General features: G+C 43.5%; 1 protein-coding gene across 4 annotated transcripts; it reads right to left on the reverse strand.

Moving 5' to 3' along the window:
• Positions 1–11,081: 11,081 nt before the first annotated feature.
• pde4ba (phosphodiesterase 4B, cAMP-specific a) lies at positions 11,082–118,365 on the reverse strand. 4 transcript variants are annotated; one of them, XM_062394740.1, is made up of 14 exons: positions 117,478–118,365; positions 64,289–64,483; positions 62,769–62,805; positions 62,421–62,491; positions 61,345–61,394; positions 30,602–30,714; positions 20,400–20,493; positions 17,244–17,530; positions 16,979–17,143; positions 16,188–16,287; positions 15,943–16,097; positions 15,734–15,856; positions 14,872–15,054; positions 11,082–14,751 (listed from the first exon to the last, which is right to left on the reverse strand). In XM_062394740.1, the coding sequence occupies exons 1-14, from the start codon at positions 117,693–117,695 to the stop codon at positions 14,302–14,304; spliced, it is 2,241 nt and encodes a 746-aa protein (XP_062250724.1). In that variant the 5' UTR covers positions 117,696–118,365; the 3' UTR covers positions 11,082–14,301. The 4 variants fall into 4 exon arrangements, with proteins under 4 accessions (XP_062250724.1, XP_062250725.1, XP_062250726.1 ...); XM_062394741.1 differs by lacking the exon at positions 117,478–118,365 and adding an exon at positions 75,832–76,475; XM_062394742.1 differs by lacking the exons at positions 30,602–30,714; positions 61,345–61,394; positions 62,421–62,491; ... (1 more) ...; positions 64,289–64,483; positions 117,478–118,365 and adding an exon at positions 26,544–26,809.
• Between the last annotated feature and the right edge of the window lie 25,814 nt (positions 118,366–144,179).

A 144,179-nucleotide genomic window follows, 5' to 3' on the forward strand; every position in this document is an offset into this window, starting at 1 on the left:
AGCCAGATGAACTCGCCGCGGGGAGTTACTGAGGAGTATTTTAAAGACAACAGAAATAGCACAAGCATAAGTCCTGTACACCCTTAGAGGTTTTTTTACTCTTTATCAAATATATTTGGGGGTTTTGTTTTTGTGTACCAGGTGAATGTCCACTTTAAAAGAGGACCAACTAGAGTTGTGTCAGTCAGCTCACACAGGAAAACCCCCACTGCTGAAAGAGAACGAACTTGCCTACGCTTCCTTACTGGCTCACTGTGGTTTGGCTGGGCACCCACCAGAATGTGCATGTGTGTGTGTGTGTGTGTGTGCATGCGCTCTGACGTGATGTGTTGGTATGAGCACGGATAGGCCCGTCAGTGACGCACTTGATACTGGACCAATAATTAATGAGGTGCCCTAAAATAGGATTGCAGATTTTTAAGAGCTTCTTTGTCCGACAGCTCTTCAGAACAACGATCCTGCCTCTCGACAAACTTCAGTAGATCACGACATGAGAGGTACATGGTCATAGTAAGGCTCGGGAATGACTCATGGTCAGAGAGGTATTCCTGTTTCACCACCTTTCTAGTTTTTAACAGGTGTCCTGACGCACAGAAGGCTGCGTGCACCAAATGTAGGACTAAGAACAGCCCACAGGTTCCCCACACTTCCTGAGTCAGAGCGGGAAAAGACGTTTCTTATCAAGGTGTAACATACGTGAAAGGGAGAGTTTGTGTCTGTGTGTGTAATGAGCGGGAGTGGACGGGTAAATCGAGGCAGGAGTTGGCTCAGTTAAATACCAAAAAGACAGAGTACAAAAGATGAGCTATATAAATCGGTCGCTGTTGGAGGAGTCGGGCGAGTATATTAAAATATTAAATGATTTATTAGAGATGACATACATGGCTAAAACTACTGAATATTACAAGTGCATAAAGGTTGTGTTTTCACCTCTGTCCATTTAGGATAAGGGAAAAACTACAGAATGGATTACCATTAAACCTGGTGATAGCATGGGACATGGGTAAAGAAAGAACTCATTACATTTTGGTGAGGATACGAACAAAGGGGCTGATCCCAGGAAAGAATTCATGGATCCTGATATCAGCCATGTAAGGAGACTGATATCCATGAGTGTTTGGAATGTTGCACAGCTTCATTGACTTTAAGGGGGACTGTTGATGAGGTGTGTGCTCCACTAGGTGCCATTCTAATTCTCTTATATGTTCAGGATTTCTGCAGCTTCCGAGGAGAGAATAACCCTGGAAACACCACCTTACCTCACAATGACAGTTGAATAGTCTTTCCCACTATGAATTCTTAGACATTTAAAATTGTAAAGCACATTGGAAGTAATGTATAATTAACATTAAGACTACCAATTAATTTAGCTAATGGGGCTTCCCTGCACAAGTTATCAATCTCCTAAAACAAATCTTAAATCTATCTAAATATTTTTGAGGCCAAAACGTTGTTATTGAATGTTAAACTTTATACCGTTAAAGAACCTGTGTAAACCCTGTATATTCTTGCTTTTTTATTCAGGTGACTAAAAAATTCAGAATAGGTACAAAGAGAGCATGGAACCTCCTGTCTCTGTGTGGATCAGCGTCAGGTACAAGAGGTGTCCCATGGACCCACTTGGAAGTGTGCGTATGTAGGGCACACCCACGCACACTCACACAGACACAAATACTGAGGATTGGAGATGACACATAAAAGGCCTTTTACCATGTAAGCACTGGCTATTATTCCCCAGAATGCTGCAGCAGATCCATAGAAAACACACAAAACCGTGTGCACGTTCGCACACACACGCACAAAAGCACTAACGCACAGGAAGCGAAGTACGCCTCGGTCCCTCTGACTCATCGGCGTATCCCATCAGCTCCTGAGAGTGACATAAGAAGGCACACTGTATGTTCTCATCGGCTCCTCGCAGGAAGCCTCCTCTCGCCCACTCAGCTCGTCAAAAAAAGAAACTCTCACCGAGACTTCCGGGGAACTCTCACAGCTAATAAGCCTGAACAGGATTGGAGACAGTCCCAGCTGACAGAGGGCGATATGGGGGGTACTCCCAGCACAGGTCACCAGTGTATCACAGGGCTGACACATCAAAACATCCACATCTCTAGGTCAGTTCTCCAATCAGCCTAACACTATCTTTTGTCTGTCATGCCACTTATATATTGACTTAGTGAAAACCGATTTCTCCCTATGCCCCATCCTTAACACAACTTAATAAATAGACGTATAGGTCCAACACAACTGATCAGCTGTGGAATTCCAGAGTATGCAGACTGACTGACTGACACTCCGAGGAAATACTTGGCTCCTCCACACATGCACATGAGGCTTCCCCCCGGAACAATCTGTGGCTAAGGCAGCACCGATGACTCACTCTCTTCTCCAGCAGCAGCAAGCCCTCTCTGTATTTAACCATGGAAGTTGGTGGATACACTCCTTTTTTTCTATGTTTAGTTCTGTTTGCTCAAACATTTGAGGGAGATCCAGGGCACGAGGAGATACTACCCACTAAAAACACAGTAAACACACCCAAAGTCAATTGTTTATCTTTTAATAAAATGATCTTTTGCATCCTAGAGGATGTTGGTTCCTTTGAGCAAACCAGGTAAAGCAGATTCCATGAAGAATATCCAAAGGTTCTGAGATCAGCCATTTTCTCAAGCTGAACTTCCTCATAGAGTGCAAACAAAACTGAAACCAAGTTTTCACTTGTCACTCTCAAGGTAGACAATCCCGTCTCTCCCACCACAGCTTTTCCCACTTATCACAAACCTACACTTCAACTCACCCGACTTCAACTGTCACACTTGGAGAGACCCCCCCACCTGGGACATATAGTTACTCCAACGTGATCCCCTTTGGACCAGAGCTACATTCAATACCTCCACTTTTTAAATATACGCTGCACAATCTGAAATTCGACTGATATTTGTTTCCATCAATTATCTGTTCAGATGATCCTTTGAGGGTTTGTAGCCAATCCCAGTGGACACTGGACGAGAGGCGGGGTTCACCCTGGACAAGAACATGGGAGAACAGACGTGGGAGAACAGACATGGGAGAACAGACGTGGGAGAACAGACATGGGAGAACAGACATGGGAGTAAGAGCTCGAACTCAGGTGTGGCTCAATGTGAATCACCACGTGTAATGAAACATGCTCAATGTGACTAACCCAACTAAAGACCACACACCCACACGCTTTGCATATCGACTGAACACAAATATCATCACATGCTCATAACAATCACTCCAGCCTCTGATGTTCTGATTCAACCCTCCACAGACGTCAGTGCTGCAGCTCTGATGAGAACACAACAGGACGTAATTAATCAAACTGAATATTAATGTCCCAAAAACTGTAATTGTTTTTTGGGGGGGGTGTTGAAGGGAGCTGGGTCAATCGACCTGAAAGAACTCGCAGGAGAACACTGACATGACACATCGTTACTCAGCCGTTTCAGATGACACAGGCTCGTGTCCCCCTCTCTCTCCCCGGGCTCCAGCACACGTTCTCACGACTTGGATCATCAGATTATGTAATGAATTCAAACTAGTTGGCTATTATCACCTTTGTGTTTTTATCATTGTCAGGAATTTAATGATCTCAAGGCCCCAAATGACTAATGTCCTCCCTTTCCTCATCTCTATTCACTTCCACTCGTCCTCCTTCCCTCATCCCTTCATACTTGTTCCCACATCCCTACTCACATCTGTTCATGCTCCTTCTCACATTATTCATCCACCTTGTCTCCTCCATTCACCCTCATTCCATTATCCATCAACCCATGATCCTGTAGATGTCAGAAAAATGTGAAATCTTTGTAAATTTATGGACAGTCACAAAGCCAGGGCCGCATCTCCTGGACGGCAGTAGACCTTCCACTTGGAAATGCAAAATACTAAGGGGGTGAATTACCAGCACTTATCTCAGGGTACATGAATAATATGTCAAACACTATCCTTGAATAACAGCATGTCGACAACATTATATCGTTCCACTTAACGACTGGCAGGGCAATCCATCAGCAAAGAGTAATGATGAAATACAGCCGGATCCTACATTAACGTGCAGGGCCTGTTTGTCATGGCTGTCAGCTTCTTCTATCCCAGCTCTCACTGATGACTTCAGATGAGGTGAGAGCAGCCGAACGTGTGCAAGAAATTTGGAGGTGACAACCTTTTCCAATTCGATCAATCAGACAAGTACTATAAAGGCTGATTCCGGTCTTGGTTGGTTTAAACTAGTTACTAGATGCTATAAAAAACAGAATGATGGGAGGTGTGTGGTATATTTTTTTTATATATATATATATCTATATATAAAAAATATATATAAATATACTATGTAGATAGCCTATGTTCAAGTACAACTTATGCAACTGGACTAACTGACATAATTATATTTTAACAGTTAGTCTTTCTGATGTTTACATCTGAATCAAAGCTGTTAAGGAGTTAACTGTTTATCTTAAACATGATCGCACTTACCACTGATCTCTACTCTTTCCAGCTTCCTCTTCTTCTTTCTCAGTCTTTTCTTTTTAAGTGAAACCAGAGTTTCTTGCACAATTAAAGAAACATTTCAACTGCTTCCCATCCTCTGACTGTTTATCTCAGACGTTCTTCTTCTCCTTCTGGTTGCTGTGGTCAAACCAGTCACAAAGGCACATTACCGCCACCTGCTGGAATAGTGGCCAAACTGACCCCCGGATGTGACCCATCGTCTTGTTTGAGAAAATGGTAAAAAAAAACATGTAAGTTTTGATTTATTTAACCTAAGTGTTCCGCGCTGTATGTGGGATATTATTTATTGTTCCAGTTGGATGCACGCCTTTTTGAAAATATGGAAATGTCTTCTAAACAGAGGGTCGTGTGAAAAGGTCAATAATGATGAGGCATCACAAACTCATGTTTATATGCTGGAAGGATTTAATCACTGAAAAATAATGAAAACTACTGTCTCTTTAACCTGAGTTACAAGACCTATTATTTACTTTTTCAAAAGGTCATAAATTGCATTTATTTATAACACTGTGAGGCTAATGGTTGAGTTGGGATTTGAATGCCACGTTTTACCAATGTAATGTTTGTAGCCTCTGATTGGGCCGATTGATTAATATTTAATCAAAACCATCCAGGAAAATAATTTCCTCTGGCAAAGCACAAGAGTTCGACGTGCAGTCCAATAGTGTCGCGCGCAACAAGGAAAGACTCTCCAGACACGTTTTATTTGTTTTCCTCCAAATGTGTGCGACAACATGTGAGAACAAAGTTAGTTAGTTCGTGCCCGAGGACACACAAATCGCACCTGATCTATAAGATCCTTCACTTTATTCGTAATCAAGAACGCTTGTTTACAAAAGCACATGTATTATAACATTTTGGTGGGCAAGCATAGAACATGTGACTGAGTAGTGTGTGTGTGTGTGTGTGTGTGTGTGCACATTATAGGCTGAACTTGCCTTCCTCTATAGGCCTCCATAAATCATGGCAATAAATAACAAAATAATCAAGTTTAATTACTTAAGTCAAACAGATATTGTGTACATATATCCAACGTTTAACACAGTAGTTCTCGTAACTGTTACAAAAGAAACAAAATTGTTAAATTTATGTTAAAACCATGCAAATAACAGTAATTAATCATTTGATTACCTATGTCCACAGATTAGTCAAAGCATCAGTTGCAGCAGGTTCATTTGTGGCACCCATGGAAACATATTACAAAAGGATCACATAAGGGATTATTGTTTGGAAACTAGCTCAGATCTAAATCCTCTGGGATCACGAGGGTCTTACGTCTTTATTTTTGGGGTGGAGACTGAATAGCTTGGGGAACTGTCCTGGAGCAAAGGGTAAAGTCTTTAAACAGTCCAGTTACAGAAGATAATATCTATCGTAGAAGATCGAGAAACTAGGCAACTTTTCACTCCCAGGAAAACTGGGCCCCTGAACTGCAGCCTATTGTCTCTGATGTGCAGCCCACCCCACGGCCCTATAAGGTCCTACGTGCAGTTATGATCTTCAGCATCGTTTACGTCTGTGTCTGTGTCGGTTACCTCCTGTGTGAGTCGTTATCTAACTGTGATTCCAGAAGTGTCTCGAGAGGATGTGAGTCTCTGTGTTCACCTCTCGCACAGTTGCCAATGGCAACCAGCTCGGCAGAAAGAGAGAGAGAGAGAGAGAGAGAGAGAGAGAGGGGAGACTCGTGATGTCAAAATCCTGATTCACTGCATCTCCTCCTGTCTGACGTACACTCGTATCAACACACCTTAATAAATCTGATGACAGGACAGGGCCTGCAAGTTCAGCTGCTGGGAGGGGGCTTGATATCCTCACCTTCAAAAAACAATATGCTCCTAATTCCTTAATTATTCTATTTCTTATTTCTTATTTTTTGGGGTGAAGTTGGTTTTGGGGTTGTCTGATTCTGTTCTGCATTGTAGCCACTTCCCTTGATTTTGTTGTGCTGTGGTGGAACCTTTCCTCTGAGGATTGACCCACGTGTACAAATGTTGTCTTCGATCTCAGCTCAGGTTTGTTTAAAAACAGCAGCTTCTCATGAGCTTCCCCAGTGAGACCAGTCCTCTGCATAAACTCAGCTCAACCTGTCCAGTAAGGCACGGATCCTGACTTAAAAAAATGGTGGCACACAAGCAGGAGAAAATAATAATAATCATATTTAGCTGAAATTGTAAGTAGACAAGAGGATGATGATGAATGATCAAAGCTCACAGTTGCTTCTGGGGTCAGAAAATGAGTTTAACAAGATGACTGCTGTTCAAGCCCTCTAGTTGACCTGTCTGCGTCTACTATTAACTTTAAATGCTCTGGAGCACAGGAGATAACTGGAAGAAATGGCATTAGGGCGGACAATGAGTGAAAGACACACACACATACAGACACAGAAACACACACCAGTCTTTGTCATCACACAAGCCGAAGAATTGTTCCCATGTGCCGCAGAGCTCTGATTGGAGAGGGGTGCGTGAGAGAAGCACGCACCCCTCTCACGCTATGGGACAACACTCATTTCTCCTCCCAGCTCTTGGATAGGAACGTTTCCCAACGTCTTTTATGGATTGAGGGGATTCTTCAGCTTTCACTTCTCCAAATTACTTCAACCATTTTATAATGAAATTGATTTAAGTAAATTAGTTGTTGTGGCCTATAGTGCAAAGGATGAAGTATTTGAATAATGAGTCAATGCAAAAAAAGGGTAGTATATAATATAGAAGTGTGTTTTTCTATATTGTGAAAGAATATCACATCTCTGATATCACATCAGAGAGGTTGCAGCCGTGAAGCCTTGACCTTCACTCCCCCCACTGTATCCTTATTTTAATCTTTAAACTCTACTTCAATTGTTATTGTGCTCTGGCATGTTCAAGACTTCTCGTGTCAGGCGTTGCCGGCGCCCTGGTTATGATCCAGAAGTGTTGCCTCACATCCTCAAAAACCAGTGCCAGCTGTGTCCACCTGTTCTCTCATCACCTTAGTGAGCATGAGTCGTCGAGGTTCTTTAAACGGGCTGTCGATGGCGTTTCTCAACACCTTCAGCCTCTTCATCATCTCTCCTCTAATTGGCTCGGGGGGGGGCTTGTGGTATAAATAGCCACATGCATCCATCATGAGACTGATTTACTTGCCTCAGGGGACCCAGGGGTCATCCTGCTGACCTCTTTTTCTGGAAAACACGCAACAAATAAAAACTCTCCATTGAGCTGAGTTTTTCTTTTGTCTGGGATTCTTTTATTGGTTTGTTGTGGTTCCAGTAACAGGAGGATTGTCTTAATGACACAATCATGAGACAAAAGCAGGTTTAAAAATGTTTTTCACTCAGAAAACTCCCAATCCCTGTACTGAAAGAAAAGGTTTTTCTTAACAGAATCATCTGCCAAAGGCCGAAGCTCTCTTGATAAGTCTGAATGTAAATTAAAATCAATAGCCGAGCCTGTCATATGCTTTAACACTGTATTCCTGTGGGAGCAGCAGCAGCCGTTTTTGACCCCGTTGGCCCCACCGGCAGCTATAAAACCACAATGACGCAAAAGCTAGGGCCTCATCATTTGCATTCAGAGAGGAAATATTTAACCCTACATGGTCATAACGAGTGTGAGACAACCCTGCAGAGATCGGGCACAGAACGAACTCCATGTGTGATCTCCTGCTTCTTCCTTTCCCTAATTAAGCTGCTCTGAGTTATTTGGGTCCTGCACACAGAGAGCAGGAGCTGCCCTCGTCTCAGGCCGTCATCGACACCTGATGGATACACAGCTCGGGTTGAAATGTTTATTATTTCACAAATTACTTCTAAAGACACATATACATTATGTGCATTGAGCAGCGTTTACTACCAGACTTTAAATCACAATGAGCTGTGATTCTACAGGTAGCTGAACATGACTATTAATCAACTGAAAATAATGTAGGTTATCTTAGGTCATTTCCTCAATTCTAATCTTGGTTTAATAAAATAAAGAGTAAGAGACAGGTTCAGAAAACTTAAAGAATTGAGACCCCAAGGCCTTTTGAAAAAGATGTCGGATCTCATCGTTAATTCTGTCTCATGTTCTGGTTCCTCTCATTTAAAAATATAAGACAAACATCTCTAAATCAAGAGAAAATATTTTGAGGCTTACACTTTGAAGATATCAGAGCGAATTTCCCGTAAATTCCTTTGTCTCTCTTTTACATCTCAGACATTCACATGTGTATATAAGACCCAACAGGGACCTTTAGTCGCTCAGCCAGTTCCCTGTTATCTTCTGAGCTAAACGTTTTCCCCAAAAAATATAGCCCTAATGTTTCCTTGTGCGACACAGGGGAACAGTTCAGTTGTGTCTTTTAGTTTGACTTGTGGGAAATGCTCTGTTTTTAGCTTCAATGGAAAACTCGGTCATTGATAACTCGGCCGGCATGCCTCAGTGAGAGAGTGGCAGGGGACGCGTCCCGTCCCGTGTGACAGTCAGTCTCTCTTTCGTCACATGTACGCAAGTGATTTGATCAAATCAGGTCTCTCGCTTTTACTGGGTTATGTCACAGGCGAGAGCAGGAGGAGGGAACTAGGACAGAGAGAGTCGACGCAGGAGGACGGAGAGGTGGAGGAAATTAGGCGAGTTCATTTGTGTAACACATTTCAACTGCATTCAAAGGGCTTCACACAGGAGGTAGAGGGCATCATGGACTGATCTGATCCTACTTGAAGCGGAGGCTTTATGTATATGTGAAAATGAAAATAGAAGAGGAGGACATTTAACTTGTGACCCTGGTGATATAATTCACTCATGATTCTCTTTTAAAGCAAGGTTGGAGAGAGCACAGGTGTAGAGCTCTCATCGTGGATCACTATGCAATTGGATATGAAGGGTCAAGGGTGGAAATAATACAAGCCTATATAACATGTAGTTTAGATTAGGTTTGAATAATTTCTTTCCAGAGGTCAGTGTATTCCAATCATGTCAGAACCTGACATGATTGATCCCTCAAATGTGTTGGGTTTTATCCTGCAAGGCTGTAACTCCTGTGATCCCTCTCCACCACTGGGTTTATTATGTTTATGGAGATGGAAAAGGACTTATTGTAGAATATTGTATTTCTAGGTTCCATAGACTTTCCTGTCTAACCACACAAATGTGGAAAATGACGTTCAATAATAACATTCCTGCAATCATTGCTGCATTAAAAAATGATTTACACAGTGTCCCAAATATACTAAATAAACCAACTTAATAATGACGATGCAAAAAAAAGCTTAAAAACTTGCTGTTCCCATCCTTTCCAGTTAATGTTTGTGGAAAGTCGCTGCAAGTAAAAAGATCAAGTTGATACAATCACAAGATGTTGTTCCTTTTTCCATTAAAAGTGAATACCTTGACTGATGATTCTTTAGTAAAACATGACATGATCACACACTGATGGGAGGAGGTGTGTTTGGGTCTTTGTTGTGTTAACATATGCACAAAAGGAGCACAATTTTAGTTGTGTGTGTTTTTATGTGTGTGTTTGTGCCTGTGCCTCATGTCACATCAGGACAGTCCTGTCAGATTAAGTGTGGGCCGCGGTGCTGAGTCTGTGTCACACAGTGTTCCCGTCACAGCACATCAGAGCCAAACGTCTGTGATGATGCAGAAAACACATCAGAGAGAATGAACAGTAACAGAGTGCAGATGTATTAAAACACAATATAATATCATTTGATTTTTCTTTTTCCTGCCCTGCTCTGTCCTGAAGTTTAAAGTTTATGTTGTTTTGTTCTTCCCACAGCCCAGGCCCGAGTCTGCTGACCTGACCTTGCCTCAGAACCACCACGTCAGACTCATTTCATTTTCCTGTATTTGTCAAACTGGATTCGGCTAAGTCCGATTCTTAGAGAGCTCAATACAACAAACGTCCGTCCGTCCGTCTGTCTGTCTGTCTGTCTGGCTGTCTGTCTGTATGTATGTGGAACCCACATCTCTTGAACCTTTCAAGTTATTGGCTTCACACTTGTCATGTGTATTGTTGTTGCCCAGTGCTGTGCCGAGGTTGGTGCAATTCGTACATGCATCTCATTTAATATGAATTAACTGTTAATAAACAGGAAGCCATAGATGAACATGTCTTGTTCCAAGTCCTCGGACAAACTCCATCAGCTGTTGGCAAACGGGTTAAACTAAGCATCCAAATAGCCACCAGGTTTTATTTAAAAAGAATCCCATAATAAAGCATAATGTGTGTTTTGTTGCTGCTGTGCTTTATTTTGAGTTGAACAATAAAGCTTTTATTTTGAAAAGCTGTGAATTATGGTTCAGGAGATAGCCGACATGAAATGTATGAAAATGTGGTTCATCAGGGGACTGTCTGACCTTGGGGGTTGGGGTGGGGGGGTTATGAGTCTACTGAGTGCCATTCTATTTTATACTGTCTTCCACACTAGAGGCTCCTCAGCCCAGGACCCAGGTGCTTTTGGACACGGCGTAATGAAACATGACTGACGTGTGAACGAACCAATTTGTCATTCACACCCATAAGTAAAGCAATCTAGTCTGGTGGGTGTGGGGTGGGGGGGAGGGAATGAGCAGAAACAGATGGAATATATTCATGCTTTGCTTTTAATCACTTCATAGAAAAAGTATTTCAGATTTATTCTTGAACACAATATACAATATAATACCATACATTGTGTGAAACATTGAATAACCCACCGGCAATAACTGGCGGACTTGAACATATTATTGACAATTAGAAAAACCCCACCTCTCATGCAGATAGTGCTAAATCTGGCTAACCAATTGGACACAACTAGGACCAGGAAAAAAGGAAAAAGCTTGAACATAGATAAACAATGTTAATACTGACAAATTTTGAATTTCAAAACTGCTAACAAGTTTGGTCAGAGAGAGTTCACACATTAGCACAATCAGTTACATAAGATCGTGTTTTGTTGTTAATTCAGAACGAGTCACGTCTGTGCTGGGCGTATTGTAGCATGCTACCAATACCGTCCCCGTCTTATCTACTTGTACATGAAAGTGTGTCGAGTGTGAGAAGGAGACGAGCGCTTGGTGTTTGTCAGTCGAGTCGGTGTCAGGCCTCGTATCAGCGATCTGAGCTCACACGCTGGATGAGGAAGTGACGGCTGAGAGATAATCAGCCACTTCCACACTTTGATACCGAGCACTGGTTCCCTAGCTTTTATGTGTCCTATATCCAAGCCTATGCTGTTTAACATGTCCTCTATGTTGCCTCCGGGTTACCCAGATGCTGCCGTCACATGAAAACCTTGCACTGTGAAAAACTCTGTTGAGCTAAAATAGTTTTTGCAATCATAAAAAATTAAAGAGATTTTAATGAATGAAACTTATTTTCCAGAAATTGAACAGTTAAATAATACAAAAAAGAATTAAAAACGATGCTTAAGTAAGAATCTTTTTGGTTTAATATTCATGCATAATGTTATGAAGTCATTCGCTTTGTGTGTGACGGTACATTAAAAGACTTTTAATTTTGATTTAAAAAATAAATTATAGTTAGAGTTACAAGGTTCTCATGTGACAACAACAACATGTCTGTTTAGCTGCTGCTCTGCTGGGCAATAATATCTATATATAGATAGCTCCATATATATATATATATGTGTGTGTGTGTGTGTGTGTGTGTGTGTGTGAAAACAATATATATCAATATATAATACATCTATAAAAAGACTCTAATCCAGAGTCTTCTACACATTAGACACCACCACTTCCAGGTAATGCAAGTGCATATAAATTAAAATAGATTTTACACTGAACCAGTATTTCTTATTTACAAGCTTAAAGTATAGAATAAATACACACTGTTATAAACAGCAAAAAGGACCAACTTGAGCTCCTAGCGACAAACAGTAGCGACGAAGGTGTGGAGTGATGGGGGGGGGGTAAGGCCTGGTGACAAAGTCAGCACATCCAAACACACGCACACACACACATACAAAAACCATCCGCACGTACAAACTGCACACAAACGATTGCCACTGAAGCATGCTGGAGTGAAACTAGATGAAGTACCTTGTGAGTCAGTAAACCAACATGAACATGGAGAGATAAGCCATTACAAAATGCAACTGGAACATCCAGAAAGATTCAGTCACGGAAGCCACGGGAGGAGAAACGTCTGCAAACCATTATTCAACCCATTTTTCCCTTAATGCATCAGTGAGGGAATCGAACAGAGACGTTTATTTGGTTTGTTTTAAAAAATAGAGCATCTAATTATTCTGTCGGCCACGCTGATTCCAGTGGAACAACCTGTTTCAAAATCCTAATAACTCCACCGTCCCCGGGAACCCGACACCGTGGAGACGGAAATAATTAAAGTGACGTCAATGAGCAGAAGCGGCACTCGAGGGATTTGTACCACGAGGAAGAAATAGCCCGACTGATTGTTTTTTGGGGGGGTCGTGTCAATGGAGCCCGGGGGGGGGGCTGCATATCACGGTGTTGATTAGGGCGTGAGAGTGGCTTTCAGAGAGGCGACTGTAAGAGCACCTTCCTTCATCTGATCTGGGCTGGATTGCAGGGTGGGGTGGGGGGGGGGGGTCTGGGGGTCAGGACCCATTCCCACTAACAGGATTATTAAGACTGCAGCATACCTGTGGGCTAAAAATAGATCCACCGCTGTTGTGCATTGTGTCCTTGGCAGACTTCATTTTGGATTTTTACCCTGCATCTAAGCAGGTTGTTGTTGTGAGAGCGATTTGTTTCTAGTCGTGCTTACGTCCACACCAACACAACAAAAAGCTAAAGTCATATAAATAAAATATCCCATCAATGAGAATTCTGCAGGAATATCTTATTGTATGATATTAAGTCAATGTTTTCATATCCTGATTGAGCCAGTGTGGTGCATCTGAATAGAAAACTGTAGGAGGTACAAATGGTTTGCAGACAGGTACAAAGAAAGAAGGAAAGATGTGTGAGGCGTGAAAATAGACCCTAATGTATTTCAGTGTGACTGTGACATTCACCGACTGTAACATGAACCACGAGTGTGTGTAACGAACGCAAAGAACACGTTGTGCTCAGTCCGCAAAACAGAAATTGATAAAAAATGTGCGTTGAATATGTGGATGTTCATGTTTCCCTATTTAGATGAGTTTGTCCGAGAGTTGTTTGTCGATGTTTGTTTGGATTTCTCTATTGCCCAATACATGGAAGACTGTTCTCTTTTTCTTAAACATACAAAAAAGATTTTGCTCTTTCAGATAATAAAAAAAAAAAAAATATTTCACAGACATACTAGAGTGTTCAATAAATAAAAAACTATTATAAAGACAATAGTAAAAAAGGCACACAAAAGTCCTTTGACAAATGGTACAGGAAAAAAGTAAACACTTTCTCTTGCTATACAAACGTGTCTCCATCTGTCGATCTTGACTCTATGCTACTTCTAGATCATATCTGTAAAAAAGTCTTAAGGTACAAAACTTCTCTCAGTAGTGTCATTGTCCATTTTCATAACGCCAGTCCAGAAAATGAAAGTAACCATTTCCCAAACTGGCCGAAATCCTTCAAGCTCCAACCCCCGAGTCTCGTCTGTCCACCAGGACTAAATGTTCGCAGCAGTTATTTCCTGAGAACTCTGAAGCCGCTTCACTGAAACTGTCCGTCCTCGTCTGGCTTCAAACACCCAAGTGCAAGACGCCCGTGTGCGGGCCAGAACCAAGCCCTTGCCTCTGTGGGCTTGTTAAAAAGCACAGCTGCAAGAGGATTTCCCCTCTTTTCCTCCAAAAAACTTTCAAATCACCGCGTCAGGATGATGCTGGAAACCCTATGTATCTGTGGGCGACGCCTCATGTGTCACGATTTCTATTGCTGACGTGGGCTCGATCATCCGGCCCCCCTCGTGCTCCTGACTGTCCAAGTAGTCCAGGGGAGGAGATCCCACACTGTCCTCCTCCTCTTCTAAGTCTTCTTCTTCTTCTTCTTCGCCTTCCTCCTCCTCCTCCTCCCCTTCGCCGTTTTTCTCTATTCCATCCAAGTCCTCCTCCTCCAAGGTCAGCTCAAACTGGAACTTCTCCCCGCCCCCCTGGCCTCCGGTGCCGCCGCTGTGTCCGTGCGAGCCCTGGTCGTAGAAGGGAGGGGAGGGACTCTGGGGGATCATGCTCTGGTACCAGTTCCTGTTGTCTTCCAGAGTGTCCAGAATGTCCTGGGCGTCCGGGTGGACCAGATCCGCCCAGGTCTCCCACAGAGGGTGCACGATGTAGTCAATGAAACCCACCTGAAAGAGACAAACAGGAGTAAAGGGTGAGGTTCTTTTGAAGCTTCCATGCACCAACGCTAATCTGCACATCCATCGTTGTTCGGCCATGATTCAGGTTGCATGTGCTTTGCTGCCTACCTGGCTCTTTTCCACCGAGGCTGTGTGTTTATCACACATGGGGCTGATCTCCATCCCCCTCTCCCTCTCTCTGTCTCCCTGGTGGAAGAACTCATCCATTATCCGATCGGTCCACTGGCGATACAGCTCCAGGGACTTGGTGGGGTTACTCAGGTCAGCACAGTGCACCATGTTACGTAGCACCTAGAAATAAAGCAGGAGTTCAATTTAGTAACAACATACACGCTCTGAATACCTTTCCAAAATATAGAAGCCACTTTACATTCGGGTCTGAATCGGTTTAAACCAGATGCTTTTTAAACAATATCCTGAAACACAAAAAAGGGGCTGGATGCATTTAACGCTAACTCTGTAGTGATATGGTTTACCCACTAAATAAAGAAGGGAGGAGTGGGGGGGGGGCACTTAAAAGCAAAAGAAGATGGATGGAGTGAGAAAAGGAGTGACGGCTGGAGCAGAGGTCAACACTGGGTATTGATCAGAGGCTATTAAAGGGATAGTTCGCTGAAAAACAAATAAGAATACTCAGAATCTAACTAAGCCAATGGACATTTGGACATCTAGGCTAAAAATACAGTGTAAATTATGGAATGTCGGGGCTTTCAAATAGTATTTACTTAAATTATAAGGGATTTGACTGCAACTCTATTTAGCCTTGAATCTCCAGAAGTGTTTTGTGGACTCAAACACTTCGCCCACCCCTCCATCAGCATAGTGGGTTGATGATGAGTCATTTTTTTATTTTTGGTTGGACTAACCCTTTAAAAGCAAGTGGAGTCTTCCAGAATGTTCAGTCACAAACCCAGAGCCCATAGCATGCGTGTCACTGTTGCTTTTTGTTCATGAGGTGAGTCGTTGTTACCTGTATCCTGTCGGTATAGTTGTCCAGCAGCAGCACTCCAGAGCTCGTCACCTTCTTGGTCTCCACCATCGTCTTCAGATCAGCCAGCAGACTCATGTGTTTGGACATGTCAGTGGCCAAGACCTGGATGAAGGAGACAACCTTTAGCCTCAAGATAATTCACACAGATGGAGATTTTTAGAATCTGACAGGAGAATGTGATGCGCTACCATGTCGATGACCATCTTGCGTAGAGACTGTCTCTGCTTCTTGGGGATGTTCTGGAAGATGTCACAGTTGTCCTCCTGCAGCAGCTTGAATCCCACGGCCAGGTGATGGTTCTCCAGCACAGACTCGTCGTTGTACATCAACGCCAGCTCGGAGTCTGGAGAGCGAAGTAACGATACATATTAACATTTAAGTCTTCATAAACATCAGCTGACACACTAGCTGGCTTGGTAATTCTTTCACTTACTGGTGTTGATAAGGAATTGGTTTGAAACTCCAGGATGGTCAACATCGTGGATAGCTGCCCCGAAGATGGCTGCTAGGATCTCCAGATCTGTGAAGACCGCCTGTGAAAAAGAGATGAAAGAAAGAGGGGGATATAGAACATTAATCAATAGGTTCAGAGTTACAATCTTGCATTTAAAATATCTGATTTTGAAATTTTATGTGATGAGAAATTCAGATATCTCGGTCCTGGCTTGCCTTTACAGAAAACAGGCGATAGCTCAGGTCACACAAGGCCAGAGAAATGTTATTCTAAGTGAATTTCCCCTCTATCTGATTCTGAATCAAACAAGCTGTGTGCCTCTCTGGGAAAATCCACTGTGGGAGAGAATTATCCTGCGTCTGAAGAAAGATGGAGAAGCAAGCCGAGCAAATCGTCGTCAACATTTAGCGCTGGGGCATTCTGACCTCAGCTGCACCTCCCCGGGTACTTTCACTTTAAAGTTGAGAGAAAATGCATGCAGGGAAAATCTAACAACTGAGGAATAGAGAATAAAGAGTGTGGAAGGAAGGAGGGGAACTTCTCAGAGTAAGCTGGAGGGGAAAGGATGATTCAATGGAAGGAGGCCGAGCTCCTCAAAGCGTTAGCGTGGCCATCCAGGAAAGCGGCACGTGTGGTGATGTAAGAGCTCACGCTAATTTTATGTCCTCTCATGTCTGTGGGTGAACGCTGGTCAGAGCCGAGGGAAACTTCTCATCGTGGATAATGAGAGATAACGTAAGAAGAGGCTGATCCGATTTACTGCGACTTACGTCCAGGGCTGGAGTCGACAGGAGGATGTGGGTGGATTGGGCCACGTCAGCAGCGTGTAGGCTGTTGTGGTACGCCACGTCTGAATGGTAGTGGTCCTCCAGCGTCATCATGTAGGCCACGAACGTGTCCACCGGGATCTTGAAGGTTTTTAACATGTCTCGCTCCTGGAAAAACAACAAAAGTAACTTTAGAGCCGAGTACGTGGAGACGACAGATTTGACATTTCCTTCATGGTGTTAGATGCTAATATCGTCTCCTCCATACCTGGAAGATGGCGTACATGATGCAGGTCAGAGGTCGGCTGTTGGAGAACTCGGACACGGTGAAGATGTTCAGGCCCCACTTGTTCAGATCCTCCAGCTCCTTGGCCAGCAGCTCCTCTTTGTCCGTCTTGACGCCGAAGCGAGAGATGCTGCTGGTGGAGAGCGAGGGCCCGTGGGAGACCTTCTTGACCCCGCTGATCTGGGTCATCAGCTGCTGCTTCTGCTGCTGCTTCTTCTTCTCTCGTGTCTTGGACGTCGGCGACGGGATCTCCATGTCATTCTGTTTCTCTGAGGGGGGAAAGAACGGGGGGGTTCTGTTATGAGAGAAGTGTGAATGTTGTTAAAATTCCCTTGTGAGCTTGTGTAGCATGAGTCTGCGTTTTCCTAAAATGCTCCAGGATTAAAAAGTCGGCAGGGTTCCTCGGATCCCAAGGATCCAGGTGCCCTTTAAGAAAAGCTGCACCTGCAGTAGCTGCATTTATCAATTCATTCATTCATCGTCTGTCCCTCCATTCATTTGCTCATCCGTGCTCCCTTCCCTCCACCTGCAGTCTCTAGGTCTGAACTCCCACTGTTCCATCCTCTCTCTTCCTCCACCTCCCTCGCGGCGCTCCCCCCCCCCCCCCCCCCCCCCCCCCCCTCCATCTCACAGCGGGGGGCTCGCGTCTCATCTCCTGCTCCTTTCACTCTCATAGGTCAGTCCATTTACAGCCGGAGAGCTGGGGGGCCTCGGCGCAGTGGAGGCGCTCCATAAAGTCAGTCATTCAATAAAGCCCCATCTTTTGAACCCTTATCAAATCACTTAGGACAGAGGGGCGAGACTTTTATGTCTGGTTTATTTTACTCTTCAAGTCTAATCCACTGCGCTCGTCTGGCCACAAATCAAATACAAAATGACAAAATATGAAAGGCTTTTATGCAATATCCCTGTGAGAAATTAAACATAGATAAACGGCACATTTCTTATAAGAACATGCAGCCTCGCGTGTTTGCTGCAGTCACAGAGGAAGTGGATGAAATCCTGCAGGGGCGGCCCATCGCATGTGTGTGAGCCGTGCACTCATCTATCAAGCTTCGACTCATCTCTGGCCTATCAGCCTTCCCCCTGTGGAGGGTTATTCAATTACCAGCTGTAATTCAAATGATCACTCTCTCCCTCTCTCTCATGCACTCCCTCCCGCTCTCTCTGTGTTTTCTATGCCTTTCTCTGTGTCGCTCGACCGCTTCTTTTTTTTTTGTCAGTCCTCCAGTAGTAATTGAATACGGCCAATTAAGCGCTCTCAGACATGTGCAGCGTGGAAACAAGGGGGAGAGCAATATATTGCCCTCTAATTTATTACAAGCCATCATTATCACCAATTCTGTGTGCTCTTCATGTGTGTGTGTGTGTGTGAGAACAATTGTGCGACAGACAAGCTTCTCATCATCCATTTTTCTACAGAAGCAGGTCAAGTAAATGCCAATCCACACTTTGAGCGCACAGTAATCCAGACATCTTGATCCCTGTCTACGTATTCCATCAGATTAAGTCTCAGTTTCAGTCACGTGTCAAAAAGAAATGAAACAGATAGAAGTAAATATGTCTGGTGCTCTCCTCTCTGTCTCTCTCTCTCTCTCTCTCTCTCTCTCTCTCTCTCATGACTTCCTTCTCCCGTTCCTCTCCTCCCATGCTTATTTCATCAGAGTCCTCTCATCCACCTCCATAGTCTCCACTGTGAGGCTAAGGTGGATCGGTAAGTTCTCTGAACTTGCTGCTTTTTGCCATTTCCTTGATTAAAGGGAATAATGACAGAATTGCACTGTGTTGGTGGGGGGGGGGGGGGGGGGGGGGCAGCATGCCGTTCGACCAACAGTCTGAGATGAAAAGACCCAACATCCAGCTGGTTCAAAATTGCCCTGGATTCGAAACCCTGGGATCTGTTTTTATCTGGAGAATTATCCAGGTTCCACAAGCAGTTTTCCAGTAAAACAAAGGAAGCCTATTAATTGATGGGAAATCTCAATGGATGGAAGGATTTAAACAGCTGAGGCCAAAAACCACACTGAGCTGCTTCAGCCATTTCCCTCTTTCCTCATTAAAGTCTCCCTCCTCTGTCTCTCCACCCCCAGCAGGGTAATCCTGACTTCTCTATCCAGGCGATAGTCATCTCTGTCTGGGCCCTCAGGGCAGCGACAGAGAGTGGAGGGACAACAAGGTGTCCCTGCTGACAAAGATGCATTAAGACAGGGGATGAGTCACCCAATCTGCCCAGCGCATCTCCCTGCCAGCAAAGGGGGTTCCTCCATACCTCTGTTTTCTCCCTCACTGCAGTTAGCTTCCTCCCTCCCTCCCACGTTCTACTGCCTCTCCTCACCCCTCCTCTCTCGCACTGTATGATCTGGGGGGGGGGATGAGGAATCCGCCAACAACACAACACCGGAGCAGGATGCCAATGGATCGGAAGCCCCGTGTGTCTATAAATAGTCTTGACTACAGCTATGTGCATTATGTCTGGCATCTTATTATTGTCTTAGTTTGACCATCTGCAGCATCTTTACCTTGTTAACCTGTGGATTACCGAGCTTTGGTTGTTTTTTAAACAAGTGCAAGTTATAGTCTATCAAGAATAATTCCAAACAGCCGAGGAAACGCTTCTCAAAACAATATAAACCCATAGATTCCTCAGATCTCACATGAACACCCCGAGCTGACAGCATCCCGCTCCATCCACTTCCTCTGAACCCGGCTAACAAGCTCACACGTCAGTCAAACTGGACTTTTCTTTTTTTTTTTACAGCAGCCAGTAACCTCATTGATTTCTATTCCTCTGGATACTTTGAGAAATGTCGTCTTTTTTGTTTTAATGGCCATTCCGAGCCCAACCCCGTAGACATCTAGACAAAGCCTAATGGCGCAGTGTTTTGTGGTACGCCCCCACAGAAGAGCCTGCCAGAGCAACTTGCACAGCTCAACATCATACGAAAGACTGAACCTGCAGAATCACATTGCGGCAAAGCAGAGAAGTGGGTACTTGTGTCAGCCACTGTTATATTTGTTTTGTGTATTTTTTAAGTATTGTGGACACACAGATAATGATTATTCCTGTGAGAGTGGATTTTGAGTATGAAATTGGTGATTGTGTTTTTGTGTGTTCACAAACAAGATCTTTCCGTTTACCTAGGAAGGTGTTGGAGATGAATTCGGACACCTGGTTCCCAGACCGACTCATCTCAGATAGGTGCGTCAACTCCCGATTCAACATTCTCTTGAACTGCAGGAGAGAGCGAGAAGAGAGAGGAGGAGGGAGGGAGGGGAAGAGAGAGAGAGTGAGAAAACATGTTGTCATTTTCCACAGAGGGGAAAACCTGGGAGGAATTAACTGGACATGATTCCATGGAAAGTACAACAGTGCCCAGTTTTCATCCAACAGATCCAGAATATTATACAATTACCGCGTACAATCTTATTTTCCCCTGCACTTTCCCTTTAATTAGGTGTGGATCATTATTTGTGCCACCAGTGGCGAGGCCATCACATTTTAATAACCCTCAATTCACCCCCTGCAACTATTTTATAACACTGAATCACATTTTTGGGGTTTTACTTGCGTCAGTGTGAAACAATCTCAATGATGTCAAGAGGAAAATCTGCACACTGCCCCCCCCCCCCGCATTCCCCCTTCATACCCTGATTTCGGGTGATTTCCATGTGTATTTTCATATTATACATAAACGGGACAGACAATGGGGACAGATGTGACAGCACACAGAGATCCAGGCCCTGCAGTGAGGCAGCTGTTTATGACAGGCTGAAGCATGCGCGTGCACACACACATGCAAACAGACACACGGCTCTGCAGAGGGCTCAAGATGGAGCCTGAGCCACAGAACACCATTCTGCCAGAACCCCCCCCCCCCATCCTCCCCAGCATGGAGGAAATATTTCTTGGTGCAATTACACGAACAGAATATTCTGATAAGCTGCACAACAACAACAGTACAAATCAAAATGGTTCATTTCTTGCATAAACAGCTTGTGATAAAACAGCACCGCATCTCAGAGAGGTGCAGTGAAACGAGTGCGGTATCCCGACCAGCTACGTAGATGAGCGCCACACACCTTAATGTAACCCCAAGACACCGACAGCAGGTAATTGGCTTCAGGCATTTTGGACCCGGTTTTCTCGTTCCTACACAAAGCCAGAACTGTAATCCAATGGAAAAAGGAAAAAGAACAGAGGCAGATGAACAGGTTTCTTTTCCGATGGCCCCAAAAAAATCCCCTCTTCTCTCCTCTTGCGTTTGTCTTCTTAGGAGCTCAGAGAGCAGCTCGGTGACGTCTCACTCTGCCTCTCAGCAGCAGAAAGGGGCCAGCTCTGAGGCTCCATGCCTGGGGACGGAGGGACGGAGGGACGGAGGGACGGATGGATGCAGGGGAGATACGGGCGCAGTGGCCAGGCTTGGCGAGGAGGAGAACGAGGAGGAGGAAATCCAGCAGGGCTCGGTGGATCGGCTGGAGCAGCAGCAGCTGAAGCCGTGAGCTGGGGACTCTCAGCACACTGATGAATAATGGAGAAGGAGCGAGGAAGGGAGGAGGGTGAAAAAAACAGTGATGGAGACGGGAGGAGGAGGAGGGAGTGAGGCAGCGATGCTCATCTGACTGGAGGGGGGGTTCCTCCGCTGGATTTGTCTTGCTTCGCTGCTCGCACTGATGTAGCTCTCACGCCCCCTCCTACCCTGCTCCTCTCTCTCTCTCTCTCTCTCTCTCTCCATGTTCCTCCATGTTCCTCCCCTTTTTCATTCCCTCCCTCATCCATCTCTTTTTTCCCCTGCTGTAATCTGCCAGCCATAGCAACACTATTCAGAACACATGATTTGATAGAAAGTGGGGAGAAGGGGGGAAACCCTGATTGCAGCTTTCCATCAGTGTAGTGCAGGGACCGATTGATACTTGATATCCACACATGGATTCCAGATGTAACTCTTTCATTTTTCCAGCTGTACGAGTGCTGCGGAGAAATCCTCTTCAGTTTCCAGCCCCTGTAATTACCTCTGAAAGGGTTTTTTCCTTTTTTTGTGAAGGAATGTCATGGAGCCCCCCCCTCCGCAGTGAGACAATGAGGCCTGAGGAAGGGCCCGGGGGATGTTTTGAGGAACCAGAATTGCAGTGCCAGTATTTCCATCGCCATTATCTCTATAATCATCCGCTCCTCTCCCACTCTCCAGACTCCTGTTGTCTCCTGACAACCCCCGAGTGCAGCAGCCATTGTGGGGCACTCAAAAGCCTGTTCATTATACGCATCCCATAATATTATTAGATGCTGTCAGGGTGTCCGCGGAAGACTATTTTAAACAGCAGGGAGACGACCAGAGAGGGGAGGGAGAGAGAGAGAAAGGAGGGATGGGAGATAATTGCATCCTTCCCCAATTTAGATGACACCAGGCCGCGGTTTCTCTTACTGCCAGAGAGTGAGTGTGTTTGTGTGTCTGTGTGTGTGTGTGTGTGTGTACACACCAATTACCAGAACACCCCAACGCCATAGCAACAGCATCAGTCAGCCAGTGTATGGTTGTTGGGAGAGGAGGAGACAGGAGAGGAGATAGGAGACGAGGCTTCCCCCTTCTCCTTCCCAGGCAGACATGTGGTGCAGCTGCTGAGCTGTCACAAGGACGCCGCACGCCACACACATCGCCTTCGCTCTTCCACCAGTGCCCTCCCTCCTTCCTTTTCCTTCCCTCCCTCCCTCCCTCCCCCTGCTCCATCTCTCCCTCACTCTCCACCACTTACATGTCAATTTCTCTCCTGGCTGCCACTGCCTCAGTCATCAATCTCTCTGTCTGGCTGGCTCCCTGGCACAATCAATGGGCTGTCCTGGGAGCAGGTGTTGATACTGCTGCAGTGTACAAGGCTGGGGCCACCTGACTGGAATATACTGTAACACCAGTGCCACTGGTCAGTATCGAGGGGGACTGGTGCACCTTCTTTGTCATCAATCGTCACGACTCTGTCTGGCGAGGCAGTCGAGCAGCAACTGCCTCCTGCTAATAAGAAAATGTCCACATCTCTTATCACTGCAGAGCTTCAGACCACGGGGAGCTGTAAACGGAGGCTCCCCGACCATTCAAGCCCAATATACAGTTGGCAAAAGATGATGGGTCGATCAAAGCTTCCCTGAGAGGATCCCGGATTATCCTCCCACTGAGGGAAAGAACCAGAAGAAGGGAGGCGGGACGCAGGAGAGGACGGGAACAAATAAATAAATAAATGCAAAAACAAGGGGGAGAGAGGGGAAGGGAAGCTCTTTATATAATAGCTCTGCTGCATAATATATAAAGAAACCCAGAATAACAGCGGGGGATGTCTCTGTGCGAAGTGTGGAACAGCTATATGCTTCCCCCAGAGGCTAAGAGAAAAGCCTCAGCGCACACCAACCACAGCAGCCCACAGATTCCATTATCTGCATTCAAGCCCAGTTTATGGTGACACGGCACATGCTCATGTTCCTGGCAGCGTGTGTTTCCCATGTTTTTACTCACTCAGGAGCAAAAGGCAGCCCAACACAATGAAACAGGCGGAATATTAGCCTAGTAGAGCTCTGTGGGTACCTCTTTTACATATCCACATTTTTCTTATTCTGTTATTCTATCATTTTAACATCCCTCCATCCACTGGCATCTTTTAGTATTTGATTTTTCCGTGCCACTACCTGCCGCTCACCATTTCTACCCTGGCCTCTTTTATTCATCGTTCCCATTTCCTCCCTCTTTTGCCCCACTTTCACTCACTCATATTCCATCCTTTCATTCTCTTTCAGCTCCTTAACAACATCTCCTAACCTCTCACATCCCCCCCCCCTCTCTCCCTCTCTCTCGCTCTCTCTCTCCGCTTGCAGGGGTTGTTTCTTTCAGCAAAGAGCTGCAGTGACAGAAGCAGTTGATGTGAATGGAGCCTGTGGTAGTTCATCGTGAGAGAGAGAAAGGGGGGGGGGAACATAACGCTGAGCCTCCTCCACTCAGGGGTGATCCTATCGGACAGCTCACTGTGGAGGGCGGTCAGGCGGACAGGTAGGCAGGAAGGCAGACACGGAGTTTCCCTCCGACACGTGACTCGGATGTTTTGCACTCACAGCAACACGCCTCTGTTATTGGACCACGCAGACTCAATGCATCAAGCTATATTTACTGTCACTTTTAATGCTGATTCTCACGTTTGATCTACACATAAACACGATAATAATGGTAATTGAGGAGTATTTGATCTTTTGTATACATTTTAATGGTCATTACTGATTTACTTTCTCGGATCGATTTTCTTTGTCCTTGTCACTGCTGGAAATACTTGAAACTGCCTAAAACATCATGTAAGACCTGAATAACAGCATCCAGCTTCTTCACCTCAGAATGATGTTGTGCCTTTAAGCCACAAGTGGGCGCTCTATGCTCAGCGTGCTCTGTTCAGAGAACAGTGAACCTGTGACCCTGCAGTGACGGAACAAACTGCAACAGGGGCTTTAGCTATATATCATCTTCCATATATCTACCATATGAAAATGTTATATTTCCAAATTTTATATATAATCAAATTGACCCAAACAACTCTGTATCACTGAATCTCTGTTTCCAGAAATTATGAAAATCAAATGATGAGATGTCGTCTTTTGCATTTTCTAGTCCAATAAACAAGTCAAAGCAATTTACACTCCGGGTCACATTCACCCTTTCACACAGCGCTTGTTCTGTACATATAGAGATCAACCACTTCACTGACACTCACTCACTCACAAACCTACGGGTTCATCATCAGGGACTTTTGGATTCAGCCTTTTGCCCGATGACACAGTGGACAAGAGGAACCATCGACCTGCCGATCATTCACACATCATACACACAGTATAGGCCTCCGCTGCCTGACTGATGAACTCACGTTTTCTTCGGCAGATGTTGCAATGTGGGGACGTCTGTGTTAAGACATGCTGTGACATAACTGCAATAATAATCAGGAACTCTACCTACGTCTGCCCTGTGTGTGTAGGGCAGCGGTATAGACGACTCAGAGCAGCCTCTCACTTCCTCTGACTCAAGCACTCATGCTCGTGTGTCTGCATGAGGAGGCATGGATTCATGTAAATGTGTCTCTGAAGCCAGGAAGTATTGAAAAAAAAAAACAGGAGGCAGAAACTGAAGGAGAAATGCGTAAGTGTGAGCGATTTCTCAGCCGAGTGAATCATTCCCATCACACCCAGCAGCACTGGAGCCTGATGTGGTCCTCAACAGCGTATTTGTCTGGATGAGAGCAGTTGACAGGCTGCACGGCCGCAGCTTCAAACCAAAAGTCAAATACCGCAGCGCTTTAACAGAAGTCATGTACGTATGTAAGAAGTCACAGAATGATTTATGAGACTCTCTGCATCCCCTGTTTGAAGGGAGCGACCTTGGAGCAGCACCAAACCACATCACAGACCGAGAACCGCTCTCTTCCCCCCGCCTGGCCCGAGTGTTTGGACTCAGCCAGAACACGAGGGAAAAAAATCATAAAAGCTCTCTCGAGGCATTTGTTCTTAAAAAGCTCACGTAGCAGCTTCCTTGTGTGAATCCGCGGTCACTTCACTTATTACCCCACAGACTTGATCATACACAAGATTCCTCTGAGACCAGAGAAAGACAAACAAACATGCTCATTTCTCTAAAAGGACTTTTTCTCGCCTGTGTTTCGAGCCTTTGCTAATCCGCTCCACCAAGTACCAGCAAGTCGTGCATGATTTATAACTTGAGGAAATCAATTTATTCCAAGGAGAGCTAAACAGCATTTGCATTGAAATGTCCCCATAACTTAGTTTAAGACTTTTAAAGGCACATTAGCTTACACTCAGAACACAACATGGAGACAAGTCTGCAAGATCAGCAAGGAGTTCAACTCAGATGTTTGAGAAAACATTTGTGTATTGGTGTTTTAGCTGCAACGGATCTATAAACAGCTTCGTTTTCAAGGGTGTAAAAGGTTTTCTCAAAAGTAGAATTCATGCACCAGTCTCCTGTTGCTCAAAGTTTAAAAAAATTAAGTTACAAATTTATAAAATTGTTTTTACAGCTCCGGAAACTAAACATCTCATGTTCACAACGCGATTTAATGATAAATCTTAGACGGCAGAGGACAAACGCACAGGAAGCATCTGTCGAAAATGTCAACGACAACATCATGAAAGTCCCATCACGTTGAAGCAGCGCACAAAAGTGGAGCCCCCCCCCCAAGCCAGCTCAGGACAATCCACGTTCAGGACACCAGAACAAGTCAGAACATGAGAAGGAAGTCTATCAAACTCACCTTCCTCCAGCCATTCAACTTCCCCAGTTTCCTCTCTTTCTTGTCAAAGCAGCAGGCTCCCATGTTGTCTGAGTTCAGAGCAGAGGGCTTCTGTCTGTTTTAAGCTTCTGCCTCAGTCTGACTCCAGCATGAGTAAAAGGACCAAGCTCCGGCTCTGACGCTGGGAAACGCCACAGCTCCAGTGACTCACTCTGGGCTGTGAGGTCTGACTAGGCTTTACCTCACACCCTGCCTGTGTGTGTGTGAGTATGTGTAGCAATGGCCGAGCGAAAGAGAGGGAGAGACACACACACACACACACTTCTTCATGGGGGTAGTCCCGCCTCTTGCCTCTTCGTAGCCCTGCAGCTGCAGTCACAGCCCAGAGGTTCACTGTCAATATGGCAATGATCATTTTGGTGACTACAACGTTTCCTGTTACATGAACTTCATGGATTTCCATGAACTTCAATTACAAAAATGAGGAAGTGGAGTTTGTTGAGATAAACAATGTTCAGCAGTTTGCTGGTAATCTGAGCTGCTTGATTCTCATGTTTTATTTATGCATGACTAAGTATTAAAAGGTCTGGATGAAAGCCGACAATGGTCAGAAGCCTAATACATCAACAAATCTCTTGTGCGTCATATTTCTATCCTGTTCATGTAGTCTGTGTAGAACATGTAGAAAAAGCCATACAGCAGATGTTTTACGTTTTTTAAATGAAGCTGCAACTAACTAACTTATTTTATTGACCGATTCATCAGCTGATTCGTTTTTGGATTTATTTTGGCTTTAAAATGTCAAATAAGGTGAATAATGCCAATAACGGTTTCTCAGAGCCCAAATAAATTCTTTTAAATGTCTTTGGAAATGCAATTATAGTTGATCAGTCAATGTAAATATAAGGAATCTGTAACTATTGAGAGTTAATTCATTATTGAAAGAATTTGGGGTTAATCGGTTCCAGGTTCTCAGAATCAGGAATTTGGTCTGACAAGATGTTAAATTAAATTATTTGGGGCTTTGCAGACTGTTGGTTGGACAAGACATTTGATGATGTTAATAAGTGCTTTACAGATCAGGGAAAGCAGATTCCAACTCTAAAATCTCTTGTTCGACCCTAAACCTCCAATAAAAGTATGTTAAGAAGAGAAAAGCAGCAAATCTTCACACTTTAACAACTCTTGCAGCGACTGCTCATCTCTGGTCCCGAATTTTACAGTCTACAATTCAGATAAATTCATTGTGTAATAATATAAAACGGAAAAAATCTTTATATTTCCGAAGCTGGAAAAAGTCTTAAACAATCATCCAAACGTCCGTTGACACTTTGTTCACATTACAGAAGACGCACAGTCTCCACACAGACGCAGATACTCCAGCTCCAAACAGGCCTTGACCCGTGTCTGCAGCGACACACAACCCCCCCCCCCCTGCACTTCACCTCGGAGGTACGACAGCAGCTTCTCCAGTTACAGATCCCGCCTACTCCAGTTTCACACGCCGCTCCTGCTTGAATAACAGATTTTCCATCCTAAATACAACAGGTAGTCGGGCGGGGGGGGTCACATTAGCTGATTGGCACGCCGGGCCGAGAGTCGTGGCCCACATAACAAAGGGGCAGCGGTTGTGTAATGTTATAGTTTACTGTCAAAACAGTCTGAGGAATAAGATGGTCCCGATGTCAGTGGGATTAACCTGCTGTTGAGGTGTGCACATACTCGTACACAAACAAACACACACCAGACAGACATGTCTGATTCCAGATGGTTACGTGTCCGGACGCACAATCCATCCACACGCCAATGTCACACCAGCGGGAGAGTGTCACACAATACGCACACACTGCGCCACTTGATACACTTCACTGTGCATCAGTCACATCCAGCTCAGTTGTTTTGCTCTCACTAAAACTAAATTATTTACATTTATTACTGTAATTAGCTTTTTTAAATATCGGACCAAGAGTAAAACATAGATCTCCCATAATAATGTGTCACACAGTATTTAATGTGAGATAAAAAGGTGAAATCAAGTGCTGACTACGGAGCTCTACAGGTCAACTTTTTGATCAAAGTCAATCTGTTGAAGTGAAACTTTAAGTCTGACATATTGTTTTCTGAAAAGGACAAGTCTTCTTAAGTGTTTCTGTTATTGAGATATATAGGAAGTTCTGAAAGCTCGCGGCTCCTGAAGTGAATCATCACCTGCAGATAACGTTTGGCTCAATCCTGACAGTTTCCTCCGGGATTGTGAAAGTACAGATTCCAGTAAATTAAACTGTCCTTTCACAAGTTTTTACTCATTTGTGAGTAAGCTCATAAATTTGTCACGTGGTTAGTGAAACTCATTTGCTCGTGTACAAAGTAAAAGCACACGAGCAGATCATCTGTGTGAGGCAGAGTGAATGCACACGTGCACCCCCCCTCTGCAGAAGTTCCAAATAACCAAACCAGGTCTGTTCTGGCTTTCCGCTGAATCAAGATAGCACCGTGCCGACAATGCACCTGACCACACCAACGACAACCAACACACACCCGTGGACGCACAAACTAGCTCAAGTGCATTTTATATTTAAGGAACAGGTGCAGTGGACCAGAAAATGACAATGATCTGAAACTAACAGAGACACACTCTTACGTCAAGTGTAAGATGGACCGATAGTCTCGCTCTCACATTCTCTTCCTTTTATTTGCTTTCTGTCTCTTCTGTTCCTTTGTCCCATAAAGGCCTTCTCTCATTGTCCACCTTTTTATAAAGAACAATGTTTCACAGTTTTTATTCTGCGTGTCAGTCGTTCTCCTTCGTCTCAACGGAAACCAGTCCAGCTGGGTGTGAGTCGACATGACGACAGCACTGGGATGAATTAACACGACCAGTGATGGGACGCCTATTGTCGTCTGGAAAGAGAGAGAGAGAGAGAGCAGAGGACCAGGAAGGAGACAGGAAGAGAGAGTCACTCTGCGCTCTCTCACACACACACACACACACACACGTCCTCTCTCTTCCTCTGCACTTTATTGTGTTGACCCTCTGCAGGACCACTTGCATCCTGTTGTCCAGTTTTATGAGAAATAACAAGCTTTTCCTCTCGGCTCACTCAAACAGACACAGCTGCCGCTCCTCACCATACGGCAGCATGACGTGGTTTTTACTGCCCCAAGCAAAACATGCAAACACTTTACTACTCAACGTTTTGAGTCAACAACGAAAGCCCAGGCCCAATTACGTCAAACTGCACCACATTGCACAAACGCAGATATCATATCCCTGAATGTGAGTTTTTCATCAAGATCCATGAAAAAGTCCTGTATCCATCCGTTGATCCAAAGTCATTCAGTTCTTCTTTGACCCATATCACATCCTTCCACCAAGTTTCATCGTAATCCATTTTTGTGTTTTTTGTGTAATGCTGCCAACTTACATACAAACAAACCCGCATGAAAATGTAACCTGCTTGGTGGAGGCTGAAAAGTTCCAACAGTCTTAGACACGTGTACAGATAAGTTGTCGCAGTGCAAAGACAAAGAAAACTGAAATGCAAAGCTGAATATTACTCGCACAGTTGTTACTTGTGTCCAGAACCAGGATATGACCCCTTGGAGTGTATCGCACACACTGACTCTACAGTAGAAACATAAAAACCCTGGACGATGACAAGTTGAAAGATGAAAAAAAGGTCCAAGAGAGAAACACACACATTTTCCTTTTCTCAGAAACATTAATGCTTGAAATAAAGTTTTGTGTTTGAGGAGAATCGAGCCTTGATCATCAGTGAGCGCCCGTGCACACTCTGCATCCTGCTGCAGGCTGCAACCCTAACTCCTCCTTCTGTACATGTTCAGACTATTAATACCGTTGACTGTGTTTGGGTCATGTCCTGCTCGGCCGCAGTATCTCTGGATTCTGTACATTCACATGTTCATTTGGGGAATTCATTCTCCAAGCAGCTGCTCCGATTCTCCCTCACAGAGCAGGAACCTTTAGAACAGCTGCAAAAGTTTCTCTAGGTGAAGTAAAGTGAAGGCGACATTGTGCTTTTTTCCACACAAACAGTCAAAGACACGGCCTGTCCTACCTTGTTAGAGGCCATGTCGCTGACGGAGCGGTAGGTCTGGATGGTCTCCAGCTGGTCCAGACACCAGTCCAGCTCCTCCATCGTCTCCGTGGCCAGCTTCTGGTACGCCTCATCTGTCAACAAGCAGCCAGCACACAGAGACACACAGTCAGAACAGAGGGTGCACACGGAGCTGCCCTGCCACTCCCAGGCGACATCCACCCACGGGTCCCGCTCGAGGAGCCTGCTGTGGGCTGCTGCTGCTGCTGCAGAGGAGGGGGAGAGGCTGGAGGTGGCACCCGGCTGCAGCTCTCTCTCCCTCGTCATGAGGAGATGCAAAGCGGGTGAGCTGGAGGGAGTCACAGCTGTCGGAGGGAAGCGGGGCCCTAAGCTCACACACTTCTCTCTCAGTGGATGCATGCGTCTGTGTGAGCGTGACCCCTCCACCCAATCTGACGCCCTTTGCTCATTTACCCCCAAGTTTAGGAAACCAGACACCACCCCCCTCCCCTCCATTGCCAAACACAGACTTTACCCCACCTAAGCAAGTAGACACCTTTAGATCTACCCACACACACACACGCATCTTACGACATTTAATCCAGAGTTTTGTGCAAACTTTGAATCACCTGCCGTATCTGACACACACACACACACACACACTGCACACAGGCAGATAACACAGATTAGTTTCCATTATTTAAACACCGCAATCACATCTGATGGTTGACAAAAGACAGTTATGAGATAAGTTCAACGAGATGTGATCCTGTGGACAAATCAGTTTGTTTATCTGACAAAGGCCCGACCACAGACAGTACAGTCAGAGGCCTACAGGAACTGACGCATGGGTTTACTGTGCCAGAATCAGATTTCAGGAGCATTAGGCAGAAGATATCACAGGATTCTTTACTGTCATGTCTTTGTAATACTTTGGTGATTGTTTTTTTAAATCGCGTGTGTTAGTCAATAACTGTAGCTATGGACTAACTTCATGATGATGAATTGATTTATTAGTTATTTTCGGGAAATAAAAAATCATGAGTGAAATTTTCTGGGAGCCTAAGGTGACATCTATACATTTCTTGGTCGTTTTACCGTCAGACAAAAGAAATTAACATTTTACAAAGAAAAGTCTTCACTTTAATTAAAAAGTTTGAGCTTCATAGCCTCTTAAATATTAAGTTATTTCATTCTGGACTACTGTAGAAACACGCCGTTGCAACATGGTGGGCCCCCTCCTGACATGTAGGAATGCCATATAATTACATAGAAACAAAACGGGGCCAAACATTATTGAATACATTACATTACATTACATTACATTTCATTTAGCTGACGCTTTTATCCAAAGCGACTTACAATAAGTGCATTCAAACCCGAGGGTACATATCAAGGACAATAAAATCAAAGGAGTGTGCAAAACATGTTTGGTACCTTGGGCTTATAAAGCAGCATATTTAAGATTTAAAAAAGACATCAAACACTAAAATCTATGGTCATATTTCCTCATAGTTCTTGATTTTGTGAAGAACCAGTACCTTAAATTTGAAACCCTTGTTTGCAGAAGAACAATAATTGTGTCTGTGAGCAGTAAAAAAGAAAAACAGCTGAGAGGGAGGCTGTGAAACCGCTACTGACGTTTTTCTACCAAGAACTCGCTTTTCAACCGTGCTCTTGTGGTTAAACTGTGTTTTTCAAACAACTGCAATTGTGCGTCAAGGTTGGAGTGACTCCGTGTTGGAAAGCAGAGGGGGTGTGTGCTGAGGTTGGACTAACACTCACACACACACATATATATATACATACACAACACAACGTCTGCTGCCCTTAGTAGCCTGTGTACTCCAGGTCTCCTAGCTGCAGAGCACAACATGGCAGCCGGGTGCGCACTGCGGCGACCTTAGCGCGGCCACGTAGAATGTGTCCCCCGCTCTGATCTCCTCGCCATCAAAGACACGGCCCTGTTTGCTCTCCCAAACATGAGAGGCACCTGGCGCTCTGCCCACGGCCGGCCCTCACTCTGATGAGGGGAGTGAGAGACAGAGAGGGAGTGTGTGTGTTGGTGCGTCTGTGTGTGTGTCTGATGTTGAAACGGCTTGCACTCGTTTGAGATTTTTTTTCTTTCCAGTATTCCCAACACATTTGAGGTGGTCTGTGTTTTTAGTGGAGCACAGAAAGGCCCTTGTCCCTTTAACAGTTCTCTCGCATGAACTTTTAAACTCTTGTGACGGCGAGAGTTTAAAACGGATGAGACGTTTCTACAGCCGTGCTCTTTGTTGTCTTCAAAGTATTTTGTCTTTCTCTGCAAAAGTTAGATACAATAACTTAACTGTAGTTTGTGCAAAACACTAAAAAGGGATTATAACAACTTATGATCTGTAAATTGTAGTTTTGTGGCTGGTGTCGTTTCAGTATATTTAACATATCATTCAATAAAAGAAATAAATGCAGCAGCATGATCATAGACTCATGTGTGGGGGCGTCCATGGTTCCAGAAGTCTTTGATTTTCTGCCCAATCAGTGTGAAGTGACTTCTTACTGGACTTCTAAGCATCTGCATGAAACTCTAAGTGGCTGAGGAGTTAGAAAACATCACATTTTGGACTTCATAAAACATACGTTGTTAAAAATAAGGAGGAAAGTGTTATTTAATGAGAAATATCCAATCACAAAGGTTCAGATTCTGCAGTGCTCACAGTCCAGAAGCAGCAGCTGAAGATTAAGCCTTGAAGAGCCGGATCATACACTGAGCAGTTTAAATCAGTTCACATTTGGATTTTTCAAAGTTCGATGGTTGTAGCGACAATAGCTCAGTGTTTCCATCAGTACAAGTTTTTTTTTGTTGAGTGGGTCAACATTTTGTAAGTTTAAAAAAAAGCTGATTCGACGCTCTGAGTTTGTTTGCCGGGCTGAAAGGGACCAAACCACAAAAGCACACTGGGTACGAGACACACTCCTGCCAATGGTTTCCCATTATCCCAGTGATCTGCAGGCCCTTTTAATGAGCCATGCGAAGAAGACAGTAAACACACAGGATTCAAAAGACTCTGATTTGCACATCTGTCCGGAACAGTCCCGGCCTGTGATCTAGTTTTTAGAACCACTCGCCATATGCGACTAAACGGACAGAAAAAGACGACTTCTCAGAAATCTGTATAAAAATGAAGCGGGTTACAGATGAGGATAGTGGGGTGCAGATGTGATCCACACGTGCATGTATTTACTTGTGCATGTGTGTGGCAAAGAAGATGCATCGGGGGGGAAACTGAAATGCCAGATTGATGGTTTTGAGCCTGTAACCGCTTTCATGACTTTGATTTTCGAAAACACAGAAATGGGTACAGAGCCCTAAAATCTGGTTTAGTGACTATGGAACCTAAAACTGGTCACAGGGCCAACTTCTTGTGGGTCCCCACATACTAAATCTAAGCTCTAGGTAGGTGCCAGATCCACTTAACTATAACGCTTGTATAACAGTTTTACTCTGATCCCTGCCCTGCTGGGACACAGAGCCAATACCACCAGTGTTTACTCCAGTGCTGGACCCAGTTTACCACCGGACAAATAAAAGGCAACGATTTATGCGATTACCATTGAAGCAATCGACTCTGCCATTTCTCAATTTCTGTTCTAATATTTGCAGAAACCATTAAACCTAATCTTAAATACTTCACAGGAAATGGGGGATGCAAATGAGGTAAAACTAAATGCCTGTATTTTTCTGCAGTTTTTTTAGTTTGTTGTTTACCTTAACTGATCAATATAGTTTTCCAAAAAGCCCAGAATATAAGATTGTTTTTATTCCAGAGGAGAATGGCTTTTATACTTTATCAGTTTCCAGTGTATATAAAACAGAAAGGGTGATTAGAAAGTTTAATGACACATACATGCTTAACTCTTCTCTCTTGTTTTATGCAGCTACTTTAGCCACAGGAGATTGCACTGTGCATTGTCACAGCTTCAAACTGACCCTAGAGAAGCAGCATTCATAAGTCAAATGTCTACTCACACAAACACACACACACACACACACACACACGCACCCACACACACACAGCGGGGGATTTCCACTGCCTCCACCCTGGCCTTTCTGATGAGCACTCAGACCAACTGTGGTCTTGGACTCAGATTCACATGTGCAATCCACACACTCGCACATACACACACACAAACACACACACACACACACACACACACACACGTATTTAACATATATATACACCAACTGTAACTCATCATCACTCACTCACACACAAACATACTCTCCAGTCGAGGGAGTCTCACCCACAGCTCAGCTCAGTTCAGTAGCTTTGCTCAATGTAAACAGCAAAAATATTCCTCTGTAGTTGAAACATTTGTCTTGGATTTTTGGTTCCTGTTCTCTTATATTGGAGTTTGTGTTGAACTAAAGGAAACCATGCATTCATCCTCTTGTCTCAAAGACTTGCCAGTATTTTGAACTAGGTCTTTATTGCAGTCTCCTTTCTTCTTCTCAGCTGGAGCAAACACACTCATAGGCTTCTCGGATACAGCCCATGGCATGCGCAGCCATCAAGCAGGACCTCAGACCAGAGGAGTTGAACCTGTGTGTATTTGAATATGTGTGTCTATCCGTCAGTTTCCTGTCAGGGATGTGGTGGTAGATGCAGCAGAGCAGGAGGGCAGCAGCAGCATTACCAGCAGCAGTAATCTATACGGTTCAATCCTCAGAGCAAGACGGCGACTGCAGGCACAAAAAAAAACACTCGCTCATAAACATGCAGGACACGAGGGCGGCGGCGGACAACCTCCCGTTTTCCTCCCATGCAAATTTTCGTCTCTCACTTTATTGACTGAGCATTCATCAAGTAAACATCCAGCATTTGATGGGTGACGTGCTGCATTTCCAGTGAACCCCCACCAGCAGACCACACACACATAAAGAGAAACCACACTGCGACGTGGGTCAACTGGCGGCAGTGTAGAGAGAGGTGGAGGGGGGAGGGGGGAGGGGGGGGAGGAGACATTTCTTAATGGCATCTCTTGCTTTACAAGAAACAGAGATGGGCTGATCAGAAACCCTCCGTGCGGTTACACAACACTTCCTAACAGGGACCAGAGACGCTCTGCCGCTCCTTACAAGCTGAATTATGACTTCACATGCACAACATTGCAAAATCAATCACTGATGAGTATTTCGAAAAGAGGGGAAGGAGGGTGGCGGTGGAGTTTGTGGTTTTTGCGATCATGTAATGTGGCGCTGCAGCGTTTGGTTGATTAAAACGTTTGAGCGTGCCAGGCTCCGAGAAGTGACAAAATGACATCATGGGTCTGTTTTTCGTTAAGAGTTCATTTACCCGAACTATGTGGCGGCCGCGGCGGCAGAAAAAAAAAAAAAGACGTCTCAATAGATGGTATCAGGATTTTGTTGGCCTCCGGTGGTGAGCAATAGAAAAGAAATAATGAGTGGACACTCTGTTGCAACGGAGGATTTACAGCCTCGGATGTGTACGTGGTGAAACTGAACTTCATTGGTGAAAGGACGGATGAATTTCTCATTCTGGTACCCGGTGTTGGGGAAACACACTCAGTTTCATCTTGTGACCTCTCTAGACGCACTCACGCACAGATAAAAACTTCTGCGGTGTTGTAAGGGAAACATTAGGCTGTTTCAAGAACTCTTTTTATCACCATTGACGTCTCTGATGTGTCGGAATTACAAGTTTATTTATTTGCTCTCTGTCCCTGACACACAGAGAAAAACAAGAAACAAAGATTTCTGCTTTAGATACTTTAAAAGCCAGTACAGGGTTGGATTTATTTCAATGAAGCAAAAATCTTAATTAGCACTGTTCTCTGTTTACTTAAATATTGGATTTTGTAACTAGCCTAATAATAAAAAAATGACTTAAATAAGAAAAACTTTATATGATTTGAAACAGAACATCAATAAATGCAATATAATTATAAAAATGTATTTGGTTGACTCTGCAGGCCAGGAGCAGGGTATAGTTTTCCACCCTGTGCTGGATGCTTTACACATGAATGCAATCAGTGTCTACAGAGCTAATACTGCATTCTGCCTGCTGAGGATGGTAAAAACATTGTGGATGTTTTTAAAGTCCATCCAAACGGGACAGAATTTCTCCCGGTGGTGGTGATGGTCGATCTGACTGGTGAAATGGTGAAATCCATGTTGTCATGACGTGTGTGAGGAAAGGAAATGGACAAAGAGCGCTGCATATATAGGTCTACTAAATAAAATAACATTATGAAACTGTGGTGGGACAAATAAAGGAGCATATATAGGTTATATATATACAACATCAATGTTTGGAAATCTTGGACTGGTGTCAGAATGTGTTCAGGAAACTTCAGGTACATTGTGATTAGCATATTAACATATTGGCTCTGTCCAAAGTAAAAGGAAAAATCTGGACAAATTGAAATTATGGGCACACGGGTTATTTGCGTATTCGAGCTTGTTGTCCTGGTGTCGTTGATAAAGTGGTTGTGTAGGAACAAGGGGACTTACACAAATGTATATTGCATTTTAACTTGCAGAAATTCACATTCATGTGACTGCTGCTCTGACTTGTGTCTCTTCTGCTTCCGTTCAAACTGAAATTAACGTCAGTTCAAACCACAAAACATCTCACGAAAAAATACTTTGACTGGGTCATAACCATGAGTGTGTGTGTGTGTCAGACTTCCTTATGCTTCTCGCGTGCTCGTCTTCCCCCCTCCCCTTGGACACTGTGTTCCCTGTCCTCACAATAACATATACAAGAACACATTCCTTTCTGATTTACTATAGAACTCAGTGGGAAGGAAACATGTAGAGCAATAAATCCGAGCAGCACGTAAAGATTGCCAAAGTTCAGACAGCTGATACCTGATCCCTCGAAGAATCAGAGGTGCAACGGCAGAAAAACAGACTTTGTGTTGATCAAGCTGACAGAATCCAGGTGGAAAGAGTAAACTGAAGATCTTAAAGCTGTGAGAATTGTATTTTAGATGGTATATCACCACTGGGAGATGCTATAATAGGGCACAGGATGTAAAAACGTAAACAAAGCCCCATTTGAACAGGATTTATTTCTCTTTGGGAGGCTGAGTGATGTGTAATATAGATGTATTATTTCCCCCAAAATATTTATTGTATGTTTGATCATCCTAACCCAAGGCTGTATTCAGAGGCATAGGGGTTAGAGAAGGTCGGTGGTTCGATCCCCTCGGAGCTCTAAATACTCTCTATTCATCCTTATATATATACTTCATAGTTTGTGCAAAAAAAGTGGGACTAGAACTAATCATTAACGTTATTGATCCGATTATTTTGTCGTATGTTGTTAACAATGGCATAAATCAGAGAATTAGCAATCATAACATCTAAAATGTTACAAACATCCTGGAAAATAATATTCAAGAACTTAATTTATTATCATACACAGTAAACCCGTTTTTAGAGGATTTTGAAAAGTGAATTTGACTTGCATGTAAAATATCTTGGAAAAATCACGCGACCATGTGATTTTTTATGAATAACTCCGGTAATGATGCTTTTAGTCACAGACCATCATTCCACAGAGTCAGGCCCTACACATCAAACCGCTGCTCGCACACTTTCACATGATTCACATACGTGCATGTTGTACTCACACACTTAGAGATACAGAGTGATCTACGCATGTGGGGGGGGGGGGGGGGGGGGGGTAAAGCAAGGAGCAAGCTGTGCTCCAGGACTGCCTGATATCACAGGGTCTGAAGGGTCACCGAGGCCTCGGGCGCCCGTCTGCGTACGACAGCGCTCGCTCCTATCGGACTGCTCGTCATGCTTTGGTGTTAAAACCGCTAATGTTTTGTTTCTGTATCTCCCTCGTTCCCTCTGATAAAAGCGCTCTGGCGTCACTGAGGTTGTGAGCGAGTGAGTCTGCTCAGAGCACCTACGAGTGTAGCTCGGCCCTGTCCTTGAGCCTCTCTCTCTCTCGTGCTCTCCATCTGTTTTGGCCCCTTTGCTCGTTAACGTGCGTTCTCCTTTCTTCCATTGCTCGCCCTTTGACTCTTACAGCTTCTCTACGCTCGAACGTGTTCACACACAAACACGAAACACACAAACACGCAGCAACAGACCAGGCTTTGTCTGTGTTACCTGAGGTGAACTCCCACACTGGGAGCAACAGTACCGACTGCACTGAATGGCCCCCATTGTCACGCTGACTGGCATTTGCCCCTCGGGTTGATTAGCATGGATCGGAGAAGCCATGAACTCCAGGAAGCCAAACTTCTGTCCTCGTCCATGCTGTTTTTTTAGGTTCCAAAGCAGCGTCTGGAGTTAAAGCTACAGATGTTTTCTGTCGGAGCGGGGGCAGATCTGATGTCAGGGGTGATGAGAGATTTCTACGATCATCAGGAAAACTTTTACATAATGAGAACAGGCCAGCACGCAGCTGCTCCTGCTGGAGCCGACTCAGCGTCTGTGGAGTCAGAGGAAAACGTTTGATCCCAGACCGAATCAAACCTCATTTAAAACATAGTGATTTGTCTGACTTCGATTTCTCTGCTGACTTTCCTGCATATAAATTGTAACCATAAGGATTGTAAAAAGTTGATACTAATTATTCTATTCATGTTAATGTGTGTTGCATACTAAGTTGTTTAACACTGTTTTAGGATTAACTTCATTACATACATTAAGTTATTTGATCATAAATGTTGACATATTGAACATCATATATATATTTTTGGGGGGATAATTTGATGAAACACATTTAGATCTCTTATTAACGTTCCTCTTGCTTTTGGTTCCTAGCAACCTCTGTTTAAATTAAAAAGGTGGTGTTGAAGTTTTGCAGTTGAGAGCATAAAAAGTCCGATTTTAAATATCGACCCCACGAGGTCGATATTTATCAATAAGACCGTACAAAAATATCAGTAACCTGCGAGTTAGCCACCGCCCAGACGACTCCCCCCGGCCAGTAATTAGGGTTACAGTATTTAAGCCTCGTGCTGCTCCTTCCAAAGCCACTTAATCGGTTAGTTTTCCTCAAATTACAAAAGCAGACGTATACATTTAGATTTAAGTAATATGATTGACTTGAATATCAATTTGTTTGTAGAGTTCAAAGCATTGAAAACTGGCAACTGCCCTTTACCAAAGGAACCGTCCTTACGAAAACTTTACTGTGACGTATGGGGATAACCTTGATTGACAAATGTTTTTAATTTGTTGTTTGTAAAGTGCACCAACCACACCAAGGCAATGTCCTGTATGTGCAAATATACATGGCAATAAAAATAATTCTGATTCTGATTCTGATTCTGATTATTCCTGTAAAGATATGTTCTTCTTGACTCGTCTAAAGTTACGTTTTTAATACTTTGAGACCAACAAAGTTCTTATTGCCTCCACTGTGATAAAGTTGTGGTGGGAATCTCTGAGACAGATATCAGTGCTAAAGACAAAAGCTATGGCTAGGTACAACAACAGGTAAGAGGTCTTTTAAATGAATAGAACGATTACAGAGATTTGGGGAAATTATTACAGCCAGCAGTCAGTTAGCTTAGCATAAAGAATGGAAACTAGACAAAATAGTGGTAACAATCTTCTCATCAAACTGAGAGGAACATTTCAAACTACAAATCATGTCCACTCACAATTCCGAACAGTTCCTTTAAATCACAATCCCAGCAATTACAATCGTTGTCATAAAGACAGTTAAGTAAAGGATATGTAGAGATAATAAAGGGAATATGATTCTGCAGTAACACGATGACTAAAGATGCTTCATGGGACGTTGAGTTCTCAGTTTACCTGCGTAATGTTTGAGTTACATCATTTTAGAAAGTTTGAGTTCTGGCTTTCTAGATGGAACAACAGATGTAGTTTCGTGCACGCCTGTCACAACACAGGTCAGAGACCAGGGGGTTTGCAGGAGCGGCCCCTCGGACACACAGCGGTTTTAATGAGTTGCAGAAGGAGACGTTTACGTGCGAGGGACTTTCTGTTCTAAACCCGGTCCCTTGTGGATACAGGGATTTGTCTTTCTCTGAAGTAATACAGATAAATCATCTGTTAGTGCCGTTATTAATAAGTCAAACAGCTTTCAAGGCTCTTAAGTGTTGTTCTACTTCAGTTATCTTACACCCGGGAATATGGAAGGTGTGGCAGCTCCCATGAGTTTCTCAAACCAGGGCTCAGATTTATCTCGGGTCTAATTTCAAATAATGAGGAAGTAAACAACCTCAGTGTGCTGATATGTAACCAGACAGGCTCGGCTCATGTGTTGTACCTCCTCGGTTAATTTGGCCTCTGTATCTGAATCACATCCCATCAAGGCCGAGGGATAAATCACTTGGGTCCCAACAATCTTTCCAGCTGCTGTTGAACTGTTGTCAAGAAAAACAGGACTTGTCTAATTAACATTGTCTTGAGCCTGTTTAGCGTGCAGGCCCTGACGTGAGGCCAGGCCAGACGAGTCCGGGTCGGGACCAAGCAGACTCGATGAGCGGGAAGTCACCAGAGGGGTTATGACAAAGGGGTTTGCGTGCAACGAGGGATCGTGTCTCCAGTAAACATATGAAGACCAGCTGAGACGATGGGATGACCTCAGACGGCATGTCTCCCTGAGCCTGTCGAGTGGCTCGATGCAGTTTGTCAGTGCATCCCAGACCACATTGAAAAATCGAAGCCAAACAAAAAAGTTCCCCTCGACTAAACAGACGTTTGACTCTCGGACTCCGACGGAAGAAGCAAAGATATCTGGATGCGAACTCTGCCAGAAAATCAGCCACGGTACCGCAGAGTAATGACTCCCAAGCCCTGATTTGGCTCTTTTGTTTCCTGGTTGATAATAATCAGGAGGATTTTTATTGACAAGGTCTATTAAATCTGTGATTATGCAAAAGCTAGTCCCTGTCCTGTTCCACAAAGAGAGCAAGGTGGTGGTGGTGGTGGTGGTTTGGTGTTTTTAGGCGAGGGGTTGGGTGGGGGGGAGTCCGAGTGCTTCCCAAATACCCAAACAAAAGCGCCTGTCTGTGAAGCAGAGAGCGTTTGAATCCATCTGCGCTGAGCTGAACAGGCCTTCTGGCAAGGGAATACTTCAGGGGAAGGGCAGCAGTCTACTTTATGACTGTGCTGACGTCAATGGCATAATTCGAATACTTGCAGTGAGCATGCTTCCAGCTCTCTGAACCTGCTCTCTCTCTCTCTCTCTCTCTCTCTCTCTCTCTCTCTCTCTCTGTGGCAGGCCGGAGCTAAAACCCGGAGTGGAATAGGACTCCATTAAAACCAAACAACAACTGGAGCGGAGGCCGAAATAACACAAAACCCACATGGAATTCATTTTACTCGGCCGTCACTCGTCACAAGTGACAGATTGACACATGTTTGGAAAATCCTTGTACATTTACTCGCAGAGGGTGAAACATTACTTCGGTGCAGACCCGTGAAACTTGCACCGATTCCAGGGGAAATAAGTACTCATATAATTATAGGTTGTACTGTATATGTGGGGGGGAAAAAGGAAGAAGAAATCCAAAGTGACATCAGTTAAACCATTTCTTTCTATGAAGAGTCATTCTCGTTTACCGAAAGAGGGAAGTGACACTGATTTTGTGTGGGGTGGTGTGCGATTGTGAGCTTGCGTGCACTGGGTTGTGTGCTTGCATGAGAGGAAGAGCACTTTTGAATATTGTTATGATAATATTTTAACTTTTTAGACACAGCATTAAAAAAAGCACTCTGTTTATGCAGAAGTGATTTAAGTCTGTCTTAGAAAAACAAACAAGCTAAAACTATATTAGAAACTTAAATCATAACATAATAATTGTATACCCTAAAATGTGATTCTTGCAGCTCGCACACCAGATGTGGATGGATCATATTCCAGCATTTTGATGACCTCATGACTTACATTGTGGTATAAGTGAGGATGACCTAATTGCGATGACCACATACTGAGTGATAAACTGGTCAGATTTTGGTTTGCTTGCATGGGGATGAGAGAAATGGAAGTCCACTGAAAAACGTTCACCTGTGGCGAGACCGGCCTGGCAGCGAATCGAGCGAATGCAACAACCTCACAAACATAGAAGTTTATAGGGAAAGTTTTCCTTCTGCCCTCTAGCGTAGTTCATTGGATTACAGTGCAGGTATAAACCAAATCAGGAAGTTGGATTTAATCAACAACTGTTCCCGAGATCTGGTTTGTATAAAAGTCTCGACCTGCACTGACGTCTCTGGTCGGCCTTGAGCTGCGTCCAGCTCATCTCACTGAGAGGACACAGAGATACTGTTGGAAGGTTTGTTTGCAAACTGGAAATAAAAAACGCAGCAGGACGATTTCAGGGCCAAGACCAGTTTGGAAAAAAGGAAGAAAACATGTTTGCTTGTTTCACGCGAGCTTGTATCGTAATCAAGAACGACATTATTCTATTTTCCACATGAGCATTTGGGTTACACTCACTGTCTGGAGCTTCTGTCTGTTTTATCAGTGGAATAAGGAACTGATTAAAAGTGACATATAGGACGACTCCACACTGACTCAACCCTTGCACCTGGCCTTTATGAGCATATATACACACACACACACACACACACACACACACACACACACACAAACCTACACACACACAAACACCTCCACAAGCAAGTGGGTCTTTTCCCTAAACTCAGCTTTGGATATCCCTTGGCCGGGAGCCGCGGGGGCCTGTGCCAGGCGGTATAGAGAGCTTTCAGTAGGGTAAATACTTGGCACTGCCGCTTGTTTATGACACAGGACACTTGTAAAGCAGGGGCCATGCCTGCCATTTAAAAACTGGGATCGCTTTCAATTAAACCATGAACTCACCACGACCACAATAGAAGCTTATGTCAGACTTTCAATGAATTAATAAAAGAGAGAGGGATGCACAGAGTTTACCGGAGTTCACCGTTTTGGAAAATTCATTCTCTCTTGTTGTTTCCACACCGGTGGCCGCACCAGTTATTCTGAAATGTCAGGGACTGTTTGAGTGGAAACCTCCAACCCTCCTCGCCCATCGTAGAACACCTGCCTGACACTGGAGAGGTCAAGAGGGCAGGAGGACGGAGAAATGTGACCTAGTGCTGGAGGAGACACAGCAATCAGCTGGCACCTTTCGACATCTCGGCTGAGACAGCAGGAGTGTTGACACACAAACACAACCTGCCCTGTAGTAACATGCAATATAATGTGGCCCCGACATAGAGACATTGTGTGTTGTAGAGTTTCGACTTCTTATTTTTGTAGTTGTGGATGTTATTTCTATTGTTAACGATGACATCACACACGGCAAAGTAATAAATATGATCTGCAAACGTGGCGACATCATAAAAAGATAAAAGTAAGAGGACAGCAAACATCAGGGTTTGTATATGTGAACCTTTACAACTCTCACTTACTTCTGTTTTCTCTTCTAAATAAGTTGGACTAAATCAAAGAAACCTGTTTGATCACCTGACAACTTCTAAGAGCAGATTTCAAGTATTGCAAGGGGGTTCACAATCTTATTTACAAACTGGAATGACCCTCAGCGGAGCACATACCTTCGCCAAGGACCGTCAGTCCCTTCAAATTCTATCAAGCTGCACCAAACTGCTCAGTCTCATATCAGACCCATTAATACGCCTGTTCTTCTAAATCAAGAACAAACACTAATCTTATCTAACATTCAATGGCCTCTTTCTTCGTCCTTTCCTAAAAAGACTGGTGCTGTAGTTTTTCCACAACCCTGCAGAGCCAGACAAACAGCAACTGCAGGCGATAGACTTGAGGGACAAATATGCAAAAACAAAACACAGCACAAAAACAAATATTGTCTCTTCTGTCCACGTTCAGACATAAATAAACATAGATAGCAACACATATATTATCTTGGGTGTGTCCGTACAGTTCAGCTGTTGCTAAAGACTTGTGCCAGTTCCATGTAGTAAACTGAACCAAACACACTGACAGAGCTAATGTTTGTTTGCCAAAATAAAAGGCTATTTATAAGGAAAAGATTGGAATATGGTCAGCATATATGATACGTTATCAAAAGAAGGGGTTAATAATAAAAACTGCAAATGTTTTAAAATACATTTCAAGGTGAAGCAAATGATAGCATTAGTGTTTTTCCCCCATTTCATTCGTAACTTCATTTCTATTTCCACGTGAATACAAATGTGAATCTAACCAGATCTACATATATAAACATAACTCCCTGTTAAGGTTGATATATCATTCTGCACCTTAACTCTCTTGTGTTTGCGCCGTGTTGCTGTAGTAACTCCATGTTTACATTGGTGATTGGTATTGATAGGATACTGTTATAGATGTGTCTGAGCAACAACACTAGTTCGACCTAAGATAATTCTCACCTTGAGAAAGGGCTGCAGTGAAACTAATGTAAAGAAAGACGACAACAAATCTTCGAATCACTAGTGCAACCTGCTCTGGACGTTTAGCACATGTATCATCAGTGGATTGTCAAAACATCGTTAATCTGCGAGCAGAGAAAAGTACATATTTGCACTGTGTACATTAGCGGCAGTCAAACACAAAGAGGTGGCTTCATGTACTTGCTCCTCTGTGATATAACAACAGTCAACAGATTCAAACTGCTCAAGACAACACAAGACGTTTTCTACTCTCACAACTTGTGTCACACGTTTACTCCCATTGGCACAGAAATAATTCCAGCATGGCTGCAAACCACCACTAAGGATAACAGAGCCATTCCGAGGACGACATGGACGCCTGTCATTCCATCATGATGTGCAAAAGGGCCGAGCTCTTATGTAACAAAGTTCCAGAGTACAAACACACATCCCTCCCTCCATACCTTTTCCCTCCCCGCTCCGTCTCTCTGAGAGTCTGAGCTGCAGACAACTCATCAATCAACCACTGCACAGGACAGACAAAGAGCCAAGTTTGTGGACAGGCGCAAAGGACAGAGCAGTGCGTACTTTCTACCACACACGTGGCTCGGCTGTCAGAATGAGGCAAACTGATGAATGGCTGTCTGGAGTTAATTAATGAGCAGTGTACAAATGCAGAAAATAAGAATCTATACGGTTATAATCGGTGTGTTTTGGATGGCTGCCATTTCTCTGTGTATTTTCTTCCAACAAACAGAAGAAGCTCTGTTGAGAAGCTGCTGGGCACCATCGTTGTTGAATGGGTTTCACTCTGCGTCACCCTGAGCATAAATGACTGAGCATAAATAAAATAATAATAAAACACTGGACCAATCAGGCACCTTCAGAGCTGCCCCTCAAAGAATGGTGTACTAACCCTGAGCAGGGACTTTTTAGGGATACAAATATTTCCCCAGAACTTGATTTAAGTTCCTGATAAGGTTCCAACAGTTGCTCTGGGAAGGGGGATACTACTGGGTGTTGTGTATTTATATATATATTTATATGTACATACAGTATTTATAAGCAGATTTGTATTTTGGAGGCGCTGGACAAAAAAAGACTAAAATATGTGGTTAATACTATGGTTAATCCTCTTTAAATCAGAACTATCTTTAATATATTTCACTGCTTCTTTGCATTATATTGTTGCACCAACAGGCAAATTCAATCTGTACTTATTGTTTTGTTCTTTTCAAATCAAAAAAAGGGTTTGAAGTTTGTTCTTACATTTTCTATTTATATCCCGGAGGGGGCTACAGCTGCGTTTCATATTGCATATTATCGTATACAGTTAAACGACAGTAACAGCTTTAATAATTTACAGACCTTTCTCAGGGTTTCATCTCAGCCACAGCTTCATCTTTGGTTAATTTATCAATCCCTGTTTTGTTTTTTCTGTGCCTTCACATGTACAGAGGGAAAATATGGAAGACAGACAAGACAGAGGAATCAAATTAAAGGCATACGGGAACAAATCAAACTGAGCGAGCCAAACAGCCGTGACCACAATCCTCTCAGCCCATCTTTGCTGGAAACCAGAGTTTTCACCACAACCTGGTCTCCACAACAAACACAAACAAGGCTCTGGTATCTCCACTGACACGCTGGTGATACGGCTCCGAGTCGTGAGCAAGAGGACTCCTGTAGCGCTGACCTTCCACTGTTACGCGTTCACAGACAAACGCTTACTGTAGCCTGTATGATACCGAAGCCCCAGGTAGAAAAATATTATTGGCGACGTCACCTTGTCTCCAAGAGTCAGGTCGTATAAACAAGGGACGGATCTGAGCGGGGGGGACGGCCGGGCGGTTTGGAGGGGGGCTGCGATATTCCTCATCTGCTCTCCGAGAGCAAACATACAGCTATCAGTCACACACACACACACACACACACACACAACACAGACACACAGACATACACTAACTGATGGCAGGTCACAGGTAGACTTGACCTGATGATGCACTGTGCTGGTTCGGTAAAGAAAAAAAAGGGGATTCAGGAGTCAGTTAACAAACACACACGTGTGGACGTGAACCCACAGTGAGACGTTCATTTGTCAAAGTGACCAGGGTTGTAAACACGTAACGAACCAGTGTCATTGGCAGAGTGGACGCTGAGAGACCACGAGTGAGGACAGGGCGATGACGGCTGTGGTTCCCGCTCTTCTTCTGAGCTGCGGTCGTGTTGCCAGGGTGTTTCTCTCCTCGTGTGACACACAGTGGAGATGAGGAGGGTGATAGTAATGTTTGGAGAGGCAGTGTGCCTGCCCGGAAGGTTCACGGCGAATGGGAAGGAGAAGGACAAGCAGCCAACTCTCTAGCTCATAGTTCTTTTGTCTCTCACAGTCAACTGAAAGTATATATTACTGGTCCACTCATCATGGAAAAACAAGTCTGTCTAACAGAACAGATTTATTTATATGAAGCCAAATCACAACATCTTTAGGCACTTAACTTAATCCGGTCAAGACCTCCCAGCGTTATGAAGAGAAACTCAGCAGGTCCTGACATGAGGAAGCACTTGGTGACAGTGGAGGGAAAAAACATCTGGGCCCGGTTCGGAGTTAAAACACCCATTTTGTTCAGCTTAAAAAAATAAACCTGTATTGTGGTTTTATTTGAGTCTTTTGCATCTTTGATTTAGGTTTGGATCAAGTACAATTTCTCTTTGTGTTATAAGGGCATGCACCATAGACTGTGTATGAAAGATGATGATGAAGGATGCATCTCCTCTTCCTCCCGCTGTCTGAAACCACAGCCTGATCACAAAGCCGCCATCTTGCACCTCCGACGTTATTTGGAGCAAAAAAAAAAGTGAAGCAGCGATCGGGGGGTCGACATACATACGCTAGACCAATCAAGAGTCACCCCATTATTATGGCATCACATAATAGATGTTTGTGAAAAGAACAACTATGAATTAGAGACACCATTTTCCATAATGAATTAAGACTGCAACCGAACCTATTCATTGTGGAAACTTGTATGTTGTTTACTGGCAAACGTGGTCATGGCTTAAATTAAACCACTGGTGACTGCTGGCAGGAAACAGTCCCAGTAAGTCACAAACTTAGTTGACCCAAGTAACTTGGCCACAAAAAAAAACAAAAAACGTTTCAGCTTCTTCTTCAGGGATTTGAAAAGCCTGTGCCTTTTGTCCCTCAATACAAGTCGGTTTGACCAAAACAAAAGATATTTATGACTTTTGGTAACTGTGGTGCACGTGCTTCAGACAGTTATTGTTTTTATACACGTGAAACAATAAAAGGACACATTGGACCAAACTGCAGCTCTGGTTGAGTATCTGAACAAAGAGGAGGGTTTAGGAAAAAATGAACGTGCTCAGACTATCGTCCAAACAAGTCGAACCATTATCTTCATTATGATGCCGGCCAATGATTTCCCAGTACTATCAAAGAGAATTTATGGAAGATGCCACAGCATAAATAAAACATTCATTTCCATTTAATGTGATGGGAAATTATTATTTAGTTATTTGAAAATAAATCAAGTCCTGTTTTGGAATGAACCACATTCCAGTTTGGCACAGCAGCTCCCAGCAGCTATCTCAAGGTCAAGTGGTGGGAACTTGTGGCAGAGAGATAAAGTGTCGTGTTGACAGATATATACAGATTAGTATAAACTACAACAGGCTTTGTGTTACAAGGCTTTATCAAAACATTAGTCTATTGGCCTCCTTTAAATATATATTTACATAGTATGAACCTACCAAGATGAAATTTTAAACAAGAAAAGACTCCTCAGAAATCGTTCAGCTCCTCCTCTAAATATCAGGGATTAACACAATATTATAATAATAAAAACTAGTCAATTTAAGGAGGTTCAATCATTGTGAGTGAAAGAATAAAATCAGTGTCTGTTGTGAATGGAGAGCAGTAAACATGTTGTCGGGCATTTGCAATCTACAGGACAGGAATTTATGATAAATTCAGAAACTAAACAAGCAGCAGCGTCCCAGATCAGTTTGAATGACACGAAGCGTGGATTATATAAATTGTCTGAAAGTCCTGAACTCGTCAACAATGGGAATAATGTGCAGAAGAGCCCTTTAGCTTGCACCAGATGGTTTTTAAGCCAATAATGATCAATTATTCCTTCTATAAGTGTGCTTGGGCTGTTACGAGTCAAAATAAAGCTATTCAGTGTTCACGCACAGTCCGGCCTGCCGAGGTCCAATTAGTCCTGCACTCCGCCGCACCGTGCCAAAGTGCGGAGATGAGTTATCTGAGGACACGGCTATGAGTGGATCATTGTCCCCAATCAAAACCCTAATATGAGTGAGAAACATAAAACTCAAAAGCGTCCAGCTGAATCCAGCCAAACACGTTAAAGTGAGAGAATGAGAGACGAGCACACAATGGAGGGCTGAAGAGGATAATACAGGAGCCCGGGTATGAAGCACCTCGGGAACAAGTGCGCTCCTCATAATGAGCTTGACACCGTGCCCTTCCTAAATGAGATACAGTGTTCATCATGCAGCAACAGGCAGGAGCTGACACCTACTGTTTAATGAAGCGGTGAAGACGTACGCCCCGAATGGGACAGCTGGGAGAAGAGACCTGTCACTAATTTTGGACACGGAGGAAAAACGTTTCTGCATCGTAAATTTAATCTATCAATTAACATCTGAATGAAACATATCATAAAAACCAGGAACTGCACTCAGTGGAGAACATACCTCAGTCGAGACTCAACTTCTACTGTCCCATAAACATTTGATCAAGTTCCATTACTTGTTCTCTGAGAAATAAACAGAATCTTGCAGTGTTCAGGAAAGTGAAAGAAAAACTCTTGGACCTGAATATGAGCTCAAATTGAATGGTTCCCTTCTCGGGTCATGCCCCACCATGACACTGAATTTCAGGGAAACCAGTTGAGACGTTCTTGCATAATTCTCCTAACAAACAAATGCAAATATAACCTGCTTGGAGGAGGTAAAAATAAAGAAATATGCATTTTGACTTTTGTATAACGATATGTGGCCATTTCGATTGGTTGTTGACAATTCCTAAGATTTTGTTTAAACAATTTTTACTGGAAAATCCATTTTCCTTAATAAAAAACCCTTACTGCCTGAAAAAGTGTGTACTTTTCTCCAGTAGTGAGTTGTTCCATTTCCACGTGCTTGTCAAACAATATTTTCTCATGGATGGAAAAACAAAGAAGCATGAAGCAATGTTTGATCAGCTTATAAACACACATGGACACGCGATCCACACTAACACAACACAGAAGAGAGGCGGACACAAGCAAGCAGCTTTGTGTTTCCACCACCGTTGAGAAGAACTCAACAGCGGCTACACACTGCCGCACATAAAGAACCGGCTCATGGGCACCTCGTTCACATTCCAGCAGAGCAAACTCAGGACGTGTGTGTTGTTCTCGGAGAGGCAGACAGTCTGCAGGTTAACACTCTTCTCCCTACACTCTGACTTCTCTGTGGATGCACTCGACAGAAGCAGGAACACCTTCCACAGCCCGACCCCGTGACACGCCGCCCGCCGCCTCAGCTGTTTAAACAGATATGAAGAAGTTGGCGTGTGGCAAAATATCAAGCACACTTTGTACTGGACGCTATGTTCAGATTTACACTACATATCTGACAGACAATGAGTTATGGAGGGAGACGAATAATGGCTGAGTAAACTGCTGTGACTCATTCTTTGGGTTTGTATTTGTCATGGAGCCTAAATTGCTTTCCAAATATTGGAACCATACTTTGACTACACCTACCGCGGGGGGATGTCAACATCCTCTTCTTCTTCTTCTGAAGCCCTGGGATTCTTCGAGGAATGCTCACACCCTCCATCCTCTTCTTTTCTTCTTCTTCAGCATTGGGATTCATTGAGGAACGCTCACCCCCCCCCCCCCCCCCCCTCCCATCCTCCACTCTTGTGCTCTTCAGTCAAGTCGTTGCCATGACAGCCCGTCATCCTTTTCTGCATCCTCAGGTGTTTCTAGGTTTTTCATATTTTTAATTTCCATTACAAATAATAACAACCCTGAGATTAAACGCAAACCTTAAAAATATAACGAAATCGGAAATAATATTTCCCTACCCTCAGAGTCCTGTTTGATGGTTTATTGGCAAAAAAGGAAGTAACAACTAAATATTGTATTTCCCCTTGAATCTAAAATAAGCTTGAAGAGAAAGCCCGATTGATATATTTCATCTCTATATCCTATTTCTTTTTTTTGTTTATTTCCGTGGCCTTTATTGGACATGACAGACATAATTTAATCCCAAGAGACAAAACCAGAGAGGTCGAGATATTTCAAACTGGTCATTTCACGCAACCAAAACCAGTGTAACACAAGAGCAGATCCCAATCTGGCATAGCCTCCCAGTGAAATACACACAACCAGTCTGTGGACCCAGCCAGCAAAGCCACGGATGAGCTGTGAACGGAGGACAGCCACCGGGTGTTCGTGCCGAGGTTTGTGACGCAGGTCGGGTCCCGTCTGCTCTTTGTCTCCCTGTCACGCCAGAGGAACTCATTTGTCCCGACAGAAGAGATGGATGAACTGCCTGCAGGGGGTGGGGGGGTCTAAACACCTGGGCCAGAGGGGGGGGGGGGGGGGGGATTTCTGTGTGAGGAAGTCATTGTTGTCCCAATGGCCTGTTTCCTCATTAGTGTCTCTATCCTGCCCAGCATGCACTTCCTTCCATGGACAGAAAGGTGTCCGTGTGACAAACCACTTGATCCGTGCACATTCAGATTCTACTCTCACCCGAGCGTTCACCGGACCTGTCATGTGACGGGAGCACACCTGTCTGCATGCACCAGCCGAGTCTGACCAGTGGACTCGGATCCAGTAGAAGAAGCTCTCATCCTGCCTGTCTGTTCAAACAGGGAGGTCCTGGGTGAAGGTGTTCACGTGAGGAGCATCTCGTAGAAACCTGCCATCGTCCCGTCCTGCATTAGTCACCGGGATCGTTCAACACCTGAGCTTGTGTGCTCAGGTGTTAAAAGATCAACAACCTTCTAACGCCCTCTGCCAAGGAGGCCATGTTTTCATTTGACTGGCTCTTTGTATTGTTTATCTGCAGGATTTCATAATAACTACTGAACCAAGTTCCATTGAACTCTGTGGAGGGGCTGGGACGGGATCCAAGGAAGAACCCATTAAATCTCGGGAGTGGTTCCAGAAGGACAAATCCAAGATTTTCCTTTTCACTCTTTTTGAGCTGGCAAGATAGGACTTCAGCCTCGGCGCTCGGATTGTGCTATACCAACAAATATTGATTGCTCATAGCTGAATTCTCCTTCAGGGCAAGGATAATAAAACGTGAGACAACAAACAAGACATTCAAGAGACGCCAGAGACACACAATTAAACCTCTTTTACATGACAACGCAAAGGTTTGGTTAAATTTAGGCAAAAATAACAATAATTCATAGAAGAAGTGTGTGGTCACTTTTAAAGGTTTCAATTCTTTGCTATAAATTATTAAAGGTGAAACACGTTCCATCAACTCCCTTCACATTCTGTTGACATATTGGGGAGAGTCGAGGATGGAGCTTTACGTCTTTACTGTCTCTGGCGACTGCACAGCCCTGGAACCCTGGAGCAGTTTGCAGCTACAATTTAGAGCTTCCAGTAAATTTGTATTTACTTAATAAAAGTTCCTCCAATTATTGCCTGATCATTTGGGCCTGAAGTCCTGCCTCAGACCTTTACTCAGGATGTGTCTGTGCTGTTGGTGTGAAAGGTCATTTTTTTCAGGTTCTGCACAGTAACCAGTCTGGTTTTTGCCCGTCTATACTGGAAACCCCGGCGAGGCCATTAAAGTGGCCGGGAGCGGGAAGTGGTAAAGGGTGCAGGTAACACAAGACACCCAGGGACAGAAATATCAAAACCTATTAGCTACTGACATACAGAGAAAGACTGCCGAGAATATCTGTCTCTCAAGACACGGACACCTGGAGAAAGAGAGGAGGGGAAAGAAGGAAGACAGACAGAGAGAGAGGGTAGGAGTGGGTGTGGAGGTAGAGGGAGCGTTGACCAGAATAGAGGAGGAGGGGGGGGGGGGTTACAGGAAAGAGGAGGGAGCCGTTGCTGTGCGACTGCTTGTGTTGGCATTTTGGGGACGTGTGAGGTGAGAGACAGAATGACATGTTGGCAGATACTGTATCTGTGACATTTAGACATGCTCGCCCGGCCAGATTCTCCCTTTTTGAAACAGGGCCACATGGCGAGCGCAGGGCTGGCCCCGCCCCCAGGGTGACCTCACCAACCAAAGATAGTGTGTAGAACCGGAGAGCGTAGATGAGGCTGCTTCTGATGTACAAGGAAAACTGAGATCAAATGTTCATCCATAGTACATTCCCATGAGTCCAAACCAAAATATGTATTTAGCTTCCAAATGGCAGCTCCAGGCTTTCTGAATATTTTCCACTACCACTTTCCCTCATGTTGGTGATTTTGACTGATGAAGAAGCCAAAATCCAGGAATGCAATGTAACTTATAGAACCAGACCAATTTATTGGTTGTCCTATAAAAATCAACCGTTTTGAGCCTTTCCCAGGAATCAGAGTTTATGTCAATGCCGATAAGAACAACATACATTTGTGTTTACATTGTTTTATTTTCTCTTTTATTAAAAGTGACATATATTTGGTTTTATTTGCGTTCTAATTGTGTTTATAGTTGAGTTTTGTAAAGTTTATGGTTAAAATGTAAAGAATCAAAACTCAGTTACATTTCTTTTTCATAAAGTTTAGATAATTACTTCTCAACCATTGGCAATTTTTATAATTGTGTATAAAAATCGATATTTTTTTGATCAGGCTGATATACATGCAATATTTTCCTGAAAAACACAAATCCAGGTGTCTAGGTGTGCATATATGACTAAGACTCAAGATGCCCCCTGATGCGACACCGTCATATCGATTCCAGTCAAACCTGGACAGACACGACGGTTCAAACCATCGAACCCAGCGTGCTAACACACATGTAGTCCGATGGAAACACTGGTCACCCTGGCAGATATTCATCTCTATTTGGAGAGAGGGGTGCTGCGTCAGTGAGAAGCCCCAGACAGGTGCACCACTGTGGGGCAGTTATTGCCACCCGAGGCCTCTGGCTTTAGTTGGAGGTGTCACATAACGACCTATTATGAGATCTTGGTTTAAAAAAACAAAAGCAAAGGTAATATACTGTATGTGTTAACCCTAACCGACTAAACCCTAATGGAGAATTTGTTTAGTTTCTGTGTTTGTATGCTTTGCTGCAGACCGTCCAGCTCTTCACCTCCAGCCATCCTCCCTGTCGTGCCTGCATCACATCTTCTCTGGCACCTTCTGGCTGATTCTTCCTCCCCTCTGAGGATGACCCTTATCTCTGCTGCCCTCTCACCTCATCACTCCCCATCTCCTCCTTTCATCCCTCCTACTGCTCCGTCTCTCTTCTCCTCCTCTGTCTGACCTCCGCAGTGCATTCCTGCACGAACTGGACCTCCGCTCGGTGCAGGGAGTGCAGGGTTGTCTCGCTCTTTTTCAACAGAAAGTTCACAAAGAGATTGATGGGCTACTCTTCATCCCCTTGCCCTTTGCTAAGAGCTTTCAGGACGTGCTGGCAGAGAGAAGAGCCGAGCTGGAAAACAGATCGTGTACATGTTTTCAGGATTGTGCAGAAAAGATCGTTTTTCTTGATGTTAACTTCAGCCCAGAACAACACACTGAAATCGAGGATTGCAGATGTTATGCAACAGAAAGACGGGCAGGGGCCAGGACATTCTGAAGCCTTGAACGTTGAGGTGAACATCAGATAGATGCATTTATAAAACAAAGATTCACTCTGTACTGGGTTTGAATTTCTGATCTGGATCGTTGCAGATCACCTAACCCAGAGCTTCCATTATTAGTTGGTTAAAAGATGCATCATCTGAACAGCAAGCATTGGAATAAAAGACGTTCCGCGATGCACATGCAACACACCCTCTCGTATCCAGCGTGGCCCTGGAGTTAGAGGGTGGTGGGAGGAAGCTAAAGTACAGAGAAAGAGCCTCACTAAACTGGGATTCGAACTGGAAACCTTCTTGCACATTGACAGGTTAACTTAAAATATGACTAAGCGATGAAATTGATCATTTTCAGCAGTGTGATATTTCCGCATACAGAAAACACACTTTCCAAGCACTGCTAGAGCAACACAATTATAACACCTTGCTTATTTTGCATGAATTTCCTGAAGAGAGAGATTATGAATATCTCCCACAAGGCCACAAGCCTCGTAACCTTTACAGTTACCACACTCTTATTGTTCCTCCTACCTTTAAAACTACACGTAGGGCTTCTTTTATGGAAAATGTCATGGCGGGGGGGGGGGGGGGGGGGGGGGGGCCTTCTTGCCTCGTAGGAAAACACGGACACAATAGAAAGGCACAATGGGAATTTTAAAAGCCGACTCATTGACACCTTTCCACACGGCCGCACAGCGAGTGTGTGAAGGTCACCAGAGTTCAGGAGCCCTTTGCCTCGCCCGTATCCTGTATGACATCGTTTCTTCACACAGGTCGACTCCACCAGGAAGTCGGGTCGTGCGTCTTCCGAGGTTCTCACAGCCGAACGCTCTGTCATGACACCACGACGCAACACAGCTGCTTTGAGTCGTCGGCTCTCCATCGTGTGGAAACTTTCAGCTCATGTGGGAGCGGACCTCACCAACCTGCTGGAGGCCGTGACGCGAGGACGGCACTGTGAAAACAATCGGCCTCCTTTCTAGTCATTGTTAGGTTCTCTATCTGGAGTGGTGAGAGACAAAGATCTGGGAACAATAACGTGTGAAGCCTGAAGAGAGCGATGTGTCTGACTTACAGGCTGTTGGTCATGTTTTCATTATCTGTAGCTCCATCTTATCAAGAGGATCTGCACCTTGTTCTCGTGAGAAATAAATACGTGTTGCACGGTAGTTCTTTCCTACACATGTTCGTTACCATGAAGTAAGACAGGCCCCGAACACAACTGCAGTTTGAACACACAGTCCAGGCGACACTGCTGTGTGTACACTGGCAAACACAATTAATTCAACTGTGAGGAATGGTATGGGTGGAACTGATACACTGAAAGATTTACTGCAGGTTGTGTAACACACCCTATACACACCCCCACACACACACACACACACACGCACACGCACACGCACACGCACACACACACACACACACACACACCAACACTCACAGACACACACACACACACACACACAAATACATACACACACGTTTTTGCAGCTCTCATTAGGACTTTGCATATTTCCATGCATTATGGACAGCCTAATAAAAACATTATCCTTAAACTTAGCGCACACTACACTCACATACACACACACACACACACACCACACACACACACACACACAATTATAATATTGAGTACAAACCACAGATCCAACACCCTGCAGGAACGAAGTGCAGCTTTTATTGGTTGATCTGTTCCAACTACTTTACCGTCTCCCCTCCGTCGGTGATTAATAAAAAATCACTCTAACATTCTGTAGATGGACATTTATAAAGTTCGTTCTTTCCCCGTTATTCACTCTCAACCTCCAACTCAACACGCAGCTCGTCTCCCAGACGTTTATCATTACACGTTCCTCTCCAAGCCTTTATGAGTTCCTCTTATTTGCGGGAATCTGCTGTTGCTAAACCCCCGATGTTACAAGAAGCCTGTTTGTGATTTCTCTTCTCATGCGATACATTCTTTTTCCCCATTTGACTGGTAACAAAATTGGAAGTCGCTGACAAACGCTGGCAGACACTGAGGCTCATTGTGTCACCTCTGCCAAGGTAGCGTGCACTGGTTCATGGGGGGTGCACGTATCCTTGTGGTCAAGCCGCGGGCCAACACTTGTGTGTGAAGGCCCCATGTTGTATAACAAACCTCAGACATCTGTTGTCTGCTTCAAATTAAGCCGTGAATCATTTGTTTTTTTGGGGGGCTTTCAAACAGCTGCTCCTCAAAGTCTGACTGGAAGCCCCCGTGTGAGATTCATGTACTGTTACCTCAAGACAGTAAAACCTCAACATGTGTGTGTTTGGACAATAATATGAATAAGAGTTCAGATATTGATAAAAAGTACAAGGTTGAAAAAGTTACTTAGAACTAAAACTTCTGTCAAGTGACATGTGACAGAGATCACTTGCAAGACTCGACCGGGAAGTTAAAAGGCGACCAGGACGCTGCTCAACAGTATCAAGCATGAAAGTAGGGTATATAATGAGAGTAGGGCTGCAACTAACAACTTCATCATCCTAATAATTTCTGTAGAAATAATACAATCTATAAACTCTCAAAAGAAAATATTCATAAATGATAATAACAAGACAGAGGGACTGGGTTTTTAGGGGGCGCTGTGGAGCCATTTTGCCACTCTGTAAAATGTCACCACTTTGAAATGTTGTGATCTGCTTGTCTGAATAATAATAATAATATTTATAACAATTCCAGAAGGGTCCTCTCACAGTTAGTGTTCGTGCCCTGACAATAATAACGATAAAGTGAAAATACCCCAGTAAAGACACACAGAGTTTAAATCACAGTCAAGTTTCCATTTTCCTGGAGCTGAAACTAGTGAAGTTTTGGTTTCTTTGCTTGGAAAGTTATTGAAATAGTCGATATATATAAATATAAATCAAGCATCAAATATATCGTATTATGAAATATTTTGTCAAATTAGTTCTGACAAATAAAACTTTGTGCAATTTGAGTTGGTGACATGCAGCATGAAAGATAAGCAGTTTGGGATTCATAATACATTTCACTCTGAGTAAAAAGTAATGACTCATTTTGTGCCCGGACAGAATGTGAAAGATGTTCACCTGTGTGTGATGCAGATTGTTCAGCAATGTAGGTATTTATGTGTGTATTGGGTCAGCGTGTGCGTGTTTGTGCAGCGAGCCGGCCCAGACAATAGGCTTTTGTGTTTCCCTGTATCCTACGTTTCCTCTCGCGGGCTGACACAGACAATCCCACACAAACACCCACACGCGTGCACACCTCATCCACACACAGTTCCTCCTGGCTTCCGTCAACTTACAACAGTTTAGAGACAGCAAAACAGGAAGAATCTGATCGTCTCTTCCTGCCTCACACTTCCTGCCCCCCCTCCTCCTGCTCCGATGGAGGCAGATAGAAACAAACAGACTCATTCAAGAAGGTGAAATAAAGAGTTGAGTGGATGAAAAGAAAACAGGACATGACGCAGAGATGATGAGGAGTCAGAGAGTTTGGGTGTAAGAGCAGTGGACAGGGGCAGATGTGGCTTGTACAGTAGGTGTGTGTGTACATGCAGTGAGGATGTGGTCTGACATAATGGGAACAGTGGGACTGCAGGAGCTGTGGTTGAGTCAGGTGTTAATTACAATTTGATCTGATATGAAAACTCCATCTAGTAAAAATATTTTTAAAACTTTTAAAACTCTCCCGAGAACACATGTTTACTCCCTGGCCTTAAAAACTGTTTGAGACTTGTATGTTTTTATCATATTTTCTAATATTTGTCATCTAAATACATTATTGTAAGCGTCTCCCTCATTTTAGCTGTACAGCACTTTGCTCAATGTTTGCGAACATGCTTTACCAATAAATTGACTTGACTTATCGGCAATATCATATAAACTTTACCACGTAAGTTACTTTTTTAAGAGGATGTTTAGATTAGAAATACGTGTATTAGGGTTTTAAGTACAGACCAATAAAAAATGGTACATTTGAACAAATAAAACTGTTGTTTTGACTTTTTTATATTTATCATTATCAACACCGCAAAAACCAAAAGATGTTCCATCCAACGATTGAAATAAAAGTTGTAAACAATGAAGGGTTCGTCATGTTTGCTAGAAAAAATTACTGAAGTAATATTGAATAGAAAATCAAGTATAAAACATTAAATGCTGTTGACTTTTGATTCTTTTTTTAAGTTATTATGATGTCTTCACTGATTTTCTACTTCAGTGAACACAGAGATGCATGACTGACTGTTTATTAAAATACAGGAAGCTGCAGTACACTTCTTCTCTATGTGTTTCCAACAGTGTTTGAACAACAGTCAAGTATCAAACATGTATACTTTACTGCTTAAAAGTAATAATAAATCATAGTAAAAAAGATAAATTGCCACAAAGCCTGAAAGATTAAATGACATTTTGAATTCCACGTGAGGTTCTGCCCTGTAGTGAAAACCAGAAACATGACGGAGAGGCAGAATGCAGACGTGGAGAAAGAGAAGAGAAGTGTGTGCACGTATGAGGAGGCGACTGTTTCACTGCAGCCAAGGAAAATAAAGTTGATTTGAAAACATAATTTAGTGACGACCTTGTTTGCTCTTACACGGAAAGGTCACAATGAACGTTATTGAGCTGGTTTACAAGATATACACACACACTTACACACACACACTTATTTCCTCAAACTCCATCAACCTCTCGTTCACACACAGACACACACTAACAAACTCAGTGCACCTGACGAGTTGTGGTTGTGAAGAAGGAAGTGAAACCTCAGTCCATCTGCTTCGACAGGAAGTCAACAGAAGCCACACAAGGCGTGCTGACGTCAATCAGAGCCACAGGAACACCTCCCCACGGCGCGTGCACACACACACACACACACACACACACACACACACACACACACACACACACACACTCATACTCATACACACACGCTCACATTACTCACAATGATGTGTATATGCCATGATAAAAACAACGACTCAAACCGCACACCTTCAATTCACAGCTGCACAATTGCACAAAGCAAAGTCTAAATACATCGCACAGTGAAATACTTGATCACATACTTTTGTGTTTAAATACATAAACGCAGAGAGGCAGACGCAGTACTGATAAAAGACTGTGTTTTCTTCTGAGATAAAAACAATAGACCGAAGCTTAATTTGCCCTCGGTTGATATCATCTCTGACCTGAGTCGCCCTCATGTGAAATCGGACGCTTTCAGGACAATGAACCTCGGTCAGCGCTCTCTTTGATGCTCATCTCTTTACACATCACTGTCTTTCATGTGCTGTCTAGAGAACGTGGGAACATCTGCCCCCAGATGTGACATTTCAGATCTGACACTTGCGGCTACGAGACGTACAAAACAATGTGTAGTTTGTTTTTCGCTGTGAAGTCAAATCCTGTTCGAACACGATGTGGAGAGGCCAACGCTTCTTCTCTGCTCGTTGCTTGTTAAAGATCAAATATAAGACACAAACAGAAAGTTCAAACGGTAGATTTAAGTAAAACTTCTCATTTTAGTTTCATTACATTCTTGCAGCATGAAAAAAGGTGATCATCATATTGAAATTTGCAGTAACTAACTTCAAACATGTTTTCAACAGGGAGCTCTTCCACCAGCGCCGCAACAACATGTGAATCACGAGAAAAATAAACTTTAAATTAGCTTTCACATTTTCTTTATTTCTGAAATATTAAATTGTAATAATATCACCACAGCTTTATTGTGACTAAATGTGAGAGAGAAAACACTTTTACTCTGTTTCATATACACACACAAACACTATTAGTGTAGTAGAAAACACACTGCCTCTTACTGGACTTTACATATACATGTATGCACATACTTTACATACACATACTCACACGTATACACACATACTCACACACGGACACACATACTCACACACAGACACTCCTTCTCTCTCACTCACACACACAGGTTTGTGTATCCTTATGAGAACTTTGCTTTGACTTCCACTCATTGTGCAGGCCAAACAAAACATTATCCCTAAACTTGACCGGCCTCATTAGGAACAAGCTCTGGTCCCCATGAGGTCCACTGGTCCTGACAGGCTACAGACACACACACACACACAAACACACACACACACACACACACACAGACACACAACTGCTGACAATCAAATGTGATGAGAGGTTGGCTGTGGTGAGTGGAGTGAGCTGCATTAATAGACTGTGTGTGTCTGCAGTGTTTGTCTGAACCACCAGTTTAATTGTGCTTGAACAAGGCTAATGAGCTTGATGACAAACAGTCTGTACTAGTTCATAGTTACAGCTGGAGACAGAGGAGGGAAAAAGAATAATAGTTCAAGGAAGTTCACGTGGACGAGAAGGTGGAGAGAGGCAGCGAGGAAAAACATGGAGGGTTGAGGGAAAACCTCTCAGCGACACGTGAACCAAAGTACACACGATTCAGGTCAGCAGCGTCGCACACGTAGCAGCGTTACACACGTAACATCTTCACACACGTAGCATCTTCACACACGTAGCAGCTTCACACACGTAGCAGCTTCACACACGTAGCAGCTTCACACACGTAACATCTTCACACACGTAGCAGCGTCTTACCTGGGAGACAAACTCTGGTGATCGAAGGCTGAGATGCTGCCGGTGATCTTCTGAAAAAAAGATTATTGTATGTAAGTGTCATCGTCTAACAAATGGTCCACTTTCATTACAAAACATGTCTCTGCTAAGTGACTGAAATGATACGTAAGGGTCAGAAATTTGGGTGAAAAGTTGAACATTTTGGGGGAAAATCTCAAATCGAATGTGAATCTCCCAAACTGACGTTCCACAGAAGACCAAATCAGTGCATTTCTCAAAAAGCCTAACTGTTTATAATAAAGCGTGAATGTTATCAAGTGGAGGGACGAGTTTAAAGAGAGGGAACACACAGTTATTGTCTTGTGGTAGTTAAGCACAGAAGGTGTTTCATAGTCACATGTTACACACACACACACACACACACACACACACACACACACACACACACACACACACACTCTGATCATGCATGTCTTTGTCTTGTGTTAATACGAGTTTGTTTCTGCACGTTCTCATTTCATCTCGCTCAGATCAGCATCCTCGCTGCTTTCAGTCATTTCACTCTGACCGACTCCTCGTGCAACGGAATCTATTTTCCTTTAAACACAAGGTCAATACACGTGTATCTACAGCTGGGGGGCTGTGTGTCGAGCTACAAGGCGACGCATGTGTTATTGTCACATATTGATGCTGTGGCCCCTCAAAGCAGTGATGATTACCTCAAATGCAAACAAATGAGGGTTCCATGTGTGTGTGTGTGCACGTGTGTGTGTCACGTGCTGTGTTGAGCTGTGGGTTGGCTGCTATCACACTTCTGTCCATTTATAGCTCAGCACTGCCACCCTGTGTTCACACGGTATGACTGCAGCCTGCCCATGCCCATACTAACTAAGCTAACTTCAGCATCAGCCTTTGCTTTGTTTTGTTTGTCAGAAAATGTTTTGGCGAGCAGCCAAAGAGTTTGATGTACTTTGACCTATTTGTAAATGAAGTCTGAACTCGTAATGATTCAGGTCATATTCTCATATTTTATCACAATGTTTTCAATGGATATAAACTTGCAACTTACATCAAATGTGAGTGTCTGCTGTACTTACTTGCTGGAGGCACACTGGACGTTGGTCAACACAGTGAAGTTATTCCTAACACTTCGAAGGCTTGCCAGAACCTAGAGAGACACAGGGACAGCTGATTATTAGTATGTTATTATATTATAATACATTTTATTTCTATGGCACTTTTAACAATGCTCGAAGACACTTTACAGAGTTGAAAATAAACAGAGAAAGCAAATTATAAAATACACATATAAACAAGTTTTGATGAGGTGGGTTTGAAATTATATTTTCCTTATAAATAAAACATTTGTTAAAGACACACACTCTTGTATTTTGGCCACAGATCATTTAATATTTGCTCAGTATACACAGTTTACTGATGCTTACCTGAGCAAAAGGTGTAACGATCAGGTCGTCACCATGTCTGAAAAGAGACAACACCAAACATGAGCTTAAGTTTCATGCGTCTTAGTGCTTCACAGTAAAAACTTTTGAGTAACAACGATGAGCAAAGAAGGAGTGAGTCTCATTATGATGATTAACTGGAAGAGAATCCTTCAAAGAGAGAGAGGAGGAGAGGAGGAGGAGGAGGAGCAGGAGGAGGAGGAGGTTCACAGGTCAGACGGGATGTGACCTTGTAAGGTACTGAGCTCTTAGAGGAACATCTTTCTCTAGTTCAGGCCCAGAGTACTCAAATAATCTTCTGTGGGTTTCAAATCGTTATCATGTTTTAAACATCTGGAGTCGCACAGTGATCACATTCTGGAACATCCACAGAACTTCCACTAGGGGGCAGAGCTTTGCAGGATCAGAGGCTCCTCAGCAGATTGTGTGATGCACTTCAATTAACTTGGATTTTATCATAACCCTGTGTATCCTGAGGAGAGTTGTCTTGCAACTGTTTCATGTCATTTTAAGTTTATCCTATTACTGAATTAATAAACAGATATGAATAAAAAGTTGTTTAATAAGTTCTTGCTTGATGTCATGTATAGAAATGAAATAACTGCAATGGAGATCATTATATTGTCTGCATCTAACAAATCTTGATTTTTACTTACGTAATAAACATTATATTAAGACACATATGCTCCTCAGTGATTTAATGCACTTCTCAATCATTCTATTCACTCACATACACATAAACCTAAATATACACCAGAACCACTGCTGTCTGAAACTGAAGTCAAACCTCAACATCTGTTAAACATGTGTTAAACATGTGCTGCCCTGAGCCTGTGATTTCAAACACTAACATCATACTGTACACGTTAGCTCCACAATCCTCTAAATAAACACTTCAGGTCCAGGACTTGGAGGCAGCTTCACCCACTGTGTGTAGAATTCATGAAATCTATATGTGTACATGTCTGTTACTCTCCATGACATGTGCCGTGTCAGGTTAGGTAGAAACGGAACTGAACTAGACTCTCTCTAGATCAGTGTGAGTGAGAACGAACAGGATGTCTACTGTAACAGTCACCACAGAGTCTATAGGCCAAATATGAGTTTACATTATATATTTAGTAAATATGAGTGTTGCAATCAACTTCCTCATTCTGCTGAAGACATGTATCCCCCGCAGGTTTGCATGTGTAAACATGAATGTAAGATGTTCTGCTGTCAGCCAATGAGAACCTGCTTCACTCATGTTGACCTGCTGCAGCTATGTCCTCCACCAAGGGGGTTATGTTTTCACCCCTGTTCTTTTTATAGTCGGGATTGTGAAAATCTTTGTGGAAGGTTGTGACATGGACCAAGAAAGATCCAGCTAGATTTTTGGCTTTGGTGAATCTAGATATTTTATTTCACTTTCTTTGACATTTTGAGATTGTTGACGTCCATGGGACTTGATAAAGAGAGGGGGACAGAGATCTGACAGCTCGACTGGAGCTGCCTTTACTTACAGTTCAGAGGCGATGGAGGAGTTTCGGGACATGGACTTGGGGGACAGGTCATAGTCGCTGTCCGAGCGGTAGAGGAAGGACTCTCGCCGCTGGTTGTGACCCGGGAAGTTGGTGTGGAGGACCAGCCCCGAGCCGGGGGAGGCCTGGGGGTCCAGGGGGCTGCAGCCGACAGACGGGCCATTCTCCACATCGAAGCTGCAAAGAGAGAAAACACCAACGTCTTAGAGCTTTTCTGTCTTTGGAGCTTCATCTTCAGCCATGAGCCTGGATGTATATGGTACTTTCATAATCCACTTTAACACATTCATACAAATATTCACAGCAGTTCTATGCCCAGCACCTTTTTCTATCTCACGTCATTCACACACCAGCTGAGCAGCTGTCAGGGATCAGTATCTTGCCCAAGGACACACTGGCGTCCAGACTTTAAAATAATAAAAACACCTAATCTCTCTTTCTCTGATAACTTTCTGTTTACGCTGTCAAACGCTGAGAGGTTTGATTTTTTTTTAACAAAGCAGCATAAGAAAAAAAGGGAAGAGAAATTATTTCACGTGTATCATCTACATCCCCTAAAGAGACACACACACACACACACACACACACACACACACACACACACACGCACACACACACACACACATGGCCTGACCATGTAGGGCAGAGTGACATGTTAGAGTGCACAGTGTTCATTGGTGAGGAGGAGGAGGCAGTGGAGGAATGAGGGAAGAAAGAGGAGCAGTATCTCATGAAGGAGGAGGAGGAGGAGGAGGAGAGCATCATCGTTTTAACAGTTCTTTTAATTGGTTTTATTGACTTAGCTAAAACTTTCCACACATGGTTTCACAAACAAACTGAACGATTTTTTCCTTGTGCATTATTTCACTGTAGCTTGACTTTATGAAACTCCCTCACTTCTTAGATCTGCCATCACTGCTGCCTCTGTATGGTAAACACACACCAGCAGACGCAGCGCTAGTTACAATACAAACTTCAACAAAAACATATACACATTAAAACAATTATTCTTGTTCCCGTCTATTTATTATTATAAAATCCAGACTGGAAAAAGCATATCTGCATAGCAAGTTGCATATCTGTTCTTATATTATGATTATGATGATGATAAAAAGCATTGGATGAAAAGATGTAAATACTCAACTAATCAATTCCAATAAAATGTGGGACATTTGGGACTGAAGATATTTTATTTGTTATTCTACATCCAGGGAAAGTTAAATGTGAATGCAGAGTTATTTATTACATATACAAATGATGGGCTTCATGGGTCCAAACCACAACAATGACAGGAGTTAAGGGATCAATCTGTGGATACAAATAAAAGCACAGACCGACTGACAAACTATAATGTGGAAAAATGGTATCCAAAGAAAACAGGTTTGTCTTAAGAGACCCTCTGGCTCCTATTTGATGACGTGAGAGGCTGAGAAAATGTCAAGGAGCAGCAGAAGTAACACAACTTTGGATTTAAGCCTGAAACAGCAGGAAGTCCCGGCTCTGCACAGCCCAGGTGCCTCCGTCTGCTCAGATAGGAGGGCAAATCCTCTGGTGAATGTACAGACGGGTACAGACTAGAGCAGAGTCACTTCTCTTGAGGGAGAGAATTCTGTTTTGTTAGGATTGACAACATAGACTAAACTTCAAAATCAGTTTTATTTTGGTCCGGGTCGTGACATGAGGGCCTTGTTATTTGTTATTTAGCACAAATTACTTCATGACTTTGGAATTGTTCGGATGGAAATGACATCAAGAGTTAAACTTTGATCAGGTTGCTACAGAGAGAAACTAGAATCAATGTAATGTGTGATCTTACACTAATATTTCAGCTGAAACTTGACTCAAATTCAAATATTGTAAATGAAGCCAGTTTGTTATAATATCTCCATTTCAGAATCAGAATCAGACTTCTTTTATTTGCCATGAATGTTTGCACATACAGGAAATTGCCTTGATGTCGTTCGTTGGTGCACTCAACATAAAAAAAACAATATAATAACAACAATATAGAACAAAATATATACAGTTTGTATATACAATTTGGTCTGATATGTAGAAATAAGCCATGATCATGCTGAATTGAAATGTGGATTATAGGGTGAATGGTTTCATGAACGGATCATTCATCTCACGCAGAAAAAAAGTGTGTTGAATATGAGCTTATTAAATGTCATGAAGAAACATTATTTTTCTTTTTGTTTATTGTGACGTTAAACTATAATAGCAAAGCAAAGCATTTTTCCGCTGCAATAATTTCCAGTCCAGATTTTGTTTGATACGTGCACACACATGCATGCCTGCACTCACTGCACCATGCACTGAATGCTCGACTTCCTCTGCCCTCAGGTCAATCCTCTGCTTTGTGTGTAATGATCACGTGTAGGGACGACTAATTCTGGAGCCAGTGCAGAGTCTAGTCAACCGCATCTCACAAGCTTCCACTTCTTCTCTTAAACACAGGATAGAAAATCTTCACATCGAACTTATCGATGAAAATAGTGGCAAGAAAATACTAATTGAAGTTTTCACATGGTTCGAAAATGCCTGCAAATCCCAATTTTTTTATTTAATGCAGTACAGATGCATCGTTGGTAATATTTTTTCCAGCTCTGAAAGAATTCAGATTTGTTATGCCTTAAATCAGAGTTCCAATTCAAAGATGTCGGTGAGATGTGGGAAGGAAACAGTTCAATATTCCTCAAACCCCAAAATAATAAACAGACGTTATTCATCAGCAGCTCAACGGCCATTTGTTCAGCCGAGCTAAATCGACCTCATAGGCTGAGTCCCATCCCCGGTCTAACGCGGCCATGTGAGGAGGTTAGCAGCCGGGGTGCAGGTGTTCTGATGGAGCGTGGCACCGTCAGAGACAAAGAGGGAAACAACTAATGGACAGCACCGCACCGAGACGGCTGATGGCTGTTGTGTTATGTAACCGTTGACACACGATGAGACGTCCGAGCATGAGAGCGAGTCGACGTCGGGTCCGTTGCACAAATGGCTGTTTATCTGAGAGGCAGAGTCGATCCCTGATTCCTTCATGAAGTCTATGTGTGAGCAGCTACTTCAACACAAAGTAAAGTTGTGTCTCTGCACTCAGGGTTTTAGAGGGAGATGAGTCACGTGCAACTGTATTCGTTCTATGATAGTTATGATCAATGAAGGAATCAGTCATGTATTTGCATAGATATATTTTATTTTAAAAGTACATGTTCCACTACCAGCACAATGTTATGGGTGGGCGAGCCGCCTGTGGCAAGATGGTCGCCATGTGCGGACGTTCGACTCCTTTGGCCAGCAAAGCGGACGAGACATCTATCCTTTATATATATATCTATGTGTATTTGCGTCATGTTTGACATAAGGAAGCAGGACGTGCTCGGTGTGACCCCAGAACAATCCTCGTCCGGCGTGAGATTCCTTCACAATGATACAGATGCATGTGTGACTGATTCACTGATACAGACAGTAGACCTGAGACTAATGATCTTTATCAGAAAAAAAACAAAAGGAACATCCTCAGATGAAGTTTTTTACAGTTTTGTTCCCAAACCTAAAAAAGATTTAATTAATATGTAGAAAAGTCAACATAGATCCGCACATCAATCTTCCTCTCATTTTTTCACCCTGGTGTTAAACAGGACAAAGAGGGATATCCCAGAATTTACCCTTCAAATAACAAGACAAAGACCGACCTTGCGAACAAAGACCCCCCCCCCCCCCCCCCGTATGAAACTTGGTGTCCTGGTGCTTCAGGGGATCAGTGCATCTGTCTGGGAAACTGTTCTCGCTCGTACCATTCTCTCTCTCTCTCTCTCTCTCTCTCGCCCTGTTCCAGCATTTCTCTCGATATGTAAACATAGAGATAAATGAGCCGTTAATTCGGAGCCGCAGGCGGACTCTTCAGAAACAGGAAGAGAACGACAACTGTTTATCCAAACTACACAGAGATTAAAACAACCGCAGTCCAAGTGCTTTAACGCAATCATGAGCTTCCTAGGTAGTGGATGAATGATCACTCACACCCTAGGGAATCTGAAACTGTGTGAATGGGGGGGGGGAGGCCAAAGTGTCAGAAGGTTGACGCATGTTTGTGTTTATATTTTTCATGTACATCCTCCGTGACCAGAGCACCAAGGGGGGGGGGGGATCCTGGTAATTCCCCGATAATTGACATATTTTCCAGCTACTTGCGATAATCGTGGTAAAGGTCGGTCATGTTTTATGTTCCTCTAAAGCAATAAGGAAGTGCTCACTGTGACCCGCAGCTAGGGCAACATGACATTCCTTTCCCATGGTCCAGAAGCATCAGTCACACTGACAAACAGACGTCAGTGAAGCGACGGCTGAACTGAGAGGACGACGGAAGAAGAGAAGATATGTTCCACCAGCGTTCATTGGTCTATTCGACTGGATCCTCATCAGCAGCTTCTGCCAAAATCGGGCCAATATCGACGCATTCCAAAAATGTCCAAGTTAAACATTTCTCACAGATTTTTGAAAGCAAGTTCCAGAACAAATCAAAACTCACACACAAACACACAAATTACAAAAGTAGCTGGTGCTAACGACACACAACCACTGATCAACAAGCGGCTGTGGTTGTATCTTCACCGACCAGTGCAGTTTCAGTCTCTACTGGTTTACTTCAAGACTCATACGTGGTCACATACTGCCATTGACCTGGAACACCTGGACAGATCACCAGTACATCCCAGAGACGAGCATTCACACTGACGCGTTCTACAATCACCCTCAATAGTAAGTTTACTCTTTTACACAAACTAATCATGGACACAGAATTAGGATGTTTTCTGTATATTTTGAGTAGTTGTGAGTTATTTAAATATATAAATAGGATCAATTACTGATCAATGTAACAAAAGTGTCTGAGATGAAGATAGAAATAAAAACAGAGATGAGCTGAAATCAGGAGATTCAATTACGACAAAGATTAATTGATTTATAAAGAAGTGGCCAAAAAGTTAAAGCGGGTGGTTTTTAAAAAGTCGACCCTTCTCAGAAAGTGTTTACATGAAGATGACGATAATCATGAGGGTTCCGACTCCCTGACATCTAAACTTCTTCTGAGGAATGAATCGGCTGCTACCAAGGAAAAGAGGACAATGACGATGGAGGCAAAGATTTGGGACAGACACTGAATGAATCTTTTCCTGGGAAATGAGTCCACATCCGAGCTGTGAGACAATGGTGTTGTTTTGACAGAAGCCACTGACTAGTAACACTGACTGTCATTTACTGGTACAGCGGGACAGCTCAGCTTCCTGTGTGTTGATCTGTGTGCGCGTATAGAGACAGGGTGAGCCGGGAGAACGTGTTTACACACAGTGAGATGAAGTGTCCTGATGCGGGTTCTTGCAAATGGGACATGACCTGAAGGGAGATACGACAGAACGAGAGGTAATCCTGCAGCAGTTTAGTGTCCTCTGGAGGGAGACCACTTTAGATCCGAACAAGGTCAATTAGGACGAGTGCAGGTCAAGTGTCAGGTCCTTGAGGTCAAGTCAAGTTTTTTAGAGATAACGTATCTGTGACGACAAAGTGTCCGTTATTTTCCGTTATGAAAATGCATTTTTCTTGCGAATTATAATTACTCATATTTTCCAGGAGGGTTGTATCTGAAAATACAAATGTCCAAGTCAGTTGGACATATTTTCCAAAACACTTCCGGCCAGCCAAAGATAAAATGTCATGAAAATGTCATGTGTGAATAAAGAAGGAACGCAAGAGAATGAATTTCTCGGGACGAAAACGACTTTCTACACTGTCTTATTTATTGTGTAGTTACCAAATGTCTCAAGTGGTTATTGCTGAGACTTCGATGTGACTCTTTGTTCGGTTGCAGCTTCATTGAACAACCTCAGTTATGTGAGTCCGGTATGTACCGTACGTTTTGAAGTTCTTAGATTTAAACTCAGATAGTCTTGCTCCGAGTTTTCAGTCAGTGAATAGCAGGAGAGGAAGCACCTATATGTGAATAAAGTCTCCACATCCTGAGCGTATGGAATCCCACTGTTCTGTTTCTCCCTTGAGTGCAGTTAGAGTCTGACACATTTCCTTAAAGGAAAAAAGAAACTGAGAAATGTCCGTAGACTTAGACCTTCATATTACACTCTTAATTCTCCTAATTATAAAGTTTTTACTCGCCCGGGTACGAGTTCATCTCAGGAGAATAAATGTGGATACAGTAAAAGTGTGAGAAGAATCAACTGGACACAACAAACTGTCCACCAAACGACTGAAACATCCCAAAGAGCCAATCTAGGTGCAACATTTCAAACCCTCTCTCTCCTGACCGAGCACAGAATGATCCGTTAGAGGGAAACAGCTTCAGAGTGTCACCGACAGCCAGAGAGAGAGAGAGAGAAAGAGAGAGAGAGAGAGAGAGAGAGAGAGAGAGCATTCTCATGCTCGGTATTAATCTCTTCCTTCCTGTGTGTTATGCTGAGGGGAAACCAGCGGCCATTCGTCTGCCAGGTTGTGCAAACAGAGGTGCCATGGTAACACCTTCTGTTTGTGTCCCAGTGTTAGCCGAGGTTGAAACATCATTTCCTCAGCACACGCTCGAATCCGCCTCGTTATTTAATAAGCAACTCCACCGATGTTTACGACCTCGTGGCTCCGGCGATGGCAGATAAAAACCATCTGTTTCGCTGCAGCGCGAGTGCAGAGAAACGCTTTCTCCACAATTACTGCAAATCCTTGAGAGTGAGGAAGAAACTGGACCAGACAGTGGAGCCTAAAGAGAAGTTTCTGTCAAACTATGAATCGGTGCCAGAGCTCTGAAATGCCCCAGAAGGATTGATGAGCTGGCAGAGGGATCCCATCAGACCGGGCAGAAATAGCAGCTGATTATGATGTTCCTACATCAATCTGCTGGGGAAATACATATCTTTTTAAAAAGTTGAATTAGAGCTGAAGCGGTCATTTCCAAACATGTGAAGAAGAAAGGAAAACTATTAAAAACAAAAATAAACTTCCCCTTTTAAGCAGATATATGTGAAATCCTTGCACTTGCATCGTTCTGCACAGAGAGGCTATTTTTATAATTTTAATAAATAAAATAAAAAAAATGTGGAAAATGTATTTTATTTAAGCTTAAACCACACAAATTTGATGTGAAACTGTTTTGCTTCCCACTGTCTCAAAATGAAAGGATTTATTGTTAAGATGCATCAACTATGACCATGACACTGAAGGATATAGATTCATTGTGCCGCCCTGAAAACCACTCGAACAAAAAACATGAAGAAATGTCGATAAACCACAGTTTTACACTGATATCAAAACACACTGAGTGAAAAGTACACGTGCTCTGGCCCTTTTTATAATATGTGACCAAAAAAGAGGAAAACCTCACACATGTGCACATTTAGGGACAAAGTCATCAAGCAGATGCTCATTTGAATTATTCACAGTCTAAATACAAATGTCCTGGTGTCACATGAGGAAACACAAAGCAGAACTGGCCACAGGTACGATGACGCCGGTCCTGACGGAGGAACGAGCGGCTCAGTCGTGTGTGCGTTTGTGTGTGTTTGTGTGTCTGTGGAAGTGAGTGGGTGAGGTGAGAGTTGGATACTTCTTTGGCACTTCTTCGAACTGAAACAGAGGATGTGAAATCTGCTTTTGACTCGAGGGAAAATCAGAAAAAAGGACTGAGAAACTTTAGATAAAAAAAATGAAAACATACATTCCTGGGCTGGTTAATTACAGTGTGGCATCTATTTCCCATTACACCCCCCTGGTCTGTAGACAGGCTCCCCGTGCTCCCAGTCCCTGTATGTGTGCAGCAGAACTACCACTCTATTCATCTCATTGGATGATTCAGTAGATTTCCAGGAACAGGAATCTGCTGTGAACTTGACAGGTTACCAAGTATGTGACGTGGAGCTTATTTACTCAAGTACAAGTACCTGGCATTTCACCCAAGTATTTTTATGTCGTGCTATTATACGTTTTCATCTTCACTATATTTCACAAGAAAATAGTTTTTTATTGCCCTTTAATGTTAAATTAATTTCTGGATTTCCTACATGGTGATGATCAAAGTGTTCAATGCTTCTACAGATGTGGTTAATTGTGGCCTTGATCTTTTGGGCTTTTTTGAACACTAATACATTTCAGATGAGGTGTTTGCAGTTTCCATCACTGCAGTTGTATATATTGTATCTTTTCTATCTGGCTCAGTAAATCATCTTAACCTCACTGTTATTATCCTCCTCATTATCTTAATTGACCTAATTATCACCACATCAGCGGCGGCAGTGACCAACTTCAACTTCGATCAAAAGCACAACCAAGGCAGACCTATGAGTCCTCGCCAAAGTTTTCCCCCCACCACACCACACACACACACACACACACACACACACACACACACACACACACACACACACACACACACACACACACACACACACACACACACACACACACACACACACACACACACACACACACACACACACACACACACACACACACACAGGCGTGCAATCACAGAACCCTGTTACTCCGAGTTCTGGAGATGAATACAGGTCATTGCAGTGAAGATGACACTGACAGCTGTTTGATAAAGTGTAAGATGAGGATGTGGAGCAGCCTCAGGGTTCCTTCTCTGCACTTGAAACCGAGCTGGATTGAAGATTTCTGCAGTTTCACACACATAAGGGCAACATGAGTCGGTTTAGGATCTTGTTTCCAACGGCTGGAGCTCTACATCTCTCTTTAAGCCACACTGTTCTAGCCTAGAGTGACAAATTACATCATGTAACTTGCTTAGCTGCCATTATCGACCCTAAAAGGCTCCTTCTGTCATGTACTGGACTGGGTTGTTCCGGCTGAGGACCACCGGTGAGCGGGACTTTTCTATTGGTGCTCACACTGTTAGAAATAATGTGATTATTGCCTGGTGAGCTCCTCACCCTCTTTTTATATTTCTCTTAAAGACACATTTTAATATGTGTAGTCTCTCAGGACCTTGGGTCTGAATTCACCTTGAACCTCTTTTAAACTTTATAAGCTTCTATTGAATTTGTTTTATTCTAAAATGTGTTGAGGAGGTCATGTGTTCTGCAGGGAGGATAACCCAAAAACTACAGTATTGATTTCCACAAAACTCGTTGTAAGGTCATGTCATGGGCCAAGATAGGAAACCATACAATGTTGGCGTAGAGTTTGAAGGAGGAGCGGATCTAGGACCATGACACTGGACATTGATGTGAGAGCAGAGGCTGCAAAGCGAAACCGGCATCCAGGAACAGATAAACCGGAGCTTTCATCTTTGTTATTACGCCATAGGAATCCGGGTCACTGTCCAAATATTTGGTTAAGCCTATCTCTCCGGGAGATTATCTGTTCTAGCCTCTTTACATACAGTCTGTGGTTCTAGCAGGACAAGTGAGAGATCCCTGCATTGGAAACTCCCACAGTATATAGGCTAATTCATACACACCCACATACCACTGATGGTGCAGGGCGGCTGCAAGTGGGTATGTATGATGTAGGCCATGTATGCACAAGCAAAAAGCACAACCAGTACCATGCACATGTCAGAGTGAGGAAGAGGCCGGGTGGTAATTACCCCCCCGAGCACTCTCTGTCAGGCTCCTCTACCTGTCTAAGGATTCAGACATGCAGCAGAGTACAGAGCTCCATCTGTGTACTTCTGCTTTCCCCAGTACAGTCCAGTACTTTCCACAGGAAACCTCAGTCGCAGAGGTGGCACCCACCCAGCCAGAGGTGGACGGCTGACGTCTCCAGACTTCCATGATTACAACCTGGGTTGTGCAACCAAGGGCTTGTTTGTTTTAATCAAAGAAGCAAACATCCAGAATTATGCACCATGAGAAAAAACACCAGTTAACACCAACGTTTCTCGCTGCTGTAAAATCACTTTCATTCTGAAACACTACTCCAGCTTCTTTTCAACATTAAGGCTTCGTCTTTTCTCTGTTTTCTCCTCCTCTGAACCTCGGATCAGTCTGAGCCAGCAGCCTGATCCGTCTCCATGTTGAACCAGAGCAGCAATGGTCCTCTGGGCCGATACCCGGCCTGAGTTCTCACACTGGTTTATTTCTTCAAGGACTCGAACATTCACAAAACGGCCTCGTATCAACATCAGCACCAGTGTTTGTTGTTTCTTATTTCATTTCCCACTGACTCTCTCTCAACTCGGGCTCTTCTGCTGAATTAAAACTTTATTTCAAACTAATTCTCTGTTCAGTAAAGACTCAGGACTATCACAGCGACTCTATCCTCTATTTCAATAAACATAACTGCGTCTTATCGCATTGGCTCAAATATCTAAATAGATTGTCATATTATTGTGGGTGAGATAAGACACATTTAGATCCACAGTGTTTGTTTCTTCTGAAGTTTAAGTCTCATTTTCATGTATAAATACAACTGCTCACATATATTTATAATAACAATATATTTTTGATCCAATTATAACTTTTTAGGAGAATAAGGGACATTCCATAAACAGGAAATCAGGGAATAAGTGTGGTAAATTAAAGTCAGAGCTTCTGTTTTCCTGGAGTGGTGTCTGTATATTTGTCATTCTGTCGGTTTTTCTGATCTTTTAAGTAAAAATAATTATAAAAAAAGCGTGGTGTCCTACTCATGGGCTGCTGTGTGTGGTGCTGGGTTGTGCAGGGATGTTTGGTTTGGTCATATATCATCGTACTAAATCATGTAGGCTCCTCGTAACAGGCTGCACACGGTGTGAGTTCATCTGAGAGTCATGTCCTCCTCTCAGACTGTTCCAGCTCAACACATTTAAGGTCTCCATCGTTTCACAAGAACAAAGCAAAGATAAGATCAATAATCATATTCCTTTCTTCCAACTGGTTTAGGGAAAATGTGTTGACTCAGTAATTAATTGTCTAATTGAGTTTAAGTAATTTAATAGGAGGTTCGAAACGAAGACTGTTATTGTCAGACGAGATAAACTGCTCGGCAACAGAGTCAGATTTACCCGGGTGAAGATTTGCTAAAGGCTGAGACAACTCCACACCCTTCCAATTTTGTTAGTTTCTTTTTTAGATTCATCCTTCGGGCCGTCCGGTTGTCATTGAAACACAAAGTCCACTCGGCACTATGCACACACACACACACACAGACACACACACTGTGACACAAATAAGTCAAGATCATGCTCAAATGAAAACGTTTCCCTTCAGAGCGGCTGCATCGCAAAAACCATTAAACCAACACAGTGCGCTGAGCCACATTCCAGATAGGAATTACTATAATGATGAGCCACATGCTTAATGTGTGGGAATGAGGAAGACAAAGGATTGATGCACCGTTTAGTGACAAGAGAAACATTTACAAGGCAAAGAAAAGACGATGTGTGTGTTGATGTGGGAAGAAACGGTTCAGTCAGATGACATCAAGCGAAACCTACAGTGGATGGAAGGATGGAAATGAAAGGAAAAGATGTGTGAGAGACGTGTGTGTTTGCGTGATGTGTGCGAGTGTCCGTGTGTCCTGACCTGTGTGCGTGGTTGGCGGCATGGAGCTTCCTGACCACTTCCTCGCTGAAGTCAAAATGAACCCTTCCTCTGGCACAAGGTGAACGCCGGTACATCTCCCCGACACAGACATGCACTCAAGCACACGGTACCCGGCACACACCACTACATGTGTTACCACAAACAAACTACACACACACACACACAGAAACGCACACCGCACGTCAACTAGAACACACCCTGAGTGAAAGTTTGAAAAGTGCTGTATCTCACGCGCTCACACCAAACAGCCGAACATGTGAATGACACACACACCCATCACACACACGAGTCAGCACCATGAGTGATAGCCCCACTGTGTCATGCAACTCACTCACACACACTCACACACACACTAGCCCCTTGAAATGAGAAGCAAACACACCATCACACACACATTCACCTCATATAAATAACACATCACTCAACATGTCACATGACCAATAAACCTCTCAAGCAGCTGGCAGGAAACACCTGAGATCTCAAGTTCCTCACACACACACACGCACACACACTCACACACAACAACAACAACTAGCAGCAGTCCACGCGTCACATAAAGGAACTCTTCAAACCCTTGTTCACACACTGACACTCTCTGAGCTCTGCTTTTAGACGCTCCTCGTCACAGACTATACTTCCTCCCCGCAGTGTGTGTGTGTGTGTATGTGTGTGCTACTGGATGTGTGTGTGCTTGGAGTAGTCCCTTCAGTGCAGCCCAGCAGAGCAAGGAGGAACATGCAAGTTGTGGAGTGGAGTCACTGGAGTGGAGTCGTGAGTCGTCCATCACTCGCAGCCCACGATGAGCTTGAACTGACCTCGTTGTTATGGAAAATATAAGAGAGAAAATAACATAGATGCACACGCTAAAAAGATTATATCTGTTACTGCTGATGCAGTGAGAACATTTTCGATAAATTGGCTCAAAAACCTGAAGAAGTACAAACAATATTGTGAAACAATACATATTACGATCTGTTAAATACCTTAAATACTTGAAAATTGGCCTTTAAATAACTACTTAAAATAGTGTTATAAATTATACATCAAATGTTTGGATGCTGCTTATAAAACGCTAAAGATTTTATAAAGCTCTGATGAGTTTTTTTTAAGAAGTACATTTTTTATTTTCCCGTTTGTAATGAATCAGAAATAAATGTTGAATGGACATAATATTGAGTTTGGATTGACTGTTCATCTGGTCGACCTTAACTGTCGGTTCCATCTGGCACCGTCACAGGAGGCGGGGCACTACCTCATGGAACTGTATATACATGCACTGTTAAACATAAACCTTCATATATGACAACTGTGATGACAGATTTGTATAGAATAGCAGCACGTACACTACAGGAGGAATGAAAACCTGGACACGACCAAGGCAGTCAAATACAACTGGTTTATCCAACTGCACCCATTTAAAGTGTGAGAGCAAAATCATAAAGATATGCTGCATTTTAATCTATCTGAGAGGTTTGGACTGTCAAGTGTAGTTAGCTACTGAAGGAACACTTTTAAAATCGTTAAGCGAACATATCTGTTAATTAATAGTTTCATCCAAATGCATCTTTCTTTCCTAGTGTCTGGATGCTCTCAGTAAACTAATACAAGTAAAGTTAGTAAATTAAAAGTAAAAGTAAAATTAACACAGAAATCAATATGTTTATCTCTGCAGAAAACTGCCACATATACCAACACAGTATCTCGGTATATGCTCATGAAGCATCAGATTAATAAGATCCCGTGAAGCATTGTTATTTTTTTAATCATTTTTGTAGTTTTGTTTCTTTATTCTATTATTCCTTCGAATCTTAAGAAACAGTATCCTTTTGTAAGCTCAACTTTAAAAAATATTTTTTAGCATTCATTTAGTCTATTTTATGTTCATTTGTCTCATTCATCACTCTCCGTGTGATGACTAAGAGCGGAGCATCTCTGTTTTATCATAAGACGACTTTTCTTCTAATAGATACATTTCCAGGAATGGACGATATTTTGATTATCTGATCCCTTGAACTGACAAGTTCTAACGAACTGTTTATATTTCCTCTTCTCTTTAAAGGAACAAAGGCCATCAGAGTGTGACCCGTTTGGAAGAAACGCTGAGTAACAGCAATCGGGTCCGATTCCCCGTAACTTCCCTTTGATAGGCATCATGAAACTGGAGATAAAAAACATCTCACTTCCAACAGAAGGCGTTTCTAAAAACCTGCCAAGGCAAGACGAGTTAAGCTTCCTTGTCATTTACTTGGACGTGATTCAGAAAGATGACAGGAACATTTAAAGAGACAGACGAGAGGAGGATCCGCGCGACCAGACGTGAGTCAGTGGTGGGCTCCCACTCGGCCGCTCGACCCACTACCTCCCAGTGCAGAGAGATGAGAAACGGGAGGGGCGGAAGACGTGTGGGCCAAAGGGCTTTATGCATCCTGCTCAACAATGGCAGTGGCATTCCTCCTTAATGACCTCCTGAGGGGTCGCCATAGAAGGAGAAGGTATAGAACCGCTCCTCATCGCACTGAGATGATATCAGCTGCTGCAGATCCTGAAAACGGACTTTAAGGTGATTCATGGCTGTTAATGGGAGAGTGTGAGGAGAGGAATACAGTGGGAATATTTAGAAAGAGCTGAAATGTGAATTGAGTCAGTTCATTTAGTTTTATTGTAAATGTCAATCAGTCACGCATGTTTCTGTTTTAATAACTAAATATTAAGGTGACGGGTTTGACATGTTAAAGTACAATGTGTAACTTTGGCTGCAATGCGTCTTTCAATCAAAACTAAATAAGAAAATACCTAGTTTGGTAATGGTTTGAAGCAGCATGCGATTATGGGGGTTGTTGTTTTCCCATTTTAGCCAATTCAAATCTACCTGACACCACTCAGGCACAAATCATGTTCATACAATATTTTTGGATGCTGTGAGTGCACAAGACAACAAAATACAAAACATAGGTGTAATTGCTTTTAGATATTTAAAAAAAAAAGAATTGTTAAATATTATATATCTGAGTATCACTTCAAACGCTCAGTGAGTAGAATATGGTGACATCTAGTGGTGAAGTTGCAGTTGAACACCCCTCAACTCAACCTCCCTTTATAAACAATCAACAGTAAATGTGGCAACAAAATAAACTGATTGTTTTTATGAGGTTTGAACCTTGCTGTGTTTTATTTGTTCACCTCAAGTTAATCAGATGAGCTATGGTCTGAACAGTCTGAACAATAGGGTTTAAAGTTATGGTAAAACCTGTTGGTGCATCCAAACCACGGCCGCCCAGTGAAACTATTCAAACCTTTGGCAGGGCATGTTATCAACTCACAGCCCAATGGTTGGAAACATATCACAAACCTCCAGCAGCAGGACCAGGTTTACTGTCTCTCCTTCATTATCCCTGTTGAGCATGACAATTTCTACTTATTCTTAATTTTCTAGTTGCGTTTTCTTATTGTCTCCCGATCAGATAGATGAATAGATGGATAGATGGATAGATGGATAGATGGATAGATGGATAGATGGATAGAGAGATAGATAGACAGAGTTGCATGCAGTTAGATGACAGTCAAGCTACCAGGACTAAAGCTGTCACTGTAAAGAAGTATGTGCTAATGGAGATGTTGACGATACAAATATAAGTTCAAGATTGACAGACACAATTGGTATTGAAGTATTGAAGACAAATATAAAAACTGATTTTAAATTAAATAAATTAGACTAACCTGTTAAAATGATGGCGCAGCAGATGTAAGTGTATTTAAAATTAAAAGCGTTATTACAAATCTAAAATCAATACAGCTCCCAGGTTTGATGGCTAAAACGAAAAAAGCTAAATGTGGCAGGACCCTTCTATGAACACCAGAGGGCACTATTTCATTCCCAACAGAAATGCAACTTGTTTTTCAGGCTTGTGTCCAGAAGATGGCGCTGTGAGACTAGTCCACACTGCCTGGAGCCAGAGCAGACACAGTGTGAAGCTCACATGCACAGGATGTGGCAGGCAGGACGTGCCACCAGATGAGCCGTGCCCTATGGAAAACTCCCCGAGCGGCCGTCAGCCAGGACGTGAACCTAATTCTCCTCTCGTGTGATTTCACTTTGAATCAAATTACAGAGATAAGAGTCGTTGGAAAGCAGCTGCATGTAAATCAGACTGAAATCCAATACGTCCATGCAAACACAATATTAATCTCCACACCCGGTGATCTTTCATTCAGATGGAAACTGTTTTCCAGTCACGTCTGACAAGTCCTAGCGTTTATTCTTAAACAGTTTTTAGAGACGATGCATCGCTGCGATTTCGGAGCGAACACGGCAGGAAAACGAAGACACGCACAGTAATACTTTGAGCATTTTTGACGTGTAGCTTCAACAGGGTTCCACAAAGACACCGAGAACCATAATTAAACATCCATTAGGCCCCCCCGTGCGACGGCTTAAGAGCAGCCTGTCAGCCTGTTGCTGGCGGAACGCTCTTTTGGCTCGTCTCCGCGATTCCAATCATCGCCGCACTCCAGATAAAGGAAACTGGAGGGGATGAGACACGTGTCGGTGCCGAAAAAAAACAAACAAAGACTGCAAATAGATTATCAGACAGATTTGACAGAACCTGACGGGCGCATCACCTTCGACACGAGAGTCGTCTGGTATAAACACAATCACGCTGGATCAGGATCAAACAGCCGGCCTCATCAGGAGAGCTATTTAGGTATGAGCTCTAAAAAGAGAATGAGAGTGGCAGAGCGACGGAATGAGAGAAGGAAGTTCATCAAAGCAGAGGCAGACGAGCAGAGGGGAAGAAATGAAACACGTAATAGATCCAAATCCTCATTTTTTTTTGGGGGGGGGGGGGGGGGGGGGGCTTCGAGTTTTTAAAACCTGACTGTGACCCTTAGTTTTCAATTCAGTGAAGTCACCATCACCTTAGGGGTCATGTTGGGATTCAATTTCAGACATCTTATCATAATAATTGTACATTTTGTATTGATTTTTGGATAAATAAGTAAATAATTTCAAATTGTGTGTACATTTCTGGACCTTGTGACCTTTGACCTTCCCGACTACTCTAAGAGTCTGTGTTGTCGCAAACTCCACCAACTTTTTGATTCATTGCACTGATAACACGTGATCGCCTCACTAAACAGGCTCCAGTACATCGAGCTGGAACGGCACCCAGTAGAGCGCATACCTCCGCCGAGGCTCAACAGTAAATCAAGCTGCACCAAATTTCAAACTCACAGGGAGTCATGAGTTCCCTTAACGTCCCTGACCCAGAACAAATCCTTCCACCCAGTTGTGTATGAAAATCCATCCAGTTGTTTCTGTGTAACCTTGGTTAAAAACTAAACACAGTAACTAACCAACCAACGGCCGGGGGTTTAAAATAAAGAAAGAATATAATGATCTTCAGTGTGACAGTGTCATGTGACAACTCGTCTCTGATCCTCACACAAGCTGAGAATGACCCAGAGAAGTGGAAGCCCGGGGCTCTGGTCAGGCTGCGGAGCTGGTGAGGGTCTTGCCAAAAAATGTTGTTGTGCATTTAGTGTGTTGTTAAAAATGGACGTGGGGGGGGGTCGTCCTCAGCTGAGGAACAGACATAAACAATCGAGCCAGGAAGGAACTAGAGATCGCATTGTGCACCACATGTAAAATAAGACTTTGAGTGAACGGATTTGAGCGACAGTAGAACATCTGACCCTCTCATTGCGTTTGGCTTCTCACCAGAACCTTTGTTTCGGTTGGACGTCTGCTGTGGCTGCCGGTCAGCTGACCGAGTGAGTGGATTCCTCTCTCCTAAATATTCCATCTGACAGTTTAACATTTTTCACTGATCTTTTAACTCTTCGTCCATGACAGATGCTTCCCCCCCCTCCCTCTCTTCTGGTTCATTCCAGCAGTAAAGACGTCAGAAGACACGAAGAACTGGTTTTCACTCGTCATGGGTTTGGTTTTGTCACATGTCCCACGAACCTTCAGAGACAGATTCAACTGGACTAACTGATTATGAAGACTGCAAACAACCCATAATGCAACATTCAGGCATGTCCATTCTACTGCGATGAAAATATAAGACGGAGCCGGAGACACCTCTCAGTATTATCTGTAGACTTGGTTCAGGCCCTGCACCAAAAGGCTTCGGCTCTGCACCTGTCTTTCATTCTTAAAACCAGACTGAGAATAATCCGAAAAGAACGAATGTCACTAATCAGTGAAATGCAAAAACAACTCGTGTCCTTAACTAGAATGACACTCAGTAGAGCGCAAACTTCCATGAAGGCCCCACGGCTCGCTTGAACTCAATCGAGCTGCACCACCTCGCAGACAAGCATAAATATCAGTCCTCTAAATGTGCCTGCTTGTTTTTTTTAATCCAGATTCATGTATTTTTTCCTGGGACATTAATTCATGTGTCAAAAAATCTGGCAATGTTAAAGAAAACCTGGAGTCTCTGGATTCACACCAGCATCTGATGAGTTCTTTCTTGATCCTCGTCCCGGTCTTCCACCGAGCTTCATGAAAACCAGAAGATGTGAATGTGATGGTTGTGACTCTCTGTGCGTTGGCCCTGCAATAAACTGGTGACATAACAAGGGAGCACTCCACCTCTCGACCAGTGTAAGCTCCGACTCCCCCATGAATATTACAGCAATATAAAAAATGAATGGATGGATGGATGGATGCATATTTTCTCCTCATACTACCTCCTTACGTATATTTAGAGCATCGTTACACTTCATCCGACAGTGTTTGGATTTGCCCGTGCTCACGTGTTATGGACGGAAGCATCGGATATGAGGAGAAAGATGCAGAACCGCGAGGACAGGGATAATAAGCGCTTATCAGGCTGCCACATCTGATGTTCAGATAAACGGAGAGTTTTGGGATCAGAGGGTGTCTGTCCTTCTGCCAGAGCAACCCCCCCCCCCCCCCCCTCCATCCCCTCTCTCCCTCTGTCTGAATCTAATTCCCCTCTCAGAAAAAACAGGGCACTGCAGTCAGTCCCCCTGTGATTAACCTAATCCCCTATGCGCAGCGCAGCTCTCTTTTCAGAGCCAACACCAAACCGCATATGACGTCAGCAGCGCTCAAGCTGTGATAACCTGTGGCCGTGCTTCGGAAAAAAATGTGGGAGTTTTTTTACCCGAGCGGAACGAGTCAAAACATCTAGAACCACGAGGCGCCGGTGAAAGAGCTGCAGCGCAACAGCTTCACTATAAGAACATTAAAAAGAGCAAATAAGACACAATCCAAGAAGATTTCAAACATGTCCACTAAGACTGTGAGAGACGGGAAAGTGCCTCAGTCGTTCATTTAGTTGTTCATGTGAATGGAGTCACATTTAACAAATAGGCGTCATCAAGAAACTTCCTCAGCCAAGTATTTACTCTAAGAACAAATATTTATTCCTATTAGAACTAGGGAGTATTTTCAAGTACGCACTCATTTGCTACATGTTCAGAACAGAAATCGGACCGTGGATAAACCCAGCTTGTTGCATTTTGTTGACATATTAGAGCCAAGGGATTAAACAGAGGGGATTTTGCATAAACTCTTTTTTTTTTGTTATCTCTCCATATCAGGAAATATTATCAACAAAACTGTCAACATAAAAAGAATGAGATGGAAGAGAGAGAATAGAAAGAGAGGATGAGTCTGCGTTCTCGTGTTCTCTTGCTGCTCGACTGATCTTGTCTTCCCCATATGACTTGCATAATGAGGCTTGAGGAGAGCGTGGCTTCATGTGTTTACTGGCTAATAGCCGCTCGCGGTGCAGCTCCTGGTTTGGAACCAGTGGCACGTGCTTATTAGTTGAGCCCACCAGCTTGTTTCGTGTCAAATTGACGGCACGAATGCATTAACACTTGTGTTCAATGTGGTCACGACGCACCCCTGACCACCTCTGCAGATCATATGACACCTCGATGCATCTAGAACACATGTTAACTTCAGGCGTACATGGGGTATCTGTGTGCCGTGTCACGTCTTTAACAAGATAGAGGATTAGTGTTATAAGAAGGAGGATCCGTGACGTCAAGTTGAAACACCAACAGGAGCCGATACTTTTCCTTTCTACCTCCAAACATATAACCGGTGCTTTTCCACCTGTGGGGCTACATGTGTGCAGTAGGAGTGAAATCTGCAAAGTGGTGAATCAAAACAATGATTCACTTCGGGGTCAGAGGTCAAGGGGAGTGAAAGAGGGAACGTTCACAGAATTAGCTCTGAAAACACTTAATGTGTTCAGAACATGTAGAAAAGGTTCTGCTTTTTGAACCAAGGTTCGATTACCCGGAATTTTTTAACAAAAGTAAATTTTAGTGACTTGCTGCGAAAATACTGATAATCCTGCTTTTTCAATTATCAAAGAAATAGCATCTGCAGGATGAGCCTTTACAGAATTATACAAAATCAGATTGGATCCTGCATCCGAGAGGAAATGTTTCTCTTGTCAATGAAACCCTGTGATATCACATTTCACAAGCTGAGAAGCAGAAACCCACTTACAGCAGAGGTTACTTCAACCGAGACTTCTTACATGTGTTATTTATATCCCTGTTGAGCAGTGTAAAGAAGAAAGCATGAACAGAAATTGGTGATTAAGTAAAGATTTACATTAGTGAGCGTTTCCAGCTGCGGAGTCCACCACTGAGCTACAACTCAACAAAAGGTTGGAGCTTAACAAGAGTGACCCGCTGCTGCCTCACTAGAAGTATACAATCATATGAAAAACACACAAACACACATGAGCACAGGATGTCTCCTATTGATACACATCAGTGTTCACCTTGCACAGCGACACAATGCTGCCTAGATTATGATCTCAGTCAGGGATTAGGAAATGTTATTAATAATGGATCTGGCATAAACTGCCGGAATGTTGATGCTCATCGTATCAGTCTCATGTTCACTGACAAGGTTTTTAAAGTTCAGGCACTTAAGGTGAAGGTTAGTACCAAACACTGTGTATCCAGAAGTGAAGCCAAATGAACACAGTTACACACGCCCTCAACCAATCGTGAGTCTGTCTCAACTTTTCACTATGTTTTCATAGCGTCAATTAAGTATTTAAAACTGAATTTATTGGAGAAATTAACACTTAGTGTAATGAGAACTACCTCAAATTACAGATTTGATCTGTACTTAGGGATTTTAGTTTGGTCCATGTCCCATAAACTAACCTGGAGGAGGCTGGAATTACAATTTATAATTGAGATGCTTTGACTGTTTTTTTTTTGGGAAGTTTATGGTTAGTGAACGAATGACCAGAGAGAGTCGGGTGTTAGGGGGTGGGGACGCAAACCTCTTTTGGAGACATATGCATATTTAACATAACCCAGGCAGAGCGATTAGCACAATAAAATTATTAGAAATACAATAAAGATCATTCCTAATTCCGGGGGTTGTCGCAATTGCAGACTCAAACCGACCCCCACACACACACACACACACATACACACACACCCACACATATAAAGGGTGTGAAGGGCAACAGTATTTCTCCACATACCAAACCCAGGAGTGCCGGCGGTAGAAGAAAGGGCTGATGGGAACTTCCAGACGAGATGACATCGCCGCCGTCATCTTGATCGCCCTTGGGCTCAGAACTCTATTTGTCTGTCTATCGTTCTCTGAAAGCCTCAAGTCAGTAACATACTTGATGCGATTCATCGGTCTGGAAAGTGTCACACTGGTATTACCACACCGATCTTCTTAAGAGGTCGCCCGGACCCAGATGTGGCATCCTGGAATCCACCGTCACTGGTCAGTTTCAGAGATTCACCAGGTTTTATCTCCGCTTCCCGAGTCGCAGTGAAGCAGACGGCTGCAGCAGGTCACACCGGCCACAAACACAAAATCACCCTCCATCTAAACAATCCTCGTGCAGGAAAGAGCTGATTATTTGCGGAGCTGCCAAACCCTCTCCAAGTCCTCCAGTCAGGCTTATTGAAAAACCAAGATCAGGCGAAATGATTAAATCAGATAAAAATAAGTCATGAAACGTGTTCCCTGTTTGAAAACACTGTAATCCTCCGACACAGCGTTGATCACAGCATCTGTTCCGCCTCAGCTCTCCTCTCACATCTCTGCTCGTTCCTGTTCGGCTGAATCTGATGCTGTTCCTCTGTGGAGCCTCTGCCTCGGTTCAGGGCTGCTGGACCACGCACAGGTCACATTTCATGGATGATCTCTGATTCCCAAGCCCCCAGCAACCAGAGTATATATATATACCCAGGGGCCACCATAACAACCAAGGCCAGACAATCAAGCATTCTCTGCAGCAAGGACGACTGCCAGTCACCACATGAATCCAGATGTTCTTCGATTAAGATTGGGTTTGCAAATAAAGACGTTTTGGTAACAAGAATTTTTTTGTCAAAGCCAAAAATGTTGATTTTTGTCAAACTTCAGCTTTCCAATTAGATTAGTAAAAACATTGGCCAGCCCAGTGCGATTGAATTATTGGAATGAAAGTCAGATTAAATAGCAAAAAACAATCAGAAAGTACCTTGAACTAAAGCCCGGTCATGAATCCTATTATTATGCTGTCAGGTCTGTGCCAAGAGGTTGTTGATTTAATTCTATTGTATTGTAGGTTTGTTGGTGGTATGTGTTGCACTAGATTGTGTCACACCATAAGCAGTAGGCAGAGAGCTGGGCTGAGACCATTAACATATATGTTCAAGTAAAGGAAGGCGTTAAGCATCGTGATGTGTCGAGGGGCTGCCAACTTTTGTTTATGCAAATGAGCAAGAAGACATCATCAATTTTTGAAGGGGCTGCAACTGTATAGGCCTCCGACCACATCCCCCATCTCAACCTGAGCCTGCCGTGAAACCAACATCCTGTCATGAGCTACACACATATTTAAAACATGAGCTAATCATAACGACCAAGCAAAGAAATCAACTCCGTAGAGAATCCTCCTCTTGTTGTTCTCCCTCCTCGTTCTACCAGCCACCTCCGTTGCAGCTCCCTCTCTCTCTGTGTGTCGCAGCAGCCACGTTTTGGTCACCGTCCGTTCTGATTGTGCCAACATGAGGTCAGATTACACAGGGGCACATGCCACACAGCGATAAGGCAACAGCTCCATGGCCGCGCCGCCCGAGACACACAATCCTCGCTTCCGAGGGCACACGGCAAGATCTGCGTGTTTCAAAAGAAGCCAACGGCGCTCGCTGACGTGCAGCTCGACACTCGAGACCACGTGTATCGAGTAGCATCCGGCAAACACACACAAACAACCGCGGCGGAAGAGGAAATCTGCTGCTTTTTGCACAGGGCCCCACTTTGCTGCCCCGTTCAAAGTGCCTCCCCTTGAAGCAGCAGGTGAAACTGCCTAGCAACAAGTGGCCTGGAAAGCACTTGACTCGTGGCTCTGTGTGGTCGGCCATTGTTTGCTCTGAGAGCCGGCGGTTCCCTCGCTGCTCTCGCTGAGCGGCGGGTTTCAGCAAATGATTCTCAGAGATCATTTCTGTGCACGGAGCAGGAAAGGCTTTTTGGTCGGACTGACGCATCAGACAGGAGAACGGCTAATGGACAAACTGGGTGGAAATAATATGAGTTGAATATAGGGGGCAGTCTCTCATTAACCCCCCGTGTGTCAGACCAGTCAGAGATCACTTAGTGTCACTGTCAGTCAAGTGTTTGCAGAATGAACCATGTGGCCTCCTTGATACAACTTATTCATTTCATTTAGGTATTTATCCGTTATTCAGGGATCCACTGAGAGACAACACCTCAACCTATGAGTCTATTGTCAGTTGTTGCAGCCGTTGCCGTCATGTAAGAGCTGATGTGTCACATGTCCAGATTTGACACTGCTCCTCCTGAGGCCGTAAACAACACACGTGCCAAGTGTGAGGCTGAAAATCGGTTCTCGAGATATAAGAGCCACATATTTACAGATATGAGATAAGTAGATATATACACTTTGCACCTATAAGATGAGTATGTATCAAGATAACTTTTGCATTTAATTTTGCAGAAATGTCAAAACATAACAAAGGTGGAAAGAAGAAATGTAGAATGTTCAACTTTTCAAAATCATTTTTTTTATTGTCTATTTACATTATTCCAAATGTTTTAAATAAATTTCCTTGAGAACTTTCTTATTCTAACTAAGGTCACCAATTCTTACATTTCCTGTTAAATATTAGATTTACATTAATCATGTGGCCAGAAACACAAGTTGGATGTGCTGATAATGTTGCTTTGTGACCGCTGGATGTTTAAGAAACAAACTACTACAACCTGATTATTATTATTATTTATGTGTCATATTTAGCCTAGTATTTCAATTAAACCTAATGCAAATTTAAAGTAAATATGTTTAATGGACTTACATGTTTTTGCAGCAACATTATCACAGATTTCCTGTTGTATAAAGTATTTTTGGTTTTCCTCGGCAGTAAATAGTGAACATTAAAGACTGATTTGTAATGTGAAGGTCAGACCTCTCCTCTTATATTACGATGAGCCATTAGCCTTCACCCAATTCCACATGAATTACTGTATTTCTGTGTCTGTAGCCGAGAGCTGTTCCTGCGCGTTGGCGAAAACACTCGCAGATGGAGTGTGATTCAAAGTTCAGCTAACTCATATGCACACATGTCGTCATGCAGACACACACTCACGGAGCCAGGCGCCGACTCATCTCCAGACAGAGGCGGCCAATAGGAGAGGAGCATTACTCAGACTGAACAATCTACAGCCGTACAGTAAACACACACACTCACTCAAATCGTCCCTCAGCTGGGGGACATTCTTCAGAACACACTGACCCGAGGGAGACGGGGAAAAAACAAGAAGAAGAAAAAAAAAAAAAAACACTTAGGTGAGACATCTCCATGGCAACCGGATCTGTGAGCCCGACTCCACCAATGAGCTGTGACCTCAGACTGAGCCCAAGGATTCATCATGCACCTGAGGCGATGACTTGACAGCATGGAACCCACATGTCTGATTTGAGGCTCTATGACAGCTTCAGTCTTTATAGCTACAGCTGCCTAATGACAAAAACTAGATACCTGCATGTATTTTATTAAATTGTATTTATTCTACGTGCAGATATATTACTGGCTATTTACAGACCTGGACCTGAAATTTGTGTTGACATTTTTTTAATTTGCAATGCATTTACTTGATTAATAAATATATATTGTGCAAAACTACTTATGGCTGGAGTAAATTAAATACAGTACACTGGGTGAAATGGTTGTTGATGGGTGTTGTGGGATCGGATCCCCACAACCTGGATGGTAAACAAAGCAAATAAGTATGATCGTTATTCCCCTGCTTTGAGTCTGGCTCTTACCAAGCTGAGGACACTCCCTTCATATTTTTATTTTCATTTGAATCTACTGTGAGTTAGTTCAAATTGTTGCAATAGAGAAATCCCCTGCATCATATTGCCTCACAATTTTTCTTTAAACAGAAACAATACCAGAAAATGTAATATTTATGGAATAATCTGTGTTGGAACGATGCCTTAAAAGACCACAAGGTACTAGTTCAGAGGAAAACAGTTGTGTAATAAATAAATCTTCAAGTTTGTGAACAGCAGAACGACTTCACCATGTTAAGTGCCTTTAGATGATGTATGTTGTTATTTGCCGCTGAACAAATACAAATTTGTTCCACTGCAAATCAACACATAAGACCCGACAAGCGAACAAACAAATGTCTTCACATTGTGTCAGTGTCAACATTTCCTGGAAACATTTAAATTACGGTCCTTAAGAACTAAATGCTGCATAGATTTCTTCCAGGCAGCTTGTTTCTCACTATCCTCTACTTAGTACATCAGTAAATATCTGTTAACCTAGAGAATGTTTCAGCATTGGAGAGAGACAAAACATTCACCAGAGCAGAGAAGCCACAGAGTCTGAGTCAGATTTAATCATTAATGCAGAATTTAGGCCAGAAAAATGATTCATAATTTGTTTCCCATGTTTTTCTATCATTACATTTGAGAGGATCCTTTTTAAATAACAAATTAAACTGCAGAGTAAATCAAATGAAAAACTAACAGTGCGTGTTGATGCTGAAATCAAGCTTTTACTTATGATGTGAGACTCCCAATCGTATTAATGCTGTCAGGTCAAATACTGAAAGGAAAGAGAATTAAAAAAAAGGCTGCAGTTACACCACCACCACCACCCTCACCACCACCACCACCACCGTGGCTGCTAGTGCATGTCACAGTTGCCACCACCCCGGCATCGACCTGTGGGCTTGATGTCCTCCCGGCTCCCCACAGGAGGCTCCATCGATCTCACGCTGCTGTCACTCTGCTGTCGCTCTAAATTACGTCTGGTGTGGAGCGACACAAAACCTTTAGCCTCAACACCAAACCAGATCTATACTGTCAGTATTCCCCTGATGAGAATAATCCCAGTAAGTGTGTGAGGCGGCAAAGCGATGGACTTACTGTGCAAAGTGGAAAGAGAGAAAATCACAGACAAGTTTCGCTTTTACAACAACTCAAGGAATGAGGAGTTTTTTCAATATTCAGTATATTCAGTAAATCCCTGTGTGTGCGTGTGTGTGTAGGTCTTCTCACATGTCAGAAGTTTATGCATTCAAGTGCCCGTCCATCTGTGCCTTTGCAGACGCAGGCACGTGCGTGTCCTCACTAAGCGTGTGCATGCGGTGCATCAGCGTGTGACTGCGTGACGCACATGGTTACCAGCAAACATTGCTGTCTGGTTTCCATGGCCGAGGGTTTCAACAAAGCTGAGCTGCAGACGGCTTCCTGAACCTGCCTCCATCTCTGCCTCCATCTCCGAGTCGTTCTCTTCTCCTCCGTGTGTTCAGCTGTTTTATTTGTCTGATCTCGCTTCTTTTTCCTTTGTTCCATTTTCAATTTGCTTTCCTTTGTCAGCTTTCCTCGTTGCCCGTCCGAATTGATCTTGTTTATCCCTACGGGTTTAAAGCCTCTATGCTTGTGTAAGTTATCATGCTATTATCTCATTTTACTTCATTATCTCTCGTATCAGCGAGAGCTCTTTGTGCCGCTCCTTACCTGGGTCTATATTTGTGTCTGGATTGAACAGCACATCATGTGATGGCTTCCAACCGGGCCACTTATCCTATTTTTATCTCGTCTGAGTTTGTCTTCCGCAAATAACAACAAGTAAATGGGCCACTTGGGTTTTCTGTTTCTTCTTCCTGAGTTCTTCAGAAGATGGAGGAGGAAAACAAAGAAGACTTAATCACATCATACACTGGTCTGGACTGCTTCTCTCCCTCCGCCGTGCCTTCTCTGCACATCCGATCTTCTATCCTTCAATCTGAACACACTCACGTTAACATATAGGGGCAAAGTAGATTGTAAAAAACTATTCATTTGTTGCAAAAGTATAAGGGAACACCTGCACTCACTGCATTGGTCCAACAGCTCAGAGACCTTTGAGCTTATTTGATTGGTTGAGAGGAAATAAAAATAGCACAAACCTTTCACCCTCTGCCTTTTCAGGAGTCTGATAATAAATTAATAACATCTCTTGGCTCTTATCCACCTCCCATATGTTGCCTTGCTGCTGAGGGTTTGGACAACCTCAGCATTTCCCTTTAGAGGAATGGGTGAGGTCTCGTTTGAACCTGACTTCTCCTAAACCAGAGGAGACAGCAACAGTGGGACTCTCTCTTCTGTTGCCTGATGTACTCCAAGTTCAGCAGTTTCCCCGAACAGCCTGAACATTAGCCTGTCTCTCCTTCCCGAGTCCTTCTCCAAGTTGTCTCCTTTTTCACACCCAGACTATTGCTTCTAAAGATACAGCAGGTCAAGGTGCAGACGGGTAGCGCTGTGGTATTGTGTGTGTGGGTACACACACACAATAACTGCTGACTCGATCAGGAAAACTAACTGCTGACTCGACCAGAAACATACATTAACCTATATGACTCGAGCCCACAGGATACAATTAGAAGCTGAGGCCATGACCCAAGCCCGGAGGTCCCAGGTTATCCTGTGTCAAGGACCTGTGACGTCACTGGTGACACTCATGTAAAGGGACCTGTGTGTGTGTGTTAGTACTTAAGTACTTCCTGTGGGCTCCTCTTTCCTCATGACCATTGAGTGGCTTGGTCCCACAGGGCTTGCCACACATGAAGGTAGAGTCACATTCTCATCCCCTCTACGCACACAGACACACACACACAATTACACACAGACTCACAAAGCGGATTTTCTGCAACCCGAGTCTTGTAATCAGATTTCGACCTCTCTCCTACACTTACACACATACACAGAGGGGCCTCTATCTCACAATGGGCCCGGAGAAGCGTTGACGGAAAGCCATATCATTTATATGACACCGGCACCGCATGGGAGCCAACTCCAAGGAAACCTACGTCATACCGGTTTCCAAATGACAAAGAGCGGCCAGTCCTTCAGCCGCATCAGCACCCAGGAGAACAGGCCGCTTCTCTCTTCTTTCACCGGTCCTCTCCTCTGCTCACCCTCCACCTCTCCATTTCTCACACTCGCCCCGGCCCCTCTCATCCACCCTTCTCATGGCTTTGCTCCGTCACTCCGTCATCCCCCCCTGTCCTCTCAGCTTACCCTCCAGGACTTCTCCCGCTGTATAATTCAATAGGGAAGAGTGCTCGTTGTTTGTGGAACATCAGTTTGCAGTGATGGACCCACTGGTGATTTCTAGCCAGTACTGCTATAGAGAAACCTGCACCAATTGATCCAGCAGGGTAATTTTACTGTACCATTCTGTTAAGCCAAGTTCAGACTATGTGACTTTGAAGTCCTCTGATCGCTGTGCAGTTCACACTTTCCCGACTTGCTGTCTTGTGATCGGAAGCCTTGCGGTCGTTGTGAGGTTAACTACATGACACAAGTGGCGAGAGGTGATCACACAATCTTTCAACAGAAGAAAACCTTTACGAGTACGCCTGGTAACCCCCATCCTGCACTCTGATTGGCTGTCATTGATACTGATTCGTCTAAATATTTATCCTGCTAGATAACTATTTTGATAAGGCAATGTGTCAGTGAGCCTATTGAGTTGTATATATAAACAGTTACCAGGTATTGGCAACTGCTTGTCAAATGCAAATTTGGACCTGATTTGGGGCTTCAGTTGCAGGTTTTGTCAGGGAGTGGAAAATCAGGCCAAAGACGATGTAGTATGAACAAGCATAACTGGTGTCGCTCCTGAACCATTTGCTCTGATCGTGGTTTGCTCAGACTGTGGCAAAACACAACCAACCGGTCATTCATCCTGAAGACCAGGGGAGGCTGGGACAGAAGTTGAGCTCCAACAGCGCGGAGGTAGAGCAGTTTTATGTCGGCATCATAGGCGTGTTGCTATCCTCTGCTGCTGCCTGTAAGTCTGTATACTTTGTGTAGCATCCACACCGATCTCTGACAACCAAAGCCTGCATCAACATCTTAAGCCCGACATGGCAGGGAATCAGAGGCCTGATGGATGCAGGCGGGGGGGAACCCAAAACAGAAAGAGGGGATGAGAGGGATACAGAGAGAGATAAAAAGAATGGAAATGAGCGACTACAGAGATTGGATGCAAGGAATTGAAATAAGACAGTAAGCAGATACAAAACGAAGCAAGGCGAGCTACCGACAAGCAGAGAGAGTAAAGGACCTACAACAGACCTGAAGGCATGCGTGAGATAAAAAAAAAAAAAAATACAGAAAGAGCATACGGCGTCTTCCTGAAGCTCATCCAGCTGAGTCACTCGCACTGCAGAGCGACCGCAGAGCAGAGCCCCCTCTGGTCTGCCCCGCATTCATTTCACAGCACCGGCTTTGATAAATTATCGAGCGAGCACAGTCACTACAGCAGCAGCTGCGAGGCTGCCACTGACACCGCTGCCTAACAAGCCCAAATGTACACAGTCGCAGGCACATGCTAATGCGACACACTGCATCAGCATGTCGCAGAGCCGAGCCGCCGAGTCGCACTTCTGAGATCCGACTCCGACTTTGAAGGGATTTATTCCAGTAATGTTTCTTTATATTGTCAATTGCAAAACATTACCAGTGGTGCTCACTGTCTCCTGCACGAAGAAACCCTCTTACAGCTTTTAGCAGCATCTGACATGCATGCATATCTATTGATCTGTGCTAAAGCTGTTTTTCAAACATGGCCTCTGTGGGTGCGTTGCCTCTGAATCTATTTCAAAGCACCTGGACGAGGGAGATGAAGAGATCCCTTTTACTTATCATCTAATTATATCACACAATTACCACATGCAAAGCTTTGGAGGCACGGCAAACACAGTTTCTCTCTTCATTTGATGACGACAAGGGGCTGGAAATGATTCGGCCGACAAAGTGAATCTACGAACAGCAGCACTTAGTTTAGCACAAAAACAGCCGCATTACGAGGCTGAATTTATGCACTGGTCCCTTAAAAAATCGATAGTGCAGACGGAGTAATCCTTGGACCCGTTTTGTGCCGTGACGCAGCAGAATCCATCAAACACAAAGCGATATAAATGGCGGTGACTGTGCGAGTGCTCCAGAGCCTCTGAGCTGTAATGAGCCACAGAGATAAAGAAGCGCAAGATTAACAATCCAAAAACCACCATATGGGACTTGTGGTGTGAGAGGACAATCAACACTCCTCATTAATAACCACATATCTCAAATGGAACTACAAAACATGCCCAAACACTAAATGATCAAGAGTCTTTTTTCAGCTGGGACCAGGGACCTGTTTTGTTCCTCAGGGACATCTCATGACTCTCTCTCTAAAAAAACTATAATTCTCACTTAAAAATGCTCTAAACGTAGCTGTAAAGGCTAAGACACTCAGAGTGGGAAGACAGTGTGGCACCATCATGTCGGGGGGGGGGGTGTTAGGAGAGTTTAATTTGATCATCTTGAAGGTCAAAATGTAACAACAGCCCTGCTATCAGGACTGGTTCGGACAAACTGGAGGGAATCAGTGCGATTTGACTCTGGCAAAAACATCAACAGGCTACAATAGAGCAAAAGTCAAGGTCAGATCTATGATGTGCATTCTACAGTGTGTTAGAGCAAAGAAGAGAGCGAGCAGAAACAGAACAGTGTGATAGAGACGGATGAGAGAAGAGGAACATAGAAAGGTCACGATGCCCTGATCCTGTTTTTGTGGTGAGTTTGAGTTTAAATCGCTTATGTCCCATTTCAAAGCCGACATAATGCTTGTCAGTTTTGTCTTCACTCTAGTGTGTTGTACAGACTTTTTTGTGTATATACAAGTTCTGCATAGCTAGTAGTTGTTGGTCTGGCACGTTCACGTAAAGTGAGAACAGTCTGAGGAGAATGACGTGTTTTCTATTATTAGAGCATGTAAACCTTTTCAAATTATAACCTTAATTAATATTATGAACTTGAATATTTTCAGAATATCATAAACTTAATTTTCTATTTTAAATTCCTCTCACTAATGAGGGTTGACATGCAATAAGCAGAGCAAAGAATATTTGTAAACACCCCTATCTACATGTGCTTCTCCTCCTCTCTAAGAAAACTGGCGAACAGCTTTTCTACCCTGCGAGGGTCGGGCTATGCTTCGTGCAACATGTTGTCTGTGGCATCATCAGAAATCCAACGTGTTAGGAGTTGTTCTGAGGAGCCACGGGTGCAGAGAGGGGACGAGCATGTTCTCGTGAAAAGTGACAGCACTGGTTGTGTAATGGGATCAGATGCCAGAACTGCGAACGCAAGACTCAAGCTGGAATCATCCATCAAAAAAAACAAGTATAAGTGAGTATAAATGTTATAGTTTCATCAAGGATTCATTTGGAATCGTCTGTCGTGTCAATAATACATCACATGACTCATTGCTCCTGCAGGTGCTTGGCAGTTTTCCTCGACCCTCATCAGATTAGACAGGAACTTGGTTCTGAAATGTTCGGCGCCGGTGATGGAGCATAAGGAGCATGCAGGCGCCAGAACAGACGGCCGTACTGTCGGCCATCTTCACCGCTCACCGGCTCCGCGTGTTCATTTGTCACCTTTTGTTTCAGCACCGACTGAAAAACACGAGCCAGAGGCAAGTGGGTACACTCCCGTCTGCCGGGCCCTGAAATGCAGCCGCCAGTCTGGCAGAGTGGCTCGTGATGACAGATGTAGTCGGGGAGTGAGAGAGAGTGAGAGAGAGAGGGGGGGGGTGAGGCAGAAAAGCCTTCTGGGACATATTTAGGTGATAAAAATGACAACAGTAAACAAGTCTGTAATTAAAAGCTCGTCTCTCTTTGTCTCCCCCGGTGGCAGGAAGTGGATTGTTTTCTCCACGAGTCGGGATGATTTACCCTAAGTGCTTCAGAGACACCGAGGTTTCCAACTGTTCAGAGCAGACGAGAGGAAGTCTTTGATTATTCACGCATCAGCCCGTGCATGAGCTAAATTTGTCTTCAGCTCGGGTCTTCTGAGATTGTGTCTCGCCCATTCGTGTCTGTCTTCTTTGGACGTTGTGCGAGCTCGTGTCACAAGTTAAGTTTGAACTTGGAGCCGTTTTTTACTGTGGCTCAACGACAACCTGACTCATCTAACTGCCGCTAATTGCATCGTCCTCACTGGCCGTCTTCGGTGACTGCAAATTATTACCCTCGCTGTCATTATTAACCATCATTAGACTATCAAGGCCGCTCGGAGTCACTGGCATTTATCATCTTCTCCCTCGGTTCCATGATGCTCGGCAGTCGCTGCATGTTGATGAGCGAGAGGCGCGAGTTTGAACGTGTTCCTGTGTGCCGATGTGTTCCAGAGGAGTCTGTTGTTTGTGCTCCACGCTATGGAGGGCTGCGAGCACGCTGGCAGATGGCGAGGGGCTGGCAGGGGCTCGCTCCCCCAGAGCCGAACACCGGCTGCCAGCAGGCAGAGCAGCACACGGCCACACGGAGGCTTTCAAGGCCACGCACACTCGACACAAGGTGCTGGCAGACAGGTCAGCTTTAAACACAGTGCAGGGTCACTGACAAACACATGCACACGCTGATTACAACACACACACACACGCCAGCCTCGGCCAGGCCAGACTGTGCAGTGGCAGTGTTCTAAGTCATATTGAGACTTTTCTAGGCCATGTGGTTTTAAAAGTGGAGTCTGGGATCCCCCCGGGGTGAATGGAGGGAGAGCGGTGCTCCAACAAAAGGAAGAACACTCGACTTACTTTGAGTTCATTCATCAGAAACTCTCAAGTAAAGTGCATCATGGGATATTTCCTCACCACTATCTCACAAGGCCAAAACTTATCTCCCCCCATGAGAGCCTAAATGTTATCGAGAGAGGATTGTGTTCGTGGCTCAGGTGGAAATAAAAACTGCTAAATTAGGAAATTAAACTAAAGGATTTATCAATTGCCAGAAAAAAGGCCATTATGAGCCTTTGAGATACGATTAAATATAGTTTTAAATGTTTAAAGTTTATATAAAAAGTACAATATTTACCTCGGACCTGTAGCAGAATATAAAACCCAAATGTAAACCGACATACATATAGTAACTCAGAAAAGGCATGTTTGAGGTTTGGCTGAAAATAGCCCGTGGTGACGTCCAGTTAATCATTTTGTTGCCCTTCTGTTCAGACTCCAGGAGCAAAGGGCCCGACGAGCGAGGGGCCAATTCAATTTCCTCTGATGATCCAAGAGTCAGAAAATTGCCACAGAGGGGAGACAGGAAATTGTGTGTGTATTTGTATTGTGTGTGTGTGCGTGCTTGTCTGTGTGTGTGTGTCCGTTGGGTCTGGAGACTGGCAGCTAGGTGAATTTGAAATGGAGGCATCAGAAATTGTGATGCATTTGGAAACTCAAACACATTAGTGTGGATGGGGCCAAAGATGAAATATACGTCTGAGAATAATTATAATGATTCCACGCTAATGCAAAATAAATAAGGTGGGATTAAAATGCCTTTTTTAATGGGTATTTCATTTAGGATAATGATAAAAATAATGAAAAAAAACAGTATCCAATTAGTTTACCATCAATTAATGTTGATGACCAAGACAATTGTTGAAGCACAACACAAATCGAAAGCTGGGAGACACGACACCTGGCAAACTGTTACTGTGACACGTCACCTGAGAACCTCTATTCATCCCGCCCTATTCCCCCCCCCCCCACACACACACACACACTAAAATCCAAGGTGCCTGCTCCTTGGGTTGCCATGGAGACAGAGCAGTAGCCGTCTCCGTGGACAGAATTAAAAAAAGAGAGATAGTCCCACCCTTGGCATTTCACCCTTGTACCGGCTCGCTCACACACACACACACACACACACACACACACATGCATACACACACACACACCTGTATCTGTTGCCTGGACAAACACAAACCACTGACACACACGTTGATTGCACACAATGATGCGGTTCACTGATTATTTTCCGTCAGGGGCCGAAACGTCACGAGGACGACGGTGAACCAACCTGAAACTCAACGGTCCCCTCGCCTGCATGTTGATCACATGTCACCGCCTGACCACTTACATGCCACCTGTCACGTGGAGAGACGGGGAGGGACTGGTGGAGAGAGGGGGGGGCTCTATCTATATCCAGAAATCTATGTTACAGAAAATGTACCTGGGTGCAGTTTATATTAATATGTTTTAGTCATTAACACATGAGGTATGGTACACTAGGAATTTAATAACAAGTAATCCTGAAAGCAAACTTAATAAGTAAGCAATGAAATATAACAGGTTGTATTAATATGTCCATTAACCAAATCTAGAACTGGAAGCAAATTTAGCCAATAAAAGAGATATTATTCAAATTTATATATTTTATTATCTGTTTCCCTATTACTCTTTAAGGGCCTTTTGGAGAGATGATAGTTTTTGGCTCTATATTTCAAAGAAATTACATTTATAACATTATTGTTATGATTATTATGATAGGAATGCATCGATTATGTGTTGGTCTGATCAGTGATTTCACATCAGAAGAAGCGTAACAAGTGAAAATGAAGGTGTGTCAATCGGCCTCAGAGAAGCAGATGCTCAGCCCGACCTATCAAAAGACGCGGAGAAACTGCCCATGAACCCGACAACAACTGAAGGATCATGGGAATGATTGTGAAAGGCAAATCCACCGAGACGGCTGGCTGGGAGCTTGTGTGAGTGTGTGCGTGCCTTGCGTGTGTGTCTTGGATGTGTTTGTAAAGTGTTGACCTCATTTCCTGATGTGTCATCAAGTCTCAACCCGCAATCAGCCCGTATCAAAACACAATTTGACTGGCTGCAGGATGACTGTTGGCTTTGATCATTTTAAATTAATGTTTTCTTTTTTTTTTTCGCAGATCGCTGGTTCTTATCAAGTTTGTATTATGTCTCTCAATCCATTTATCACATATAAACCATCTTATCCGTAGAGGGTCACTGGGGGAGCTGGAACCAATCCCAGTTGAATCTATTCACACTCGAACCAGTAGTCGAACCAGTTGCAGTGCTAACCGTCCCACTGTTCCATTTCTGGTGTAGAACATTATTAACCTAGATCATAATGCTAAAGAGCCTGACTGACATGTGGACTTAAATATATGATCCTCGTTACTTATGATCATGTTTTACAACAGTTACCTTTTGCAAAGCGAGTAAACACCTTGGGACATATCACCTCATAATGTGAGCAGAAGGCTGCTTTGTCAAAAGTCACACACACACATACACACACACACACACACACACACACACACACACACACATGAATGTATTATGCAAAGTGACACTTATTTTGTGTATATGTATACACACACAGGATAAAAAATGTTCATATGGCAATCAAATAAACAATTAATCCTCCTGAAATGCAAGGCCGAGAGAGAGAGTGTGCACATGCATGTGTTCATGTACCATAGCAGCACACACACAGACACGCACATCTCGAGCTGGTAATAAGACCCCCCCACCACCACCACCACCACCACTTTACATCAGCCAAACCCCAGCGACGTCCTGCGTCACTGCTGACAAAGGATGCAAATTCATTTGACATTATGCAAAAACACAAGCAGAGACAGAGAGAGACAAAGAGAGAGAGAGAGAGAGAGAGAGAGAGAGAGAGAGAGAGAGAGAGAGAGAGAGAGAGGGAGAGAGACATGGAAGACTGAGTTTGTCTTTATGTCCTAGGGAAACTGACCCGATCAATTCTAAAAAACAACTGGGGCAGACCGGAGAGAAAGGGAAGGAGGTTAGTTAGTCTTAGAAGAAAAAGATCGGCTTTACTGTGTGTGTCTGTACGACTGTGCATTCAACACAGTGTGTGTGACAACAGCTACTTTCACAAAACACACACAGCTAATCTGTAATGGAACCAGAATTCTAAACTGTTTTACTTCTATTCATTATTTAAACAGGAGACTGACCCTTTAGTCAAGGGTTAGTGCTCAATGTTTGTAGAAGGCTTAACAGACATGTTGTTTTTTCCATACACATACTTTATCTTATATAAATATATATATATAATTGTCTGAGGGGGAATATCTGAGGATCGTCTTTTGCCTCTTACATCGGGATCAGGAGTTGGAATAGAATTGTTTATTCTGAAGAAACAACCGCACTGACATGGAGGAAATGGCCTCTTAGCGGAGGAGGAAATGTTTGGTAAGGGTCAACTGTCGTATCAAGACACTTCAACATCTATGAGGAGCCATTCGGGGTTCAGCATCTAGCCCAAGGCACTTTGGCATGCAGATGGGGAAGACTGGGAATCGAACTGCCGACATTCTGGTTGGAGAACAACTGCTCTACCCATCCTCAGCCACAGCCAGAGGATCCATAGGACCAGCCGAGCACAGTTCTACTCATTGATTATTTTCCAATTTCCATTATTCTGGTCATATAAAGACTTTGTCAGCAAGATCTGTTCATTCAAATGGTGCACTCACTCTGGTTTATTGAACTTTATTCACCTCAGTAGGTTTTTAAAGCCCCTGCTGTCATTCTGTCAGAAACAAAGAGGAGTTATATAACAGCTTAATTCAATTTAAGCACACTTCCTTAAGAGCAAAACAAAAATATGTTAATTTTTAAGGTGTGGAGTTGAGGAGCAACATTCAGGAGAAATAATCTGTGGGACAATGTCCGTGTTGAAAATTGAAAGAAAAAGAAATCCCATCAGCCTCACTGTCAAACCCATCAGGACGGGATTATTCACTCGCTGCCGGGCGCTGCCACCCTGCACCGTCATTAACACCTTCCAGCAGCAGACACTCAATGACTCCAACACGCAACCGTGTTTGACTCCTCTGTTTAATTTAAAGGTCTGTCCCCACAAACAGGTTCAATCTGTTGGACCGACAAAACTGGACCGTTAAAGACAACAGAGGAAACTCGGTTGTCACTCAGTAGAGCGCGATGTCTCCGCCAAGGCCCAGGAGAGAGTAGACGCTTAAAATCAATTACACAAATCTCTGCTCAATCCACCGGAAATATGTCATATTTGTCTGTTTACACTTCTAAAACTATCAAAGATAACTCAAAGTTATTTTCACCTTCCTGAATCCACATTAACTCAAATACATCTACTTTTCTTTCTAGGTTTCTAGTCCTATTTTAAAACACAGTGGCTTAAAATACACAACTCCCTATGACAACATTTGTAGATTAAGATTCTGTTAGCCCCTGTTAGCAGAATCTAATCGAGTAGTTAGAAGCACAAGCCACTTGCACTTATTCCTCCTGGAGCTGCAGCACGTGGCTCCGAGCCGCGGGGTTGGAAGGTGTCGCTGCGGCTCCGATGACTCAGGCGCATACTGTGTACCCGCCAATCTGGCATCCAACCTTTTGTCGCATGTCATCACGCCTCCCTCCCATCTTCCCTGTCTGTCTCTTCTGTCAACTGCCAAAGACGGCCAGAACACGAGGAGAAAAACAAGTCCTAGAGAAGCATCACTCGAGGCAGGAGAACGGATGATATACGGATATCACAGGCGAAGTTCTCTATCTATTAACATTCCAGTTGTTGGTGGGTTTTCTGAGGTAAATCCATCTTTGGGGGCGAAACGCTCACTGTGAGACAGATAGGCAGCCGAGGAGCAGGAAATACATTAGGCCCAGTCCCTCCCGGCCACAGTCAGTTCTATATCCCTCTATTGATTTCAATTAAGATAACCGTTATTAGGCAGCACGCGCGACGCGAAGTCGATGAGCAGGTTGAACAAATGCGCCGCACTGATGGATCGGAGTGAGAGGCGGCCGAGTGAGGGAGCCCATTGTCGCGTGGAGAGCAGGAGGTGGAAGTGGAGGGAAATAGAGTGAGAAAGAGGGAGATTACATGAAATATCCTCTCAGCTGCGCCGCATAGCAGGAGCAGGTAATGTGTTTAATAGTGCCAATCAGTGTCCTCGACTCTCCAGCAGTCTGAGAGCGAAGAGGACAGAGAGACCAGTTTCAGCCTTAAAGGCCCTCAATTGATCTCTCTATGTTCTCTTCTGCAAAAAAAGGACAAGTACGTGATTTAAGAGTTTTTACCTCGGGCCAAGGACTTTGCGTTGTTATGTAGTCAGTCAGTCTTTCAGAAGGATTACACAAAAACTACTGAAGGGATTTTCTTGAGTCTTGGTGGAAGGATGCGGACGTGGACCAAGGAAGAACCGATACACTTTTGGTCTGGATCCAGACAAAGGGGCAGATCCAGGAATTCGCCGTGGCTCGCACCGTGGGACATGGACAAAACTAAAAAAATTCAAAGCACACGTTAAATAAATTTACTTTCGTGGCTCCTATCACACTGATGTTTGTTCAAATGCTAATTCTTCTGTTATAAGAAGTGCTCATCAGTTGTAATGTCACGATTGACAACTGAGGCTGACTCACGATTGGTCGCCGGCGTCTGTCTGCAGGAACTCAAGAGCACACCGCTCTGTCACTCGACTGCTGCTGCACAGACTGTGGTTACTAATGCCCAGGACAGCAGCGTTTGGAGCCAGGATATCTTGGCTCCATTTCTGCGTCGTCCAATCTGCTCTCCAAGCCAAAAGTGTTTACCGTTTTCAATAAAAACAGGAATTCCAGGCAACTGCGTACATCCAGAATCTTATTCACTGTTACATTAAAAGCTTTCACGTATGTTTTTTTGTTGTGTGTTCGAGCCTGCTATTAGAAATATCTTTGCGAAGATGTGTGAATAATGGACGCATCATGCATTAGAGAGGAAAATATAAAAAAAGGCCTGTGTTTGCTTTGAATTAGTCATGACTACAGGGCAGGCTTCACTAAGCTGTCGGTGACACACCAACAGCAGAGGAATAAGGAGGGAGTGGAAACGCGAGAAAAATACCGGGGCGAGAGGAAAAGGGAGCAAACGAGCATAACGAGAAAAGACAGGAGCGGAGGAGGAGTGTCACCGAGGATGAGCGGAAAGAAGAGGAAAAGCAGAGAGCAGGGATTTAATTATCAGTCAGATGTGGCACGGTTGAACACGCAGGGCACATGCCAAAACGGTCTGGATCAGTGTCTGAGCGAACAAACACACACACATGTCCGTTATCATCACACACACAGACACACACACACACACACACGTACACACAGGGAGTGTTTAGCAGCTTGTTAAAACATTTGCAGCCTTGTTGCAAAGTGTTTGACAAACAAACTAATGTCAACACAATAAAAGGCGAGAATCTGAGACAAGGAATCCGGACGTGATCAAAGCTTTATTTCTTTGTGTTTAGTAGGGAAGCAGATTTTCTTTATCCCTGCCAACAGTATATGGAGGCAAAAGGAAACACAACAAAGGTTTTATGTGAAGGGACACAAAGCCGTTTCTTTTCAGCTCCACGACCCAAAACCTGCCAGATCACCAAAATATTGTTTAATCTGTTCAAAAAGCCAAAGATGGTGGATTCAGTGATTTCCTGAATTCACTTTGTACAGATTAAATGAACGCGACCCAACAGGGTTAATATCTCAGCCGAGCCCCACCAGTCCCCTTGAATTCATACATTTTTCAATATCAATTAATTTTCCCCTGGGATATAAGAGGAAAGTGTAAAAAAACAAACATCTGTCAACATGTTGAAATAAATCCAGTATCACACCCAAAATGTAAAGGGTTCTTTGTTGGTCCATGTAGCATCCTTCCACCAGGTTTTTCAGGACTTTTTCCGTGAACCAACCGACGGACAGAGTTGAAAACATAACCTCTGTGTCCGAGGTAAATTACTGTATTTATAAATGTGTTGAATTGTGAGATTGAAACCTGCTGGTTTGCGACTTGGACTGTTGAGAGTGGTATCTATCGTTTTGTCTAATTCTCAAGACAACTTAGGTTTAGGTTATCTTAGAGCTAAACTCACAGAAATGGGTGAAAACCTCAGGTCGTACAGTCTCAGCCGGTACATCAGGAAGGCAGAGATCCAACTCGGTGTTGGATCTCCACTTGTGCTGCACGAGGTTAAGCTCCAACATGTCGCTGAGAGCCAGATCCTGCTAAGCCGAAGAGGAAATCAGTAAAATCAAGCCTTCCGAAATATAGAGAGGGGCTAAAAATGTTGCGGCCTAATCCTGTGATGTTTGGTATTTATTCCTCGGCACTCTTGGATCTGCACAGAACTCAGCTTGGTAAGCGAGACGTAAGAAGGAGGACGTTACAGGAGGCAAAGCAGAATGTTAACACAACTGACAGCTTTCTGACATTATCGTCTTTGAATTACGGGAACACTCACACAGCAACACATCAACACATCGAGCAGGATGTTCCACAACTTCCTCATGACTGTTCGGTGGCAATGATCTCAGCTGAGAAACTTCAGAGCAGACTGATGAAAAAAAAAGAAAGGATGAAAAACGGCAAGAAAAAGACAAACGCAGGCTGAAAACAAGTGACATGACATTCCTGTACTTTGTTTGAAAAGTCCTGACCTGCCTCCTTCAGCTCTCCTGCTGTCCCTCGTCTTATTGATCTGTTGTTTTGCCAGTTTGTCTCCAACCTTGAGACGACACCCGGTGACAGATTAGGGGGTTTTGTGGCCTCTGCATGGTGTCTGACTGCAGAATACTTAATATACACAACACTCAGGGGGTCTGTTCTGTGTATTTTGCTTGCATTCGAAAATTGTCTAAGATTATTTTTGTTATAAAATATTAGGATACGGAGGAAAACAGAGTCTGAAAATGACTGAAGATTTGTGTGTCTGGAACAACGATGCCACATTCATTAATCTGAGCTTCTCGGACTTTTCCTTCATTGCTTTCCTTTGACTGATGCTAAGCTATCACGTGTAAAGTCCAGCGATTTTAATGTTGACATGCGAATTGAAGGAGTTAGCATCGTTAGTACACAGTGAGACCTGCAGGGGGCAGACTCTGATGACGACGTGAGTATGGAACTTTGTGTTGGCAGTTGTTTAGTTTTTCTGACCTCCCATGCAAAGTGAAAGCCTAACTATTACATTTTAAGGCCTTAAATTCAGAGGTTCATTTTTAAGAACCCTACTCACGCAGAACATTAAAATGAGGTTTGCGTTGTGTTTTGGCCTTTAAAACAGAGCTGTGCTTTGTGCTGGATTTGAAAAGGACAAAAACATTTTTATTTCTCCGCGTTGTTCCCAAGACACTTTGCTCTGACAGCTTTTGTGAGGCTGCACAAAAACATGTTGTTTGTCTCCAAAACAAAAATGTATTGTTTCTAAAGTAAGTCTTTTTTGCTAATTGAAGTGGAACTGCAACTAATGTGAGCACAACAAGTCTTTTCATTAACGAGGGACTGAATTCAAGTTTATCTTATTTTGTCTTATTGAAGATGAAGATTATTACAGCACACATGGAAAAAAATGGTTTTAAGAAAGGAGTTTAAAAGTCCACAATGGGGAAACTGTCTCTGTGCTTCAGGGATTCCAACTGATTCCTTGCAGTAATAAGACACACATGTTAATGTGTGTGTTTGATCCAGTTCTGTTTTCCACTGCTCTTTAGTCTGATCATAGGTTCACGACTCCACCGGGCTTCTGCACGTTTGACCTTCAAATGCCAGGCTCATTGGCTCAGAGCTCGATGCCCACTGGAATAATCGGAAAGGTTACGTGTGAAAGTGGAAACAGAGTGGGAGGACTCCTGGAAGAGTCTCGGTTAATGAGCTAATGGGGAGGCCCGATAAAGAGAGAAATACATAAACAGATACACCTTGATAATAATAGCCCCGCACAGAGACATGCAAAAAGGTCATTTTTCAAAAAGATAATAAGTCTATCTAGTAAAAAATGTAGTATAATACAGTTTATGAGGTCTCCTGCCATTTATGCTATTTTAGGCCTGTGATAACTTTGTAGATTTCGAGCACCCAATGGACGTGAGGCAGAGAGAAGAAGTGTTAGAGACACAAATAAATCAGAACAGGAAAAGACGCGAAGAGAACAAACTATAACCAAAACTTTTTAGAGGGGTTTTCTAGGCCACGGATTCTGAATAGTTATTCCAGCCGACCATTTGTCATGCCAATTAAAATGATGGTGTGTGTGAGTGAGTGAGTGTGTGTGTTTGTGTGTGTGTGTTAGTGTGTGGCAATACTCCTCCACTGGAATGTCTTCCTCATTAACTTCTCCATTAAGTTCCAAATATAAATTTCCTAATCTGTATAATTTTTCCCCCACCATCAATCTGTATGCTCTCAGTGTGTGTGTGTGTGTGTGTGTGTGTGTGTGTGTGTGTTAGTGTGTGTGTGTGTGTGTGTCTCTGTGAACAGTTTACCACTATACCAGCATGTTTATCTGTATGCATGGCGTGTATTTATGTCTGTGGATTTCCACTGTGCCCCCTGGAATGTTTTCCAATATGAAGTCTTCCCCACACGCGACTGAGTTATGATGTTTCCATCAAGTGGAGAGACAGGAAGGCCCCTCCCTCCCTGGGAGGACTGAGCTGGTCCATTCTGTCCACTGATTGAGTGTGAAGCTGCTTTCAGACACGTGATGGCCTCATGACATCTAACTAAATTGCTCCGCAGGGGCTGTATGTGAGAATAAAAATGTCCAACTTACTTTCTTATGTTTTCTGGACATTTTCCTGCCGAGTAAAATGTCCAGAAAATGTCAGAGTGAGCCCATGTGAGCAGGAAATTTCACAGCAAGCAAGCGGGTGTGTCGATGAGGGATCGATAAAATAAATGGTTGATAACAATCTCCTCAAACTTCTAAAAGGTTTAGAAGGCACCATACTAGTCCATATGTTTGGGACAGATGTGTGTTGACATGTGAATGTTAGGGACTGACAACGCACAGACGAAAAAGACATCTAAATACACAAAAAGACACTCATGTCCACACGTAGGGCAGGCGGCTCATTTAAAGAAGTCAGACCAGTATATGAAAAGGCCTTTCACTGTTTGCGTGTGTGTAAATCAACATGACACTAACTAAACAAGTGTTACTAGAGAGCTAATGAGGATAATGAACAGAGATGGACTGAAGGCAAACAAAGTCTTAATCATGAGACAGACATGATGGAGAGAGGGGGGGGGGGGAGGCCGCAGGTGGAAAAATACATGAGAGACACACAGATAAATTAGAAGTCTTCAGCCTCTGGAGGCATTGAAAAGCAAAAAAGACTCTATTCTAGAAAGACAGTCAGACGCACAAATCCCTGACTGACACGTCAATATCTGCACGAACGGCCCAAACAGAACCTGCTGCCTCCAGGGACAACGTAGACCGGGGGGGTCAGCTTGAAGTGGGACACAAATCTGAGAGTGGCCACGGGTCTTCTGACAAAATGAGCACACCTATGGGAACCGACACGCAGCTACTGTCTGCACACGAAGGCAGGAGAGAGACAGAGAGAGAGACAGAGAGAGAGAGAGAGAGAGAGAGAGAGAGAGAAGGTGACTTTCACAAGGATGTAGCTCACGTATCTCAGGAACCCTTCATCTCATCGGCTTCCCACTTGGCATGGGAATTGTCAAGGTCCCAAGAAAGTGCAGTGTCGAATTTGGTGCGATTTGGAAACAAGATACGTTCAACATTACGAAACAATGGCAGGTTCACCATAAGGGCAACAACTGATTCAGCAGGTCAGGTTTCTGCAAGGTCCCACTTACTTGTTGCACAGTAGAGATGCACCAATCGGCTCTGACATTATCCTGATCCACATATATGCTTGACACATCCACCCACCTGAAAGACTTATTTTCTCCAGTTTGGATACCCGCAGCTGCAGGAACCTTCCGGAAATAAAATAAAACCCCTCTGCCGGGATTTAGCGCTCTTTCAGGAATGCACACAATTCTATTGCATCAGTGGGATTCAGTGTTTCTCCCAAAAAGAAAGTAAATTGGCCTATTTCATCCAACCCCCCCCCCCCCCCCCACCCCCAAACCCATCCCATCATTTGTACGACCCTTCCCACCCGGCCTGCAGATCAACAGCAAGTCCGCAGGGCAAACAAACAGCCCATTCCTAACAGAGTTGTTTACAGCGGCCTCTGAACAGATTATTTGAATGCCTACAACCCGGCGTGGACTGTGGCCACATGGCGCTCTGTGACCCTCAGGTCTCCATCACTTAACAGACCCACAGGCCGTAAAAAGAGGAAACGTGTTAACACTTGACCTCTGACATTTCAGACTATCGCTCGTAAACAAGCAGACCATTTTGTGTGTGCACAGTGGTGATAATGGAAAAGATCGAACACCTCAAAATATAACAAAATTCACTGTGACCTGTCGTTATGTCACATCGAGGATTTGGTTTGCACGGTGCACCACAAAAGACAACCTCTAAGGGACATCACTCTAAAGAGATTTGGAATTTGTTTTACTTTATAAACAAACAAGATGAAGGAGTTTGATGAAATAAGAATTCAAGGATCAGATTCCTCGAGCAGAACAATACTGTGGGCGCTTGCAGGTAAAATGAAAACAAACAATTCTACCACTGTTAGCAGATATATTGCCTCTTCTCTTTATATTTGACGCAAGAGACATGTCTTAGTAACGATAAAGTGTTTCAACAGAGCAGCTGTAAACAAGGGTCTCATCCAATGAGGAAGAGGATGCACTTTAATAAAACACAGCTTCTGCAAATGGAAAACATTATCAGGCAACAAATTCAATAATAGTAAATCTTTGTTTTTTTTATGTTGTGTCAAAACTGTTGTTTACTTGGTGTCTCTGTCACACACACTGGGAAACACACAAACAATTCAACCAATCCTCATGCATGAACACACACTAACCCTTCCATAAGTCCAATTTTATTTACATCAATGTGTAACACAGACACACACACACACACACATAGCATCTCATACTGCATATCAGAGAGTGTGTGGGCGGTGGTTTCCCCGTAGGCCTGCATCTGGTGACAGTGATGTAAGGAGACAGGGGACGTGCGCACACATAGAAATCACAGGCACAGATGGACTTACTGTTCATGCACAGAGTCACACACTCTTCTGTTAAGACACACACGTATAGATTGCTGCACTTGCTCGGCACTGGTGAAGGCAGAGGGAACTGATGTGTGCAGCACACGGTGCAGGAAATGAGGAATGTGGCAGTGATGATCATGAGGAGAAAGAGGAAGTAGATAAAGATGACGACATGACAACACCGATGAAGATGTGATAATGTGTGAATGTGTTGCCAAAAGCTTGTTTATCAGACACAAACACAGAGGATCCTGTTGATAGATGGTGTTTCGCACAGGGCACCTTGGAGCCAGACAGTTAACAGACACTGTTTCCATCCAAATTTCAACAGTGTAATTGGTAATTATTTGACTTAAAAACAACATGTTCATATAATTTGAAGTTTAACACTGTAACTCTATCACATGGCTTTCATAGTACTGCCATAGATTCACCTTAAGCCTCAGCGTACCCTCAGGTTTGGCTTTGATGAGGTCCAACTGAAGATGAATGTTTTCCTTCTAACAACCAGTCGGAGAGAGTTTAAATATTATAGTTACACAACTGTTCCTGGTTGAAAAAACACTGTGTTGTCTGAGCCAGATGTAGATTTGATTAGATTCAACTTTATTGTCATTGTACAGAGCAAAAGAACAATGCAGATGAAATGCAGTTTGTAGCCCACAGAAGTGTAAAGAAGTAACTCACGCTATATCTTTATATATATCTATATGCTATAACAATATTTACAGTGGTGGACTGTGGAGAATTCACAAATATATACAGGGGAATAATTTAACCACAAATAAAGGTAAGTAGAGTTGGTGAGTGGAAGGCAAGTTGTATGTATGAACATTTGAAGTTTAAGTTTGTTTATCATATAGACATACAGTATGTAGATCCGGTTATATACAGTTATATAGGAAGATCCCAGTGTGTACTGTGTGTTAGGTGAAAAAACAATAGACGACAACATTTTAAAAACTGAATCTGATGCACTGACCTCGTTAAGTTAGAATACGATTAATTTCACTGATACAAAAAATCATAACTAAGAAACCTGGGCCCTGTTTTCTTGATAAAATCCAAAGGTCACCGGGTCACGAGTCTGCGCGAAGGGACAAAATGTTCTTTCTCATTTCAAATCTGTGCTCAACTGAAACAACTTCTGCTGCAACAACTCCGGTTTCCCAATGCAGCGGCTCTGCGCTCATTGGATAAGATAAAGCACAATGCAGCTCTGCCTCATTGTGCATCGCTGCACATTGTTGCCAGCTGAAAAAAAAGAGAAAACTAGGATGCTGCCACAATTCCTTTGAGTCAGCGTGACAGACAGCAATCAAGTGGAGAGTAATCGCTGCTTCTTTCTTAGAGGGCACACAGCAAAGTGTGTGTTGGGGGGGGCAGAGAGGAAATGTACTGTTGCGTTCTGCTTACTTCAGCTCGTACACACGGCGCTTTCCGAGCTCCTGTTAGTGATGAACGCTTGTGCTCGTCTGAATGGGCTGAAAAGAATACACAGCTGGTACTTCACACACAAACACACAAAAGGCACGGACACGCACTATCATGAGTTATCGATAAATCGCACACGATGGAGGTATGCACGTCGCAAACACACACACAGACACACACACATTTGTTTGGTTACACAGTGAGGCAATACGCTATAATGGCAAAATTCGGCCCTTAAAAGCATAAGAGCACAGTCTGAATAGGTGCGTGATCTTTCGACATATAAAATAAACCCATTATCTACCTCTGAACTGAAATGACAGCTAAATGCTCTGGTTCAATGCCTCAGTCTCTCCAGCTGCCGTTTTCCAGTTGCCCCTCGCTTCGTGAGAATGACGTGTATCTCTGGGGGAAAAGCAAATCGGTTGTACCCTGTCCAAAAGATTTAAACAAGAGGGTAAATGTTGTAAAGAAGTGGTTGGCCTTTTTTCGAAACCAGCACTAAAATGATGAAATCAGCTAAAAATAATCTGTTTGAACGGCTTCAAAATGAAGAGAGAGATGTTGCCTCTGGAGCTTCCTAAATATCATTCCAAAATGTGACATCATCATCATGGGAGGCTAGATGGCAGGAGTGATGGGGGTGGGGGGATGTAGAGAGACGAGCATGGGGAGAGGAGGGAGAAGGAGAGAGGATGAGCATGGAATATAATGAAGACGAATGGGGTTTCCAATGTTTCCTGAACGCCGGTGCTAAAGGCCACAGGTTTTCCCGAGACCCCCACGAGAACTGCCTGCAGCTCCAAGCATAGCAACAACAGCTGAAGCCAATCCCACACGTTTCCACTAATCACTATGTTGTACCTGCTTTTGAGTCCGTCCTGTTAAATATTATATTAAAGGATAAAATGACCTTAACCTCATCGCTGACATCTTAGACCTGGCATGATGATTCATCATTATGTTTAATCAAATGACTTTATGAAATATTCAATGGCTGCTTTAGACCAGATCCAACTGAGAATTAATCTCGGACATTATTTTTGCTAGTAATAAATGGTTTTACAATAATTAAAGATAACATAACGTGATTGCAAATGAAATGAGAGACGGCCTTAGTCTCTGACACGACTGCAGGAGGTAAACATACAGTTAACTGCTCAGGCTTTACCACTGGGAAAAGGGGGAAATCCAGTAACTGGGGAAAAAGCATTTAAAGGCATGGCTGCCATGGTCGACCGTATACAAGGCAGTACAAAGGGGGCAGTGGCTGGGGATGACAAGCACTTCACTTCATCAGTTAAATTCAAAGTGACAGCAGTGTAAGTACATTGTACAGTATGTCCTTTACAGTAGCTTGAAGCAACCACCAAGACATCCCAGGGGAAGCAGCGGTTACCTTCCCATCAGCCCTTTGCCACTGCTCACTCACAAACTGGAAAACCGCTTCAGTTAATGAAGTAGCTAAGTTGCCGTGTGTGTGTGTGTATTTGTGTGTGTGTCAACGTCAGGGAGTTGTTTCACATCGTTAAAATCTCAATGGCTCTTAACGTGAAACTGTTGACTCCCTCGTGTTGCTTTATCAGAGGAGGAGGAGGAGGAGGAGGAGGAGGAGGAGGAGGAGGAGGAGGAGGAGGAGGAGGAGGAGGAGGAGGAGGAGGAGGAGGATGTAAACCAGCAGCCAGGCCCGATCATGTCATTACCGAGCAGTTATGAAATGAACGTCAGCAAAATTTGAAATGAATAAGCCGAGGGTGTGATAGTGCTGTAAACATGTAAAAGGGTGTGAAACATGTCATGTGGGACTTGTCAGAAGAGATTGAACCCCTTTAAAGCTAAATCCCGCCCAAGATAATGACACACCAACATATTAGCACACACGCGCACACACATACACAACCTTGAGCCATCATACTCCTTCACCCATCCGTAATAGTTCACTTTCTGCTCGGCTGGTTCAGTACAGGGAGACAGTACAGAGCGAGAGAGAAGGAGGTCGCTGAACCGAGTTACGCAGTAGAAGAGGAGGAAGAGGAGGAGGAGGAGGGGGGAGGAGTAGCCTGGTTGCAGACCTCTGAATCACTGTCCACATCACCAAATTTATCAGTGACTCAAAAAAGGACTCGGAGGAACATTCCATCCATTCAGCTCATTTGTGGGACGGACCTGTAATGGTCGCCTCATTACCCACGATGAGACCATTACTGGTCTGTTCCTCTCCCAGCACACATTGTCATTGTCACAAGTCAAATGTCATATATGCCAAAGGCAATTGGTTTCTCAGTTTGAAAAATGGAACAGCTTAATCCTCTTGATACAAGTTTCCTTTATCTAATATGGCTGATGTTAATACAACCTAGATGCTAACATTCACTGATCATTGGTTTGGAAGATTCAAAGCCCCAAATATGTCTTTTGGGAAAGTTCTGGCTTTGTGACATAAAGGCTTGAATGTCTTTGTGATCTTTGTAGGGATTTATTTAATCAGTAGCAACATCCACAGAATTAAGTGCAGAGCCCACGCTGTTTTGGTAAATTTGGCCATGCAGAGCTGTCATGAGATGACTCGGATGTTTACTGTATACACACAGATTAGTGTCTCTGCAGAGAACCACTTCCTCTGTGAGATCTAGCATAACTTATCCTGTAACCAAAGAAAATAGCCATGTTAAGATTTACCATGACATATGTCGAGCTGTAATAGATGTCGGCCCAGAAGGAGAGTCACTAAGCAATCATGATTAAAGTAATATTAGAATTAATAATGAGAGCTCAAACATGTTATACACCCTTGAGCCATTTGTTGTGTCGTGAAATGAGCAGTTGGCACAAACACGCCGGCTGAAGCATCAGCAATTATCACGTCCATCCTTCCCTGACACTCGTATAAAGGGGATTTGGGGTGAGTCACAGCGTGAGTGGAGGACAGACACAAATCAATAGCAGACAGAGCGCTGGTCGGGCGGCGGCTGCAAGATGGATATTTAGTTTGACATTTAAACTGAGGTAAATAACCGTCTGTGCAGAGCGACTTGTGCCGGGCCTGACTCCCAATGTGGTAAACCAGCTCTGCTTTTTCTATTTACGTGTCTCCCTCCTCTCTAAATAGACTGCGTGTGCATTTTCGTCCCTCCACCTCTTGCCTTCTCCGGTGTCGCTTTGCCCCCCTGAAAGTCTCTGATGGGCATCAACACACAGGAGGAGGCCGAGATCAGCATAATCCAAGTGAGCACAGGTTTCTATTGTGGAAGCTGAATAAAAACAGGCTGAGGTGTTTTACATTTCACAAATATGTAGGTGTGATGATCATTAGACGGGTGTTTGGTAATGTTTATCACTTACATTTGCATTTATTTACAAGATTCATTAAATGTCAAGATTTCTGCTGAGGAAAGAGCTTTTATTCCTATTTTATCCTTTTCCTTTTCCCCTCTTCTTCCCCTCTTCCTTTTCCCATGGCGGTAGCTTACTTCCCTCCGATCCCCCTCTCTCTCCTTAATGTGCTTTTTGTGTGAGTGGAAAACAGAGCAGTCACTTGCCTCCGCGAGGCCATCAAACATTTACATCATGTGGCGCTTTGGAGTGCAAAGAAGGGAAAGAGACACACAGGAGGAAAGAGGAAGGGATGCCTGCAAGAGAAAAGGGAAAGAAGGCAGACACACAAAGAGAAACAGACAGAAAGAGAGAGAGAAAGTTGGGGAAAGACAACCACAGAGAGAAAGAGAGGGTAAAAGGCAGAGGCAGACAGACGAGCAGCTGAACTGCTCCCACAGAAGAATCATTGTCTGATGCCAGTAGGTCAGGAGTTCACCAGTGACTGGTCCACAGCAGAGCCAAATAATGATACTGTGAGTAATAACCAGTTTGGAATTTAGACTCAAGTTTGGAAAAGTTGCTGCATGTTCTGGATTCAGGATTGGCCACAGATTTTCATTTGAAAATCCAGACAGTAAGAAATAAAAGAAAGTCCTTGAACAGACAGAAAGATGGAGAGAAAACGAAAAGGTGGAACATTAGTCTGTCTGGTTCGATCATCTTCGTAATATTTAATGACGAGAGTAAATCTGGGAAAGTCTGTGTCCACTAACATTTAAACACTTTTATTTGAGTCCAGATAAAGAGAAATACAGATTATTTGCTAAATGATAATATGATATTAGGATTGTTCTTATCCAGTAGTTTCTTCAGGTCAAGAGTTCTGCTTGACACACTGTTTCTGACCTCGTCTGATTTTCTTCAATTAAATGCTTTTTCTTGTGAAATGCTAATTGTTCTATTCAAACATTTCTTGACAAATGAGCTGACTCTATAAAGGACTGGAAGGCCGAGAGGAGCTGCAGGTTAGGAGGTCATTCAATTAAGATATTATCATAAAAATCAATCAAAGCCTCTTTGAACACGGTTGATTTAAATACTGTAGCAATCCCTCATATGGTGTCACTGCTAAATCCTTATAATTGGCTTTAAACCTAAATAGAAATATTATTTTGTATTGATAATATGTGAGAATAAGTGCAATATGTTTTGTAAACCCCCCTCTTTCCAAAACTTAGAAATCAGCATCTTTTCCCAAGGTTCAGCTCAGGTGAAGAGACACTTGGGAAAGAAAGAAGTGGTGATACCCTATATATTCCCAGGAAATGTGATTTTTGAGGCAAAGGGGTTGATGATATTTTAGGGCTGTAACGAGAAGCCCATTTACTGACATGAAAAGAAAAAGAGCGCATGGATTAATTTTCTAATCCTTCTGATTACTCATCTTTATTAACAAAATGGATCTCAAAACATCGTGCCAAAGGCTTGCAGTTGAATTACAGCCGGCTGTCGAAAAATATGTGGCACATTTACAGATTTTTGACTCATGTGGGCGCATTGTCCTTATAAATAAAGCCTTACCCTAAAATGTAATGTTTCCCTAATAAAATAAATAAAAAACCTGGTCCCGGTGCCATTATCTGAAATCTTTCCACCCGGCCTAAATTTCAACCCTCCCCTCTGGCTGTTGATGTTTCCCTCTGGGCTCTTTATGGTTACTTGCTCTCTTTAGCTCTTTACCTGTCACTCCTAGAATATTACAGTCAGTGAGCAGCGAGTCCTCAGTGCCTCGCTCAAGGACACTTTATCCTGAACGTGGCCGTTAATGGGCTGGACTGGCGGTTAATGGCTGTAATGGGTGTTGCCATGTCCCCTGGTTCGAGCCCGTGTGGAACAAACAAGGCAGACGCATGAGACTTTAAGGATTTCTAAATCAAGCAATTTCCCCTTCTGCCTTTTCCATCCTGTGCCCACCCAACCCCCACAGACCCCCCTCTCTCTTTGAACAGAAATGGGCTATACGTCGAGAGAGGAGAGGAAGGGGAATAAACTCCCATTATTAATGCAATAAGTGCATCCAAAAATATATACATCTGCGAATACAAAACCTCCACATTTGCATAAACACACAGATAAAAAAATACAAAGGCACACGTTATCTCTTTGCCATCACGGCAGCTCAGGGTAGAAGATTGATATCGGAGCTCATTTCCTCTCCGTCCCACAACAGAGCCTAATGTTTCTGACCTGGGCCCATGTGACGAGCACTGATATATCGTGTTACCACTAACCTGTGTGTACACATTAGTGGGCAAATGCTAATTCCTCCTTTTTACGGACGTGGGTTTTATCGCCTTTGCGAGCCTCACTCAATAATGAACACAACAACATCCCCTGTCTGCCACTGCCGGACTAATGTGAGCAAATTTCACTGCTGGTTTTACGAGGGACAAGAGTCACCTTGAAGCTTTTGTAGTCAAATCACAGCAGCTCCTTTCCCTTTGCCTCTAATCCATACATTGCATAACACAGCAAGCCCTCCCTTCACAGCGGGGATAGAGCCTAAAATAATGAGGTAGAGTCCCAGTACATGTTGGGGGGGAGGGGGAGAGGGGGGAATTGGGGCTAAAAAATCATGCAAAGTGGCTGAGGGAAAGTATTTAATTTATTATTAATTAAATAACAGGGTTTATAAAAAGAAACATTTATGAAGATATATGATTTTTTAGACAAATGTCCGATTTACAGTCGTTTAACCAAAGTGGGATTACGTTCTGTGTGTTGAGCGTTACGTTCACATCCATTTGTTTGATTGGGCCTGTGAACCACAAAAAGGTTAAGAGCCACCGGGGTTACATAAAGCCCCTGACATCACTGCAGCCATCCAAAACAAGGACTGATCTGCACGCACACACACAGACAAACCCACAAGTCACCCAGGTACAGGTCCGCAATACACTACATCAAAATGGAGGACGGGGCAGATTGCTGAATATGATGTTATTCTATTATGTTATTGTCTAACCCAGTGACAAATCACCAGAGAGCAGCCACATCATTCTGACCCCACTCACCAGGAGAGAACCCCCCCCAACCCTGCATGTTGTTTTCATCATCCGTCTCTCGCCCCCCCCCCCCCCCCCCCCCCCCCCAGTTATGTTTCCTCACTCCCCTCATTTGTTTGTCTCTTCATCTCCATCTCCTCTCACACATGACTCTGTCCCATGTCCCAGCTCTCACCCTTGTTCCTTTCTCCAACCATTCACTCTTCCTTGCTGTCACCATTCATATCCCCCCCCACACCCCCCACCTCCGTCCCTCCCAATTCCCCGGCAGTTTAACCCCATTATGTCTCAGCTGGTTCCCATTTCCTTCCACCTCCTTCCACTCTTCCATTACTTTCATGCACTGTCACAGCGTTGTCACAACCTTGCATGCACCCCCCCCCCCGATTCCCTCCTCCTCAAACCTATTTCCCCCCTTGCTCCCCCTCCTCACATTATTTTTTCCAATGACCCCAACCGTCACCTCGACCCCAGGCCTTACCAGGTATGAGCCACGGTGAAGCGCCGCCTCTGTCGGATGCTCTTGTTGACCATGAGTTTGCGGAAGAGCCGCGGGGAGCTTCTCGGCGACAGCTTGGGGGACGTGGCGCCCCTCTTCCCTCCCCCCGGCATCTTGGGAGGCTCCAGCTCCAGGTGCATGTGCTCCTTGAACGTCCGGATGCAGGAGTCCATCTCGACGCTCAGCTCGTTGGACGACATCTCCGCGGGCAGTGGGTTCAGCTCTGTGAGGCAGACTTAGTTCCTCGGTCAAATTCAGTCCCACCAGTGGGTCATGCACGACCTGTCCTCCTCTTGTTTTGTCCAGAAACAGAGAGGAAGTTGTGGTGGTCAAATTGAGGCTAACTCACACACAAATGGACCCAGGCCAGATGACACATACCTTTTCAGTGTTTGTGTGTACCCTTCGTCTTTCCCCTTGTCCCCCCGTTCTTCAGGGGTTTAGGGATTATCCAGCCGGCAGTCGTGCCCTCTCCCTCTCTTTTCTTTCGGCTCATACACCGTGATTTCCTGATCGTCCTCTGTTCACCGGAGGTTCTCGGTGGAGCTTAACCCACAGCAGGGTCACGCTCAGCTCCTTCCTAGACGGGAGAATTCCTCTTCTCAACACGGCTCCTCTTCCATCTCCCTCCTGGTTCTTCTGTCTGTTAGGTGCACACCCCTGCAGCGCTCTATCACTCCCCTTGTCCCGGTGTCCCTGTGTCCCTCTGTCTCTCGGACACAGTTGGTTTCTGCTGAACGCACACAACCCAGTAACCAGGTCTTCAGCCTCAGTCCATCAAGGCAGCTTGATGTTGGAGGATCTCCCTAGAGATTCAGAAGGGCTGAAAACTGCTCTCTGCCTCCTCCTGTCTTGCTTTCCCTGCATCCATCACTGCTTGACTGAACCTCCTCTCCCTGCAAACAACCCCCCCCCCACCACCAACACCTTCCAAAGGCACTCCCGGTGTGGCAGAGAGGGACTCCCACTATGCTGAGCCTCCAGTCAGATTCCCCCTCACTCGCAGAGGCAGAGCAGCGAGCGGAGCACGGCAGAGTGCAGCGCAGCGTGCGAGGCAAATGCTTCACTGGCTGTTTCATTCAGAATATACACAAGGAGCTGAGAGCAGGCACGCAGCCAGCCCAGGCCACGCCTCCCCCTATCCAGGATTGGCCGGTGGCTGTGGTGACGACAGGCGGGCAGGCCCGGTAACAGGTTGTCAGATTCATTATTTATTTTTTGTTTAGCCGGGATTTGCGGTTGTGTTGCTGATGATGTGGTGACCTTTAGCGAGGCAGGAGACTGGTGAGTGCAGGCCAAGGAAAAAAGAAAAGGCAATTTGGAGAGGAGATAAACGCAAACAGCGTAATGGGCCGAAACAGACACCGCGCAAAGGTCAACCGATTCAAATGAACACACAGGCATGCAACTGTGCCAGTAGATAAAAACATGTGTACTTACTACACAAAGTTTATTCCATCACAATCTAACCAACATCCCCCCTCGCTCTCTCTCTCTCTCTCTCTCTCTCACACACACTCAAACTTTCATTCATCCATAATTCTGTCTGAATGGAAACAATCCAACCGTGAGATTGCCACAGCATGTGGACACACAAACACACACACACACACACACACACACACACACACAGCTTTCCTGAGGGATGAAAAGAAGACACAGAGAGAGAGGGGCAATCCGTCGAGAAGGTCGAGAGACTGCGAAGGGAAAATCTCGAAAGGAACATCAGAAGAGGGGGAATGGCAGCGTGACGAGTATTTGAAATGTGAGCATTTGCTCGTCGGCTCTGGGGGCCGATTTGTTTTGGTTGTGAGTCACTGACGATTGTGAAACATCGAAGCAAGCAAGCGGTTCCTCACAGCACGCCCACCAATAAACCCATTGAAAATAGTCTTTTTTCCGAGCTTGTACAGTATATGAAAAGGAGGAAACACTTGTAGTAAGACGAGGCGTCATGAGGAGCGCTGGGGGTTGAAATCAGTCAGTGATGCATGGCATTCCCTGGCCCGTCTCCATCCTGTCTATCCTACGCTAGCACAAATAATTAAAGCTTCACTGGCAAACAGAAAAATCAAACACTGCACACTGAGCTAAGGAATTAGTGAATTGTCCAAGCTGCTTTTAGAGATGCACTGAGCTCCGGAGTCTCAGCCCCCTGATAAAATGTCCGAGAGAGCCCAACCCTTGCTCTTGCTCCGGCTCTGACACGAACCAGTTAACCAACAGGAACCTGGTCTTAAATCAATCAATTACACTGGTATTTTAAGGGTGCATTATTAAGATGTTAAAATGCTCCTATACACAGTCTGGAGGAATGTCTGTAGATATTGAGGTACACCAAAACCAAGTAAAAAAGAAAATAACTTGCTGGAGGCGCTATGAGACAGTTCACTAAGAGCAAAAAGTGTTTGTAGCAGGAAGAGTCAGAGGATGGGCAAATTCAAGAGAGATTTAACCTCTGGGGAGCATGAACATCCAAGTAAGAGTTCCTGCCTGTTACAGCCAACATGGGTGACTGACTAACCAACCAGCAGACTTCACAACAGCCATTAGCACGGATAAAGAGAAGTTCATATAGAAAAAGACCCACAAGTCCAAAGGCTGCTGCTAAATATATTATAAGAAAGAAAGTGATAATGACCAGAAATCACCTGTAAACAAAACCCTAGAATATCTTCGCTGGCTCTCGCACTTTAGGGAAGTTTCTGCACCAGAGAGGAGGGGGTGACAAAAGATGAATGAAAAGGGATAAATGATAAAGGCAGGCAACCAAAGAGATTGAATTCGAGAGTGACTGGGCCATTTCATTAAACTCTGCTTTTCACATCCCCGAGGGCTTAAGTGAAAGCACATAATACAGAGTCAAAGCACAGACAGAGCGGAGATATAGAGCCTGCAGTCAGGAGCTGGCAGCCCTGCACCGAGGTTACTTGATCTAGTGGAGCACAATATTGAGACCTGTGGGATGGAAACATGTTTTGGTTGGAAACAATATTTTTAGGTATCAGGGTCTGTGAAGGCACCACATTATAACAAGTAGAGTGGGGTTGATAAGTTGTTTCTGAAAAGATTTGTACTCTATTAGTTGAAAGCCGTGTTCACATGTGGCTATCTGAAGATATTTAGGTTAAAAACACCTGTTTCGATTTTTTTATTTTATGTGTTTGTTTTGTTTTAAGTTTGAGATCTGTCACCATTTACCTAAATTATATTGGATTTGGCCTCAACACTGTTTAGCCCTGAAACTCGAGAAGTGTTTTGTGGCCTGAAACACTTCCATCGGCACAGTGGTGAGTAGATGATGAGTGAATTTTCATTTTTTGGGTGAAGTATCCGTTTAATGTTGCATCTCTGGTGACATAAAGAACCTCTCCCTCTTATTCCCTCTTTCACACTCCTGTCACAGATAAGTGAAAAATAACAGAATAACAGACACTTGTTCATCGACTGAGGTTCGAGGAGAAACTGAGAAAGAAAAGACTTGAGCACAGAGAGAGAGGAGATAAGACAGATTGAATTTGTGCATTATTTATCCATACGAGTATATTGCAAATATTTACACAGGATAGGAGGTTATAGAAAAGGAAAAGGGTGAAAGAAGGCAGTGATACAGCAGATTGCAGGCAGGTGGTTTGTGGAGAGCAATACGGTTTATGAGGCGACCTAGTTAATAGAAGGAAACACAGTAAGTGTGACGTCAGCCACAGATTCCTCTCTGGAATGTTTCACTGCATGAGAACAGCTATCCCATTAAATATCCTCCCAAGCCAAAATAAACAGGTCTGAGTATCACGTTAAGTTCAAACTTCCACACGAGAGGATTGTCAGCGATGCAAACTGACAACCAGGGGAGCAGCCAAGGTAAATATGACAGATTAAACCAAACTCTCCCAAAGCTGGAGAACAAGACGGCTTGTTACAAAACTGTATAATCATGCAAAATACTGCTTATCCAGGGCTGAGCGGCTGCAGGGGGGGGTCCCCCCCCGCACAGGTCGCCACAGTCACACAGAGACACACAACCATCAACCCTCACATTATCACCAACAGGAAATTCAGGTTCTCAAATTGAACTAAGCTGCAATTCTTTGGGAAGAAGCTGAAGAAATGTGCAATCTCCCCAAAGAGAGAAAGAAAGAAAGGTTTCTAACCCAACACATGTGAAGAGATGGTGCTAACTCCTCGCCATCTGGCAAAATGAAGTTCAAATAATTGATAATTGTTGAAAATTGGGATTTTCATTGGAGTTTCCCCAACGAAGACACCCCCCGGAAAAATATTTAGATAATTTCAAATGTACTTGGACAAAGTTGAAAAGCTGATGCGCTAGTGAAGAAGTTCAACCTTCATGATTGGCCTTAGTTTAATTTCTGTCGGTGTGTTCCTAAATCATGAGCTGATATTGAAAGTCGCACAACAATAAATAAGTAAAAGTCTGAGGGGGTGTTGAATACTTTCTACACAGCCTTCATAGCTGTAGCTGCAGATCCGGACCCGAGCCTGAACACAGACGTAATCTTGATGCATAATTTGTCTGGTTTTTGGTCTCCGTGCGTGATGAAATGAAAAATTCAAGATCCAATTTCTGCTCACTTGCTGTGTGGATTACTCACGCCCACACAAAAGCTGTCTGGAACACCGGCAGAGAGGGCAGCTCGAGAGCAACACACCGCACAAAGGAAGTACACACCGTGCAGCCGAGCCCTAATCTGACCGGTGCTGTCCTGACTCAAAGTGAAAAACACAACCAGACAGAGCCTCCAATTTAGGATTTGAGAGGAATCTGAAATGACAAATTCCAGGCAAAGTGGGACATTACATCATTGTGACTGGGATTCTTTAGTGCGAGGATACTGGAAAGACCTCTTCCACTATAAATTCTTAAAATTCTTCCATCAGGCAACGTTGAAATGTTAACAGTGGAACTATAGTGACACCATTATGCAAAAGCAACTTTTCATATTTAAAGTTTACATGTACTCCTCTCTCCCGTGTTAGTTTTCAGATTTGAATTCAACGCGGCAAAATCAAATGAATAAGAGACAGAACATTTGTATCTGACCCAATTAGCAGGTTTACTAGAACATGATAATCTCGGTACTCTGAACAAGAGTAAATCATATCTCAGGATTACTCTTTTCTCCTGTGTTCACATGACTCTTGGCTCTGTTCACCCATAAAAACCAGTTCAGGAAGTAATGGCGAAAGCTGTGGTCCAACTAAATTTAGCTTGACCAAATATTCAGAGCTTATTCTAATAATCAGGATATTGGAGTCATGAACATGTCCACCGACACTGCACTGGCTTTATTTTAGGCAGTGGCACATGCCCACCCAAATGCACAAATGGCACAATATCAACAATTAATCAGCGGGTGATACTGAGCTCTGAGGCAATTGTGTGTATCAGCAGGAAACATAATTGAATCCCAAAAATAACTGAGTGCCACCTCCGCCTCCTTCCAAACAGCGATGGAGCCACTTAAATAAATACAAGCAGAAAACGAGGGGTAGGAGAGATGATGCTGATGACTCGTGTCACACACTGATAACAGACACGCAAAACACACACACACACACACACATCTACGAGCTTCACTGGGGAAGAGAGTGATCAGACTGGAGGTCCTTCAGGAAAGGTTCTGCCGACCCCGGCGTTCAGCAGCAGTGAGGCCTCAAGGGGACGTGGTGTGATGGCTTTTAAAAGAGAGGAGGGCCGGGAGGGAGCAGCATATCGAAGGGGGGGGGGGGGGGGGCAGCATGTCTACCTCTAGCACAAGGGTTACTGACAACTGACACACACACCTCACCTTCTGTAAAGTCTGCGGCTGCCTGAGTGGAATGTGCGGCTGCCGATAAACTCGCTGTTAACAGAGAGAAACGGAAATAATAATGAAAATAGGTTTTTCAGATGGAGGAAAAACAACAAGATTGAGAACAGCTTTGGAGAGTCTCAGAGATTTATAGGTGATTTATTTTTGTATTCTTTCACCATATGTTGTTTTGATTATGGTGATGATCAACACAGGTGTCAGATTGGGTTCAGATCAGGTGAATGAAAAGAGGACTGGTGTCATTTTCATTACATCCTGCGTGGAAGTATATGATTTCATGATCTGTTTTTCTTTCCTGTGATCTGTCACCGATCAGTTTGTTTGAATGTGTTTATGTGCACAGTCATTCCATTCATAATCACACTGCCCTCTTCAGGTAGAAAGTCACATTGCAGCTATTCACTTCTTGTTTTAATCATTCAATGTCAATTTTATATTTCTGCACATATAGTTTAGGACGTTGAAATTATTCAAACAAACTGAGAAAGAAACTAAATTTGGTCTTTGCTCAATGGGCTCTTGTAAAAATTTTAGATTTTTACAGCAGGTCACAGGTTTGAAAAATCCAAATGCTCTCCGTCATCAACAATAGATAATCTACAAGTCACACAGACATGCACACGTATGTACAGACCACATATAAACACTTAAGTGCTTATAGCCTTTCCGGCAGCCTTTATTCATCTCACTGGAAGAAAATAAACACCTGGCAACTCTGATTAAAGTGTTACTCAACTGGTAAGATCTTTATTAACGTCAAACACACACACACATACACATACACACATACACATACACACACAGCAATCTGGACTAATTACCAACTTAAGCAAAAGCCGATCGGAATTTGACATGACTGGACAACTGGCTGCCTGCCAACAGCTAGCCACTTGCTGTTTGTGTTTGTGTAACCTGAAACATTCTACCTGTTGCTGTGAGTGTGTGTCCAGTGTGTGTGTGTGTGCGTGTGTTTGTGTGTGCGTGTCTGAAGTCACAGTGCATAAATAATGTAAGACGGCAGCGTCTTCTTCAAAGGGCTGGATGCAACATGACAGATCACCCACTGATGCAGAGAGCCATTCCAATAGGATTTGTGAAGTTGGGTTACTGCTCAGTGTGACTGGGGAAACTCAGGGTTTGTAATAGCATAACTTTGTCTCTGGTGATTAGACGTTGAAATTGCACTTAACCTTCGAGTGGCCGCTGACTCACTTCAAAGCTCGGGGAAAAAAAGCTGTTACTAATCAGTTCACTGCAGTGCACGAGTTCTTCAGAGGCTGATTTCTGTTTCATTAAAGAGGAAGCTTGTCATTAAATGGCTGATGAATGCCAGAGGTCACATTTGGACGAAGAAAAAACAGAACGACGGCACATTATCAATGAAAAGAAGATATGAAATCCTCAGATCACCAAACTGACCTAACCAGCTGTGTCACATGACTCAAATCACAGGCTGGGTCTGTGGTGGTGCCTTGTATTAGAGAAACTGAAGGAAACCAACAGTCTGCTAAGCTTTCAGTCACTAACCAAGGACAAGATAACACACTGCGATGACCCCAGCACCCAATATTCCTTCAGTGACACCTACTCTTCTTTCAGACATGGATGAACTGAGAGAATGCATCTGATCCTCTCAATCTTCATATGTGAAAGGAAACCTTCTAGAAATGTTTGGACTCAATTTCAAAAGTTGTCATATCTGAAAATAGGTCAAATGTTTTTCCCTCAGCTTCGCTCACACATGAAGTTTTGCTTCCACAAGTGGGCACCGCCTCTGACGCCTTGAGGTGAAGACAACTCATCTTCACTGCGCCAACTTCTCAAGAAGGAAGTTCGAAACCCCTGATGTTCTATCATCTGTGGTGATTTTTCAACTTTTTACTTCACTGACCATTCAGGGTCCACCGGCGTGATGTCTATCCTGGGAGGCGCCCAAAACGGCAGGGAGGTCGGCCTGGCCATGATCTCCTCGTCGGGCGTCCGCGACCTTTCCCCCTGACGCCATGACAGTGGGGGAAGCTGCAGGGTGCCGGAGAAGCGGCGTCGGCCCCGGCGCAGGTCGACCCCCAGCGTGCAGGACGGAGACGTGAAGGACTCACTGAGGCAGCAGTCTGGAGGCTCTTTGCTGTCCTGAGGGGAGAGAGAGAGAGGGAGGAGAGAACAGAGACATCACGACGTGAGATCATCAAGTTTTAAATATTCATTTACATTTAAATAGTAAAGTAATCGAGGGCAATGCAATAGATTAAGTAGACGACTGCCTACAGCCCCGAACTGAGGGGGTTCCTCAAGACCAGCTGATAACATAAATCCACAGAAACTAAAATCCTGATGTGGGGCCCCTGAAAGGCTCCTGAGGATAATGAAAGATAATTGAAAAGTGCAGAATTTATTTCATTAAATATAAAATCCCTTCAGTTTGAATTCCCTTCATTTCAAAGTAAACCCTGTGTTTAATCAGAGAAACCACAGCTTTTCCCCACCACGTGATTTGCTGTTTGACCACCAAGGGGCGCCACAGGCTCGTTCCTGACATAAACAGGTATTAAATCACTTCGCATTTCGCTCAATAGTAAACAACTGATCCAATCCATTTACGCCATTACGTCAAATCAAGGTGTAAAAATCAAGTAAACCTTCTGACCAACATCAGAGGATTAAACCACTTCAATATATAAAATATGAATATATATATATAGAGAGAGTTGTTTACTATATTAACAGAATTCCAACTTATCCCTTCTTCCCTCATCCGCCCTCCACTCATTCCTTCTGCTTCATTTACTGGTTTGATTTGTCTAAGCATGCTTTAACATGTGCTGCTGTGTTTATTCCTCGGCTGCAGTCTCATTTACATACGTCTGAAGGGCGTGAAGAATCCTGATAAGTGCAAATGAGCAGGAGACTCAGACAGAAGCAGAACATGTGTTTGCATTGGGTTAGGGTCATTTGGTAGCATGTGGGTAAGGAAATAAAAATATTGCACGTCTGCATTCAGACACAAGTAAAATAAAAATAAACTCCCGATTAGGAAAGATGGAGCAATGAAAAATCGACCCTGACTCTCTCACTCTTCTCTGTTTGCTGTCGAATGAGTTTGTGTTCATAGTTTTTCAGTTTGTTTATCAAGCACCTTGTGTGGGTTGATTTGAGTTTTTATCAATATTCTTTTTATTTTATTTTATGCTGAACAAATAAATACAACATTTGTGAAGCTGCTTTTATTAATCTTATGGTATCAGTGATTTCAGTTATTGACAAAGCATCAAAATTACATCATGAATAAAAATCAATGAGTCCACTGACAGAAAATGATTCAGAACCATTCTGACAATAAATAATAATGCATCACATTTTTAGAAAGAAATCCAAATTTGCCCCAATTACATATTCAAATTTTTTGTCTTGTGTATGAGTAAAAATAATTTCCAATTAAGAAAATTGTGATGAGCACTTTCACTTGTATTTTATGATTTTGAACATCAAAATAATTATTGCAGATGCTTTGATTCTTTGCCACTTGTTTCTCACTTGAGAATTTGGTTCTTTAACTCACATAATAAAAATAAGAGTCTAGCTGCAGTCAGCAGCGGCTTCAGGTAAACGATGAAATCATTTGACACCTCCTGGGTCTCCAGTAGTAAGAAGTCCTTCCAGTAAATACAGCCTCCCACTCCGGGTCCCTCGGCTCCTCTTGGCTCGTTGCCTTCCTCCACCTACTTGTGGCTTCTGTGCATCGACAAACCCGACTACTCGCTGCCAGGGATCGTGACGGAAGCATCACAACCTTGATTCATTGTGAAGTTACATGTTCGCTCACTTTTAACTGCGTGGGTGGTGACATGTTCTTCCCTCGGGGCTTCCTGGACCCAAAAGTAATTCAGACTGTCAGTGATAATGGAAAATACGAACCCTAACCCCCTTTACAGAATACTTAGCGTGTGTACTGGCCACACCAGTAGTACAGATAGAATTCCTGGATACAGTTTTTGTATTTTCTAGTGGTCTGATGTCTACCATGTTCAAAGTAGATATTTACTGTTGATGTTTTTATTATCTCCTTCCAACAGCTGTGTCCACACTGAAAATAGATTTTCCTCCGGGACAATGGAGTCAATCAACCAATCACGTCGGCCTGCAGAAGCTTATCTCCAAGTGCTGGTGAGGCAGCTTTCTGTGTCTCGATCGAAATTGAGTTGTTTGCTTTCAATACAGATTTGTACAACAGTCAAATATTCTCCTTTCACTTCTCAGTTTAACTTATCGTATAAAATACTAATTTACAGATGACAAATTACTACATATAAACTAGAGCATAGCTGGGGAAAACATTAAACATATACACTAAAGATGATGCACCATAGTGAGAAGTCACAACCTACATCTCCAACAACAATCCTACATTTCCTTAATTCCCTCAACACCTGCACCAACCATTAGTGTGTCATGCCCTCTAGTGACCTAAACCTGTACAACACTTTACAAGACTCAACGATCCCTAAACCAATCACATAAGATCAATTGACGTTCTGATTTGATACAAATACAAACTTCTATTCTTGTTTTGGCCTGATTTCTATGATAAGATACGATAAACCTTAATAAATATAATAATAGAAAAACATAATATATTCCTTCACTACAGAAATATTGTTGGTTTACAAATGCTATTGAGTTTGAGTAGGAATGATGAAAACAGAGCTGAGGGGTGGATCGGTTCAGTTGCGGATTTTAAGAAGTGTACAAAATAAAAATACAAAGCAGTGAAATAAAAATAGGCAAATCTGCAGCGCCCACTTAAGTCTTAAAAGAGAACAAGAAATAAACAAACCCAAAACAAACAAACATAAAAGCCTGTAAAGTGCTGCTTTCCGATGCGACCTGGTGGAGGGGCAACGACGAGGAGCCATATGGGAGCGATAAGAAACGGCGCTGCAGAGCAGAGAGGATGAATAAAGGAAGGAAGGAGGCTGGCGATGTTAGATAAGAGAGAAAAGAGGAAAACACGGTGAAGGACACGTGTTTAAAGGCCAATATCATGTGGCAGTCGTGAGTCTGAACAGATGGTGATACTTCAAACTGACAGAACTGAACCATCGTGATAACGGCTTGTATCTGTTCCAAGGTTAATGTCAATGAATGAATTTCATCTATTGAGCCACAATACTTCCCAAAACAACAACTCTGCAGCCCTTCCTCCTAAACACAGCAGAGATCACCTGTACACAGGGGCATTGCAATAGGGTGGAAAAGTGTCTGGGGCCCCGAGTTGAGAGGGAGCCCCAGAGAACAGCCGACAGTCTACAGCAGCAAAAACTATTTAGCATGAACCCCTTTTGAACTCAACGACCTGCTATGTGGAGACTGCAACCACACAACGGTCAGAAAGCTGATGTCTCCGATCGTTTTCCCAGTTTACATCCATAGAAAACTAGGTTTCTCTTCTAAAGTGGCTCAGGTCAGGTATGTTGAGTCCATGAGATTAGCAAAGATACGACAATGTACCTTCCTCCGCCATGTCAAAAATATATTCATATCAGATCGTACGACACACAGCCTAATCCTGTCGCAGCCTTTTGAGAAAAGCCTCACCAGAGAAATGTCAGGAACCTCTTGCTCTCACATTATTAATGACCGTCCTCTACAGAAGAACCAACAGCGCAGGTTAAAGTCCTCCGTGTTTACAAGAAGAAACAAAGCGAGAGGCAGCCATTATACCACAATGTCCTTGGGAGGACACAGGAGACTGGGCCTTGTGTTCCTTCTCGCTATAAATAGTTGTTCTATTTTTTTAACCATAAAGGCAAATCTTTCCAGGAGAAGTTCAGGGGCTGCTACCTGAAAGTCAGAGCACTTCTCAGTCATGTTGGTCCCCTGCTGAGCGAGTTCTCCCCGCCAGCATCGCTCTGCTGCGTCACGTCGTTCTCTTCCCTCAGAGCAGATCTCTGTACCGGGTACAGGCAGGTGTGAAGCTGGACCACAGGAGGCAGAGTAGCTCCCAGCATCTTAACATTATAGAGTGACTGGAATCTGTGTGTAACAGGGAGACCATTTCTCAATAACCTGTACCCTATAATAGTTATATGCAATGGGACACACACACATGTCTCATTTCTCAGCCGCCCCTGGCAACTTTCAAATCCCTCTGCACTCTTGCCATTTTTACATCGAGGCAACGAAACAACGGGGAGGAAATGAAGAGATGAGCTGAGAAAACAACACCTGCTTGCCATCAGTTACACGGGGGGGGGGGAGGGGGGGGGGGGACAACTGGAGCAGGGCATGAGGGGGAGACTCGCAGAATGGAGTGAGTAAAGAAAGAAGGAAAGTGAGAGGAGCAGGGGAAGCAAGTGAAAGAGACTGATTGGTAGCGTGTGAAACGAGACGTGTGTTCACCTATAGGCGAGTGAAGCTTCCAGCCATGTGCATCGTATAATGTACATACTGAACATGTTCCACTAGGAGAGAAACACCCACTTGTTCACACGGAGAAACAAGGTTAATGTTAAACTATCCAGCATAAAAAGTGGAACAACACGATAACTGGATTCAGGATATGTTTTCATGCAGCAAACAAAGCTGGCGTCTTTAAATCACAGGCCATTTCAGGACTAATGACTCCGTTCTGTTCAATTTATAGGCGGCTAAACGTGATGAAACACTCCCCCGAGGTTGACAGAAGAACAGGATATTAATAAAACTGTTTGGTGAATTATTATCTCTCCTCTCCTTCTTTCTTCTTCCTCGTCGTCGTCATCCTTCTCTTCATCGCTGTAAAAAAGCCTGATCCCTGTGTCTCAGGGCGAGATCAAATAAATTGCCTACTTTCCCTCTCTCCGGCGAAACACGTGACGTGTGATAAATTGAGTTTGTCGGAGGGTTAGGCACAAAAAGACGTTTGGTGTCATTTGCCAAAGGCCGTGTTGAAGAGATTTCAGCTTTGTTTGTTTAGCGTGTGTGTGTGTGTGTGTGTGTGTGTGTGTGTGTGTGTGTGTGTGTGTGTGTGTGTGTGTGTGTGTGTGTGTGTGCGTGTGTGTGTGTGTGTGTCCGTGGGCAGTTTATTGGAGATGGAATAAAGGATGAGAAACAGATTGTGATCCAGCTGGAATTCATGCTGTTCATGTTTTGTGTTTCTAAGAATGATCCCCCCCAGAACACTCTATTTATATTGTTGTATTCCACCAATGTTAGAGTTTACTCCATAAGAGCATTACAATTTTACACATTAATAAATAAAGCTTAAGCCTAATCCGGACATTGATGAAGAGGATTCTGCCTCCTCCTCTTCTACTTATATTTACCACTAAAGTCCTGCTACACAAATTAAGCAGTTATTAAGTCGAGCTCAGTTGGTCAATTAGTTGTTTAAGAAATCAACAGGATGTTCATTAATCAGGTAGCAACTTTGATAAATCATTGTTTGTAGAAGAAAAGTTTCACAACAATTAATCCAAACTATAATGGTTAAAGCTGAATGTTAGAATTATATATTATTTTCATTTTGCAGTGCGAGTTGAACAAAACAAGCTGTTTAAATATATTTTTTTAAATCTGGCTCTGGGAACATTTATCACCATTTTCTGGCACTTTGTAGAAAGAAGGAATTTTACATTACATTACATTACATTTCATTTAGCTGACGCTTTTATCCAAAGCGACTTACAATAAGTGCATTCAAACCCGAGGGTACATACCAAGGACGACAAGAATCAAGAAAATACAATTTCTTCAAATAAAGCAAAACTACAAAGTGCTATAAGTAAGTGCCATTTAAGTGCTACTAAAGTGTTAGTTTCAAAAAGTTGTTAGTGTGTTTTTTTTTTTGTTTTTTTTCTTTTCATTCAAGGTAAAGTCGGAAGAGGTATGTTTTTAGTTTTCGGCGGAAGATGTGTAGACTTTCTGATGTCCGGATGTCAATGGGGAGCTCTTTCCACCATTTAGGAGCCAGGACGGAAAACAGTCGTGTTTTTGATGATTGTTTAGCTCGCAGTGAGGGAGCAACGAGCTGATTGGCTGAAGCAGAGCGGAGTGAACGGGGTGGGGTGTAACGTTTGACCATGTCCTGGATGTAGACTGGACCGGATCTGTTCACAGCATGGTACGCAAGTACTAGTGTTTTGAACCGATTGATTATTGAATCTAATCCAAATATGCTATAAATAAAATATGGAAGCAATCTTATAGAAACAAAAATTCAATTGAATCTATAAATATTGACGTACAAATTCCAGTCATTAACATGACTAACTGAATTTCAGTCAGACAACTCACGTTCGATCATGTAATATATTGATTACAACAGATTTTGTGTTTGGCGTCTGGGCTCCAACTTAATCACTCCCCCATATGATTACACAGGAATGATGGGAGTGATGAGCAAATACTTGTAACCCCCCGTTGGAGCCTACAGGTGGATGCTGGGTTGGTGGAGGGGCTGAAGCAGCTGGTGGCAATACTGCAGCAGCAGTGCAAGCAAGAGGGGTTGATGGGAAATATCTCTCTGGTTAAATAGACCACCTGATAAGGTGGGTGTGTATAATAGATGGTTGTGGAGAGTGAGGTATGTCACATGATGCATGTCACATGATGTATGTAACATGATTGGCGCAGCGCAGCTCGAGTTGCCTACCAGAACTAGCTCGCCGGCATCGCCACATTAGTTTGGAAATGGTTTTAAAACCATCTGACCAAGTTCACCTCAGACTTTGAACGTGGGTAGAAAATTAAATGTTATAAAGATTCGCAAAAACATGACAAATTACAGAAGAGACACTTTTACAGTCATTGTTAGAGTGACGTTTGGAAAAAAGCTGGATTTGTTGACAACATGAAATGTCGGAGGAAAGTGGAGAAAGTCCAGCATCTCGACAAACGTTACTGAAAGCAAAGGGTTCCAGATAATATCTTCCGAGTGCAACATAACAAGAGGACATGCACAGAATGACAAAGCGTGATCCGACAGCAGCGTCAGGCCGCCGGAGTGACGGGAGCGGGGCCAGAGGTCACGTGGTACTGCTGCTGTGGTAACCAGCATCCCTCCTCCTGACCGACCACTAAAGACTCAGATCAGGAGGGCAGAGGAAGATTAACAGTGTGTGTTGAGATAAATATAAACAGAGACAAGATGCACAGTCGATAACGATAAAGAAAGAAAGCGGTGGATTATAAAAAAAATAGGCCTGAGTGGAGATGATGGGAAGAAGGGATTGTTCAAGTGTTGCTGTCGTCGCTGGCTAAGATTCAACGCTCAGCCTCCGAGCGCTCTAATAGGAGAATGAACAGCTGTTCGGTCTGACCCTCGCTCGCTACAAGCTCAACTGCCAGAGAGGGAGAGACATGGGGCGAGTGAGCTGTAGAGGGACAGAGGAAGAGACGGCCAGCTAACACAAGAGAGAGAACTGACAGAGAGACAGTGAGAGAGACGAAGAGTCGGAGGGGAGGAAGGAAAACTAAAAAAATAACAGAAGACATCAGGAAAACATCTGTAACTTCAAAGGGAGCCTGTCACACTTAAGCCTGAAACATGCTTCTGCGTTTTCACGGGCCCGTAAGCGCAAGAGCCCTTCCGGGTCCCTTACGTGCTTATGTATCCCTCCTTACGTGCTGACGGGTGTCGACCCCCTTTTCTAAAATTTACGGCAAAGCTCCGCAAGCTCACTCAGCCCGCAAGGCTGTGATTGGTCTGCTCTACATCCCTTCTGGAGCTGCATTTCCGGTTTCATGCCCCATAATACCGGCAGAAATCACGGAAGATTTAGAAGAACGAATATGGACCAAATAGAAGAGCACTTGGCAGAAGATATCCGATAGTATGATCACTTGTAAAACCTGTCACTGACTGGCGGATTTGTCCGCCAGAAAAAGGCTACGAGGAGCCGCAGTGGCTATGTAAATAAACAATCGACGAAGAAGAAAGAAGGCGTCTCTAAGGTCGTCTTCGACAAAAAGCATTACTCCGCCTAGTGTTCTGGCGCGGAATTGCTTTGTAAGACGCGCAACGGTTGGGGAAGCATGAATGAAAACGAGTCTTGCGCCACAGCGGCGTGAAAAGACGCAGACGCAGTCGCAGAAGCATGTTTCAGGCTTTAGGCATGCAGATGGGAAAGAGTGGGATTCAAACCGGCAACCTTCTTGTTGCAGAACACCCACTCTATCCCCTAGGCCAGAGGTCTTCAACAGGGGGTCCGCAGAGGTACTGCAGGGGGGTCGCGAAATGTTTGGTTGATTAGAATTTTTTTTATGTAAAAAAAAAAAAAAAAAAAAAAGTTATTTTCTAACAAATTTTTTTCCACAAATTGAAATGTCTTTAATTATACATTAACATGCATCCGACATATTTAGAGGCTGATTTGACCCTCTGCCTGACAACCTCCATCCGTCCAAGATTAGATAAGTAGCTCATCAGGGTCCGACATCTCACTAATGTGGGAGTATGTGTATCATCCAGAGATGGCTTGAGGATACACTGTCTCTTCTACATGTATGTTTAAAATAAAAACATGAATCTGTGAATTACTCAGTGTTGTATGCAAGATGTATGTTTATAAATGGCAGTGGCATGGCCAACCTGTACCTAGCACATGTTTAAATTAAAAACATGAATATATGAGCCTGTGTTATATTTGAATAGCTTAGTATTGAATGCACAATAACAGGGTAGCTATGTTTATATATGGCACTAGGCCCAGCTTAATATAAAACACAATTTTATACAATTTATATAGTAGGGGGTCCCTGCTCCATCTCTCCACCAGTTTTGGGGTCCTTGGCCTGAAAAACGTTGAAGACCCCTGCCCTAGGCCACTATAACTTTTAGATTAGAGGATTAGAATCATCGCTAAAAGAATGAATATCGACTGCGATTGAAGTGAAAGCTTGTGCGACTGCAAAGAGATACTGAAAAACTAGGTCTGGACATTGTCCAGAGTTTGTCTTACGCATGTGAGGAACACAGCAGGAGATTGTTCGAGTCAGACGCATTCACAATAACAGGAAAATGATTGGGACAGTCAGGTTAGGAAATCACATATTTGTTTACAACACAACACAACGACACTGGCATCTGCCCTGACGCTCCAAGATGACATTTTCATCTGCATCTACTATGTACAGCGCTCCTCTTCCTCTTCTTCATCCTAAGAGATTTGTCGTTGCCCTGCTCTATTCTCACATGCACTCACTCAGACAGTTTCAGGACATTTTACTGGGGCGCTGGCAGGAGAAGTTAAAAAAAGAAGAAGTCTGGAGCAAATGTCTCGGACATATTTGTTCTCACACACTGTGCAACGAATTTCAGCGCTTGTCTGGAAGTGGGTATGAATATGCAGAGTCACATATAACGGGGACATGAGTTCAAGCCCCCTCAGAGACGAGCGCTGGACAGCTTCCACACACACACACACACACACACACACACACACACTCACATACGGATGTGACGGATCAGAGCTAATCAGATCAGCGGTGGTTAGCTGTGATCTGCATGGGAATGGGGCCATTAGGTCCAGAAGGCACATTATTGTATCTATCCACCAAGCGCCACAGTCCAATAACACATACGCACACAAGCCACAAGGCAGACGGGAGTCACACGCCCTCATATGATGTATAGGAATCCAAAGTTAATCCCTAATCACCTGCTAATGGACCCTTAACCATACACAAATACAACGCAGCAGAGTAATCCATTCCAATCCGAGTGTCGGCTTCACGACGGGACAAATCATTGACTCAAGCGCCGGCCTGTTTGTGTACACACACTCTTCCACCGCTCCGATCTAATCCCAGCTAAGCATCACCAGCTAAACCAAATCCCGACTGTTGGAGCTGAAATCCAATAACAATGTCCTACCTCAGCACACTTAACCTCATTGATTCAGGAAACACTTATGGCTTTCACTGAAACACTAAGTGTAAATACACCGGCTCTCGCTTCTTGCGCACGGACAAATGCATTCATGTGAGCAGGTTACACAAAAAGCCATAATTCCTAGTTTTATCACTTATTAAAACCATTCAGACGAACGCAACATGTTAAGGGTCCTAACCGACACCATTTAACCATCCATTAGATCAGAGGTCAGGGAGAGCTGGAGAGGAGCCCAGCTGAGGTGAGAGGCAGGGGAAGGTGTCGGTCAATCAGATCATCATCACTTACGACTAAAGACGATTTAGAATTGCCAATAAACCTGACCTGCACGTCTTAGGGCAGGAGAGAAGAGATGGCATGTTCCAAATGTTACACTAAACACAAAACCAGCACAGCAGGTTAGAAAGCAGAAAGGAAACCCAGTGACTGAACATCTAAAAGGGAAGTTTCCACTTCCTCCCAATGTAGGAAAAACGCTGGTATACACGTGCTGCCATCAACAACCCATTTGTTAGCACCTGTAAAGATCATCTTCATCAGGAAATGCACGTGCACAGAGAAAGTTCACAAGTCCTGACACCACTGGTCCCTGCACGTCCCTTCTCTCTTTGTCTAATGAGAGAGTGAAAGTGTGTAATCCAGTACAGTTCCCCCTGGATCTGTCGGAAATCAGAGGCAAGTAAACAGCGGCTGGTTCGGAATCGGGTGCCAAAGCTTTTTGTGAAAAGTCTCTCTCGTGATACTGGTGAATAGTTTGGGGCTCTGATCCATCTTGTAGCTAAATCCATCCTCCACCTCCAACCAAGTCCTAAACGATATTTGTGCTCTAAAGTCACTGCTACAATCACGATCATTATCATTATCACCTCTAAAATTGGGCCTTGGCACAGTAATGCGTTCTACTGGGTGAAGTTAACTTATTGAGGAAATTCTTATAAACCTACACACACATGCACAAACACACACACAGGTAATGGAATTCATATAAATCAATCCTGTGGTGTTGCAGAAACAGTCATTGGTGTGACAGACCAGAGCATGAGACACACATAACTGTGGGATGTGTTGATTTGCTGAGTGCCGTCCATCAGGTGTTGATGTTCGCTGCCTCCTCGAGAGCTGAGGAGCAGATCTAGGAACAGCCTGACCTTCTGTTTTGGGGGTTTTGGTTTCTAATCTAGCTGTTGAAAAAACACGCCAGTGAGTCACTGCACTGATGTATTTTGGGAGAAATGCTGAAAGCTTAACAACAGCACATTCCTTAGAAAAGAGAAGGTCAAGGTGAGAGGTTAGAGAGGTAGAAACGGAGTGAACAAGACACGGAGTGGAAGGAAATTAAAGGAGAAAGAGACATTTTTTAAAGTGCAAAATGGTTCAAACCGGAGAAAGAAGAGAGAACTGGAGAAGGACTGACTAATGCACACCCACACCTTAAAGCTCTGGACCATTTGAGCGATGGTTCCAAACACCCACAGCAGCCATGAGGTGCACCTGCATGCTCCCGCCAACACGAGTGTTGCCGATGTTAGCTTCCCCAACCCTGACTCCTGCAAATGAGTGTAATTGATTTACAAAATAAATTACATTCGGAGCAGATGCGGATGAAGAAGCAGGGATTTGTTTTATCTCCTGGGATGAAAGTGTTCATTCTGGAAACTGTTGTTGAGACACAAATAGAATAGATTCGAATTGAATGAACAAGAAACAGATCAGCAGGTTTAGAAATCTATGGCGTGGTGTTACTCTTGAATTTGCTGGGACGGATTATGACCATTTAAAATGCGACTGTCGGTCAGTTCTTCACTTCTCATAGGAGATCCCACCACAGTCTCATAGAGCAACAACCGATGTTCAGGCTGAGGTGTGGAAATTAAAGAGGAAATATTCTCCCCCTATTTCAAGTCAGCCTTTCATAAAAGTAATTTAGACGGTGCTATTTTAAGATTATATTTAAAAAATGTACTTTAAGACACAGGTGCAGGATACATAGTGCTGGCATCACAGAGTTTATAGAGGACTTTTTTTAACAGGAATGTGCAAAGATCAAAAGCAGAAGCATGCGGCGAGAGGAACAGACCAAAGAGAAACTTTGTGCAAGAGAGACACAATGTTGGAGGAGAAGGAGGAGGAGGAAGACGAGGAGGAGGAGGAGGAGAGCCGGGCAAACGAGCTGTCAAAACACAGGGAGACTGAGAGGAAGGATAGTGCATCATGATGAAAAGTATACGATTCTGTATTCCATTTCCCCAGTGTACAAGATGAACGTGTTGCACTTTCCTTTGTGCTGCTGGTTCCACTGGAAACAACCTAAATTGTGCTTATTTTAACACGTAAACGCCTCATTACTGTCCCAGCTCCAAAACAACCTGTCTCTCTCTCTCACACTCTGGGAGTTTCAGTGTTGATATCTCGACTGTGGCACTGGCACTAAAATGAATGGATAACTAATGGAACCCATCTGCAGTAATGACGTGGGCTGTCAAAGCGTCCTTGATAGATGTCCGCTACCCGCAGCCTGTTGTGCAATTAGTGAGAGGACTTACATTGTTGGGAGACACCGTGAGAACACTCCTGCTCTTCCTCATCTTTCCTCCAGTATCTCCCTTGCTGTCGGACCACCACAGCTTCACACCTGGAAAAGACAAACATGGGAAGGGTTTCACTTGTGTTTTTGTGTATTTTATTTCTATCTTTCAACCCGAGAAATTGTTTTTTAGACAGACACACTTTTGCTGGACCAGAAAATACCTCTGGTCCAGTTTTAACCTCATGCTACAATCCTTCAATTGTTTTTGTCCCACGATCACACAAACGACACAAATAACATAAAACAGTTCACATCATGTCATTCTGGTTTGGGTTTCTATGAGAAAACCTTGAGCCGTGCCCAGCATATTGCTCCATTGAGAGACATTTAGTAAGAGATACATCAACATGGTGCCGCTGCTGGATGGCGCGCTGAAATCCCCCATGATGCACCCCTGTGTGATAATGTGGAATATATTCTCAAAGGCCACATACAAATTACAGACTGGGAGAAAGTGGGCGAGCTATCGGGGTAAAAACGAACTCTTCTTTGTTTCATGTTGCTTATCACTCCCCAGAGCAAGATATTGTAAACAAATACATGGTTAATCAAGTACATTCCATTAAAATACCGGGTTCCCTCCTGGTGCAACAGCAGCTGTTCGTGTAGGAGCAGCAGAGGATGACAGCTTCAGCATTAAGTGGCAATAGGTGAACATTAAAGAAACTACTCAAGTCACTTGTTGGAACTGAGTCAGCCATCATGAATCAGACAAATTAATATTTAATAGAAAGAGCACTGCCATTTATCCTCCTCTGTGTTTGCTAATCGTCTCAAAGCACAGTGAGCAAAAACACACCTCATTTTAAATATGTTACACAACCTTAATTAAAATATACAGCTTATACTGTGAAGTTGTCACAACCTCTTTGGTTGAATATTGTCAACCAAACCCCTTCGTTTTCATATATTTTCAAACAGCATTTCCAATCTCACAAATTTGTACAAGTTCTCCTTCTTGCCTTGATTGGCAAATTATCCTTCTTTCTAATTGTTGACATTTTCCCCCTTAAAAACACGTGCTAATGAAACAGCGAGCTAATGAGACCTGACGCAGCCTTAATGGTTGAGCACACTTTAATTCCCCCACATGCTAATCAATCCAAAGACAAGATTCACTCAGAAGACACAGTCTCTCTCTAATGAGCCGATTCAAGTCGTTAAAAAGACCCTGAGAACTTGCATGATCCCCCAGTGACCCCGGATGGTTTCTATTTTTTCCCTCCCAATAAATGGAGAGGGAGGGAGGTGAGTGGCAGAAGGGAAGAGCAAGGGCCTGATGGGAAATGGAAGACGAATAAGAACTGTGAAATGATTGTTTTTGGCAATAATGAGTAGGGGAGTCTGAGAAAGAGATGAAAACAGAGATGGAGAATGAAAAGGACAGCAGTTCAAATAGGATATATTGAAATAAAGACAAAAGGCCGGGGAGTTGAAAAGAACGATTGAAAATCAGGAAGCAGAGAAAGAAAGGGAGTAAAGAAAATTAGATGAGGCCCTTGTTTTGAAAGAATGTAGTTGCTTGACCCTTTTTCTAAATAATTCACTCGCTTGCCAAAAGTTAAGTAAGATCTATAAATGGTCCAAGTCACTTTTAGTTGTAAAGCGATTGGCTCGCTTTGGCTTAGAAAAATCCTCCTTCCAGCTTCTCTGGAGACAATAATCAAGAGAAACATTTGTTGCTTGAGGTTCAGGGGCTCTTTGACCTTAAATAGTCTCGCAAATAACCACTTAGTAGAAACCTATCATTTGAACAGTTTTCTTATCGATTAAACAAGAAACAAACACTTAATGGAACAGGCGTGTGTAAAAGCTCTTTCACCTGCATCGTGTGAACAAGCCTTCAGGTGCTTTCAGATCAAAAGCAATTGCCTGTTAACAGCATTTTGTAGAGCACAGGCTCCTGAAATCCTCCAGGTCACAGCTCGAGAGCAGGTGGTGGCTTAAAATAGAGGAAATAATCATATAGAGTGAGTATATAGAAGATTGATAACCTGTATTATAGCTGTTTATTTTACTAGAGGGGATGATCATGTTATGCTGGTGTTGTTTCAATAACGTTAGTCTCCTCTGACCTGATTGTTCTGTGCTGGTGAAGAGGTTAATATTCGATTAAACTCAGATGCAAGTAAAAATCATCTCCAGAATCACTGTCCTTGTTGAGGTTCCTGTGGTTGCTGTGGTCACATGGGAACAAGAAACTGAACCGTCATCAACAACATGCACCAGAAGCCGTGTCCTACATCTCTTTGTTACTGACCTCACACTGAAAACTGAGAGTATGTTATCACAAATGTTGGATTATTCCCGTATGAAGCTGCATGCAGAGAGGCTACGCTGCCATACGAGATGCCATGTGTTTCCTGTTACATGATCAGCAATCAGGTGGTGATGGACGGGTCACGGCCTTGAAGCAGATGGACATCATTCAGCTCCAACAGGCCGGACAACACGTCAGCCAAGAGGACGCATCACTATTACATAAAATGTCAACAGAGCAAGGAACTCGGGCAGAGTTATTTCTGAGTTTCTACAAGCGTCCAGTCCTACTCAGCAGCCTCAGCAGATAGTAGATGTTCATTTAAATTCCACTTTCACCGTGTCGTCTGTCTAACTTTTATAGCAGAGTCGAAAGGTAACATCGACTGTTGGCAGCGATCAGAAATGTTCTTCACAGGGTAACTTCTCGGATAACTCAAGGGCATGTGTACAAACTGTCTACAGTCAGAAAAAATCTGCTGATCGGGGAATAAATATGGTTCACACATAAAAATCTTGAAGGAAGATCAATTCTGTTTTTCCTAACCTCACTTTCGTTGAGCATAAGTTAGCATTTCTCCAAAATAGACAATTGTTCAAATGCATGCAAAAGCAATTTTTGAAATATTATATTTTAAGAGGTTACTTTGATTTCAACAACACCATGATTTAGGCAAAAAGATCTTACCCAACATTTTGTTGGATAACAGTCGAGCTCGTTAAGACGAGTGCTTAAGTGACATTAATTTGTTGAACAAAAAATGTGTGTTGAGTATAAATTTCAGAGAGGGAGTGATCAGTGGAGAATCTTCTCTGTGGGGAAGACAATCAGTTCAAGTGATCACCATTAGCAGGTAATTAGCGGTTACAGAGGAAATTTGTGTTTCGGGCAGATTCGAAAATTGTACTTGGCAACACAGATGTTGAAGGCAGCTTATGAACACAGATTAGAGCTGTAACCTCCGGGAATGAAGCACAATGCTAACGAGGAGTATGGACAGTGTGTGTGTGTGTGTGTGTGTGTGTGTGTGTGTGTGTGTGTGAGTGTGTCTGTGTGTCTGTGTGTCGGTGTGTGAGTATGGTGTTTTCAGCCTAATTAGCATTACTTTTGCCTAATTAACAACATTAGAGCTGACAGGTGTGAAGATAGAAGGCGAGCAAAAATAGAAAACCGTGCTGGCAAAGCCAAGGCCAGCTTGTTCCCTGTATGAAACAATAAAGATACGACCATTCACAAAGTGTGTTTCATGAAAATAACTCTCACAATGAACAACTACAATGGTGATAGCTCTTTGCACACTTAGAAATATGAGTCAGGGTAAAAGCGTGTGTTTGTCCAGGCTGGTGATGGTTGAGTAGAAGTTCTGGGAAGGTTTTCTTGGCACAAGTTGAGCCCCTTTAAGGAGACATACTCTGCTCATATTCACGTTCATAACTTTTATCAGAGGTCTAACTTGAAAATGTTGACATGCTCTAATGTTCAGAAAACACAACCTTCCTCAGACTGTCCAGTGCTGCAGGTCCTCTTTCAGCCTCTGTCAGAAACGCTCAGTTGCAGCTCCTGACTCCTGATAAAGATCAGTGTGCTCTCATGGTTTTTCTTCGGTTTCCAAGCTGAACAAACATGTTTGCTCGAAACAATGCGTGACAGGCTTCAAGGTATTTTCCCCCTTGTTTGAAGGGTGTGTCGGAGGGGTTGCCATCTGTGAATAAACCCAACCTTATTAAAAAGGCTGTGCACACAATGGATTCTAAAGTTGCAAATGGGGCAGCTGCTGCTTTGAGTTCACAATTCAACTACTAGAGACGGCAAAAGGAGATATTTTAACATCAAGTATAAATATGTATATATTTGAACCCATGTCATCGACCCCTGAGGGTCACAAGAACGGCAGGAATGGCTTCCTCAGCTGTCATAGCAGCTAAACCTGCGTATCACAAGTGTTCAATGCCCCATTTACAACCTTGTTCTATAGCTGGAACGCACATTCCTTAGGAGACAGACTACCCGTGTTTTTCTGTAGGGTAGAGGATCTCCATTTACCGACCTTACAGACTTAAAAAGTAAACGTTAAATGTACAATGTATTGCCATCTAGTGGTGAAGTGTCATGTTGCAGCTGAATACTCTCCACCTCACCCTCCCCTTCCAAACATGAGAGAGAACCTTTGGTAGCTTCAGGTGTCATAAAAACTCAAAAGATGTTTAGTTTGTCCAGTTTAGGCTACTGTAAAAAAACAGGGCGGATAAGATTGAGACTTTATTCGTTCCTGTGTGAGTGAGGCTTCACTGCACTGTAACATGTCTCCTCTCCAGAGGAACCTGTAGCCCACAAACATTACATTTTAAAAGACAAAGACAACATTTGACAAAGGTGCGATTTCCCATCACATTGTACCTATCGCACAATAGAGTTGTCAACAGTAGGTGGCTTCAACCTAGGCATGTCACATATCAGCCTAATAAAGAGGAGATAACAAGCTCCTCAGCAGTCTGTTCTGATGAGTGAGGGGCTCAGAGGTTCTCAGAGGAACCGGATCTGAGCAGCTGACTGTCTCCCTCAGTCTACCCTCCTCCTTCTGATCCACGTCTCTATAACCGGATTCTAAGTTACACCCTGGAATTGTCTGCGTGTCAACTCAGGTCCATTATCTCCTGTTGAATACACTTGAAAAGACCTGAATACAGGTGTACATGTCTTTGTGAGGTCAGGAGGACGGTGGGGAGACATCCAGGACGGACAATTGAAAGAGATTTAGGCAGGAAATCAAAAGCTGCAGAAGTAAAGACAGTGAAAGCAACAGGATCGAGAAGCCTGTCTGCGATACTTCATTATTCACTATGATCTGTCGTTCTCTTGCATCATGCCAGCAGATGAAGGGCGTGCAATGAAAAACATGGAATGTGTGAACAAATCCAGCTGTGATTAAATAGAAATGGAAATAAAGATCTCTTCATCATGTGTTCACCCACTTCAGGGTCCTTTAAGATGTATATGAGGCCGATAGTGTAGCAATATTAAATATATGTGTGTGTAGGGTTGTGTCACTGTATCTCAAACTGTGTGTGTTCAGATGTGCATATACATTTATATTATCATAGCCTCGTCTTTATGTGTAAACTATTGGTCTTATATAAACAAATACTAAGATATTAATAAACTCTTGCAAACTTCCTTTAAACACCATTTAATCCTCGAGAACTGTGTAATCCTGTCAAACCATTCAACAGTGCAAACTTTCATTTTACATAGAAGCTTAACTCAATCCTTCATAAAAACGTTAAGTGAAGAGTTTATTCTCACTTGTGCAAAATGAAAATTCAGTTTTGCATAACCTACAACTTCAGCTCTATTTGTTTGACTCATATAGAACGAAATCATATTGAATGTAAGTTATTTGTATTTAAAGACTAAATATCCTGTATACTTATTCTGGGCTCAGTTCAGCAAAGCTTTAAGTGATATTTGATTTCATTTGAAGAAGTGACAGTTTAAACATTGCATCATTTCAGAAAAATCGAATTTAAAACCCTCCACTCACCCGACACCTACTTAAGAACATGTTGCTACACTGGGGAGGCTGCAAACATTTTCCAGCCTCGCAAGTTTTCAGGGGAAAATATTAAAGCCAGTATCGATTTTTTATGGAAATCTATCCAGTAATTGTTGAGATATTTCAGTCTGTAACTAAGTGGGTGAAGGATCTCTAGAGCTGTTCAGATAATAAGTGCAGGAGGCTGCGTTGGTGGCAGTACAATGATGAAATCATCCAGGAAGTCCAGTTTGAGTAACAGCTCCATGAGTTGTAAAATCTGATCCGATGCCCGAACACAGTGTCTATAAAAGAAATATGAGAGCAAAGGAAAATGTGGTGTTTTCATCTCTTCACAGCATCTTGTCAGTAATGCCTTTAAAGCACCTGAATTCAAAACACCAGAACCTGTGCCAGATCAACCATGGAGGTAATCAATCCTCACAAATTAGATTTTTTATTCCAAATGAAGAATTTCTCTCTGAAATTCACAAGACACAGAGAACGCTGCGTGGTGGAGGGATACATGAGAAACTATGTTATCACATCATTCTGCAGCCTACGGCATCTGAAAGCCTCCCACATGAGAATAATGTCGAGGA

The sequence above is a fragment of the Platichthys flesus genome, chromosome 9, assembly GCF_949316205.1.
Source record: "Platichthys flesus chromosome 9, fPlaFle2.1, whole genome shotgun sequence".
Taxonomy (NCBI): domain Eukaryota; kingdom Metazoa; phylum Chordata; class Actinopteri; order Pleuronectiformes; family Pleuronectidae; genus Platichthys; species Platichthys flesus.

Coding starts and splice junctions, on each gene's coding strand:
- pde4ba (XM_062394740.1), bottom strand. CDS start 117,695: ATGTCGTCCAACGAGCTGAGCGTCGAGATGGACTCCTGCATCCGGACG. Junction 62,806..64,288: donor TCCTCCATCGCCTCTGAACT/GTAAGTAAAGGC, acceptor GTCTCTTTTCAG/ACATGGTGACGACCTGATCG. Junction 62,492..62,768: donor TCGTTACACCTTTTGCTCAG/GTAAGCATCAGT, acceptor GTGTCTCTCTAG/GTTCTGGCAAGCCTTCGAAG.